This window comes from Thalassophryne amazonica, chromosome 19, assembly GCF_902500255.1.
Source record: "Thalassophryne amazonica chromosome 19, fThaAma1.1, whole genome shotgun sequence".
In the NCBI taxonomy this organism is placed as follows: Eukaryota; Metazoa; Chordata; class Actinopteri; order Batrachoidiformes; family Batrachoididae; genus Thalassophryne; species Thalassophryne amazonica.
In genome coordinates this window covers 43,479,909-43,615,496 of record NC_047121.1, presented here as the reverse complement: position 1 = coordinate 43,615,496, position 135,588 = coordinate 43,479,909, and the positions used below count along the sequence as shown (strand labels likewise).

At 40.9% G+C, this 135,588-nt stretch overlaps 3 protein-coding genes across 4 annotated transcripts; 2 read left to right on the top strand and 1 right to left on the bottom strand.

Moving 5' to 3' along the window:
- The first annotated feature begins 39,180 nt into the window (after window positions 1-39,180).
- On the top strand, window positions 39,181-44,445 carry col10a1a (collagen, type X, alpha 1a). The gene is made up of 3 exons (XM_034159420.1): window positions 39,181-39,338; window positions 39,571-39,715; window positions 41,971-44,445. The coding sequence occupies exons 2-3, from the start codon at window positions 39,586-39,588 to the stop codon at window positions 43,803-43,805; spliced, it is 1,965 nt and encodes a 654-aa protein (XP_034015311.1). The 5' UTR covers window positions 39,181-39,338; window positions 39,571-39,585; the 3' UTR covers window positions 43,806-44,445.
- Window positions 44,446-64,843: 20,398 nt separating this feature from the next.
- Window positions 64,844-67,378, bottom strand: LOC117532282 (myristoylated alanine-rich C-kinase substrate-like). The gene is made up of 2 exons (XM_034195598.1): window positions 67,024-67,378; window positions 64,844-66,120 (listed from the first exon to the last, which is right to left on the bottom strand). The coding sequence occupies exons 1-2, from the start codon at window positions 67,117-67,119 to the stop codon at window positions 65,566-65,568; spliced, it is 651 nt and encodes a 216-aa protein (XP_034051489.1). The 5' UTR covers window positions 67,120-67,378; the 3' UTR covers window positions 64,844-65,565.
- A 9,456-nt stretch (window positions 67,379-76,834) lies between these two features.
- LOC117532059 (tyrosine-protein kinase fyna) lies at window positions 76,835-135,294 on the top strand. Of its 2 annotated transcripts, none has more exons than XM_034195293.1 (12): window positions 76,835-77,013; window positions 112,976-113,231; window positions 120,006-120,102; window positions 122,319-122,417; window positions 122,527-122,630; window positions 124,191-124,340; window positions 124,480-124,644; window positions 125,497-125,676; window positions 126,165-126,241; window positions 130,349-130,502; window positions 131,112-131,243; window positions 133,794-135,294. In XM_034195293.1, exons 2-12 carry the CDS (start codon window positions 112,982-112,984, stop codon window positions 134,000-134,002), a joined length of 1,617 nt encoding a protein of 538 aa, XP_034051184.1. In that variant the 5' UTR covers window positions 76,835-77,013; window positions 112,976-112,981; the 3' UTR covers window positions 134,003-135,294. The 2 variants fall into 2 exon arrangements, with proteins under 2 accessions (XP_034051184.1, XP_034051183.1); XM_034195292.1 differs by having other exon boundaries at window positions 76,836-77,013; window positions 112,972-113,231.
- The last annotated feature ends 294 nt before the right edge of the window (window positions 135,295-135,588 follow it).

Here is a 135,588-nt window from a genome sequence, read left to right as displayed (position 1 = left end):
CACTGGGACCTGCTGGGTGGTTCAGAAATGTGCATCTGTATCAAATTATGAGTGTATTATTTAAAGCTTACAGTCAGTGCACGGTCGGTATGTGCAGGTGCACGTAGCTTGTTGAAATGTAATATTCAAAATCCTGCATTCCACAGCATGACAACAGGCCAAGATTGAGACAGAATGAAGACAAATGGCGCCACCTAAAGGAGGACAGCCTCACTTTGCTTTGTGTAGAATTTGTTGTGATCGGTGTAGTTATCATATTGTTGCACCTGTAGGTTTTTCTCAAATTCGCATTTATGTCCTGTCTAAAAGGCAATTGATAAGAACTTTTTTTTTTTTTTTTTTTTGCACAGCTGTCACTGTTAGCTCATTTGTGTATTTTTTTGCAAATTAACAGTGTGTATGTAGTAGGCTCTTCAGATTTACTTTTAAATGGATGTTTACATATATATTACAAATTCTGTAAATAAAAAGACTCTTTTCTGAGAATGATGGAATGGATTAGCTCTTTGTGAGCCTGTTCTGTTTGTGTATTCTATTTGTTGTAATGATCCTTTTTAAAAAAAAAAAAAAAAAAAAGATTCTTTCTTTCTTTCTTTCTTCTTTTTTCTTTTTCAGTTTTCCCACTTGATCTCATGAACTAAATCCATGTAGGCAGCATGGATCTGTTTTAGGCTGAATATAGGTGTACGGAGTCCACACACATAAAGCTGAATTGAAATTACTCATATTAAAATAAAAAATCTGACCTCTTAATTCCTCAATACACTGATTCATAGAGCAGAAACCCAAAGAAAAAAACATGCCTATCCCTGGCTTTTTTTTTTTCTTTTTTTTTTATGTGGTTGCAGAAAATCTGCCATATCCACCCTGCCAACTATAATTTTAATGATTTTACCATTTAATATTTGGCCACTGTTTACTCACTATTAGCAGCTCTTATCAGTGAAGCATCTTATATATATATATATATATATATATATATATATATATATATATATATATATATATATATATATATATATATATATATATATATATATATATATATATATATATATATATATCAAATGTGTCCATTTAATGTCCTTTGAGGTGCAACTTGGCCATTTAAAGTTAATACTGACTGACTGTGAAAGGCGCCATGCTATGATTGGCTGTGTTTTGGGCCATGCCTGATGACCAGTGACCACAGGGAGGGTCCAGGCTGGCCTTATGTCTGCTCCTTCCCTCAAACTGACATCCTCAGGGAGCACTAATGTTGTTTTGAACATTTTCTGGCTGCTATGCCTTTACAGTTTTTTTTCCATCTTTGATGTTGTCCAATAGCTCTCAGCAACCAAAAGGTAAAAATAAAGAGACACAAACACAAGCACACCTCCTTCTTTCTAAATCTGAACATGTCTGGTACATTTAATGTATCGCCTGCAAAGACACTGATAATATTATAAATAAAGCCAAAAAAGAGCAGCAGCTCTTGTCCGTGTGAATGTCATGCTCATCGGGCAATCTGGAGTGTTATAGCAAGCTGAGTGAGAGAGAGTGAGCAGACTGAGGTGCACTGCAGGGTGCGAGGCCAGATGGAGATTTTACACGTGAAAACGGGGGGGCATTGGAGGCAAAAAAAATCAATGGATGTGAAGGTGAGCATCCAGATGCTTGTGTCACTTTATAAATATCAACTCAGCCACAGACTCAGGGCAAGGAAAGAAAACAAGAACATTTTTCTTCATGTGCTTTTCTAAATTTAAGTAGTGAAAAAGCTGACTGTCTGGATTTCAGGATACAACTGTTTAAATGTCACTGCAGATTTGTCACAGAAAAAAAACAAGGTTTTGTGCACTGATACTACAAGCGTGTCCTCGTGTGTGCTTTCATTTTAGTTAAGACAACATGAAATGTTTGTCTGAAATGTATCAAATGATTTTATTCTCAAATACGTTTAAAGGGGTCATAATATACAAATAGTTTTATACTGCACGAGCGGGTAGCTCAGTAGGATATGTTTTTTGTCTACCAATATGTAGACCTGGGTTCAATTTCCTGTCACGCTACCAGTTTGCGTCCTTGGTCAAGCCACTTACTCTGCATTGTCCAAATCCACTCAGTCCCAAATGGGTGTTGGCCTATTGTTGGAAGTAATCTACTTCAGACTGTTGTCCCATCCAGATGGAATCGTCCGCTTCATGCTGTGGATAAGTACTAATAAAAATAGGCCTCATGACCGATATAGGACTGACTGACGTCTTTGCTCCGAGTCACCATAGCAAATCCAGTATGGACACCCATATTGATTTGGCACAGCGTTTATGAATGCCTTTACTGGTGCAACTCTAAATCTACAGGGAGAATGGTGCACAGGTGCCTGTGAACTGTGGGCATTGTTGCTGGGAAGCTAACCACTTGCACCACTGCACTGCCCTCTGGCAGAACCTATTTTACTCTGCAAAATTTACTGTGCATGATTAACTTCCTAAAAATGCCTTCTTAAGTATCAAAGCCAATATCCAGCATGAAACTAAGAGTACATATATCAAGAAGTTGGCCCTCAGACGAACTGCTAGCTAAGCACCTCATATAGCATGAGAACGAGGAATACTGGCAGAAGAGGAGACAGGTTTGAAGACCAAGCACATCTATGGAATGTACAGTATCACTAGCAGATAGAGGGGGTCGCTGACATCAAGAAATCCTACCAATGGCTAGTAAAGGCTGGACTGAAGGACGGCACAGAGGTTCTGATCATGGCAGCACAAGAACAGGCACTGAGCACCAGATCCAAACAGGCAGGGGTCTACCAAAGCAGACAGATACCACTGAGACAGTTCAACACATAGTGGCAGGTGGCAAGACACAACTTGGGACAGCATATACTAAGAGACACAACCAACTACCCTGGATAGTGTACAAGAACATCTGTGCCAAAAATGGATTATAAGTACCCAAGTCCAAGGGGGGAACACCACCAAACTGAGAAAATAAGAGCTAGAGTGATGTGGGACTTCGAGTTCCAGACAGGTAAACAGGTGCCTGCCAACCAACCAGACAGCGTAGTGGTTGACACAGAGCAGAAAATGGCAGTTGTGGTAAATGTGGCAAAGAAAGCACTACCACGGGCTGAAGGAAGAACTGGAAAAGATGTGGAAGGTTAAGCCCACTGTGGTCCCAGTGGTAATAGGTGCTCTTGGGACTGTAAGCCCCCCAAAGTGGAAGACTGGCTCCAGAAAATTCCAGGTCTCCAAGGTCTCTGTCCAGAAGAGTGCAGTCCTAAGAACAGCTAAGATACTGCGTAAGACTACAAACTCCCACGAAGAGGACCTGAGCTTGAGGGACACATGTGCATGCACACATGCACGCGTGCACACACGCATACCACCACCACCACCACCACCATCCAGGAGAGGGAAAAGAAATGGATTTTTCAAACACATGCTGCATTACGATATGGAGGAAAATTGCAGGGGGGTACCTGACTAAACGCCATTTATAGGGGAAAATTACTACACAATGTGACTTTGTACACCATGCTTCATATTTATGGTCAAAGCCACAAATTACTGTATCATGTCCCTTACGACGTATTTTTCAGTCTGCTGGCGGTTGCAGTGACACAAGGAGAATCTTAATTTGGTAGCAATAATAGTAAGGTAGCACAAAACCTAACTGATTGAACTTTAATTTCCACTTTTCCAAGCAAAAATACATCTATAGATACAGCCGAACAAGCGTGGGAATAAATAGCAAAAAAAAAAAAAAAGGATGATCAAACGTATCTTTATTTAACTCCAAAGGCAACACTCATTTTCATGGATTTCTACCTTGGGCTTTGGCAGAGCGCCACTGGGAAAATGTGCCGCATGTCCCACTGGAGACACAGAGGGTTGAGACGGTGACCACAGACACCCACCCTACCAGCTGCACTGAGGCATGGGTTATATATGTCACATGGTATAAAGAGCCAAACCATGTTAATATGACTGGCCCAGGTCAGTGATCACGACCCCTTTTTATTTTTTTATTGGATATTTTGAGTGAGATATGGTTCTGTTTGTTCACAGCTGGCACTCTGGATAAATACTGCAAATATAAGCTCAACTAAAGCCAATCGCATTATTTCAAATATGAATAAACTCTCACTGCTCCCACCACACCCAGGTTCAGTTACGTGCAGTAACTTCGGCTCTTTCTCTGACCTGAAGTCAACCGTAAATAATATTCTTGTGATAATTAAGTGCCATTAGCTTAATGATGTGTGCTGTGTGAGCCTGATGAGGCTATTTTGGATAAAGTATGAGCGCTTATTTTTGGAATGAAAGTCTTTTTGGCAGCGAATGTGTTTGTACTGCTCTTTTCTAATGAGTTTAACTTTCAGGTGGAGAGCTAAGTAAGTACAAGCTCCAAACCAACCGCTTCAGTTGTCTACCTGCTTTCTGAATCTGGAGCCTTTTGTGTCATTTCTGCACAGTTTAAGTTTCTCGGAGCAAAACCAAACTCCCGGGTTGTCAGCAGCTTGGAGAAAATTGGAAATTGGCCTGAATGGCTCATCCGTTGCTGCACTATTCATCACCCAGTGACACAAAAGGTCTAGTCTTTGAAGTTATTTCACTTTTTGTGATTTATTTTCTTAACTAGTTGTATAGCTGTGATTTTGTTTTCAAATTATCCCAAAATACAAAGCAATTTCCCTTCTCCATTATATCAATGTAAGTATAAAGATCAGATCCTTCTGGGGGGCGCGGCTTGGCGGCTGCTGACCCTGTGTTCATCAGCATGAGAGAGTGAATGAATGTTTTTTTTAATAGTGTTTTAAGTTTTATACAATGTGTGCTGCATTTCTGCACGCGACACACCTGTTGTGGACTTTGCTTTTCACTATGGGCCTTTTGTACACCTACATCGTCCTGCTTTGCCTGGTTACCTGCTGGGCCCCGAGAGCTTGTGCACACGGGTGCATGGAAGTATCACAGGGTACGCCAGCACAAACCATCATATACTCCCGAGAAACTCTGCTGTTCTTTTGTGACAGCGCCAAATGTCGGCGCAGAGACATCTACCTGCCGCAAGACTGCACATCTATTTTAAAGCGAAGAGGAAAAAAGAAAAAGTGGGGCTCACGCGGTGGAATACGAAACAGACTCAGAAGGCGTGGTTGCAGGCACCCACTTCCAGTGATGACGCTATTGAACGTAAGATCACTAAATAATAAATTGGATGAGTTGTCAGCGCTTGTAAGTTATGATCGGGACTTTCAACGGAGTAACCTGATCTGCCTTACGGAGACATGGCTCAACGATCAATGTGCCGTGGATCTACCGGGTTACACAATAATACGCGCGGACCGGGATAGGAAGGGCTCGGGGAAGTCCATTGGTGGCGGCCTCCTCATGTTCGTGGATCAGAGGTGGGCTACACACTTTAAAATACACACGCAAACCAGTACTAGAGACTATGAAATGCTGGTGGTGTCTTTTAGACCGTTTTATTTACCACGGGAGTTTGGACAGCTTACGGTCATGTTGGTGTATGTTCCGGGGCCTAATTATAAAGACGCTGCTGAGCACATCACAGAAACTTACAATTCAATAGTGTCCCGATCGACTGACCAGCCAGTGTTTATCATGGGAGACTTTAACAAGCTGTCTCTGTCATCATACCTCCCGACTCTCAACCAATATATAACATGTCACATGCGTTCTACCAGAACTCTTGATCTGTGCTTCGGCAATATTGAGGATGCATATAATCCGGTATGTTGACCCCCAATTGGCCAATCAGATCATAACGTTATTCACTTATTGCCTAAATACAGGCAATTGTTGAAACATGTTAAGCCTTGTGTGAAAACTATTCAGGTGTGGAACACAGAGAGTGAGGACAGGCTGAAAGACTGTTTCGATACAACAAATTGGGCTGTGTTTTTTGACACAATCACAGATACACATGAGCTCACAGACTGCATCACATCTTATATACAGTTCTGCGAGCAATCTATAATCACTAAGAAAATTGTTTCTACTTTTGCAAACAAGTCATGGGTCACCAAAGAGTTAAAGGTGTGTCTCAATGAAAAACATGCAGCATTTGTAAAGTCTGATAAAGTGGAACTACAAAACAAACAGAGAATTCAGAGCCAAGTTGCAGAAAGCAAAGCTTGATTTCAAAACCAAAGTGGAAAATAGGTTCTGCACAGGAAATCCCCGTCAGGCCTGGAAAGGCCTAAATAAAATGATAGGTCGGTCCAAAAAAGCTCAGATGGGACATTGCACTGTTGAGGACAATCTGTAAATGACCTGAAACAGTTTTATAGTTGCTTCGACTCAGCAGATGCTAAAGACAAAGCTCTTTCGGTCTGTGCAGATGTGCCAAGGGATCGAGTTTTTCAATTATCAGAGGAGCATGTTGGACACTGTCTGTCTCGAATCAAGCCTCACAAGGCACCAGGTCCAAGACCATTTGGGTGGGCGTGTTTTGAAGGTGTGTTCCGCCCAGCTTAGTGGGCCCTTGACAGCTCTGTTCCAATTCTTACTCAATACCCATACTGTTCCAGAATCTTAGAAAAAAATCGATCATTAAGCCATTGCCTAAAAAGCCTGGATCTACAATCTTAAATGACTTTCGTCCCATCGCACTCACCTCAGTGCTCGCAAAATGTATGGAGAGGGTGGTGAGCATCTCATCACAGCTGTAAAGACTCAGCTTGACCCCCTACAATTTGCCTATAGGCCTCTCAGGGGGACAGAGGATGCTACACTGACCCTGATTAACACTGTGGCCAGTCATCTACAACAGAAGGATTCATCTGTGCGGATTTTATTCATTGATTTGACTTCTGCTTTTAATACAATGAAGACTGCTGGGAAAGCTCTCCTCTTTGGGGGTGAATGGAGGATTGATCCACTGGTTGAGAGACTTTTTGATCGATCGACCGCAGAGGGTCCACATGAATGGAGCAGTGTCAAATGAGACTATGATCAGTACAGGTGCACCGCAGGGATGTGTTTTGTCACCTGTGTTGTTTTCTCTGTATATTAATGACTTACAGGTAAAAGACAATAATGTTAAACTTTGTTAAACTATGTTAAATTGCGACGCGCGAAGCCTCCTCTCCTCTTTCCATAACAAAAACTCCTGTAACAGTGGAATGTGCCGTTCATTTCCAAACTGGATGCTGTGTTTTATCCGGGATGTAATCTGACTAGCACAGGAATTGTGAAAAGACGTGGACATCAGCACTTTTTGGCACATTGAGACAGACGTGCGGAGGAATTCCGCGCGTCGCGGCGGTGCCGCATAGCGCAAAGCAATGCCGTGATGAAGCCTCACAGGACATGTTCTGGCATGTCCAGGCACATCCACAATTTCTCGGATAATCACTCGATGGAAAAACCACCAACAGCTGTCTGAACGCCATCTCAAAGCCGTCCTGTGAGACCAAAACGGAGGTGGTTTTGTCTCGTTCCAGTAGCGAATCCATCATGACGCGCGAAGCCTCCGCTCGGCTTTCCATGACAAAATCTCTTGTTAAAAGTGAAATCTGCCGGAAAATGGTTGATGTCCAGCTCTTGTGATAACCAGAGAAATTGCACATGATGGTCACGGATCCATACAGCCATCCGTTTAGAAATGAAATGGCTGCTCAGCCTGTCGATGGCGGCTTCGGAACGCGGCGCACCACCAGTCGTTCTGGGTTGTCCTTAAAGCGACAGTAACACTCCGTAATCTCTTTGAAACCCATAAAATTTTCACCAAAAACCATCTGAATTTCTCGAATGGTGTCCACTTGGATGTCCCTCACAGTTTCTGAAAAAATTTTGATCAAGCAAAGCGGCAATCTCTGAGCCATTCCTAAACAATGAAAAAACGACGAGAGGGGTGGACCACTCCTCACTCAAAGCCTGCTCACAGGCGAATGACGCAACCGACAAGCGTGAAAAAACTCACGCATGCGCACGAAAGTTCAAGCTTGGCTGACGCAATCACACATGATTCAAATCCATATGGTTTTTGAAAAAAATAATAAGGTCGGATACTTTTCTAATAGACCTCGTATATATATATATAAATGCGTATATTAAACCTAAGAAATCACATGTACATAAGTATTCACAGACTTTGCCATGAAGCTCAAAATTGAGCTCAGGTGAATCCTGTTTCCACTGATCATCCTTGAGATGTTTCTACAGCTTAACTGGAGTTTATTCAGATTGGTTGGACATGATTTGGAAAGGCACACACCTGTCTGCATATAAGGTCCCACAGTTGACAGTGCATATCAGAGCACAAACCAAGTATAAAGTCAAAGGAATTGTCTGTAGACCTCCGAGACAGGAGAAAAATCTTTCCTCTTGCCCCAGTGAGTGATCTTGTTATTGAAATCAAAGGTCAAATAGGCATTTGCAGCATTTTCAGGAAAAACTGTCAGTTGGAGCAAACAAAATGAAATAAAATCAAGCAATTTAAGGACATCATCAGCCTCAGTGGTTACTGAGATGTGAATATATGTACTTTTTGTTGTAATTGCCGTTTCAATGGTAATACATTATTTCTGATAAAAATTTGCTCAAGCCCACAGAAAACTTCCAAACAATCTGACTCCAAAGTTAAGGATGTTCATTGAGCAGACACCCCACTGAAACATACATTCAACAAAAATATAAACGCAACACTTTTGGTTTTGCTCCCATTTTGTATGAGATGAACTCAAAGATCTAAAACTTTTTCCACATACACAATATCACCACTTCCCTCAAATACTGTTCACAAACCAGTCTAAATCTGTGATAGTGAGCACTTCTCCTTTGCTGAGATAATCCATCCCACCTCACAGGTGTGCCATATCAAGATGCTGATTAGACACCATGATTAGTGCACAGGTGTGCCTTAGACTGCCCACAATAAAAGGCCACTTTGAAAGGTGCAGTTTTGTTTTATTGGGGGGGGATACCAGTCAGCATCTGGTGTGACCACCATTTGCCTCATGCAGTGCAACACATCTCCTTCGCATAGAGTTGATCAGGTTGTCAATTGTGGCCTGTGGAATGTTGGTCCACTCCTCTTCAATGGCTGTGTGAAGTTGCTGGATATTGGCAGGAACTGGTACACGCTGTCGTATACGCCGGTTCAGAGCATCCCAAACATGCTCAATGGGTGACATGTCCGGTGAGTATGCCGGCCATGCAAGAACTGGGACATTTTCAGCTTCCAAGAATTGTGTACAGATCCTTGCAACATGGGGCCGTGCATTATCCTGCTGCAACATGAGGTGATGTTCTTGGATGTATGGCACAACAATGGGACTCAGGATCTCGTCACGGTATCTCTGTGCATTCAAAATGCCATCAATAAAATGCACCTGTGTTCTTCGTCCATAACAGATGCCTGCCCATACCATAACCCCACCGCCACCATGGGCCACTCGATCCACAACATTGACATCAGAAAACCGCTCACCCACACGATGCCACACACGCTGTCTGCCATCTGCCCTGGACAGTGTGAACCGGGATTCATCCGTGAAGAGAACACCTCTCCAATGTGCCAAACGCCAGCGAATGTGAGCATTTGCCCACTCAAGTCGGTTATGACGACGAACTGGAGTCAGGTCGAGACCCCAATGAGGACGACGAGCATGCAGATGAGCTTCCCTGAGACGGTTTCTGACAGTTTGTGCAGAAATTCTTTGGTTATGCAAACCGATTGTTTCAGCAGCTGTCCGAGTGGCTGGTCTCAGACGATCTTGGAGGTGAACATGCTGGATGTGGAGGTCCTGGGCTGGTGTGGTTACACGTGGTCTGCGGTTGTGAGGCTGGTTGGATGTACTGCCAAATTCTTTGAAACACCTTTGGAGACGGCTTATGGTAGAGAAATGAACATTCAATACACGAGCAACAGCTTTGGTTTACATTCCTGCTGTCAGCATGCCAATTGCACGCTCCCTCAAATCTTGCGACATCTGTGGCATTGTGCTGTGTGATAAAACTGCACCTTTCAGAGTGGCCTTTTATTGTGGGCAGTCTAAGGCACACCTGTGCACTAATCATGGTGTCTAATCAGCATCTTGATATGGCACACCTGTGAGGTGGGATGGATTATCTCAGCAAAAGAGAAGTGCTCACTATCACAGATTTAGACTGGTTTGTGAACAATATTTGAGGGAAATGGTGATATTGTGTATGTGGAAAAAGTTTTAGATCTTTGAGTTCATCTCATACAAAATGGGAGCAAAACCAAAAGTGTTGCGTTTATATTTTTGTTGAGTGTATAAGAACCTACTATAAACTATAATATACTAATATAGGGGAGGTGATGGTCTAGTGGTTAAGGTGTTGGGCTTGAGACCAGAAGATCCTCGGTTCAAATCCCCGCCTGACTGAAAAATCACTAAGGGCCCCTGGGCAAGGTCTTTAATCCCCTATTGCTCCCGGTCTGTAGTGAACGCCTTGTATGGCAGCACCCTGACATCGGGGTGAATGTGAGGCATAATTGTAAAGTGCTTTGAGCATCTGATGCAGATGGAAAAGTGCTATATAAATGCAGTCCATTTACCATTTACCAATTTTGTATGAATCCTTAATTCTTCCTTCAGATGAACCTACCAAGACACTCACTCACTCACTCATCTTCAACTGCTTACTCCAATTAACGGTCGGGGTGGGGGGCTCGAGCCTATCCTAGCAGTCGTAGGGCGTGAGGCAGGATACACCCTGCACAGGATGCCAATCTGTCGCAGGGCCACATATAGACAAACAAACACAATCACACCCATTTACGGACAATTTAAAGTTTCCAATCCACCTAAACCTCTATGTTTTCGGGTGTGGGAGGAAGCCGAAGCACCCAGAGAGAACCCACGGGGAGAACATGCAAACTCCACATAGAAAGGCCACAGGTGGGAATCAATCCCATGACCTTCTTGCTGTGAGACAACAGTGCTGACCACTAATCCACCGTGCTGCCCCCTACCAACACACGAGTTGTGAAATCTCATCTCCAAGCAGGCTTATAATTCAGGCTTCTACATCCAGTAGTCAACATTAAAAGAGGGGTGTTTCATGTGAAGGTGATGAATACCGCCGCAGATGAATGCTTTCATTTTCTGTCCCGCGTGAAACTGACATAATTAAAGCTCTGACGCTCAGAGTGAAGTAGGTTTTGCACTGCCAGATTTCTTTGAGAATCTGACCTCCACGGAATCTGTGAGACTGTGCCTCCTGTAGGGTTTGACATCACTGATTACAGAGCGTGTGTTGCCATAAGGTATTGTTACTGTACCCTGAGAAAGTGGAGAACGTAGTATCACCCATAATTAGATATTTAGCACCAATCCTGGCCATAGATGAACACACCCTTCACCACAATTTACAGGCCAGAGAGGTTAGAATGCCGCGACGCCCCTGATATCAACTGCTGAAGTTTAAAAAAAGTCTCCTAGGTGCTTTCAAGGACTGAACCTGCCGTAAACCTGCACAATGAAGGTCCGTGATGATGGGGAGTGGGGAAGGGGGCATGAAATCCAAGACTACTCTCAACTTTAGATCTGATATTGCTGCAGCAGGATCTGTATTTTAGTGAACTATCATAATGTTATATATAGCAATCAAAGCTCCAATCAGAGCAAATTAGAGGTGTATTGTGTTTGAGCATACAATTACAATTCTATTTCTACCCATTGAGCATCTCGAGAAGCGTCACACAAAGCACGCTGGAAGGCTTTCATTAAGTTGTTCGTGAAGTTAGTGACGGCGAAGTGCAGACGAGTGGAAGGTCAGGCAAACTGAAGCTATAAGGCATCACTGCACTTTGTGGTTTTATGGAAGAACACATACCCATACTTAAGTTTCAAAAAGACAAGCGCATCAGTTTGCATCAAAATAAAATTATTCCACAGAAGCATGCTGTTTGATCAAAATAAGCACATTAAAAGATCATAAATGCTTTCTCCCATTTTTTGCTCACTTTAAAGGACACACCTTCTGTTGGCCAAGCGGTGCGCTGCTGCAACAACAGCAGTGAATCACAGCACTCCTTATGGCACTAAAACCAATGCCACGCTCTGTCAAACACTGTGGTGTGTCATTAACATAGTGCTTAATGAAGCAACAACCACTTTTATATGTGCCATTAAACCATTAATTTTACAAGACATTTAAAAAATAAACCATTATAATGTTTGGATTTCAGGAGAAACTAAATGTTGTCAGTTTACTTAAATGTGGCTGGCGTTCTTGCTTTAAAGATTTTTTATTTATTTATTTATTTTACAGAATTTATACAGGTGATTTCAGAAATCCAGTTTTGCATTTTCAAAATAAATAGAGAAATAAATAGCTTGTTGTCTAATGCATGATTAAAAATTTATTTAAGTTGGAGATTATACAACCAGTTATGAAGCAAGCTGCTCTACAAGGAGATTCTCAGTGTTGATTTGAATGATGTTATTTCTAACATCCAAACCATTTTGACAGAGGAACGAAGGGTCATTTCACTGGAGAAACTCGGAGTCTCTGAATAATTTAAGCTCAGTAGTTCAAGAAAACATCCCAAGATGTAGGTTGGGTGAATTAGTGATTTTAAATTGGCTCCAAGTGTGAGTATGGCCGCTATGATAGCCCCTCCTGAGACCCTTAACTGGAACAAGCTGGCTCAGAAAATGGATGGATGGATTTTCCGGCTGACTCATTCTGCCCTTTTTCTCTCTGTCCGAGGCACGGATAGCGGGACGGCTACTAAAGACAGGGTGCCGGACTGACCGTGAGATGTCAAGTCTGAAGCTGGTGCCATGCACTACAGTCTGCGTTTTGAATGGACATTGTCGCAGGAACAGGCCCACTGACGGCATGAGGAATACTGGAAGATACCTGCCTGTGGCATAACCGCTTACATGGAGTTCTCATCAAATACATACTTTTGTGTTATTATAGCATGTTGGTGTGATTTCCTGTTTTCTGTTTCTTCACCTTTGTAAAGCTTTGTAAAAACCTTGCAACTGTTAGAATGGCCTAAGCAGTGGGTCACCCCTCTGAGTCTGGTCTTCTTGAGTTTTCTTCCTCAGTATCATCAGAGGGAGTTTTTCCTTACCACTGTCGCCTGTGTGCTTGCCCTAGGGCAGTGGTCTCCAAACTATTCCAGAAAGGGCCGAGAGGGTGCGGGTTTTCTTTGCAGCCACTGACTTCAGCAGGTGATTTCACTGATTAACATCCCTTTGAACAGGTGGGATGAGTTCATCAGTGAAATCACCTGAAGTCAGTGGCTGCAAAGAAAACCTGCAACCTCTCAGCCCTTCCTGGAATAGTTTGGAGACCACTGCTCTAGGGGTTGGTAAGGTTAGATCTTACTCGTATGGATGGATGGATGGATTCATGGATGCATGCATGGATGGTGCCATAGAAGGTTGTATCTTGCAAATAGTTTGACCTCAACATTATGATTGTAGAACTTGTGGCTTCTGATATATAACATAAGGCATTCAAAAACACGACCACATGAACAGGTTTTGAAGTCCACCTACAGTCAATCAGGTTATTAATCAGGTGGGTACGTGGGTCTTGAACGTCATGTGATGTGGTTGGCAGTGTGAAAAGGATTTTGAAAAATGCCTTCCAGCCAAAGTCTGGTTGAAATGGCTTGTGTGTAAACTGCACAAACCTTTTGTATCCCCAGGTGATTGCTGACATTTACAGTTTTGTGCTGTATTTCATTGCGGAACATATTCAGCTCATACCAAACCTCTTTTCAGGAGAAGATTGATTTCTACATGCTGCAGCATCTTTAGCACTCTCTGCTGGAGAAACTAGGAAGATTTTTACTTTCCAGTAAAAGCTCATGTCTTCTAATGTCAGGTTTTGGCACATTTCCGACCTTTAATTTGCAGAGGGTGTTTCGCAAGTCACAGAACCTCAGAAAGATAATAGTGGGTAAAAGTATAGCTTACAGTAGCTGCATGCGTGCAGGCACAAAATAGAATTAGCTTAATTTCAATTAAGCAAACTGCTTACCTGTGAGTTATAAATGAGAGCTGCAGACAACACAGAGGCCTGACAGTGTGCACATAAAGTGAAGGTAAGTGAACTTTGAGTGAAGAGCTCAAACAGGAATCTTAATTTAGACCTGTAAGAGAGTTAGAAAGTTAAGTTAAATTAACTTCTTAACATCTGTTATTGGACAAAGCAGACTGCCAGCAGCAAACATGAAGTCCATCAACTTTGAGTGAATACCAAAGAATTCTCTTCTGTCAGTTCTCTCCTGTCTTCATATAAAATATATGATTTAGAATTTCAATGATATGTGTTTTTGCAATGATTCCACGCCTTTAGCTGAGCTGATTTTAAAAGCAGTCGACACGTTGTTCAGCTTTTCCTTTACGCACTGAAATTCTTCCGGATTCTTTGAATCATTTCATGGTATTCTGCACTGTGGAGGGAGAAACCTACTGCATGTATTTTTGACCAAATTTTTACCACAGATAGATATTAGGCCATGGAACACTTACATTTTGGAGGTGATCCAGATTCTAGATCAAGATTTCATTTTACATAGGCTTTGAAGAATTACATAAAAAAGTACTTGGATGGATTCTCACCAAATTTGCCCCACAGACTGATATTAGGGCATGGAAGACTCCATTAAATTTTGGAGGTGATCCGGATCTGGATCCAGATTCTGGATCAAGATTTCACTTTATATAGGCTTTGAAGGATTACGTAAAAAAAAAAAAAACTACTTCACGGATTCTCACCAAATTTGCACCACAGATAGATATTAGGGCATGGAAGACTTCACTGAATTTTGGAGGTGATCTGAATCCGGCGGATGTCAGAAATCTTGGATTACTCTTGTATGGAATGTGCTGCAGGCCTGAAATGCAGGAATGGATGATAATTCCAAATTAAATTAAATCAAAGTTGATTTTTTCTTTTTTGCTTTTTCCATATCTTCCCATTTTTTTTCTAATTTGGGTTGTAGAATGAAATTAAAAAGAACAGCTGGTTATTACAGCTTCTTGGAAAATTGCTGGGCACATTTACTCGAAGTAAATACAACATACAGCATTAATCATACAGGCATACATTAATCAACATACAGGCAAAGCCTGTTTCCATCTCACGGCCACGTTTTGCCAAAAGTTGTGAGACGCAAGAGTTTCCAAACACAGTCTGAGCCCACCTGTTTGCCTGGCACAAGGTGAGCTCCAAGCAGCGAGTACAAATTTATTCAACCACGAGCTTTTTCAACCTGACCAAATGTGACTAGCCCAAGGTAAACAGTGTAGCAGAAAGAGCACAGTTCATGTGCACTTGCATTATTGCTGTAACTCTCGCTTCCTTCACCGCAGGACCTCAGACTTCCACATTTCGAGATTTTGTTTGAAATACAGCACTGCAAATAGCTGACTGGGGGGGGGGAATACCAAACTAGGAACCCATCAAAGTCTCAAATGTTTCACCTTGCACCCTTCAAATTGGACTATTCTAGATGCCTTTCCCTTTTGGGATAGAAAATGGCATTTGCAGGAGCTTCATTATCTTGGGATGAAGAGGAGATAAGTGTGCCTAAATTGAGAGAGTGGCGACATGACGAGTTAAAAAAAAAAAAAAAATCAGTCACGTGACTCATGGTGCCATCTTGGGTTGAAAATTTGCTGTTAAATCTGTCTGCATGGAAATACAGCTATTTTATTTATTTATTCGCTGAAAATGCCGGGTTGTTGTGCATTTGGAGGCACAAATAGACACAACAAGGGCTTCAAGATGTACAGATTCCCTTCAAATCGGAAGAGTAGAAAAATTTGGGAAAATAAAGTCAGCTGTGTGGGATGGAAGCCGACTTTATCATTAAAGTTTTGAGAGGTAAATTTATTGTTCAGTCCCATGTACAGCTAAACATCATCGTATAAACTGGATATTCGCAGTCACCGAACAAGAAAAAAGTCCCAAAGTTTCTTTTTATTGTTTTCCATGTATTAAACACTGTATATAATGTACAACAGATTTTCACTCACATCTGATAAAATGTCCCGTCTGATCGCAACGTATTTCCATTAAACCCCTTGCATGTGGGACCGGAGTCATTTCCGTGATTAAAAGCCCGACTTTTTATTTTTTTCACACCGTGCTCAGACTCTGTGCCGCAGCCTGACATGCACCTGTTAAATCAGACACAGCAAAAGGCTGTGATTTGACACTTTTCTGCTTTCACTGCTTCGTTTGCCATCATATTTTAATAGTTTTTTGCAGGGCACATGCTGATTACATTATGATAATGGATCACATACATTTGGCAGAAAAAAATTTTCAGAGGAAATTTTGACCTGGTCATTAAATGAAGCACACGTCCTGATTCAGGATTCCCCGTAGATGTTCGGCGCCTCCTGACTATAAGTAATCCATTACACACATATCACTCACATCGGATTGCAATGTATTTCCATTAAAAACCCAGAGCAGTCTGAACGTGCAGAGCTACAAATTAAAGGTCAGTGGTGACACTCGCCAATTTAAGTAAAGTGGGACCGGAGTCATTTCTGTGATTAAGAGCCCGACCGTTTCTTTTTTCAAACCGTGTTCAGACAGGGACCTGAAGCCTGATGTGCACCTGTTGAATCAGACAAAAAAGGCTGTGATTTGACACTTTTCTGCTTTCAGTCCTTCGTCTGCCATCGTATTATAATAGTTTTTACAGTGCGCACGCTGATAAATGGATCAGAAAAGTCTGCAACTTTACAGCAAGAAGTCAATAAAAGAGGAAAATATACAGCTTACCTTTGATTTGGAGGTGAAGATTGCAGAAAGAAAAGCTTGCTGGGGGTCAAATTAGTCCAGAATAAAGCATAATCCAGCTATGGAAAATTTTAAAACTGTCACAGTTACAGAGCTGCAGCTGCATAAATCAGGCTTTAAATTAATTAAATAAATCAAATTGTAATTTTTTGTAAATTTGATAGTTTAACTATTTTTATATTTATTTTGATAGTACCTGTACCTGGATATGTTGCTGTATGTGATTAAATGGTTTAAAAAAATGTTGAAAACATTAAACGTTCATTCAGTAGTTCAGCACAGTTGGGCCCAAAAATGTGCCATGTTCTGAGTTGATGCTACTCTTTCTATTAAGGCACTCTAGAGGAGATTATGGAGGCGCTTTGTCGGGAAATGAAGGTCAGAGACCCAAAATAGTCATTGGGCCTCTCCTGCAGAGATCTTCTAGCAAGCTGTCATGGTCATTAAACCTGTACATGCTGCAATTTAGGGAACACATTCTGGGATTTGACATTGTAATTATTATGTTAAGTGAAAAGGAAACTTTTACATGTGAGTCAGCCGGGCTAACAGGTCATGGTCACTCAAAACGGCTCCTGTACGTGGAAATTACAGAACACAATGACTCACGTTCTGCATTTCAGGATGGGACAGTCCCTCACAGTAAAACAAGGTTCACACAATGAATAAAAACTGTTGTTTTATCAAAATAACAAATGCTTTGTTCTGCTTTGGCCATCTGATTTATTTATTATTTGGTCACATAAGCTAGCCATAAGAAATTGAACCGTGCACCTGCATAAACACACATTTTTTTGTACTTTGTATTTTTTTTCTAAAGAATTTGCAAATGAAACCCTTTGTAGTGATTTTTTCCCCCTGCAGATAATGTCACAACAATGACTAGGCAAGGTTATGCTTTTTCTAGGCCAGTGTTTCTCAAACTTTTTCAGACCAAAGATCATTTAGCCAATAAAAAAAATATTGTGGCCCACGTAGCTCCCCAAATACCACTCAGACAGTATATAACTAGTATCACAAAACAGCCCATTCTAATTTTTAGAGTAGATTTACATGTAAGGCCCCGTCCACATAGAGACGGGTTCAGGCATATCTGCAAAACTTTTCTATTGTACTGGCGTTTCATCCACACAGAACCCACATTTTCGGTGTCCGAAAACGCTACTTCTTGAAAACACGTCCCAGGGTGAATAAATCAGTGTTGGCAACTTGGCGACTTTCCAAACCCTCTTGATGACTTATTTTCTCAAAAGCGACTAGCGACAAATCTAGTTACTTTTCCTGGTGTCACTAGAGACTTTTCTGGTGTTTGGCGACTCAGTTCTAGTCTCTGTTCTCACCGAACAGCAGCGAGTCTCCGCACCTCCGTTGCTGCTGCCCGATTGCAAAGCACTGAGCGGAGGGATATTTACAATCCTCCGCGTTCAAACACCCACGTGCAATGCCTCTGCAGCTGTTCTTGCACTGAATGGCAAACCTCACTCGGACTCGCTCAGCCTTTGCCTCGTTGCTGCGCTGTGACTAGTTAGTCTCCAGACTTTGAGGATCCCTGGCCTTGAGAAGTTCTGTTATTTTGAGAAGTGATAGCCAATTTTAATGGCAAAATAAACAAACAAACTAACAATCAAGTTAATTTGTAGTTCAATATTATTAAGATGTTTTTACTCACTTTTTTGCTCTGTCACTTTTTTTTTTTACAAATACATTAACAGGAAAATGAACAGCAAACGAACAAAGGACGAGGCCACAAAGAGATACTAAAAAAATAAATTGTACAATAAAAAAGTAAAGGCATTCTTTAACATTAATTCTCTTCAAAAAAAAATTCCTTATAGAGCGTGGCAGTATTATGACATTTGGGAGAGTCTATAAGCTTAATACTGCTTATATATTATTCAAATTCAGCCAGAAATCAGTGTGAATTCTTTTTCAATACTCTACATTTATGAATATGGAATTTACCAAACAATATTAAAATGTTGACAATGTATTCAATGGTCTCTCCTACAATGTTTTTTTTCCTACAGCATCTGTGATGACTTCATACTATTCAAATACTAAGCAAATGAGATGATGACATCATTTAGTGACTTCTGGCGACTTTTAGGACAGCCAATAGCTACTTTTCTTACTGAGACGTTGCCAACACTGGAATAAATCTGAAAATGCCAGATTTGCATCTTCATGTAGACAAGCAATAGGGAATTTTTCTGAAACGATGATGGCATAGCCCCACATTTCTAAACTCAGCCACTCATAACAAATGACATGTTGTTGCTGTTGTTGTTGTTAATAGTGTAATTGAACATACCTTTTTGTGTCTTGGTGGATACGTATTGGGATTTATTTTCGTCACTAGCAGAGTGCTAGAAGGATAGCTGTGATGAATGGTGATTGAAAATAAAGGGACTGTTGTGACGTGAATAAATAGCTGCAGAAAAGACGTTTGGCTTTTAAAATAAGGTTTTTTTTTCCTTCTTCTTCTTTTTGGTGGTGGGACAAAGTGCCGATGTCCTCTGGCTCAGGCTGAGAAATGCACCCGGTGCAGACAAACACAGAGGGACTTGCTTAAAAACCCAGCATTTAGTCACAAGTAATTTCCACAATAAGGAATTAACACATTTCTAGATGTCATCTTCTAAAACAAGGGCATCTTGTGTGGATAAATTTTCAGCTGTGATGATGAATCTGATTGAAAGGCCAGATTAATAGACTTTATATCACTCAAAAAACTGATTCATTAGATTGGATTTCCATCTAATAAATATTTGTAGTCTCAACTAAATTAAATTAAATTATCTTGCATGCATGTACTTTTTTTGAGTTGGGGCTACATATATTTATTAGATGGAAATCTTGCACACAATTGAATTGAGTCATTTTTTGAGGGTATTTATGCTGTACTGCTTTGTAACATTCTGTCTTCTGCTGCTACATTGATTAGCTCCTTACACTGGTTATGGGCATGCTCCACATCTTCTACTCCATTTTTTATGGAAGTGTTACAGTGTCGCATAGAGGCCTGGCATATGTACTACAACATTTTCTGGCGGTTTGAGCATTTTTTACGGAACACTTTTTGAAAACGACAAAGAAAAAGATTGTATAAGGAAAGTTCCATTTCCATGAGGACAAGGCCTAAGTTCTTTCAACTTCTCCTTTTTTTACATGGGGTCACCACAGCAGTTCCAATACGGATCTGCATGAAGATTTGCCACGAGTTTTACACCAAATACTGATCCTTACACAACTCCACATTACATGGAGAATGGGCAGGGATGGTCTTAGAACCACACACACACACATGCACACACACACACACACACACACACACACACACACACACACACACACACACACACACACACATCACTCGCTATTTCTCTTAAGTTCATGAGAAAGTTTTTCTTTTCATTTCAGATTTGTTTTGTCAGGATGTGATGGTCAGTATGAGGTGGTTACACAGGTTTCATGCTCAACTGGGTTGTTGTTTTTTTATGTTGGGTGCGCCAAAGATACACAAAAGTCAGAAAATACACTGATTTGTATTTCCGTAATCACAAGGACAGCATATAACCCAAAAACACTGGTTTATTTTGACTGAAACCTTCTGTGCATCTCCTCAAATATGAAGGATTTGTTCCTGGAAAAGCCCATAAACAAACACAGCGAAAGCCAGCTACCAACAAACCATATGGAATGAACCTTCAGTTTGTCTGTCCTCGTCGAGTTTTATTCTGGGATGTTGTGTCTGGGGATGAGCAATAAACTGAAAGCATTTTGAAGCAAGCACTTTTCTGTATCATTAAGGTTTTTTTTTAAACTTCACAGTGCAGGATGTTTTCAATTTGTGTATGTTGTTTGATTTGTTATCAGGATTTATCAAAAACTAAAGAATTATACTCCATGGAAATTGATGATTAAAGTTGAGCTCATCTAGAATATAGAAATTTATTGACATTTTGGGACCTCAACGGGAGAAGGGAGCACAACCATTTGTATTTATTTATTCATTTGTTTGTTTTAATGTAGTCAAAGTTGTATAGCCTTATTTTTTTAAGGGAATAAGTCACTCTCACAGTCCATTGTAGTAAGTAAATTAAAAAAAAAAAATGCAAATTTATCAAAAAGAAAAAACTGAGAAATCACATGTATATAAGTATTCACACTGTTTGCCCAATACTTTGTTGATGCGCCTTTGCAGCCTCAAGTCTTCTTAAATATGATGCCACAAGCTTGGCGCACCTATCTTTGGGCAGTTTTGCCCATTCCTCTCACCTCTCAAGCTTCATCAGATTGGATGGGGAGTGTCGGTGCAGAAATGTGTGTCTCCAGAAATGTTCAATCAGACTCAGGTCTGGGCTCTGGCTGGGCCACTCAAGGACATTCACAGAGTTGTCCTGAAGCGACTCCTTTGATATCTTGGCTGTGTGTTTAGGGTCATTGTCCTGCTGAAAGATGAACTGTTGCCCCAGTCTGACGTCAAGAGCGTTTGGAGCAGGGTTTCATCCAGGATGTCTCTGTACATTGCTGTATCCATCTTTCCCTCAATTCTGACTAGTCTCCCAGTTCCTGCTGCTGAAAACATCCCCACAGCATGATGCTGCTACCACCATGCTTCACTGTAGTGATGGTGCCTGGTTTCCTCTAAACATGACGCCTGGCATTAACACCAAAGTGTTCAATTTTTGTTTGATTAGACTAGAGAATTTTGTTTCTCATGGTCTGAGAGTCCTTCAGGTGCCTTTTGGCAAACTCCAGGCGGGCTGCCATGGCCACTCTAACATATAGGCCTAATTGGTGGTTTGCTGCAGAGATGGTTGTGCTTCTAAAGGTTCTCCTTTCTCCACAGAGGAATGCTGGAGCTCTGACAGAGTGACCATCGTGTTCCTGGTCACCTCCCTGACTAAGGCCCTTCTCCCCCGATCGTTCAGTGGGTGGCCAGCTCTAGGAAGAGTTCCTGGTTCCTGGTGAAATCAAACTTCTTCATCTACAGATGATGGAGGCCACTGTGCTCATTGGGATGCTTCTGTACCCTTCCCCAGATTTGTGACAGATTTGTGACCTCTGAGACAATCCTGTCTCAGAGGTCTACAGACAATTCCTTTGACTTCATGCTTGGTTTGTGCTCTGACATGCACTGTCAACTGTAGGACCTTATATGTTGACAGGTGTGTGTCTTTCCAAATCATGTCAAATCAACTGAATTTACCCAAGTGGATTTCAATTAAGCTGTAGAAACATCTCAAGGATAGTAGAGAAGCTTGAATCTTTGACTGGACTGTTTCCACTGATCATCTCAAGGATGATCAGTGGAAACAGGATGCACCTGAGCTCAATGCACTTGAGCTTCATGGCAAAAGCTGTGAATACTTATGTGTGTGTGATTTCTTAATTTTTTTTTTATTTTTAATAAATCTGCAAAAAGCTTTAATAAACAACAACTTTTTTCACCTTGTCATTATGGGGTATTATGTTTTGCATTTTGACGAAAAAAAGAATTTCATCCATTTTGGAATAAGGCTGTAACATAACAAAATGTGAAGAAAGTGAAGTGCTGTGAATACTTCAATGGTTGTGGCCATTTGATTGCTTGAAAATTGCCCCTTCAGGGGTAGAAATTCTAAAATATTTCCAGACAGCGCAAATTTTAATCATAATGGCAATATCACATTGCGATTCCCTTATTTAAATGCATAGGAATAAAATTATAGTGGTTCCAAAGAAAATTCTTATTATGAAATAAATCTTAAAAACGCAGAGGCGAGATACCTTTAATTAACTCATTCAAAATGTATTTATATATTTATTTATTTTGGGAGAGGGAGGGGAAGTGGAATAGGGCAGGTGATCCCTGACCCTGATCGCCAAAGCAATGTGCACACATTCATACCACTTGGTGTGATCAGATGGGAAAACAGATTAGAACCCACATCCAGCATGTCAGGCATGAGAGTCTGCTGGAAAGTGCAGTCCATGTATCATTCACAAGTATATTTAAGATGCCAGCATGAAGCCATGTGGCTTATTAAAATACCTTAGAAACATGAAAAAAATAATGTGAAGATTCATAAAAATTCTTGTCACCTTGTTTCACAGCGTTTTTCCCACACGGCCTCCTTAACCGTGTTACACACATTAACATAAATCTCACCGACTCTCTGCATGCAGAACAGTCTCGCTGCATTTCCTCCCAATATCATCGCCATGACAACAAGATGTCTCACATTCATCTGAACAAGCCTGCTTTTTCTCCCCGTGTGCATGCACTTGCTCTCGCACTGACAACCAAATAAATCATTCATGATATCACACATTTATAAAATGAGCATGAATCTGTGAGAAAATTGTGCTTTTTTAAATTATCTAATATACATTACTACAATTTTTGTAGTTAGCAGAAAATAGATGATGGAATATCCAACCCAGTCTCACGGCATGTCGTGATTCAGCAGCACGAAATATACATTAATCTAATGGTTCGTGATATTGTCACAAAAAAGGCCTCATTTTCGTCACGGTAGCACAAATTCATTCTAATAATTCCGTGATGGTTGCACGAAATTAAAAGTAAAGCGGGGGGGGGGGGGGGGGGGTTGGGTGGTTATGGTTAGGGTTGGGGGAAGGAGCAGGGTTAGGTTATGGTTAAGGTTAGAGTTGGAGGTGGGAGAAGGGTTAGTAATAGTGAGTTAAGAAAAATCCTGTAACAAAAATTTTAATCATTTCATGAGGGGAGCACGAAAAAAAAAGTGAGACTGGGCTGGAATATCACATTTAGGTAATAACCCTGTTGTGTCTGATGATTTGTGGACATTAATGCCAGATTTTACGGTCGCAAATTGAGTTTTATGGATATTTGCGACCGTAATCCAGCATTAATGTCCGCAAATCATCAGACACAAGGGGGTTATTCTAATTCTAATCCAATTCTATCGTTTGCACGGTTTATTTTTCTGTAAGCAACAGCATCTTCATGCCAAACTGTAAATCCTGTGAGCAGACCCACAGAATTCTCCATCTCGTCAACTGCATTGAGTAATTCTGTATCAGAATCTACATCAGTACTTTTGTATGATAGATTAAATTCACCCATTTCGGCATTGTCGTCGCTGCACTAGTTCCTCTTGCTCTCGGCTGACAGCGCCGTTATTGACATCTATGTAGCAACATGGTCAGGGCGCGGAGTAATACATCAAATGTGCAACGGTCAAATATTTTGCCACCATCAACGCAATATTTTATGGTCTGAAATCTCATGCGATTAACCAATCAGATTTGCAGAACAAATGTAATTGGATTAGAATTCGATTTTAAGTCACGTGGATTCTTTTGGGACACACTTAAGGATTGTTGTTTTTGGTTTGTGTCTGTGCTTCAGCCCACACAGCCAACAAAACTCCAAAATAAGTTCAGCATTGTTTAAGCCAGACTGTACATGAAACTCCTGTGACTTCCTGTGGCCGTGTGTCTTTACAAATGCATTTGTGAAATATGTGGACTCTAAGAGTTTAGCTCAAACATTTATTTTGGGACAGACTTGGCTGCGAGCAAGTATAGTTCACAGAAACAGCACTCGTCTTCTCTCTCCGCATGTTGTTATGGAGTAGCGCTAACCATCTCCTCCAGAAAGATACTATGCTAGGTAGCAATGTGTTTTATAAACTTTTTGTCTTGTCACAAAGAATTTGAGGCAGAGAAACTGCGTAGGCAAGTTTTTTCTCCCCCCCGTTCATCTCTACACCAGAGCAGGAGTAAAAGTAAAATGCTGCGTTGCACTTTACTCTGTAACTATTACTAAAGAAATCTTCCATAAAGACTCTTCCCCACCCTGACACATTTTTTGGCGTGTGTTGTCAAAGAGCTGAGGCTGCCTGATACAGACTGCAAAGCCTGAAATTTGATGCCACGGATTAGGCATTATCTTTAAATATAGGACTCCACCACCTACACTTAAGCGCTAAAAAGCCCATTACGGAGGTTTTATTTAACTTTGATATCTTTCAACGATCCCACAATAAGCACATACCTTCATACACATACCTGCCTTCTATTTGCTTTAGTTTTTGTCACTTTGGCAAGATTTGGACCCAGACAAGAGGATCTAAACATGATGTTTTTTCCACATGAGTAATATGTCCTGTTTGCAAAAGTGGGTCAAGGCTGGGGAGCTGTAGCCCCACCGTAGCCCCAAATGAAATCTAATATTTGACATTCAAGCGCCTGGGCTTAGTCTTCCCCCCGGCACAAAGAAGGGCACACCACAACGCAAGTTTTAATGGTCGTTTACAACCAACGTAGTTGTGGTTTTCACAGTCAGAGTTATCCTCATCAGTGTAACTGCACTCATCTGTGTGTTGGTCTCAAACTGAGCCTATCCCAGCAGTCACAGGGCGTTAGGCGGGGTACACCCTGGACAGGACACCAGTCTATCGCATGGACACATACAGACAGAATGGACCATGGGTCATGTACTTCCATTTAATAAGGAATTTCTTTATGAGATCCATCTCAAACGCCAGCTGGAACAGCTGCCCCTTGTCATGGCACGGCACAAACACAATCATCAGTGAGTGATCTTCAAAAGAAGCAAGAAGTGATAATCCAAATCCCAGAGCAGTCATGACAGTTAGAGCATTATGTGGTACTTTGAAAGGAGTTTCTGTGTTGCCCATGTCTCCTTTTCCTGCTGCTGCATGCACATTTTGTGTGAGCTGATTCACTTGTTTGCCAGAAAACCTCTCACTTCTGTGTTCACTCTCTCAATTGCAAATCGCCAGCATTTGGCGCACCTGTGCCTTAAAGTGAAAAACAGTTGGCAGTGTGATTGGTTGATTGTATGTTGTACCCCCAACATGCCCATGATTAATTATGTGACCAAATCCAGCTCTTTTGCACCCTGCACCCTGTACCCTAGTTTGTGTTCAGAATTCATGCCACATAAAATGTCACTGTGGAATTGGACACACCTCAAATCCACCTGTGTCACATGTTACAGACTGTATGCCATAGATCAACAATTAAGAGTTGGGGTGAGGAGGTGATGCTGCCACTGTCTGGCTTCCTCACTGTAGAACCTAAACATACAACAAAGCCAAAGTACTGTGTGTTGTTCTGACTTTTTTGCCTTTGCAATACATTGTGTGCAAACGTGCTGTTTTTGCAGCACCTCATAAAATGTCTGGCTGACTTCTAATGAAATTAGTTTCTAACTGTTGCTCTACTTATTTCCTAAATAAGAAAGCTAAGTCAGTGTTTTCCAGTAATAACTGTGTGGTAAACTAAACTATGGAAACAGAAGCAATCTAATCTCACTGCTGAAATAAAATAGCTCTTGATACGGTCAACTGACGTACATGCAAAGCAGCAACTTCATCTAACAGTCTGGCGATAAGATCAGAAGTACCGGTAGTTCTTGTGGATAAATTTCCAACTTCACTTAAAGAGCTACATTTTAAAGTTCTAAAACTGAACTTTTCATATTAGCTGCATTTTGACTGCATTTGGCCGCAAAGGTGGAGACAGAGATTGGGCTATAGTTGCATGGATCCCTAAAACTAATTTAGAAATGAACAACTCTATAGCATCTCAGGAGCAACTAAAATAGGTATAGGAAGTGAATAAAGAGAGCACAAACACAGGACTATGAGTCCAGACGTCCCTTGTTGACCTGGTTGCCACACTGAGAATACTGTTATTTACTGCAGTCACACTATTAGTTTGATTGTTGCTCAACTAAAATCTGATTTTGTCGTTGATTTTGCTGCCGTGCTTGGAAGTGAGCCTGTTTTACCTCCTGTTTATGATGCAATGTGAAGCCTAGCCACACTATACTCACTACAAGGATAAAAAGTGAAATTATAAGCAATGTTGCTTGCTTTTATAAACATAACAATAACAACTATTTTACATATGTACCACTTTCACATTTACAATTCTGGTGAATACAAGGATTAAAGAGTTAAAATGATCAAATTAACATGTAATCAAAAAAGCATGCAATTAGGAACAGAATTTTTTTGAAAAAAAAAAAAAAAAAAAAATATATATATATATATATATATATATATATATATATATATATACACACACACACAGCCAACAAATCAATAAACTGGTTCGAACCACATCTGCTGTGGCTACCACAAATAAAATGGGGAAGCCAAAAGAAGTTAGTTAAGAGTTGCAATTGAAGAGCAAAGATGGATACACGGAGTTATGGTGCATATAGAAAGCATGTTAAAAAAGTCATGCCAGTCCTATGGACTGAACCAGAATCAGTATGCGGTTACTCCTGATACTTCTTCAAGATGCGACTGAGAAGTTTTGAGTGAAAAAGTAGGGTGTGGTTCTTCATCATTTGTATTCTGAGAACCCAACATTTCTCAACAATATGTGCAGTTTTGACTCACTGGGTGCAATGTTGAGAAATGTTGGTTTCTCAGAATGCAAAAGATGGAGAACCACACCCTACTTCATTTGGGTCACGCTCAAAACGTCTCAAATTCCTCTCGTACCAAGTCCAGATTCAAGACATTGGAAAACATCCAGAATAACATGAAAAAACACAATTACTGTCACACAAAACAATCAATATTATGTTGAGAAACTACCAATGATAGCTAAAGAACACTATCAGTTCCATGATGGAACTGATGCACCTCAGGAAGGAGAAGCAGTAGAAGTAAGACTTATATAGGCCCTGAGGCCACATGGAACCTATCACAAATTCTGTAAGACTATAGTACAGCAGGTAACTGAAATAATATTTCAAATGGCGATACAAATACCCAGTTCAACGCAAATACTCCTCAGCCATCACTACTGAAAAACCACTTAAATTTTCTAAATAGTGGCCATTTCCCAAGATGGCCACCATTCTGATATATAAATGGGATGTTTCAACACAGAATCTTACCACTTTGACCAATTTGGATGATCTTGGTGTCTAAAAGTAGCTTTCTGGTGTTCAACTCTAAACTTTGTGAGGAGCTTCCCCCTATCATTTCTAGCAAAAGATGGTAAAAATTATAGATACACCATGACATACATTATAAAATATTTTATTTGATCGTTATTGATATATACAACTGAAATGTTCAGTTATTTGCACATTTTTGGAGAATGATAGTCAGTCTGCAACAAAATCTCTGAAGCTTTTGTGCAACAATCATTTCCACATAAATACAGCATTATTTAATCAGAGCGCAACACCAGCACATCTGAGACTGACTCTCTGAGTCTGACTCTCTACACCCATACAGATCTTGAAAATAATATGATTATTAAACATCAATGACAAAGTAAAATCTCTTAAATCATTCTAAAGTCAGTTTTAAGCAGAAATGAGTTGATAATCTGTTAATCGCTGCTGATGATGACGCATGCGCAGTGAAGGCAAGGGGACCTATCTGTAGGGGGGACCGTTCAGTCTGCGACACTGGGTCTACATATTAGCGGACCAACTCCTATTTTTTTTATCTTTATTCAAAGTATAAAAATTAAAAGTTAAAAGAAATAGAATGTTTGTGGTCCCTTTCTGGTAAAGTGTTTCATGAAAACAGATATTAAAACCAATCATCAACTCACATCAGAGAGTTGTTGATGATAGTTGAGCATCACGCTGTCATCCATTTGATTACTTTTCTGCCATTCTGGGCATTCAAACTTGTGACCTCCCAGACACAAGCCCTCTTCTCTGAAGCCGTTCTTTAGTTACTTTTACACTTCCGGCTCCATGTTTGTTTTCAAGACCCTGTAATTTCCCCACCAATCACTCAGCCTGGCCCCCATCAAGTCTGCCATTCATAAAGTTTAAAGTAGTTCTTAGTGGTCCGTGGAGTTTATTGAAACATTAAATTTGTATCCCAGCCATGATGGTATATCTTTAGCTGTTTCTTAACTCACGTGCTAGGTCGGGTCCTCTTACATCAACTGCCAATTATGTTCTCCTCTTGGGTGTGGGCTGTGCCTCGGTCAGCATGGAGGAGAAACCAGAAACATCAATTCCTGGCCAGCAGAGTGAACAAAACAGGGAAAATGTAAAAAAAAAAAAAAAAAAAACTCCTTCAAACATTGTTGTTGTTGCAGAGTACAAGCATAAACATCCCCGATACCACAGACCAGCAGTACTTTACTAAACCTACAGGGTGCTGTTAGATACCGTCGAAGGCCCGGAAAAGCAGCCAGACCTCAGAACGCTAACCTAAGTCCTCTGCACAAGGATACAAGGAAGAAAATTTGCTCTGTCACAACTTCCTCTGCCTGTTTTTTTTTTATAATTCTTATCAATTTTTTCCTGATGCATAAATACAGTGCTCTCCAAAAGTATTAGGCCTCTTGGTATTTCACACATTTTAATTTGTTTATGCCATTTCAAATACAAAAAGTAAATCAGGCTTCCCAATATAAAAATTTCTAAAATTATCTTCCTTAAACTCAAAGTGAAAGCAAATCTCTACAACTTCATTCAAATTAATTAAAAATTTAAAAGCCAAGATGATCGGTTGCATAAGTAATAAAACATTTTGGTATAACACCTGTAAATAATAAGTTTTATTGCCAGTATTCTTCAGACAAGTCAGGGGATGGATACATGAACATTTCCAAGTCACTGAATATGTCTTCAACTTTATTTACATCAGTTATGAAGAAATACAAACATTATGGCACTCTATGGTAAATCTGTGTGGAGTAGACAGTTCTCAAAACTGAGCAACTGTGCAAGAAGGAGAAAAGTGAGGAAAGCCACCAAGACACTCAGAAGACGTTATAGGTTTCTGTGGCTGTGATTGGAGAAATTGTGCATAGTGATGATGAAGTGTTTTAGTGGAGGATTTCTTAAAAAGACCTGAAAGTTCAGCTACAATTTGCCAGAAGGTACATCTGAGATGCAAGTCTAGATTTGAAGTTTTGGTGAAAGAAAATCATTTCTCTGCTCCAGCAAGCTCAACGACTTTCCATGCAACAGATTCACCATTAGCCATCTTCAAAATTTTACATTTGACGTCACAATGCGGGACACACACGCGTGGCCACGAGCGCCAAAAGCACGAAGCATAACTAGGGGGATCTGGGGGCGTGTACGGACCCACACAACAGCGGGACTAATGGGTGTCCCACACACACTTGTGTAGGACGTGGGACACAGGGGTAAATCCTGCCGAATGCGGGACGGTTGGCAGCTCTGCAGTAAATCACATTTTAAGCATTCAAAACAGGGCTTCAAACCAGAATTTTGTTGAAACTGTTTATTAATTAATAGTGTCCAATGTAACAATATAGTCATATTAGCTACATGAAAGAGCAAGCAGCAGGCAAATTGGTGACTTGACATTCATTTTCAATCAGAGCGGGTATTTTGTAGCGGCAAGAGAAAACAGTCGCTTTGCCGCCAGCTAGACGGGGCCAAAATGGTCCAAACGTCTATTTCATGCAAAGGCTGAGAGACACGACATGGCAACTGCCAATCCGAGTGAATAGGCAGCGTGACGTCAGCTAGTTGTTCGCTCGAACAAAATAATCCAGGATGGTGGAACACGCTCTGAAACAGCTGTATTTCTGTATGAATACATGTTTCTCATATATTTTAGCAACTTTAGCAAGAAATATACACTTCTAAATCTAAAAATGCTGTTTTTGCAACCAGATAACAACTCTGACGGGATTTACAACACATCTTATGGAGATGTTAACATGCACGCCCCAGGAACACCATGTAGCGAGAAAGCCAACCGCTTGTCCCCGTCATTTGTAGCTAATGTGACCATAGGGTTAGGCTGTGTGGCACAACAATATGTATCTTCTGGATGTTTTAAAAATATTGATTGATATAGGCTATATTTTACTCAGTACGCTATTGCTAATGCTACAGTTAATGAGCTAGCTAGGGCATACCGGGCACACTGTTTATTCTGACAAGTATATATTTTTATGTTAGCCTGCCCATCAAACATGGATGAAGCTGATGTCTAAGACCAACATTTATAAGGTACATAGCACAATATTTACTACCTCTAGATGGAAATAGAGAGACCACAACATATTTTTCATTAATGCCTGAGGCCAAAATATGGTCATCGGGTATAGCAAAAACTTTGTGTCCATCCGTCTGTTTTTGCTCAGCATAACTTCATTCCTATTACTGCCAGGGGCTTCAAATTCACAGGGAACATTCTTGGGTCACCGACCTTTGACAAGTTCAAAGATGGCTAACCTTGACCTATTATAAAGGGTCAAAAGGTCACATTATGTTTACATACTCTTTCATTGATTACATGCTCATACGGCCGAGGGTATTTTAGCATTGCATTCTATTATTTTAATTGTCTTCCACTGTTAAATCTCTGCCTTTCAAGGATGTGAATGAATTCATAGAAAGGCAGGAAGTGAACTGAGCACCAAGTTATTAAGCAGAAAATATTTTAATTTGGAATAAAATCACAACAAAAAAAATGTAAAAAATGACATTATTAACTTGTTACCTATACATATATATATATATATATATATATATATATATGTTTCTAGTGATATATCAGTCATTTCTAGTTTTCTTTTTCCTTCTTTGCACCAGTTCAAAGTGACAAGAAGCTAAAACCATGTGGTTATTTTATGGTGAGGAGCTTTCAACAATATGCTGTCAGCTCCACGTCATCGACTCCAATTTATTTGAAGGCCGTTAACTTAAATCATAATGGTTATTACAATAAAGCCTGGCAACCACATCAAACTGCTGCGGGAGCCAAATGAGCTGAGCAGACAGAACAAACCGCCTCTCTTGCACAGCCTTCGGGCCTGCCGCTGAACACAGAGACACACACTCCTTGAGTGAACGCGGTGGGATGTTTAGAAGATTAAAATAAAATACACTGCGAAGTTATAAACAACATCCAAGTTCCACCATTAATTTAAGTCTCGCTCCTGCCAGTGTGCACTCACTGTCCAAGGCTCAGCGCACGTTTGGCAACTCGCATGCAGATGCAAGTTGTTGTTTTATATGTTTTTTAAATATGTGTAAAGATTAATCATCGTTCTTGTGATTTTGTACTAAAAACAGAAATTCCTTTGGCCTGTTTAAAAGCATAAATGAACTGAAATTATATGAACCTATAAACATATTTAATCCTGTCTCCACCCACTGTAGCTCTGTGATTTCATCTAAATCTGACTAAAGCTGACACGGCTGGCCTCTCTTTGAAGCACAGGCAAAAAGAGATTTTAAAATACAATTTTTTAAATCAACAAAATTGATAACATGATTAGGCAAATAATTCTATCAAATTATACTGCCTGAAACTGTAGCAATGAACATACTGTGTAAGGTATAGGAAACCGGGATGGATGAGAAACGCTTGGCACCAGGGCATGCTCCCAGACTGGACTTGTTTTGACTTGAAATAATATATTGTTTTTAAATCATGATAATTCTTGAGAACCCTAAGACCTTTACTTTTCGAGACAACAAACAATAGAAAGTGTTTTTTACATTACTGTTTTCAAGCTGAGAAAATGTATGCACAGCTTGGAAGCTTTGAATTGTTTAGGCAGTGTCAATATATATATATAGTTATAAAGTTATATAGTTATAAATACAGTGTAGTACCCTGTAATAACGTTTGGTCAGTAAGCAATGTTTTCAAATTGAGCTGAGGTGAAGAAAGGTTTACTGACCTTGACTTTGCAGATGATGCTACGATCTTTGGGAAATCAATGGATACTCTGATTACATAGTGTTTGTATTTGGCATTGTTCTGGAACAAGGCTAAGATCCCGGCTTTTAACAAGTTCTTAGACTTGGCCATCTTAGACTTGTAGAGGTACTCACTTAAAGTCTCGGCAGTGGCATTCATGTCTCTGGGTCCTCTGCCTTTGAGTTCTGGAGATGCCCAGGAAGATCTTATGGAGTCATGGGTTTGGTGGACAGAAGTGTTTGGTGATGATGGTATCTTTCCAGCAGAATGAACTTCCAAGTTTGAAGGGTCCTGGTGCTTTCTGGCTTAGTGGAATGTTGTGAGAATTAGGAGCTAACCAGTAACCTAAGGAGAAGACTGGATGTCTTCACTACTTGGTCCCTTCTTCTCTTGGGTAATACTGGAGTGCCTACTGCTGGAGTGACTTTGTGTCATTATGGGGTATTGTGCGTAGAATTTTTAGGAAAAAAAATGAATTTCCACATTGGAATAATGCTGTAACATAGCAAAAATGTGGAAAAAGTTCATCACAATGACTACTTTCCAGATGCGCTGTATCCTGTCAAGAATCATAATGCCAATTTTGGTGTTTTTGTCAAATTTTGCATGATTTCTCTACTATCTGCCCACTACAAGGTCTATTAAATACACTTGACGGCCATTTTATTAAGTACACCTTGCTAGTACCCAGTTGGGCCCCCTTTTGCCTTCAGAACTGCCTTAATTCTTCTTAGCATAGATTCAATAAGGTAACAGAAATATTCCTCAGAGATGTTGGTCCATATTGACATGATGGCGTCGCACCATCGCCCATTCAACCAGTCCGCTCATTCTACTCTGACCTTTTGACATCAACAAGGCATTTTCGTTCACACAACTGCCACTTACTGGATATCTTCTCTTTTATGGACCATTCTGTGTAAACTCTACAGATGGTTGTGTGTTAAAATCTCAATAGTGCAGATTTCTGAAATACTCCTACTGGCACGCCTTGCCCCAACAACCATGCCATGTTCAAAGTCACTTAAACCCCCTTTCTTCCCCATTCTAATACTCGGTTTGAACTTCAGCAAGCCGTTTCCACAATTAGATGCCTAAATTCATTGAGTTATTGCCATGTGATTGGCTGATTAGCTATCTGTGTTAACAAGCAGTTGAACAGGTGTACCTAATAAAGTGGCGGGTGAGTGTAGGTAAGTCATTCATTACAAAATGATGACTTGAAAACAAAACTGTACACGTGTGTGATTTTGCATGGAAGACCAATCGCGTGGGCTCAAAGTGAAACCTGTGGCTGACTTTACAACACTGGCTTTAATGTTATCCTTCATCTTAACCACATGTTGCACATGTGACATGCACACGAAGTGTGACATTCCGTATCTTCACATGGCTTGGAGCAGAATGTCTACAGCAAACCAATAAGAGTTCCATTCCAGCCATTTTTCAACCATTTGGAAATGAAGATCACAAATTATTTTGTGTTTTATTTGACAGGAACAGTGTGGTTAAACAATGCTTGCCAACCATGATTGAAAGCTGTAAGACGGGGAAGGTAGCACTTTGTATAATTGCAGATAATTTGGTGTAAAGGGTTCAAACAAGCTCCATATTGCAGAATCTTTCATTATAATTCTGGCAAATGACGCCTGTCAAAGTCACGTGCTTGAGAAAGCCTTCTTATACAAACTCAATAAACCTTTGATCCTGCAGCTTGATCACTCCAGAATATGTTGAAAACCAGACAGTAGTATCTATGAGAGCAGAGGAAGAACATGTATCATCGATGTCCCATGTTCAGGAAGATTTGGGAAGGGACATGGAGTACCCTACACATCATTTATGGCTACTTGTGCATTTTGAAAACATGTGATTATTTGGGTGGATGCATTTCCTATGTGGCTGTGCTGAAATTGAGAAATTACAGTCAGAGCATCTCAAAGTTAGAAAGGCAAGGTGGAGGGCAAGGGAGGATAATCCTGGAGGATAGTGCTGATTGAGGGAGTACAGCATCATGACAGAAACAGCTGTAATTGTAGGAAAAGGTTTAAAACCTCTGATGATGTCTGTGAACCGAGTCTAAAAATACCAAGTGACCACAGGGGCATGGCCCCTTCTCAGTTAGCAACAGCATCTCATGCCTTTAATAGGTTCCATACCATAGTAAAACCTGCCATCTGGTGGATACATAACAGAACTGCATCACACACTGCCGAGTGTTCAGAAGCCTGAATGTATTTTCCAGTAGCTCCTTAAATAGTTTTATAGTGTGTTTAAAATGTGAAATACAAACGTATAAACTAATTGTCCAAAAATAAGGACTGAAATCAAAGCATCTCTGCCCTCTATAACAATAGCAAGCAGAACAAATCACATCCAGGAATGAAGAATAGTATAAAAGCTAAATATATGAACTCTTGAAGTGGCCATATTATACACCTTTTCAGCAAGTCAGTGTAGTTGACCGGGTGTGTCAAAAAACAGCCGCAAATACACTGAGGTAAAGTAACCGGAGCATACATCATTTTCAGGTCTCTCAATCTACAGTAGAAAAGAAGCCAGACTTTTGACATGAAGCAGAAAGTTCGACCACATTACACCCATTTTGGCATCCCTTCACTGGCTTCCTGTCCCAGTGAGATCAGATTTTAAGGTTCTGCTACTAGTCTATAAAATTGTTCACAGACTGGCACCTCCCTACCTAACTGACCTAAATAAACCTTACGTACCCACCCGGGCTCTGCACTCTTTCGTATGGCTAGCATTCTTGCATAGTATAGTTCTACACTTTTTACTCTTTTAATTCATTTTATTAGGAAACGGAGCGTGCCGCGGCCTCAACATTACCTAAATTCTGGGTCTTTTAGTGAAGCTTAAGGCTAGTGGCTGGCGATCACATTAGTATTTCCTGTTTTTCTTGTTGTTTAATGCTGACAAATTATACTGTATTTGTTGTTGTTCTGATGCGTGATTTAGTTTTTTTCTCTTTGTTTAAGGTGCAGCTCCATCCAGAGAAGGTTGTGGTATTTGTGCTGGAGACCCTCCTGTCCTGTTCACCGACAGCATTTCCTGTATATTCGTTTTGTGAATTGTTCTGTAATTTATGTCTGTAGCATGGCCCAAGCAGAGGGTCACCCCTTTGAGTCTGGTCTGCTTGAGGTTTCTTCCTCAGAGGGAGTTTTTGCTTACCACTGCTGCTCTGGGGGTTAGTAAGGTTAGACCTTACTTGTGTGAAGTGCCTTGAGGCAACTCTGTTGTGATTTGGCGCTATATAAATGAAAATAAATTGGAAAAATTTAAATTGAAGATAATGCTCACTACAGAACTGTGCAACAACAAATTAGTTTCCCAGTGACACCAAAATGAAATTTAAAAAAAGGTGAAATGTCTACTATTTTGTACAGTTGTACAGTTTGTTCATGGTTAGAAGTCAGAAATAAGTGCTGCTAATGTAGTCAAGCTAATAAATAATATGGCTAATGGCAGCAATTAGTCAGTTCAATGGGTTGCCGCGGTGCCACGTCACTTCCGGCGAAGTGGCCAATCCAAAGGCAAGAATTCGTACTCCGCGACTGGCCGCCCGATGAAAACAAGCTAGGGCTGCATTGATTGTCTACTGAAATCAAGCTGGAATTGTTTTATCTCTAGCTTGCTAGCTGATAGGTCTCACTGCCCAGAACAATGAGATTTATACACCAAGCTGACTTGAAATGAATCATTGTACATTAAATTGACGTTATTGACGAGTCTGACCCCTTTGAAAAGCAACCAAATTACATGTATTTGTACTGAGCTCCGCAATGTTTTCATCGACCAAAAATGGCCACCAGAGGGCGTTCAGTGTAAAGTCCACAGCAACCCCATATATTTACACAGCACCAAATCAAAACGTAAATCACCCCAAGGTGCTTCACAAATTAAAGTCTAACCTTACCAAGCTCCCTGAACAAGCATATGGGTAACAGTGGTAAGGAAACCCCCTCTGCCGTTTTTTGAAGAAGAAACCTCAAGCAGACCAGGTTCACAGGGGTGACACACTGCTTCGGCCAACAAAGAATTCACTAATTAGTCAGTTCAATGGGTTGCCGCGGTGCCACGTCACTTCCAGCGAAGTGGCCAATCCGAAGGCAAGAATTCGTACTCCGCGACTGGCCGCCCGATGAAAACAAGCTAGGGCTGCATTGATTGGCTATTGAAATCAAGCTGGAATTGTTTTATCTCTAGCTTGCTAGCTGATAGCTCTCACTGCCCAGAACAATGAGATTTATACACCAAGCTGACCTGAAATGAATCATTGTACATTAAATTGACGTTATTGACGAGTCTGACCCCTTTGAAAAGCAACCAAATTACATGTATTTGTATTGAGCTCGGCAATGTTTTCATCGGCCAAAAATGGCCACCAGAGGGCATTCAGTGTAAAGTCCGCAGCAACCCATATATTTACACAGCACCAAATCAAGACGTAAATCACCCCAAGGTGCTTCACAAATTAAAGTCTAACCTTACCAAGCCCCCTGAACAAGCATATGGGCAACAGTGGTAAGGAAAACCTCTCTGCCGTTTTTTGAAGAAGAAACCTCAAGCAGACCAGGTTCACAGGGGTGACACACTGCTTCGGCCAACAAAGAATTCACTAGTCAAGAAAAAAAAATTCTTGCATGGACTTTGAGAACTGATTCAGGGTAATTTTGGGGTGCTGAATCTGAATCTGATCTCAGATTTCACGTTTGGTGGTTGTTGTTTTTTTGTTTTGTTTTGTTTTGTTTTTTTTGCAATCTGCCTGTTCTATATTGATGGATTCTGCAAAAGTTGCTCATTCACTCACGAGTGTGACGCCACTATTCATGCACAAAAGCAGCTTCAAAAGCACAGTTTTTAAACCAGGTTTGCAAAATGTGAACAAGAGTTGTACATCGTTTATGGCGCCGAAGAGGTGTGGGAGACTGCAGCTTTTGTTTCAATGCTTGATACAATGCTTGACACCAGATTCGGATTCAGCGCCCCCAAATTACCCAAAATCCATTGGAAAAACTCCATGCAAGAAAAATCGTATTGACCAGTGTTATCAAACATGCAAAGCAAGAATAGAAAAAAAAAGTCTGATTATAGACCTTCAGCGGTTGTCCAAAAATCTTCCCGGATGGTGAAAATCTTTCGTATGCAAGTGTGACGGAGGCCAGCAGGAGTCGCTATGCATATTGTATGTCAATAGCCCTCACTTCCCCAACAGCTAAAGGATTTTCTGGACTCTTAGGCCAGAGCCTGGGTTTTGGCCGACTGGTCAGAACATCCGCCTCCCATGCCAGAGATTATGAGTTTGCAATCTGAGGGTAGCAAGTGGGAGGAGTTAATCACAACACAAAAATAAACAGAAATAACCTGGGCCTTCTGTTCACACTGTGTAGATTTCATTCATATTTGTGTCCGTGATATGAATAATTATAATAGTTGGCTACGGATGAAATGGTTCAATACCACAAGGAATCATGGGGGGCAGTGTCGCCGAAGTTCAACCTTGACATAACTAAAGCACAAATACATCAAGAAGACCATTCATAATGGCAGAATATTTGACAAGAGTTTTATTTATATAATCGTGTCATGAAGTATTTAATGGCCACACAGACCACCACTGTCCTCATCGCCACCTACGCTTTTGTCCCTTTTGCAGTACAACCTTTATAACTTCTTCGACTTCTTCCACCATCACCAGGGATAATGTTGTCAGAAACTCTTAAGATAGTCTGCAGTGCCCTCTAGTGGATATTATTCTGAACATCTGTGCCAACGGATGTATGTGAGCAGCGACAGAATTATGCACATAAATGGAGCATAATTGAGCCTTAATGTGACAACTTATGTCACAGAACTCCAAAGGAGCTGTTTCAAGCTAATGTTTGCTTATTGCAGGGTAGTTTCTACATGTCTTAGAATTTTGGGACTTTGAGGATGTATAATATGAACTCCCTACTATATTTAACTGTGTACTGTAGATAAAAATTACTTTACATCATAGGACCTCTTTAAATTACACCAGAAATAGAGGCGAGTGAAAATAAGGGAGGAGCTGAAGGGTCTTAATTTTAGTTATAAAGTTTCAGTCGACTTTGATGTTTGGTATCTTTAAACTGTAGCACTGTGGATGTGGACAACCTTTGGCCAGCATCCCTGTTGTTTACCTTACAGTGGGCAAAGATGTGCCCAGATTGTCCTGAAAGGTAAAAGTCAAGTCTCCATCAAATGCAAATGCGGAGATGAGTTGACTCCATCCTCAATACCATCTTTGTGAAGCCACACATGTGCCGCCACAAATCCGGTGTTCTTTTTATGGCTCTGCTGCGTCTATTTTCAGATGTTGTCATGTTTATACGAGGTCTCATAATCATTCCTGCATGCAAACTTTGCCTGAGCATAAAAGTGCGAAGGGTGCCGAAAAAGTGCAAATATAAGAGTAGCAAAACTGAAAAGAAGAAGGTGTCATTAGGTTAAATTTATTCCTTCTCCTCCTCAGTGAGCTTTGTCAATGCCTTTGTTTGTTTATTTTTTTGTGCATGACCATGATTATTTTCCAGTTCAGAAGAAACTTGAAATAAGTGATAATCATGTGTCTGGATAGTCAAGACATGGAGGCACCCTGATGTGACATGCCTGCTCTGGGCAGATCTGTCTGCTAATTACAGCCTTGCTCTAAGGAGGGAGGTACTTCCATGGTGGGGGCTTTTTTTTAATGTGCGGGGTAGATATGGTATAAATACCCACATTATTGTACTGGAAGGCGGCATATCTGCAGTTGTGCTCCGACCTTAAGGATTTACAGCAGCGCCAGGGGCTCACTGGTGCTGAAGCGATTGTTTTTTCCCCACCTTTGGTGCCGGTACGTGTTGCTCTCTGTGTCTTAATGTGTGTGTGAGAACAGGCTCGCAGCTGCCAGGATGATGCTGGGATGGTTCTGCAGGATCAGTGGTGCTCTGAGTGAAATCTAACATTTGAGTTTGCAGTGTTTTCTGTAACGTCATGCATTGAGTAGAAAATAAGACAGACAGACAAAGCTTGCTGAATTTTTTGTAACTGTTAACAACTTGTCTTGGTTTTCCCCTCCTCTGCAGGTGTACCCTTGGAACATGGACATACGAGTAACAAGCATCCTCTTGCTCATGGTAACTTTGACAGCAGCCCATGGGGAGAGGTATGTGGTGAAGAAGGTGGTGAAGGCCGCCCCCCAGTACCAGCCCTACTCTGTGAAGAGCCACGGTAAGAAACCGCAGCGTTTGCTCCGACTTTTCTCAGTTTACATCTCATTGGTGGTGTCTGAAATGTCTTCATTTAGCAAAAATTTCACTTACAAAACAACGTTTCGCAAACTTTCAGTTCAGTCGAGTCGCTCAGCCTGTAGCATCATCATCATCATCATCATAGCCAATAGGACAAGCCGGCAGCATGAGGGAGTCAGAACACCCTCAGCTAGCTGCACGTTGTCTTACAAACGAACATGATGTGCAACCATCGTGGGCTCTGATTGGCTACCACTGTGTTATGCATTGTATCCAATCAGATCTTGCATTCAGTGCGTAATTGTAGTGTTTATTTTCTGGGAGCTATAGGCTTTCATAGTTAGTGGAATTTCAATATTTTTTCCAAATATCAATTTATTTTTCATTGATTGCATGGCATTTTGAGTTTATGCGTGTGAAAGCTTTTAAATATATTTCTTTTCTTTCAAACTATCCCACTTTTTCATGTTTTTTCAAAATCTGGTAGATTTTTTATTATGTAATCATCAAATCTAGGAGGTCTCATTTGTTTTTATTGATTTTGTTTGATGTTACTTGTTTATTTGTTGTTTTGTTTTTGCTTTTTGTAGTTATTTGGTCAAACAGAAGAAGTTAATAGTCTTATGCTTTTATACACTGCTATTCAATCCGCTATACAGATTAAATAAATCCTGAAACACTTTTAAAAAATGTTTCTCCTTGTAAAGCAATACAAACATTTTTTCCAGCATAGAATTAACTAGAACTAGTAGTCTGGAACCGGAACCTAGTCTACATTTGTGCATTGTTCATTTAACTGCAGCGACAGCACATGTTCAAAGTAAAATAATGTTAAATCAGCTAAATTGTTGATTAACACTCATCGATTTGAATTAACTCTACGATAGAGTTGATTTTCCACTTTTCTAAATGAGATCATATGCACTCTTTAGTGTTAAACACTGAAACCTTACCGTGTATTAGTCTGATTAAGAAAACTAATTATGATGTAGCCTGAAATGCATTATAAAATATGACATCTTACTTTTGCAACAACATATACTGCTATTTCTAATTGTGAAAGTGGCTTTTAGTGGATTATTTTTACTTTGGGACTGACAATTACAGTGCAGTCACCCAGCAGTGTGGTTTGTTTGGGTGTGCCTGCAGAAGCAGAAACATCTGTTTGGCTTTATCCAAACTAAACTACTCTTATCCAAGCAGTGATCCTTTTATGCTCAAACACGTGTGACCACATTAAGGCGGAATTATTTTTTCCCAAGCTCTTTCTCATTCAAAACAAGTTACAACATTTTTTGGATATGCATTATAATCCATGTAATTTAATGATTTTTAGATATTTAAATATATATTAAATATAACTAAACACTTTTTTGGGGTATGTTAAATGAAGGTTAAATTTCCAAATTTACTGTGAAGAATTTGAAGGAGCAGCGATTTTTTTATAGTCACATCTAACATCTGGGACCAACAACTCCAATTAACAATTAAATATCACAATAAATAGCACAATTCTGTAAATGATTGTGAATTAATGTGTAGTGTAGTCATTTTATCTGAAGCAGTGAATAAAAGAGAAAAAAGATTTTTGCCAGTGTGCCTTTAAAATACTAAAATTAATTACTTAAATAAATAAATAAGCATGTTTCTCTTCATTCATGTTGTTTTTAGAACCTCTCAACATGCAGTGGTTCCCCCTTGAATTGTTATACAATGATTTAGTGATAAAATAGGGCATATATACTTTGCATATATATAGTCCCAACTTTATTAATAAATTTGTCATCCTTATTTCATCTAGATGCAATACAGATAACGGGCTTCATTATAATGTCATAAAATGGTCCAAGCTCAATTTTGAAAGCTTTCAGTAAAATGATGTATTTGATGCAGGAAGGTACAGTTTCCGTGTCCTTCTGATTTTACATCAGGAAGGTGATCAGATGTGAGTTTTGTGTCATATCCATATGCGGACTCATACTGGATGTGCTATAGCGTCACCTAGTGAATGGGAGCAACAAAAAGAACTTTTTAAATAAAATGAAAAAAAATGGATCCAGGATACATTTTTTTAAATTGCAGATTATTTCATTATTTGCTGCATTATACTATTATATAATGTTTACAGCTTTAATCCTATTCAACACAGTTTCTGATTGTTTTCACTTTGTTACTTTGTTTTAAATTTCACTTGTTGAGTTTTTGATGTACTGATGATGATTTCCACTTTTTCAGTGGTGTCAGTGGCAGGTGAACCTGGCCCTCCAGGTGAGCCTGGCCCTGAGGGTCCTGAGGGTCCTCCTGGCCCCCCAGGTGAGAGCGCTGTAGGTCCTCCTGGGCCCCAAGGGCCTCCTGGACCCCCTGGATCTCCCGGACGCTCCATCGCTGGAAAACCTGGAACCCCAGGTGGACCTGGAAAACCTGGAAGCCATGGTGCACCAGGTGAGAAGGGAGAACCTGGATCTTCTGGCCCTCAGGGACCTAGAGGAGCCCCTGGATCCCCTGGAAGCCCTGGCCCAGCTGGCCTCTCTGCTACTGGCAAACCTGGACCATCAGGTCTTCCTGGCGCAATGGGACCTAGAGGAGAGCCTGGTTTGAAGGGACATCCAGGTGTACCTGGAGCGCCAGGTCCTAAGGGTGATAGAGGTGTAGGTGTTCCTGGACCTCAGGGTGAGACAGGGCCGGAAGGAGCTATGGGCCCACCTGGAGCTGATGGCAAGCCAGGTGTTGGACAGCCAGGAAAAACAGGTGCATCTGGTGAGCCAGGAAAGGCAGGTGGCCCAGGTAGGGATGGTGCTCCTGGTCCCATGGGACCACAAGGACCCAAGGGACACACTGGCGCCCCTGGGGTGGGTCTTCCAGGTAAATCAGGTGAGAATGGTGCCCCAGGTCTGCCTGGCCCAGTTGGTCCTAAAGGTCATCAGGGACCTGCTGGAGCCACTGGTGCCCCTGGTGTCCCGGGATATGGCAAACCAGGTGCAAATGGAGAAAAGGGTGAGACGGGAGCCCCAGGTAGTCCAGGTGCCACAGGTGCAAAGGGTGAGCAAGGTCCAACAGGATACACTGGTGCTACTGGTGCAACTGGAGCCACTGGTCCAGCTGGACCTCAGGGTCCAAAAGGTTTCCCAGGTGAACCTGGGGCTGTTGGTCCTAAAGGCGATACAGGTGCAACTGGGCCACAGGGAACTAAAGGAAACAAGGGAGATCAGGGAGCACAGGGTTTCCAAGGAAAGCAGGGTTATCAAGGACCAGCTGGCCCCACTGGACCTAGGGGAGCCACTGGGTCTACAGGTGATAAAGGTGATGGTGGTCCCCCAGGTATCCCAGGTGCCCCAGGTGTTCCTGGCCCCGCAGGACCTAAAGGTCATCCCGGCCGTGCAGGTGAACCAGGTGCTTCTGGTGCTGATGGTGGTCCAGGTCCCAGAGGACCTGCTGGGCCTCAAGGTCCTGCTGGTGCCACTGGCCCAAAAGGTCACCCAGGTCAGCCTGGTGCTCCTGGCCCTGCTGGTTTGGCTGCTAAGGGTGTTCCTGGACCTCAGGGTCCTCCTGGTGTGCCTGGTGAGCCTGGTGATGATGGAGCTGAAGGCCCAGCTGGCCCCCCTGGCCCCCCTGGTCCTCCTGGTGAGGTTGTGTTTGAGAAGGGCATGGGAATGAGTGAGATTATGGTAAAATCTCCCATGTCTGCTTTCACAGCGTCTCTGACCACCCCCTACCCTCCTGCTGGCAGTCCAATTAAGTTTGACCACATAGTGTACAATGCTGAGAATCACTATGACCCTGAGACTGGTCAGTTCACTTGCCAGGTGCCTGGAGTTTACTATTTCTCATACAGTATCCATGTGAATGGAGCTCACGCCCTGGTGGCTCTATACAAGAATGGTCAGCCTGTTATGTTCACTTATGATGAGTACAACAAGGGCTTCCTGGACCAGATGTCAGGTAGCGCTGTCCTCTTGCTTGATGAGCATGATACAGTCTATGTACAGATCCCAGACGATGAGGCCAATGGCGTCTTTGCTGCAGAGAATGTCCACTGCTCTTTCTCTGGTTTCCTCATTGCTTCAACGTGATAGGTTCAACGTTCCCAAAAGCCAGCCAACAAAATTTGCAACTTATTTCTCAAACTAAAGTAAACTCCTTGTTCATTTTTTCCTCACACAAACAGACAGGTAGTTGACTCTCTTTTTGAGGAATAAAGGCATCTCAACTTGAAATAAATGCAAGAAATGGGTGCTTATACGAAGGAAAACTAATTTATGAAAATAGGAGATCAGGGATGGGGAAAGCAATCCACAAAATTGCCAGTGAGCTTTTGCAATGGAGACAGCATGTGAAATCAAGGTGTTATAACTGTGTTGTGTTGTGTCCTGACCTTTTCATTTTCACTCTGTTCCTTTTATACTGACTTCAACTGGTGACTTACTTCTAATGTTGTCTGTTTTTTGTTTATTTTTGTACAACCTTGTTTTTGTGACCAATTATCTTATTAAAAATAGAAAAATACTTTTCTGTGCAACATGTTGTAACTGTTGTCTTTGAATATGACTTGAATCTTGTGAAATAGTAATGGTCAAATTGACCATTATAATGATACAAGTCAACAAAATACTGTCAGACAAAAACTGTTTGCCATCAACATTGTTATAACCCTGAACATGCAATATGCTGTGGAATACATGATGACCAAAATAAAATCTGTTGTAAAAGTGATGTGTCTCAGAGTAACTTTGGAAACACTAAATATAGCTGTGGTCAGAGGTATACATAGATTCATCATGGGCATGAGTGTCATGGTAATTTTGTGCTTTTAATGATGTCCTTGAACATTTTTGAAATGTCTTTTGCCAGGGAGGAATGATTGTACAGCATCTATCGTGAATGACTTTAAAAAATAAGAATTGGGTGCACAAGTCTTCTCTCATCCACAAGGGTCACAATTATACATAGCGTCTCAAATATATACATACATTCACTTAAATATTTTAATAACTGGTGCAGAAAATTCTACAATGTCTTTTAAAGTGATGAGCTCAAGGTGTATTAACTCCTCATTAGTGATCATGATTGGCTACAACTGGTAGTTTCTCTTTGCCCGCATAAAAAGAATGTGTTTGGCACCACTCATTCGATTGACCAGTACAATGGGAAAGTCCAAAGAACTCAGCCTGAGGGAGGGCTCAGAAGGAGAATTATAGATTTAAGTTGGGAAAGTGTCTTGGAGACATTTCAGTTCAAACAACTGTACCTAAGTACAAATTAGATGCACGTGTCACCACGTTGCCAAGGTCTGGAAGAAGACCCAAACTGTCACCCTCAAATGATGGGAAACTGGTTAGGATGTTCAGGAACAGAATGAAATTTGCCGCTGCCCACATGGACAAGCCAAATGCCTTTTGGAGAAGGTTTTACGGTCAGACAAGACAAACACTGAGCTATTTGACCATAATGACAAGAGGTATGTATGTTTGGAGGAGTAAAGGTGAGACTTTTAAACCTAAGAACACTGTATCTGTCAAGCATGGTGGTGGCAGCATCATGGGGTGGTTTTGCTGCCAGTGGTATTGGTGCATTGCACAAAGTGGATGGAATAATGAAGGAGGAGGACTAACTCAAAATTCTTCAACATCACCAAAAAAAAAATCAACAGCTAGACTGTTGAAACTTTGCCACAACTGGGTGTTCCAACAGGACAATGGTCCCACACACACATCAAAACTGGTTCTGGGTTGGATAAAAGAATCTGGAATGGCCTTCCCAAAGCCTCACCCTCAATCCTACTGAAAATTTGTGGGTTACCAATTTCAAGAACCTTAGCATTTCTGCCCAGAAAAGTGGTCAAATATCCAGCCAGAATTACTAGGGGAGCTACGACCATTACCTTTGCACCCCCCCCCCCCCCCAGGATTAAACCAAACCAACTTTTTTAGGTTCCTTGGATGACCCCAAAACACAATCAGGATGTTCCCAAAGATAAAAACTGGCCTCAAGCCAGTTATCCAAGATGGCCACCAAAATAGGGTTGTTCACTAAAACACCTTTAAACAACATATAAACAACTTAAATATCACAGAGATTTAATGAGAAGGGTCTATTGGTGGCCATTTTGGACGCCATTTTGAATCTTAAACCCTTGAATGAATTTAGTTTAGGCACAAATGAGTTTGCTCTGACCTGCAATGGGCTTCCCATTGAATCTCTGTGATATTTAAGTTGTTTATATGTTGTTTAAAGGTGTTTTAGTGAAAAACCCTATTTGGGTGGCCATCTTGGACACCATCTTGGATAACTGGTTTGAGGCCAGTTTTTATTTTTGGGAACATCCTGATTGTGTTTTGGGGTCATCTAAGGAACCTAAAAAAGTTGATCTGGTTTAGTCCTGGGGGGGTGCAAAGGTAGTGGTCATAGCTTCCCTAGTAAACTATGTCAGAAACATCTTGATGAAGTATCTGGTCGAGGTACAGCTTGCGAAGGACATTTAACCAAATACTAGTCGGGGTGTATGTATATATAATTTGACCCTGTGTGGACTAAAGTAGATCCAAAATAAATTCAAACTTGTGCACCCAATTCTTGTTTTTTTAAGTTGTTAATAATGTATACTGTACAATTATTCCACCCTGACAAAAGAACCATTGAAGAACATCATTAAAGGCCCAAAACTGCTATGACATTCATGCCCATGATGACTGTATATGAACGCTTGACCACAGCTGTAATAACATACTGTACTGCGCAAAAATCTTAAGCTTATTGTTTTCCTTCATTTGTGTCTGATTTGTTTTCTCATCAGTAAAGTAAGTCCCTTTGGCTGCTCCCTTGTTTGCATTCGAGGTCGCCACAGTAAATCCGATGTGGATTTGCATGTTGAATTGGCACAAGTCTTACGCTGGATGGTCTTCCTGACACAATTTCACATTACATGGAGAAATGTGGCAGGGGTGGAGGTTGAACCGAGAACTTTCCACACTGAAACCAAGTCCACTAACCACTTGGCTACCATCTCAACTCCATCAGCATATCAGCAAAAGACAAAAATTTTAAATTTCCAAATGTTATTTTAAAAAAATCTGCTATAGATCATTCTGTCTATTAAATCAAAATGAAGAGTGCATTATGAATGAAACTGATATTTTCACTTCATAAAAACTTGATTACGTCATAGGTTTGGAAACCAGCAGTGGTGGGCACAGCTAACCTAAAAGGTATCTTTGATAATCACTAATCCGTTAAGTGAATAGATACTGATGATAATACTAAAGCTAATAAACTGCTAAAACATTGAACTGAAGCTACTACTAACTTCTAATTTTTAGTATATGAAGTTACCAAAACAGAGCTAAACAGCTGAAATTGAAATATGCTGTTCAGCAAAGCGCAAACATGGAGGTGTCCAAACTAAGCATGCCAAAATCAGATTATGACCAATTAATTGAAACAATGAAATTAAACAGGAGTTTTCAGTTATCATACAGTTTATTCACAGTACTGAAATTATTCATTTTAAAAATAAATAAATAAATAAAAATACATCTGGAAAATAGTTTTAATCATTGAATTAATGCATTTACTCTGGGTTGACCTCCTGTTCCTCTCTTTCCTTGAGGTGATACCTGTCTTTGTGCGATGTACATTTTTAAAGATTACAAACATTTTGACCATGAATCCTTACTTTAAAAAAATGTTAATTCAATTGAACAGAATTTCAGTTACCTGAAAAGCTAATCTACTGAAAAAATACCCTTCAAGCCAGTTCCATTGAATACATAATAAAGTAATTGTTGGTTTAATGTTATTGTAAACCAGGGGACAGTATCCCCCCCCCCCGGCACCAAAAACATCCATTTTAAAGGTTAAAAAAAACAAACAAACAAGAAACCCTCTACATTTATGCTTTAATTATCACAAATTACTCAATATTTAGAAGTTTTTCTTTATTTTATAGTACTGTATACATATATGACATAAATGCTGTCATTATTATACATTTATATTTGTTCAACTATTGGCATGGTTCACGGTTCTATTTCATTCATGACACATCATTTCGGATTATTACTTACAGTCTTATCTCATATACTTTGCGTAGTAATTGAAAAAAGAGTTGAACCAACTTAAATGAATTGTTTCAGTTGGTAACATCTAAATGAACTAAGTGGTTTGAGCACAAGTTTGTAAGTTAGAGTTGATCTAACTTAACTTCTCTTAGTGTGTTTTTCCCCCTTTCGTGGTAGACATGCATTGTGCTTTACTTGGACATCTACACTCCAGTGGCTTTATTTCCTGTTCACAGACATCCAGCCTCTTGTACCTCACTGTTGGAATCATCGATGGAGTCTGTCGATAAGTTTTTCATTCTTAACTCGTCGATGTACGTGCACTGTAACTCTGAAATGGCTGATAATTTAAGCGGTGTGATATGAATATATAAAACATACATAAACCCCACAAGCAGTGCTCAATTTGTTTATTGAAAGGTAAGATATATAGCATTCCATTGTTTACTAGCTATTGCTAACTAACAAGACTGTTCTTTGCTATCTTGAATGTTACTTTTTAATAAAGTCATGATTTGTGCATCTTTTCAGATGATTACGGAGCTCTCACAGCCAGGACTTCGGTGTGCTGCTCCTCAGCGGGACACTGTTCTCCCCACCGGACACACCGGTCTCGCCCGTACGATGTAGCTCCAAAGTGATGCCCCTGCATCAACCCCGGGGCTGTCAGAGCTTTCAAGTCCTCCCCAGTGTCTTCCACACAGTAACACTTGACAACCAGAGTAAAAAGTGCACATCACTAGTTTGTGATGTGCAGCAATTCAATCATCTTTGTTTTGGTTAATGTGTGGGAATAGATATCATTACAGCCAAATATGTGCATTTTGGTTTAAGTAATGATAATGTGAGTGGAAGACAGTAAAAGTTAGTGTATAGTTGCATGATGAGTGTTTTGGTTGGCTGAAATCACAAGGATATAAGCATTTGGCAGCACAGTGGCTTAATGGTTAGCACATATGCCTCACAGCAAGAAGGTTGTGGGATCCCTTCCCGCCCTTTCTGTATGGAGTTTGCATGTTCTCCCCGTGTCTGTGTGGGTTTCCTTCCACAATCAAAAACAAGCGTATTTAGTGTCTGCTCTTTTCTCTGCCCCAGACAAAGGCAGCTTGTCTACATCTGGAGTTGGTCCCCGGGCGCTGGACTGTAGCTGCCCACTGCTCCTATAGTGGTTGGATTATGTCTAGCTTCCCAGAATCACAGTGTATGTAAACAATGGCTAGCAAGGACGTGGATGGCGTTGATCCAGCGAGTTTATGGACGATTATGATGACACATTCTCCCAAGTTGAGAGAGTTATCTAGAGGAGGTGTAGCACCTGTGATGAACTCCTGTGCCCCGATGTTGTCTTGTTGTCTATACTTCATGAGGTTTGTTTACATTGTGCCCTGAACTGGAACTCTGCTGAAACTGACCTCTCGTATGAGTCACAGACCGCAAGATGGTGCGAGATTCACAACTGCGAAATAGCAAATTATTTTTATTGAATGAATGAATTTATTCGTCACGCATAGATCCAAAGCAAATCAACAAAACATACAAAGAAAAGCGAAAATAATCCAACAGTGCACCCATGCAGCCAAAAGGGTGCAGACGGAAGCAAGGCTTATAAACGCCTACCCCTTTAACCAACTTTGAAACTTATGACAGACGGATGCTTGACAGAGTACTCGGTCGATCTTACGCGGAAGCTAGACAGGCGAATAGCGAACTTTATAAGAAAACAAGCCTGATGACTCTTCGTCACGGACTAAACAGGCATCTCCAGTTGATCGATGGGATGTCAGTTGGTGCAGTATGACAGGAACAATAGTTGAAATTTGAGATTGATTTTTCAGTTTTAGTATGTTTGACAAACTCTCAGTTTTCTTGTTTACCATATAATAAAGCAGGTATAGACTTTTGATTTCTGTGTACCCATGATTGTGTGGACCTGGTCAGGATGGGGTTCACCAAGGCCTCGGTGAACCCCATCCTGACCAGGTCCGCATAATCACGGGTACACCTCATCAAAAGTCTATAATTGTATATAGTAACACCTTTAACAGAAGCCCAAATGACTTTTTGCAGTAGTTCAAATCTTTGATTTCTGAAATAACAATACTCCTCATAAATTATAACTGGAGTCCCTCATTTCAAACAGGTCCTGGACATGTTGTGGTAGAAGTTTATTTTGTGCTTTAAACATAATTTGTATTATGACATAATCAATCAAATCCCAAAATTTCAAAATATGCAAACGGATGAACAATGGATTTGTTGGCTCACGATATGGTTTCTTACTAATAATTCTTATAGCTTTCTTTTGAAGTAAAAATATAGGATTTGTATTAGTTTTGTAGGTGGTTCCCCAGACTTCAATACAGTAGGTCATATATGGAACAAGCAATGAATGATAGGAGGTCCTGTGCTTTATACAAAATGGCAATGATATTTGATATTATAGATTTAACATAATTTATATGTGTTTTCTAACTTAGATTATCATCGATTTACGAGTTCAATTTCAACATCATGTACTCTTAAACTTCTACATAAGTTCCTGGGCTTATTACCAAATACGATACACTTTGTTTTACCAAAGTGAAGCGACAATTTGTTGGAATCAAACCATTCCTTGAACTTCTGTAGTTCCCTCTCCATCATGTCCAGAACCTGTCCCAAATGATCCCCACTGCAAAACACAGTCACATCATCAGCAAATAAAATACGACACACAAACTTTGAAACCATATGTCATTAATATACAAAAGAAACTGCAAAGGCCCAAGGACTGAGCCCTGGGGAACCCCGCAAGTGCACCTCAAAAAAATTCAGAGTTTGTCCCACCCAAGTCAATGTATTGATATCTATTGTCCAAATAGCTGACTATCCAATCATGTACCACTCCCCTGATGCCGTACCTCCATAACTTATCCAATAATATGGTATGATCAACAGTATCGAATGCATTCTGTAAGTGGAAAAAAACCCCTACAGTGTGTTGTTTGTTTTCGATTGCGTTTGTGATGTGTTCCACAAAATCAACTACTGCTGGTGAGGTAGTACGATTCTTCCTAAAACCATATTGCTGCTCATTTAATATGTGATGTTATTTCACATAACACCCACCATTCTGTCTTTTCCAGGCCAGAGGAAAAGACTGAAGGAGATGAGCATGGTTATGGATGAGATGGAGGCAGCTTGGCCATTTTAAACAGCCTATTTTATTACCACTCTACCCTCACTCCAGTGGCAGATTGTTTTCACTCCTAAGTCTGCTCTCTGTTGTATGGCTGGGGGGGCCTGGCTGCCGGTTTGTTTGCCTTTTGTGTTTCCTCCCAGGTGGCATGCATTTGGGACTGAGTGGCTGTGTTGCTGAGGCTGTTAGGACTTCACCCTGATCACCTGCGACTCGTCAGGACTCACAGCTGAGGTGCATCTGGAGGGATTGGAGTATGTTGGCATTTAAGACTGAAGTGCACAGTGTGCATTTGCCAGAGACTCGACCTTGTGACCAGACGGGTGAGATCGTCGTCTTGGGAGCCATCTCATCAGCAGCGGACGCTGAGAATGTCCAGGTTTGATGCACGGTCTGTGAAAGAGGAGAGGGTGAGGTCTCACGCTCGTCAGCACACTTCCTGAGGTACGTTGGATTTTGTGACTAACAGTTATACAGTCAGTAAATGTGGTGTCCCTCACACCTTATTGTATTGAGCTGTATGTTAGTCATGTATCAGCTTCCACTGCGGTGGTGATTTGTGAACAGGATGTTCCATGCCTGCAGGTTGGAAGCTGATCAGTAATCAAGCCAGGAAGTGTTTGCTGTTTGTACACCTTTAAGTGTTCTGTGTGTAGAGTGTGGACTCACATAATGGTTCCTTCTTTCACAGACTCGGTTGTTGCGGCCACCTGGGGGGTGTCGGCGGGGTCCTTGGGTCCGAAACAGCTTCTGGCTCCGGACCATTAGCGCTGCTGGGAGCGCACCACGCCAGACCGCACCTTTTATTATTATTATGATCACTGTTATGTATTAAATTCAGTTAGCCTTTGTACCGTGCTCTGCTTATTTCATACTGGGTCCTTCAAACGCTGGTCGGTTCTCCGAGCTGCGTCCGACACATAACACTCTCACCTTGTTTCCCTGTGCCTGTTCAGCGTTACCAACCTATGCTGCCATGTTTTCTGGGATTAGCCTGCCATCTTCTAACCTATCCACTTTGTTATGTGTCGGACGCAGCTCGGAGAACCGACCAGCGTTTGAAGGACCCAGTATGAAATAAGCAGAGCACGGTACAAAGGCTAACTGAATTTAATACATAACAGTGATAATAATAAAAAGTGCGGTCTGGCGTGGTGCGCTCCCAGCAGCGCTAATGGTCCGGAGCCAGAAGCTGTTTCGGACCCAAGGACCCCGCCGACACCCCCCAGGTGGCCGCAACAACCGAGTCTGTGAAAGAAGGAACCATTATGTGAGTCCACACTCTACACACAGAACACTTAAAGGTGTACAAACAGCAAACACTTCCTGGCTTGATTACTGATCAGCTTCCAACCTGCAGGCATGGAACATCTCGTTCACAAATCACCACAGCAGTGGAAGCTGATACATGACTAACATACAGCTCAATACAATAAGGTGTGAGGGACACCACATTTACTGACTGTATAACTGTTAGTCACAAAATCCAACGTACCTCAGGAAGTGTGCTGACGAGCGTGAGACCTCACCCTCTCCTCTTTCACAGACCGTGCATCAAACCTGGACATTCTCAGCGTCCGCTGCTGATGAGATGGCTCCCAAGACGACGATCTCACCCGTCTGGTCACAAGGTCGAGTCTCTGGCAAATGCACACTGTGCACTTCAGTCTTAAATGCCAACATACTCCCAATCCCTCCAGATGCACCTCAGCTGTGAGTCCTGACGAGTCGCAGGTGATCAGGGTGAAGTCCTAACAGCCTCAGCAACACAGCCACTCAGTCCCAAATGCATGCCACCTGGGAGGAAACACAAAAGGCAAACAAACCAGCAGCCAGGCCCCCCCAGCCATACAACACACTTGATATGTTTTCTAGCCATTTTTGACCCTCTGCTTATTTGACTCAATAACTCATCTGCTGCTTATTCCACGGACACCTTTGTTGGACGGACTGCATCTCTGTGTAGTAGTTCCTGGCCTGTGTCCTCGACCACTCTGTGTTGCCGCCTAAACCACATTGTTGCCAGTGGTGGGCACAGATAATCAAAAAATTTATTTCAATAACAGATAATCAGATAACTGAAAAGTTATCTTCGATTAAGATAAAACAATAAACCACCCAAAAATGTATTGGACGTTACAGATAACCGATAACAGATAAATTCCAATATTGTCTCTGGTACATTTAAACAAATTTAAGTTTTAATGCCACAATAACTTCTACTATTAAAAGTAACAACAGACCCACACACTGAGACCGCACTTTTGTCTTTGAACATTCTGCCCCTGCTGGAAGCTCTTGTTTACTACAGAGCTCCCAACACAGAGGCACCATGAGAGCAGCCCTAAAGTCAGCTCTCTATCAATTCTGAGGTTTAGTAACAAACACAGACAAATCGCAAAGGATTCTGGGTAAAAGTGCCTCTGCTAAACACTGACTGGTTCTGTCATTCATTATTAAACCAACACGTTAATGTGACGTCTGTCGTGTGTTGGTGTTAATTTTTTTATTTGTAAAAACAGGCATTTTTACGGAGCCCTGGAAGTGTCATCGCAAAATGTTTTGCATGTGGAGAGAATGTGCGCACGTTTTATGATGTTGTAAAATGTGCTTTACACTGTGCGAGCTGATTTTCATGCAGGAATTTTTGGACCGAGTTTCAGGTTAATCACACGTCCTGCATCGTGTAGTCATGGAGTAACAAGCTTTAACATCTCACGACCACCTCCTGATCGCGATTGTATGGTCGAATAAAAATCAAACCTGTTATTCTGGTTAGCTGTCGTGAGGTTATCCTCCTGCTGAAAAGCTACAAGCATCCAACCGCTCGCACTGTGCCTGTGCAAACACTGCAGAGCTGTCTTGTAATGTTTTTTTTTTTTTTTTGCTGTTGTTTTGTTTTTAAACTGCATTTGTAAAAAAAAAAAAAAAAAAAGCCATTTGCAAAGCCAAAAAGTTGATTTGACAATCATCTGATATAACCGGGGTCAAAGCAAATACAACACTGCCATCTACTGGTTCCCAGACGCTTAGTACTTAGGGCGAATACTGCCATGAACACTACTGGCCAGTAGATGGCAGTAGAGGCCTTGAAAACAAAATTCCAGATAATCCCTGTCTGCTACATTTAAAATGCTTGGAATTTAACAAACGCAAATACAATAATGTCTATAAACCCAGAGAATATATTCACAAGAGTTTTAGGCACTAGAGTTTAATGTTGTTGTCCGTGGAGCCTGAACAGAGTGTCTGAAATGCATTTGTCCTGTCGTGAATGTACTGAGATTACATCATCCTACCCATAATGCACTGGGCACAGCATGTGCTCACAAAACCTTAAAAATTAGCACATTACTTTAAAACTAAAAAAATTAAATTGAATTAAATTGGTTATGAACTTATGGTTCAAATTAAAATTTGAACCATAAGTTAAAAATGTATGCCTCTGGATGACTTAGGTGATATTGCCAGCATATTGGTATGGTATTAAAGGGATTTTTTTTTTTTTTTTTTTTTTTTTTTTTTTTTTTTTTTTTTTTTTTTTTTTTTTTTTTTGGCTCTTTCTCCTTTGTCTACAGAGGATAGAGATGCTTTTCATAGAAGCAGCTCTCTTCTGTTAGCAGAGGGTATAACTGTCCATCTGTTCTAAAACTTTTAACAGGTAGGTGCTGAACTTTTTTTTAAATTTAAAAATGCTTATCGCTGTTCAGCTTTGTTTACTTTGTTTATCGTTCTAAAAGTTATCGGACAGAAATTAATCGGAAGATAATTGGTCCAATAATGGTTTTTAAAGTTATCTAAAAAAAAAATCTGATAATGAAAACATTATCTTCGATAATTATCTGTTATCAGATTATTGGAAGTGTGCCCACCACTGATTGTTGCACGGACATCCAGTGAGGCTTGCTGTAGGGGTCATGGTCTCGCCATTAAAACTATATAATGAAAATGATATTACACATGTCAATCCACATTTTGATCAATATCTGTTTTTTTTTTTGTTGTTTTTTTTATTATTTTTATTAAACATTTTTCCTTATTACAAACACACCAATGAAAACAAATAAAACAAAAAACAGAACAGCACAGTACATGTATACAAGCAACTGGCTGGTAGCCAGTAGTCTGAGGATGTTTACAGCAATTACCGCAAAATAAATAAAAATAAGATAAAGTACAAATTTATTGGCAATTTCAAATCACTAATCTTTTGATTTGCAGACAGTCCAAAGAATGCTCCCATTTTTTTAAACAGGTTGGCTTTACCATTAAGACGATATCTTAAACGTTCCAAAGTCACTATCTCAGAAATTAAATTTTTCCACATTTGAATGGAAGGGGCATCACCACTGACCCATTTGGACATTACGGTCTTTCTAGCCAGCATCAGGAGGAATTGTAAGATGTCTTTGTGAGCTTTAAGGCCTACAGGTATCAGTCCCAGAAGACATAGCAGAGGGCTGGGAGACAATTTCTGCCCCACTACAGTGCTAATCTGTTTGCACACCGCCTTCCAGAATGACTGTATTATATTACACTCCCATAAACAATGAAATCTAGTTCCTATAGTCAGTTTACATTTAGGACAATTTGGGGATGTTCCAGGGGTGAACTTGCTGTAGATATAAGGAGAAATATAAACATTATGCAATATATTATATTGCATCTCCTTGTACCGGTTACATACTGATATTTTTGAAGGCAATATTAAAATTTTTTCCCAAGCATCATCCTCAATTGTCGTTTTAAGCACTAAGTTCCATGAGAGGTGTAGATATTTAAGCCGATTCTTTAAACTTTGGAGCTCAGAATAAAATTTTGAGATAAAATGGCTATGTTTTTGACAGTCTAAGATAGTTTGCTCAAGCAAATGAGAGTCTGGTGCGAGCTCCAGAGACTTCCATTTTGATTGAACAAAATGTCTGAGTTGAAGATACTTATAGAAGCCTCGAGAAGGAATACTATATTTGTTTTGCAAGCCCTCACATGATTTAAATTTTCTATTGTCCCATAGATCGTGCATCCTCCTAATGCCAGCTTCGTGCCATGCCTTGAGATTGGGACCATCACCCCCTGCCTTCAGGTCTGGGTTATCCACCAGTGTCATAAAAGTGGATAGTTTCAAATTTTTTCCATACATTTTTTCAAAATGTTCCATGATCTGAGAGCATTGTTAATTAAATAATGATCCCTAATTATGATTGGCAATTCCTTGTTTGGTTTATCTAAAAGATTTATTGGACAAGCAGGTTCACAAAGCGTTTTTTCAATCTCAAGCCATAGCATCCCTAAATCTCCACAGGTCCACATGGATATGACTTGTGCGTGTATAGAGAGTACATAGTTTTCAATGTTTGGTAAGCCCCAGCCCCCTTGTTCTTTTGGGAGTTGTAATACATCAATTTTAATCTTAGGTTTTCTGCCTGTCCAAATAAAATCAGATATTGCCTTATTTATATCACTAATATCTTTTGCGTTTAATAAAACAAAGAGCATTGTGACAGGATACGTTATTTTTGGAAGTATTACCATCTTGACAAGGTTAACCCTACCAAGGAATGAGATAGGAAGCTTTTTCCAGGTGACTAATTTTTCTTTTATGTGAGGAATTAAAGTATTAATATTTTCTGAGTAGATTTGGCTAGGCTTCGATGTAATGCGAATTCCCAGGTATTTAAAACCGGTAGGGGCACAACAAAATGGTTTAATAGAGGTTAGATCAAGCCTGTTGCCATTAACTATAGGCATTATTTCTGATTTCTCAAAGTTAATCTTGTACCCAGAAATCTGTCCGAATTGTTTTACACAGGTAGTAAGGGCTGGAAGAGATTTCTCTGGTTCTGTTAGAGTTAAAAGGACATCATCCGCATATAACAAAATTTTATACTGTCTTGTACCAATAGTTGTTCCGGTTATATTTTGGTCCTGTCTGATGGCTATGGCTAGTGGCTCTATAGCTAAACAAAACAAAAGAGGCGATAAAGGGCTTCCCTGCGCTGTTCCTCTTCCAAGTCTAAATGATGAAGACAGAAGACCATTTGTCAAGACAGAGGCCTTTGGTTCCTTATAAAGTAGTTTTATCCAGTTTAGAAATTTTGCTTGGAATCCAAATTTTTTGAGCACTTCGAACATATACTCCAACTCAATGCAATCGAAGGCTTTTTCAGCATCCATCGAAACAATTGCACCAGGTATTTGACAATGATTAAGATAGTGAATGATATTAATTAGACGTCTTGTATTATTTGATGATAGGCGTTTTTTCATAAAGCCAGTTTGGTCCTTATTTATTATATTTGGAACAGCTTTTTCTAATCTGTCAGCCAGTATCTTTGAAAGGATCTTCATGTCCACCCCAAGCAAACTGATTGGACGGTACGAGGAGCACAGTTCCGGGTCTTTGTCTCTTTTTGGTATAACGGTTATGTTCTCATTGTACATTGTTTGTGGTAATTTATTATTTTCGAAAGATTTATTGAAGACTCTTTGCAATAGTTTAGACAATTTCCCTTTCAGAACTTTAAAGAATTCTGCAGGGTATCCATTGGCTCCAGGACTTTTGGCCGGTTTAAGTGATGCTATTGATCTTTCAATTTCCAATAATGATATGGGATCTTCTAGTGATTTAACTTGTTCTGTTGATAGTTTAGGTATATTCAAATTATCAAAAAATTTACTTTTGTTCAGTTGCTCCAGATCGACCTCTGACCTATATAATTTTTCATAAAATTGTTTAAAACAATCATTGATAGCCTCATTTCCCCTTTGCTTAACGCCATTATCATCACGTATTGCGGTGATAAATACACTACCAGGGGAGCCTCTAGTCAGTCTAGCCAATAATTTATTTGGTTTGTTTCCAAATTCAAAGAATCTTTGTTTTGCATATAGAATGTCTTTTTCTGCCTTCTTTGTAATCATGTCACTAAGCAATGTCCTATATGTCCTAATTTCTACCAATATATCATCCAGTTTAGATACAGAATATTCTTCATCTAGTCTTTTAATTTTATTTTCAAGATCAGTCTGTTCCCTTTTTCATTCCCTCTTTTTATTACTTGAATATGATATTATTATGCCCCGCATATAAGCTTTATAGGCATCCCAGACAATCCTAGGGTCAGCATCAGCGTTATCATTAAAACTTAAATAAGTGTCTGTTTGATCTTCCAGGTGTTTAATAAATGCATCGTCGAGAAGAAGTAAACGGTTCATTCTCCACGATATTATACGTTTGAGGTGCCGGGGTGGTTGCATTTTTATACTGACTGGAGCATGATCAGAGAGTGAGATAATGCCTATATCTGACTCCTCAACCAGATGTGTCAGATGTTTTGATAAAAATATGTAATCTATGCATGACATTGAGGAGTGAGGTAATGAGTGAAATGTAAAGCTTTTAACTGTGGGGTTAAAATGCCTCCAGATGTCAATTAATTCAAGTTCTTCTATAATATTCATTACTGCTCTTGCCTGTTTTGATTGGATGCTACTCGGTGGGCATCTGTCCATTTTTGGACAAATAGGGCAGTTCCAATCTCCTGCTAGTAGCATATTTGGACAATCCATCTCTACAATCCGGTTGAGTGAAGCATAAAAATCCTCATCGTGTACATTAGGACAATAGACATTACCCAATAAAATAGGCTCACCGTATAAGACACCCTTAATTAAAATGATTCTGCCCTCTGTATCTTTAAATGTGTCTGTAAGGTTAAAGGGCAGTTTCTTATGTATTAATATTATTACTCCTCTTTTATTTGTTGAGAAGGACGAAAAATAGATTTGACCTACCCACTCCCTTAAATATTTCCTGTGTTCCTCATCACTTAGGTGGGTCTCCTGCAGTAAGGCTATTTGGATTCTGTCCTATTAAGAATTGCTTTTCTTTTAACCGCATTATTTGACCCTTTAACATTCCAAGTACATATCCTTAAATCCATTTACACCTTGTTTTGTATATATTTGCTGCATTTAGTACAAAATAAGTTTGCCTTAATAATGCTTCCTGTGCTGACAGACTAACAAAGAGATCCAAGCAAAAACAGAACATATAGCTTGGATTTAACCCACTTAGGCTCATGTACAACAGAAACACTGCTGTAGTGTGTAAATACGAAAAACAAATATAAAAATAAAAATGAAATAATCTTGTTATACCCCACTCCTAGGCCAGAGTATAACGGAAGTAACGAAGCTATATATAAAAATAATAGAAACAAAGAAGCATCAACTGCACTGCCCCCTGGGCCATGATATTTAGGGCCTGCCGTAAAAGTACCACAATTATTTATCCAGCAGTTACGTAGAACAACTCTGTAACTGTAAATAACAAGGAAGAACCGATATTTCCCTCTTAACTAGCTATTCGTTTTTATGCTCGTAACCATATGATATCAGCCCGGTTAAGCACACAAGTCCACTTTTACAAAGTCTTGGTTACCTGTAGCATAGTGGTTACGTGTGTATTTGGGAAGCTAAACGTTTCCCCCGGGAAGTGTCTTCATGAAGTTATTGATCTCATCCATATTGGATAAGGCTGTAGTCTTTCCATTCTGATGAAAGATCTTGATCACCGCTGGGTACAGGAACGCGTACCGGATTCCCGCTTCCCGGAGCCGCTGTCGTGCGCCCGCCGACTCCTGCCTCCGTTTAACCACCTCAGCCGAGAAGTCTTGATAAAAGGAGACCTGTCGGTCCTCCACGCTCACTCTCCCCTTCTTCATGGCAGCATAGAGGATCTTGCCTTTGTCAGTCTAGTTATGTAGTCTCACCAAGACTGCTCTCGGACCATCTCTGGCTCATCCAGTCAGGGGTCCCATGCGGTGGGCTCTTTCAATTTTGATCCGCTTTTCTGGCATATCCAATATTTCAGGAATCCACTGCTCAAAAAAAGTCACCGTGTCCCGTCCCTCGAGCCCCTCTCTCAGTCCCATGATTCTCACATTCTGACGGCGGCTTTGATTTTCGTAACTATCAAGGCGCTCCAGAGCTCCTTTCAGAGATTTTTCCACAACATCCAACCTTGGTGATGTAGTCACAGATGCATCCTCCAGATCAGACACACGCTTTTCCACCTCATTCAGCCTTATAGCCACAGCATCAAACTTACAGGAGAGGTCGGTCACTGGCTTGAGTATGGAAGCGAGTTGTTTATTTAGCATTTGCTCAATGTTCTTGGTCACTCGTTCCACTATCACGTCTTCTCTTTGAGGCTCATCATTTACCTCGCTATCAATGATCACCTGGTCTTGGTCGGCCTCCCTGCTATCAGCATGGCCGCTAGTAATCTCTGTTTCGGCGCTGGTCTCCGAACCATCTTGGCTAGCATAAGCATTACCATTAGCCTTGTGACCACTAGCCTTTCCTGCCTTTCGTTTATTTGATGCGGGATTCCCAAAAACTTGTCCAGAGACATGTTTAGACTTTTATCTTCAGTTGTAACAAAGCACACGGCAAAGGTATAGTTTAAAATATCGTTTTACACAAGCCCAAGGAGCAGTCGAAGAAAACACGTCTACCCTACGGCGTGCATGACGTCACCCCCCAATATCTGTTTTTATGTACAGTAGTGTTCAGAATAATATTAGTGCTATGTGACTAAAAAGATTAATCCAGGTTTTGAGTATATTTCTTATTGTTACATGGGAAACAAGGTACCAGTAGATTCAGTAGATTCTCACAAATCCAACAAGACCAAGCATTCATGATATGCACACTCTTAAGGCTATGAAACTGGGCTATTAGTAAAAAAAAAAGTAGAAAAGGGGGTGTTCACAATAATAGTAGTGTGGCATTCAGTCAGTGAGTTCATCAATTTTGTGGAACAAACAGGTGTGAATCAGGAGTCCCCTATTTAGGGATGAAGCCAGCACCTGTTGAACATGCTTTTCTCTTTGAAAGTCTGAGGAAAATGGGACGTTCAAGACATTGTTCAGAAGAACACCATAGTTTGATTAAAAAGTTGATTGGAGAGGGGAAAACTTAGACGCAGGTGCAAAAAATTACAGGCTGTTCATCTACAATGATCTCAATGCTTTAAAATAGACCAAAAAAAAACAGAGACACGTGGAAGAAAACGGAAAACAACCATCAAAATGGATAGAAGAATAACCAGAATAGCAAAGGCTCACCCATTGATCAGCTCCAGGATGATCAAAGACAGTCTGGAGTTACCTGTAAGTGCTGTGACAGTTAGAAGATGCCTGTGTGAAGCTAATTTATTTGCAAGAATCCCCCGCAAAGTCCCTCTGTTAAATAAAAGACATGTGCAGAAGAGGTTACAATTTGCCAAAGAACACATCAACTGGCGTAAAGAGAAATGGAGGAATATTTTGTGGACTGATGAGAGTAAAACTGTTCTTTTTGGGTCCAAGGGCCGCAGACAGTTTGTGAGACGACCCCCAAATTCTGAATTCAAGCCACAGTTCACAGTGAAGACAGTGAAGCATGGTGGTGCAAGCATCATGATATGGGCATGTTTCTCCTGCTATGGTGTAGGGCCTATATATTGCATACCAGGTATCATAGATCAGTTTGGATATGTCAAAATACTTGAAGAGGTCATGTTGCCTTATGCTGAAGAGGACATGCCCTTGAAATGGGTGTTTCAACAAGACAATGATCCCAAGCACACTAGTAAATGAGCAAAATCTTGGTTCCAAACCAACAAAATTGTTGTGAAAGTGTCGTGACACGGACCCACAACAGGGGGCGGTAATGAACGGACAATGGATAAGCCAAAAAGTAGCAATTTAATGTTGTGAATCGCACAACGAAGTACAGACAATAACAATATGGTGGAATGTCAATTATACAGAAGGTGACGTGTGGGCAGGCTCGACGATAGAAGACGTCTGGCGAGAGAAGAGCCGGATCCCACACAGCTTCCACCACCAACGGATCTGAAGAACACCGGCCCCAGGTGGCCACTGTCTTCAGCAGTCAGACCCGGTACTGCTGGCAGAGAACAGAAACAGTATTGATGAGTGCGAGTTCGCACACTCAGTAATCCCACAGTCTGTGTTTAGTTAGGAGGGAGCACCTCCACCTCCAATCACACACTCGTGCAGCTCCTGTTTAACCACTTATCTGGTTTGGGGTGTGAGGTGAAGCCGTCGCAGTCCACACCAAATGCCAATCCCACAGATAAGAACACACCACAGGAAAACGGCTGCAAAGAAGTTCAGATTGTTACTCAATGTAAGTCAACAGAGAAGTTACCTGAATGGTAGTTGATTTCTCTGCGAGGAGGTGGAGTCGCAGTCCGGCCTTTATGGAGATGGTGATGAGTTGACTGAGTGACAGCTGGTGCTGATGAAGAGTGACAGATGTCACTCCCAGTGGCTCCGGCGCCCTCTCGTGCTTGAAGCCCGCACTCCAAGCAGGGCGCCATCTGGTGGTGGTGGGCCAGCAGTACCTCCTCTTCAGCGGCCCACACAACAAAAATGAATGCCTCGCAATGTGAAGAAATCATGAAAAACTGTGGTTATACAACTAAATACTAGTTTAGTGATTCACAGGATTGCTAAAAAAGCAGTTTGAACATAACAGTTTTGAGTTTGTAGCGTCAACAGCAGACGCTACTATTATTGTGAACACCCCCTTTTCTACTTTTTTTTACTAATAGCCCAATTTTATAGCCTTAAGAGTGTGCATATCATGAATGCTTGGTCTTGTTGGATTTGTGAGAATCAACTGAATCTACTGGTACCTTGTTTCCCATGTAACAATAAGAAATATACTCAAAATCTGGATTAATCTTTTTAGTCACATAGCACTACTATTATTCTGAACACTACTGTACCTTTTCCAGTTAAATATCTTTTACCATAGGTGAATCCCCCACTAGTTTGACTATGGGGGTATTCTTCGAGTTCTACCATTTTCATGAGACAACTGTGAGAAAACAATTTTTGTACGTTAACAGGTTTCGTCACTATACTGACTTGTGATTGCCAGTCCATATTAGCAAATTATTAAAATACATATACAAAGTTTTTTTTATTTGTCCGGCGATCACCTTAGTATTTCCTGTTTTTCTTGTTTAATGATATATATATATATATATATATATATATATATATATATATGATCAGTGGAAACAGAAGGCACCTGCTCAGTTTTGAGCTTCATGGCAAATGTGAATGCTTATGTACATGTGATTTCTTAGGAGCTTTTTCATTATTTTTAATAAATTTTTCACATTGTCATTATGGGGTATTGTACAGAGTTTTGAGGGGGAAAAGTGAATTTCATCCATTTTGGAACAAAGTCATAACACAAAAAAATGTGGAAATAGGGATGTGATGTGAATTCTTTCCAGATGCACAGTATTTTTGCATGTCCTAATGTAATGAATCCCCCATGTGATGGTTGCTGGTCACTTGCTTCACTGTGTACTGGTCTCTGAATTTATTTCTGTGCACAGACAACATGCACATCTGTATCCAACTATACAAAAGCAAAGAACCTCCTCCCAAGAATTGCATGAAGGAATATTTTGTGTTGTGAGCACCACAAGGCCCACTGTGGACGGGATGGTCACTACAACAACCTGACCAAGCAGGACATGCAGACCAAGGTGCAGGAATAGAAACATTATGTGTAAAACACACCCTTCTTGTGGTGGTCAAAGCTGCAGTACACAAGGTTAATCTGGTGCAAAGGAAAATTGATGGTTAAAAAGGTTTTTGTGTGGTTGTGGGCAGCTAAAAACACTCTGTAAAACTCCTACAAACTGCTGTTTCAGTGAGGTTTTGGGTTCCCAAGAAAGAGTCCCCAGATGTTGACAGCGAACATACGCGTCAGTCACTCCTGCGACTGAACTTTTGCTGTAAATACTAAAATTCGACACTATAAAAATGTTTGCTCAAAGACTATAATTTATGGCGCAAAACCAGTTGTGTCACGATGGAATCAAAACTCACCCTGAAACTCGTCATAATTGCATTGCAGTGTTTTTCCTCCAAGCAGTTCAGTTATTTCCTAAAAATACAGCAAATTAGTTTGGTTGAGAGAATATAGTGAGATAATCACACACTTGCTAGAATGTGCTGACAGGCGGCTTAAAGGGGAAAATTCATGAGGCAAATTTGATTATTTTAACTATAACTTAGTTTCATGCATTAACTTTTTTTCCGGTGTAAAAGGAGCCAGTCGGTGATGTCTGACTGATCAACTACTTCTCGATTGTACACCTTCTGCTAAAAACCTAAGATGTCTGAAGGACGAGGACCGACTTGCAAATGTTGTATTATATGAAACAACCCAGATCCAGCATTTGCCCTTCTACTCCTTTATCGTATTTTTAATTTTTTTTTTTGGGGGGGGGGGGGGGGGGGTTTTAACCACCCCGCACCCACATCCCTCTCCCCAAAAATCCCATCACAGTAAAGAATACGTTTTGATTTCTATTCATTTATTCACAAGTTTTAAACACCAAATTAACATCCCCAAAATATCAAATTTGTATTAATAATTGACATTTATGAATAAACTGCCTTATGATGTAGCTTTGACAGGAAATAAGTTTATCCCATTTTGTAGGCAATCCTGCATTCCAGATCTGAAACATATATAAACAGCAAAATTAAGTTTAAAAATTGCAATACAAAAGCACCAAGTGCTAAATAAATGTTGTCTTTCAATCATTTTGCAGTCATTACAAATGGACAAGAAATTCATCATCATCCCATTTTTCATCTGCATAATTATGCAATTCAACCATCTTTATCACAATCTGCATTTTGTTATTTGTAAATTTTAGTTCTTTACTGACACTAAAAAAATGGATCTTCTTGATAATAACGCACTCTGATGTACTTCCCATGTTAGATTTAAAGTGGTGTTTTAGTCATCACACCTTGATGCAAGATTTGCTTAAACATCTCCCAATTTTATTCAATCTTACAAATGGTGGAAAGAAAGAAAAAAAAATCATTTACAATGGCTAATCTTTTTTAAAAACTTCAGTCATTTAGGTACATCTCAGTCATAAAACCAGTAATATCAAAGTCTATACAGCGTGCATTACTACAGAGTTTTGAAAGAGTGGAAACTAATGGAAAAGTGATGAGCACCTATTGTTTTTTGACAGATACTATAGCTATGTCATTGGGGAATGGTTGTGTCCACAGGAACGTTGAGCTCGAGTTGTAAACAACTGTGCACTGCAAAGACAACATTTAGGACTCGCCCTTTTAAATAATCACAATGTCAATCTTGCAGACACAGCTTTAGCTGCTACATCCAATTGCCCAGCACCAAATACTTTGATTAAATATTTCAAATTTCAGCAATGTGTCAACACAGTCATGGATTCATGTAGAAAACATTCACACTCTCAGTCACACTTTCACGCTCACCCACGCCACAAATGCAAGCACCACTGAGCAGTGAGGAAGCAGCACGCCCTTCAGCACACCTTCTGTCCATCACTGCCAAGGACGCCGCAGTCATTATGGATGAGATAGTTGCAGAATAGTAAACAAAGAACAACAAAAAAAAGAAAGAAAAATCCCTGGTCTTGGACAAGTCCTCAGATTCCTTCAGACAGGCTCTGTCGTCTCCTTCATTCTGGTATCATGTTCAGCAGGATTACTCGGCGGCGGTGGTGGTGTCTGGGCTGGCTGCAGTTTCTGGCTCGGTAGGTGAAGCGTCACCTGGTTTCTCCTCTCCTGCCATTTCCTCTGCCTTCACTTCCGCTTCAGCATTCGGTTCCTCAGCAGCAGCAGCAGCCTCCTTGGCTCCTTCCTCAGCTGGTTTGGCCTCGCCAGCGGCCGCCGCCTCCTCCTCTGCTGCCTTCTCTCCTTCGGTTGCTGCGGCAGGTCCCTCCTCTGCCGCATCTTCAGACTCCTTCTTGATCTTCTTAAAAGTGAAGCCGCTAAGCTTGAAGGAAGGCTTCTTGAAGGAGAAGCGCTTTTTCTTCTGTTTGCCCTCCTCGCTGGTAGATGGAGCTTCTTCTTCTGGTTTGGCAGAAGCATCCCCGCTTGCGGCGGCCCCCTCACCGTCAGCCCCAGCAGCCTCTACTTTCTCCGCTTCTTCTTTTGGGATCTCCTCGGTAGGAGTGCTTCCATTGGCCTGAACATCCGATTTATTGGCCTCTTCTGCTGCGGGAGAAGCATCACCGTTGCTCTTGGCATGACCATTCTCCTACAATAGACAAAGTGGAATTCTTGAGCACACCAGACACTAGGACATGCAATCCTCTTTGTATAATTAAGAAAAAAACAAAACAAAAAAAAAAACACCCTGACGCAGTCAGAACCAAATCCGACTAGCAGTAACCAATAGGAAAATGGCTCCAAACCGCAGCAACATCTGTTACTAGGAGAATGACGACAGATCAGAGGCCTGCAGCAGTAGGCTAGTCTGTTTAACCTGCAGTACTGCTTGGATCCAGCAGGTGGCGCCATGTATGGGATCGCTGCTACCAACACAGGAATTTGGGAATTCCAGGCGCACCCCCCCCCCCCCCCCCCCATCCCCCAAAAACGAATAAAACAAATCAATCACTTTTGCAATACTAAAATATGTCTGTGCGTATTAAAATGTATTTTTAAAAAGCAGCATGTGCGGGCGGCTTTTTATTATTACCATTATGTGAATCTGGCAACAAAGGCGTGGTGTCTGCTTTAAAAATGGCCACGAACGCAGCGGCTCGGATTTTCAACAAATGGATTAAAAAAAAAAAAAAAAAAAAAAAAAAAGGTGTTCAATTAGCCAAACAAATATTTTTTTTTCTTTTTTTTATCATTCCGAGCTAAATTAAGCAGATACACTTTGCGGGCTTTTTTTTTTTTTTTTTATAAAAGACAGTTTATTATTACAATGAGCAGCCCGTGTGTTACTAAAATTAGGAAATTGTTTCTACAAAATTATAATTCTTTCATGCTAGTTAAAAATAAAAAAAAATCCAGACGTGGCCACTTTCTCTAAACGTGGCCGAGCGCGCGGATGAGCACGGAGCACGCCATTGACGCAAAGTGAGACAAAACATCTGTAGCAAGACGTTAAAGAAAATCACAACAAAAGGGGAGTAATTTGATTATTTACCTGCCCGTTTGTTTTTGCACCAGCAGCCGTGCTTTCCCCCGGCTTCTCCACCGTAGCATCTGCTTTCCCAGCGGCTTTGGAGGTTTGTGCTCCCATGCTTTTGGTCCAACAAAGGAACCCAATCGACCAAAATGAATGAACAAAGACCGCAAAGCTTCCGTCCAAAAATTCCCAAGTCTGAACGCCGACACCTCCTTCTGCAGCCGAGGAATCCGCTCCAAAGGACGCCTGGGAACTCGCGAAACGTGACCAAAAAATATCAAAATGATGCGAGAATTATTATATTTTTTATTATTATTTTTTTTTTCCCCTCGATGAGAGTTTATAAATGAAGAAGAAATCGGGCCCCGCCGCAAATGAGATGCGGAGTACAACGCCCCAGCCCGCAGATGAATGGGCGCTCGCGCTATGACGACACTGCCCGAGCCCGTCTCCGCCAATCACAGAGCCCCAAATCCAAAGAGTGGGGGAGGTGGAGTGGGGGCGCGTGGATCGCCGTGGACACAATGGGAGAAACAACATGGCCAACAACTTGTTTTTACACAGGCTAAATTAACGTGAAGAAGCAGCGAGATGTATTTATTTTAATTTGACGGAGGTTTCAGTCACAGAGCTTTGAAGGCTCGTCTGTGCCTGATTCTTAAGGATGAAGATGTTTCAGAAGCACTCACAGCTTTCTTGAATTTACACCATGTCAATACATTACAATACGGAAGTGAAAAATTATACATAAATAATAATTAAAAACATACAAAAAAAATAGCATAACCGAAGTCCAAGTGTGAACCTGTCAACATCTTAATACTCTTGTAATCAGGGACGCGCAATACTATTTTTAGGCCGTTGCTTTTGATAAGGTACTGTACAAAAACCGCAAATTGGTATTAGTATGGCACCCATTATTTTTTTAAATACTCAGAATCATGCGCAACCCTAACCTTATGTGACTATTCAATATTTTGAAGGCCCATTGGTCCGAAGATCCATCAGGCTGGCTGTAGAGATGGCGTAATGCCCAACCAAGGGGGCCCTGAGGGAGATGCCCAGAGTTTTAGTACTTCCCCACTGCTAGACCAGAAGCCGCTTGAGGATGTGCCACAGAGAAACTTTCAAATTCCATGAAGGATTAGAGAACAGAAAGGTGTCGCTGTATTTTGAACAAAGCTAACTAGCTTCTTTTGGGCCCTTCGGACAAAAGGAACTTCACAATAATGATCCGTCCCCAACCCTACTGTCACGTTAGCTACAAATGATGGTGACAAGCAGTTGGATTTATTGCTTGATGGACGATAATAGGGCATGCATGCTAGCATCTCTGTAGGCTGCCTTGTAAATCACGTCAGAGGTGTTATCTGGTTACAAAAACAGTGTTTTTAAATTTAGAAGTGTTTATTACTCACTTTTGCAGAATATGTGAGAGACATACTACATTTATACAGCAATACAGCTGTTTTGGAGCATATTACGCCACCTTGGATTATTTTGCTCGAGCAAACAACCAGCTGATGTCACAGAGCATATTCACAGTCACTCACTTTGTCGCATCGTTCAGCATTTGCATATAACAAACCTCTAGTCTATTTTGGCCCCGCCTACCTGGCGGCAGAACAACTGTTGTCGCTTACTGCTGAAAAACTACTCTGATTTAAAATGAATGGCAAATCAACACTTTGCCTCTGTTGTATGCTGTTGCTTGTAGCTAATGTGACCATAGGGTAAGTTGAGCTTGAAATTCATCAACTGCCTCCTGTACATCTTAGATGCCATGATGTCCATCATTATCTAATCATGGAGGATTCTAATTGGATGCCACACAAGACGGTACTGTATCAATAGTCACTTCATTTTTGTGTTTTCTTTTTTATAGGGAAAATATTTTGTGCCCTACTATCAAGGCTTCAAACCTGTTCAAGGAACAAAAACCAGGACGAACTGCTTTATCTCTTTTATTACAAACTAAAATGCTTCTAATAACTTGGTGCTGAGTTCATTTCCTGTGTTCCTCTGGACGTCCTGCACGTCTCTCAGTGACAGAGAATTTACAAGCATCAGGCAATTACAGTAGCATGTTGTGTGGTCTCCCTGATCCCAACCAGAGGAGGGTAATGTGCCATGTGCATGATAAATCTTGATCTCAGACATCATCTTCATCAGTGCTTGATGGACAGGCTGACATGAGAAGAGAAATAATGCTGGAAATAGCTCCAGTTATGCTAAACTATACAGAAGAGAAGGTATCTTAATGGGATAAGGAGTGGGGCTAACGATTTGCAGACATGGGTTTGATTCCCGGCCATGCTACCATTTCATTTCACCCAGCTGTAAATGGATACTGGCCTTGCTTGGCTGAGGAAGTAATCTGCGTCAGAATGGTGTCCCATCAGCCCGGTCTCATGTTTAGAATAGAATCTTACCACATGCATGCATCAATACGTCTTTGTTGATCATAACTTTTCAATAAGCAGGCACCAAAACAACATTATGTGGAGCAGCTTTTCTGGTATTACATCACTATGTACCCTCCTGACATTGGCAGCACTCAGAAAACAGACATCCCTGAGCTTAAAAGCCCCCTGTCCATGAATGTCCTCATCCCTCTTCTTGCATAATAACATCTTGCCTGCTTGTTGCAGTTGGAGCATCCCGGTGACCCAGATATAATGAGAGTTTAGAACCTATTGCTGCTGGCAGCCTGCAGCACTGCAAGTCCACCACCAGGCACAAGTCTCTTCTCTCTGCCATCACTGCATGACCCAAATCTCCATGGTTACCACTCCGAAATGGCTCCAAGGAAGAGGCTGCAGACCGACGGCTTTAGTGATCGAGGCTGCAGAGGTGATGCGCAAAGCTCAAAACAGGGAAGCACAGACAACATTTGAGGATTAGGGTGACTTTTTTTTTCACCCACCCTCCCTCCGCCAGGCTAACTAGGCCACCTTCATTGTTATGATATTCTGATTATATTGCAAAGCTATAATTAATGAGCATACTTGAATATGTAAATTGGGTAATGACAACGGCTATATAATGTTGCTGAGTGTTTTCAAAGAGCATAAACAAATATTTCACCTGTCTGTTACGTTATAAAAAATCATTTAAAAAAAACTGCCTTAATAAAGCTTTTTTTTTTAAATGGAACATTAATTTACCACTCACAGCATGAATTTTAATCAAAACATTTTTTGGAAACTCAGGTTAATGAACACTTCTTTCCTAATATGAGTGTTGAACTGTTGTAGTGTGTTTGTCATTCTTCAGTTTGTGGTGTGTAGTGTGGAGAGAATCTTATAATACATAATTAAAATACCTATTCATGAAAAATCCATTTTTAATTTCATATACTTCATATTAGACACTATTTCAGCTGCATGTTTCATATTTTTCCCATTTTGTATTGCAGAATTTTGTGCTATGATATACATTATTATCACATCCCTACTAATGAGCATCTGTCATTCCAAATGTACACTGTCTGAACAAGATTTAAATTTTTACATCCAAGTAGCAGACTTCAATGTTCAGGGTTATCACTCGACAACAACTCTTGGTAAAATTCTATTGTACTTGCACCAAAGGCAAATGTCCACCAGGTGGAGATATTGCTCCATTTCAAGAACCTTGAGACACTAGGATGACCAAACTGTAGCTTATAGTAGTAGAGATGTCAAATAAGACATACTTTCCATTATCATTTGTACCACCATCAACATTATATGATTACAAATCTAAAAATAATGTTTGTTTCTTTTTGTTTTTTAATCATTTTTCAACAGATTTGATTTTGGTAGCCTGGTGAGTAATAGCTCCAAAACACATGATTTAAATGAATTTTGGTCATTGTAATTCACAAATAAAATTTGGTAATAATTATAAAGCAAAAGCAAAAGCTTTTAAATATGATTATATGAAAGAAAACAGTGTGTTCAGCTGTCTTTAGGCTCCTTTCTAATGTGAGTGAAAACATGAATTTGGACATTCTGACACTTCAGCTTGGGTAATATCTAAAACAAGAACCAAGCTATCGCAAAAGGTCATGATGGTTCTTTGAGGCATTAAATCATCTTTGAGGCAGAAACATAAAAAATGGTTTCTTTTATCATTAAACTAAAGGTCTCAAACTGGTAGCCTGAGGGCCAGATATGGTTCATAAGCTGTGTGATTATGGCCCTCAGCTATTATTACAGTGTGCATAATCATTGTTCTTCTGGATTGCACTTCCATCTCAGTAGGTTGAATCAGTTATAACTGCTATAAAAGAATTATACATGTTTGCTAGCAGCCATGTTTTCTCAATCAGAAGCTTGTCTTTGACTTAAGTACTCCATAAGACAGAAGGCAATTTTGACCCAATTGATACAACTTAGGGTGGTTAAACAACACTTACAATCCAGCCTCCATGTATCATGACTTACACAAAATGTATGACAGCCATCCGAGGGTGGTAACTATGGCCTTGTTAGGGGTCAATGAAGGATCACATGGAGTCAAAACATTTAAAAAGTTCCAATCATTTTGAAAAGTATACCACATTATTTGTTTGATCCTAAAGATTCCAAAAGGGTATAGTTTGGACTATCTATGACTGAATGGTATGGAGTTATGGGGTAAAAACAGGAAAATGGTGAAAACTCTTTGTAGAACCCTATCAGCTCAACTAATAATTTGCATAACTTTTTACCAAAATTGGAGCAACTTTAACTTTTGTCCCCATTCAAACTGAAATTGACTTTTGTCACTATTTTTGCTGATTTTGCCCCATAACTCCAAAACATTCAGTCATTGAAAGTCCAAACTATGCCTTTTTGGAATCTTTATGATCAGACAAATAATTTGGTATACATTTCAATATGACTGGAGTATTTTTAAATTTTGACTTTTTGTACTAAAGTGAATGTGTGTTATCTCTCATGAGCTCAACCAATCATGGGTCACAATTTTGGAGCAGATACAGGTGGTGACATTTAACACTGCAAAAAATAAAATGGATTTTTTTTTTTTCAGGAATTCGAAATTTCTTCAGGCAGGTAGATGAGCTAATCAATGAAATCATGTTTATGTGCACAGAGAGGAGCAATACACGGTCAGACTTTTACTCACTGAAACTGAGGTTTTCCATCTCCGCTACATAATAGATTTTTTATTTTCGAGTAATGTCTAATTTTAGGTGGACAGGGAAACAAGCTGTTGAACCTTGGACCTTTCTGTGTCACTGAACCCAGTCAAACCTGTCATACATATGTCATAGAGACACTCGCACACAAACATGATGTCACAAAGCAAGGATACAAAGGAAAAATGTAAAGGAAAACCTCTCTCACAAAAAAAAAAAAAAAAAAAAAAAAAAAAAAAAAAAAAGAAAAATATCAGCAAATGAATAGTCAACTCTTCCTGGACCCAGGATCTCGCCACAAATCCTAATTCATAAACCAATTTGGGATCTTTTGCGAGTAAAGACAAAACAAACAAGGGTGACCACATAATCATCACGTCATTTGTCGAGGAATTATGTGAAATTTAACTCAGGAGTGATATAATTTATGATAATATTGTTACTCCCAGTGGGAAAGGATCGTGTTGGTTGAGGTATGCACTCAGAGTGTAGTTTAATAGCAACAAAAGATCTCAATGGGCACGTTAGCCTAAACATCAGCTGCTGTTGCACACAAACCCCAAAAATCAAGGTTATCTCAAACGGATTGTGCATTTCCTTTGGTTTAAACACACATTTTATTAATCTTGCATAAATGTCTCAGTCCAACTCGTTGGAATGGGCCGGAGTGACTGCAGACAGAGCTCTCATCATGAGAACAGACTATTTTCGACCTGACCATGCCTTGTTTTTCAGTCACTCCAAAAAAGGAGGAGGAGGTAGTCTGCTATACATTATGATCTGTGATTGGTGGAAGCCGGTGCCAATCAAAGCTCTCTGGTCTGTGTGGACCCGCAGCCGGGCACAGCCACCGCTGCGTCAATAACCGGACATAAACCCGAAAGTAAAACTAATCGGAAAGTCAAAATAAAAGCACAAAAATTCTCAAATGGAAAAATTATAATAATAAAAAAAGCTCATACATCACTTTGTTAATAGACACATTCATTGGATTTTGGTCAAATAAAACCTGCATATTATTTCTATTTATTAGGCATATATAATCAGGGTGCATGATAGTGCAGATCTTGCACTAAAATTCAGTATGATCCCAGGTAAGTTCCTTCGGCTGCTCCCTTGTTTGCACTCGGGGTCGCCACAGCAAATCCAAGGTGGATCTGCATGTTGAATTGGCACAGGTTTTATGCCGGATGCCCTTCCTAACGCAACTCCACATTACATGGAGAAATGTGGCAGGGGTGGGATTTGAACCCGGAACTTTCTGAACTGAAACCAAGCGCATTAACCACTTGGTCACCACGTAATTTTTTTAATTAATTGATTTCATTTATTTTGCACCAAATCACAACAAAGCTGCCTCAAGGCGCTTCACACAAGTAAGGTCTAACCTTACCAACCGCTAGAGCAAGCACACAGGCGACAGTGGTAAGGAAAAACTCACTCTGATCATTTTGAGGAAGAAACCTCAAGCAGTCCAGACTCAAGGGGGTGACCCACTGTTTAGGTCACACTAATAAAAAACATTTTTAACAATACAGAGCAACATCTTTTTTGAGATGTATTAAATCAACGCAGACATGCAGGACAACACCAGTTGGTTGTTGGGGGGGGGGGGGGGGGGTGTGGGGGGGGGGGGGATTGGGTCTTCAGATCCAGTCTTCGAGCATAGCCAATCATTTTAATATGTTTCAACACCACACCAGAGAGGCCAAATCAAATGGAAACTTTGGAAACATTAATTTTGAAACCCCTTTTGATATAGTTTGAAATTATTTGAAATGTTTCAAAGCAAAGGTCCGAGTTAGCCATTACTAATTTGTAGCAATGAAAGGTTTTTGGTGCCATACACAGCTACACGTTCTATCCATTTCTTAATTCCGGTGTTATATTCCCATTCTGTTGCATAGTTCATCCCAAATTATGACCGGAGCATAACAATCAGCAAACAATGTGTCTGGTGTTCACCAGTGTTACTGTCAGACAGATTGAATAGTAAACAACAGACCTGCGAGCTTTTCAGTTTGTAGAACTAAGGACTTAGCTTTGTTCTTCCTAATCAATCCAGAGAGTTTGATGTCAAAATCGACCTGTTTAATTTTTTTTCATATGTTAGATGAAGATAATTTGTTACATTTTATTTTAGAGTACAGTGAATAGCCCAAGGCTGCTGGAAATTATTACACAATAAATGTTTTTTTGTTTATATATATATATATACACTCAACAAAAATATAAACGCAACACTTTTGGTTTTGCTCCCATTTTGTATGAGATGAACTCAAAGATCTAAAACTTTTTCCACATACACAATATCACCATTTCCCTCAAATATTGTTCACAAACCAGTCTAAATCTGTGATAGTGAGCACTTCTCCTTTGCTGAGATAATCCATCCCATCTCACAGGTGTGCCATATCAAGATGCTGATTAGACACCATGATTAGTGCACAGGTGTGCCTTAGACTGCCCACAATAAAAGGCCACTCTGAAAGGTGCAGTTTTGTTTTATTGGGGGGGATACCAGTCAGTATCGGGTGTGACCACCATTTGCCTCATGCAGTGCAACACATCTCCTTCGCATAGAGTTGATCAGGTTGTCAATTGTGGCCTGTGGAATGTTGGTCCACTCCTCTTCAATGGCTGTGCGAAGTTGCTGGATATTGGCAGGAACTGGTACACGCTGTCGTATACGCCGGTCCAGAGCATCCCAAACATGCTCAATGGGTGACATGTCCGGTGAGTATGCCGGCCATGCAAGAACTGGGACATTTTCAGCTTCCAAGAATTGTGTCCAGATCCTTGCAACATGGGGCCGTGCATTATCCTGCTGCAACATGAGGTGATGTTCTTGGATGTGGCACAACAATGGGCCTCAGGATCTCGTCACGGTATCTCTGTGCATTCAAAATGCCATCAATAAAATGCACCTGTGTTCTTTGTCCATAACAGACGCCTGCCCATATCATAACCCCACCGCCACCATGGGCCACTCGATCCACAACACTGACATCAGAAAACCACTCACCCACACGACTCCACACGCGCTGTCTGCCATCTGCCCTGGACAGTGTGAACCGGGATTCATCCGTGAAGAGAACACCTCTCCAACGTGCCAAACGCCAGCGAATGTGAGCATTTGACCACTCAAGTTGGTTACGACGACGAACTGGAGTCAGGTCGAGACCCCGATGAGGACGACGAGCATGCAGATGAGCTTCCCTGAGACGGTTTCTGACAGTTTGTGCAGTAATTCTTTGGTTATGCAAACCGATTGTTTCAGCAGCTGTCCGAGTGGCTGGTCTCAGACGATCTTGGAGGTGAACATGCTGGATGTGGAGGTCCTGGGCTGGTGTGGTTACACGTGGTCTGCGGTTGTGAGGCTGGTTGGATGTACTGCCAAATTCTCTGAAACGCCTTTGGAGACGGCTTATGGTAGAGAAATGAACATTCAATACACGAGCAACAGCTTTGGTTTACATTCCTGCTGTCAGCATGCCAATTGCACGCTCCCTCAAATCTTGTGACATCTGTGGCATTGTGCTGTGTGATAAAACTGCACCTTTCAGAGTGGCCTTTTATTGTGGGCAGTCTAAGGCACACCTGTGCACTAATCATGGTGTCTAATCAGCATCTTGATATGGCACACCTGTGAGGTGGGATGGATTATCTCAGCAAAGGAGAAGTGCTCACTATCACAGATTTAGACTGGTTTGTGAACAATATTTGAGGGAAATGGTGATATTGTGTATGTGGAAAAAGTTTTAGATCTTTGAGTTCATCTCATACGAAATGGGAGCAAAACCAAAAGTGTTGCGTTTATATTTTTGTTGAGTGACACCTTTGGCTTTGTTATTAATATTTATTTGTGTAGTCAGCACCCATACTGTTGTGCATTCCTTTTTTATGACAACACAATGAAATGACAAGCTCACTGTCAAACAATAAATTACTGTCAGGAGTAGTGTCTTTATTTATTTTGGTATTTTATCCATCCATTTTCTATACCGCTTACTCCAACTAATTGGTCATGGGGGGAGGGGGGTGCTGGAGCCTATCTCAGCAGTCATGGGCCTGAGGTGTGGTACATCCTGGACAGAACATCCTGTCGCAGGGCTTGGTATTTTTAGATTTAAATATAGCATAATACAGGGCAGCACGGTGGCTTAGTGGTTGGCACTGCTGCCTCACAGCGAGAAGGTCATGGGTTCAATTCCCATCTGTGGCCTTTCTGTGTGGAGTTTGCATGTTCTCCCCGTGTTTGCATGGGTTTCCTCCGGGTGCTCCGGTTTCCTTCCACATCCAAAGACATGCAGGTTAGGTGGATTGGAAACTTTAAATAGTCCATAGTTGTGCGAGTGGGTGTGAATGCATTTGTTTGTCTGTTTGTAGCCCTGTGACAGACTGGCGTCCTGTCCTGGGTGTAACCCGCCTCACGCTCTATGCCTGCTGGGATAGGCTCCAGCCCCCCGCGACCCTTAATTGGACTAAGCGGTTGAAGACGAGTGTGTTTCACATATAAACTTTTATTTTTGGCCCGTGCCACCCCCCACCATAGATTAATTTATGGCTCTTCAAAGGAATTCATGGCCCTTCAGAGATGCCCAAAAAAAATTTAACACATTTGAGTTTCCTCCGCATGCGCGTCTCAATGAAGCACGAGTTTTATTTTGAAAGGGCCGCCGTTAGTCTTCTGTGCTATTGCTGTGAGCTTGACGCTGGTCGCCATCGTCATCATCTGTACGCACGGCCACAGGAGCTTGTGAATACTATTCTCTCAATGCGAAAAAAAAGAAACACTGACAGAGAGTAGAAAAATACCGGCGATTGTTGCTACTAAAACCTGTGTGGAAACTCCGATGGATTAATGTGAATTTCCTGCGGTAAGCACGTTTTTTTTCCTCCCTCCCCCCTGTGTAGACTTTGCTTTTGGTGCAGCCGTGTGTTCCTTCTGCGCCGCCAGATGAATTCATCTCGTGCGATAAATAACACATTGTGGGTCGCCGCATTGGAGCCAGTTTGTCCACGTCTCCCGCTGCTGGAGGTGGATGAGTGTGACAGAAAAGTAGAAGAGGCAGATGGTTGTGTGCGCGCTGCTGGTCGTGGATGTTTTTGCCGTGACTGTGGAGGCTGTTGTGTTGCAGCAGCGGGGATGGATGTGCTGCAGAACACAGCTGACCGCTCAGGCCATGCACACAAACGCCACAATGGCCTGCAGACTGCCTGAAATCACTGCCATATGCTTCAACATTAAAAGCGTTTGCATGCTGTTAAATATTAAGTGGATGCTTTGTGAATCGGGTTGTCAAATGTCTGGAGGTGAAGCCCTTTTTTGTTGTTGGAAAACAATGTAGGCTGGATGAAGCCTCACTTTATGTCTACTTAGACTGTCTGTCTGATTATTTGGATTATAATTCACATCCTTTTTTTTTTAAACTCAATATTCAGCCTTTATGTTCAGTACGCACACAGTTGCCACCTGTGAATTAAAAAATTCAGTTTTCACCAGTTTATTCTTAAATATTGGTCTCTAACTGGCGGCACGGGGGCCGGATACAGCTCATGAAGCAGACAGTGGCGGTTTTTAACTGCGATTAAATCCTGAGATAGCCTTTATGCTGGGTTGTGCTTTATGCTGCATTCAGTTATCTTCAGAATACAGTAAATGAAAGTTGGATTGAAGTCATTTTGACCTTCTTGTTATGTGTCGGACGCAGCTCGGAGAACCGACCAGCGTTTGAAGGACCCAGTATGAAATAAGCAGAGCACGGTACAAAGGCTAACTGAATTTAATACATAACAGTGACCATAATAATAATAAAAAGTGCGGTCTGGCGTGGTGCGCTCCCAGCAGCGCTAATGGTCCGGAGCCAGAAGCTGTTTCGGACCCAAGGACCCCGCCGACACCCCCCAGGTGGCCGCAACAACCGAGTCTGTGAAAGAAGGAACCATTATGTGAGTCCACACTCTACACACAGAACACTTAAAGGTGTACAAACAGCAAACACTTCCTGGCTTGATTACTGATCAGCTTCCAACCTGCAGGCATGGAACATCTCGTTCACAAATCACCACAGCAGTGGAAGCTGATACATGACTAACATACAGCTCAATACAATAAGGTGTGAGGGACACCACATTTACTGACTGTATAACTGTTAGTCACAAAATCCAACGTACCTCAGGAAGTGTGCTGACGAGCGTGAGACCTCACCCTCTCCTCTTTCACAGACCGTGCATCAAACCTGGACATTCTCAGCGTCCGCTGCTGATGAGATGGCTCCCGAGACGACGATCTCACCCGTCTGGTCACAAGGTCGAGTCTCTGGCAAATGCACACTGTGCACTTCAGTCTTAAATGCCAACATACTCCAATCCCTCCAGATGCACCTCAGCTGTGAGTCCTGACGAGTCGCAGGTGATCAGGGTGAAGTCCTAACAGCCTCAGCAACACAGCCACTCAGTCCCAAATGCACGCCACCTGGGAGGAAACCAAATGACAAACCGGCAGCCAGGCCCCCCCAGCCATACAACACTTCTTCTGTACAAGCTAGTCTAGAAAGGCGATGTAGCAAGTAGTTATTTTAAATGTCTTATTTTTGTACCCCCCCCCCCCCTTTTTTTTGCTGTATCTTCTACAGTAAAAAGCATTTGCTGTAGAAGATACACTTAAACTGTTTTCAGAATTAAAGTCTTTCCATTTAAAATGACAGAGAATTTTTTTAATTGTGCAAACCACCACAGTATCTGGGTTATTTGTGGAAACTAATTTTCTAAATATTTTTTAAAAGACATCTTATTAGCTTGCAGAGAGATAAATGATACAAGATAAAGTAGGTTCCTTCGGCTGCTCCCTTGTTTGCACTCGGGGTCACCACAGCAAATCCGAGGTGGATCAGCATGTAGAAATGGCACAAGTTTTACGCTGAATGTGCTTCCTGACACAACTCCACATTACATGGAGAAATGTGGCAGGGGTGGGGTTTGGCACTGAAACCAAGTGCACTAACCACTGAGCCACCACCCCTGGAGAGATGTATGATACAGGATACTCTTCTGAAAATCAGATGCCAGTCATGGTGACTTGCATGGAAGTGCAGTGATAACAACAGTTTTGTGTTTTTCCAAATAATATTAAAGCTGAATTTCTATACTTTAAACAGGGGTTTTCAACATACTTTCAATGATTAAATGTACAGTGGATGACAATATAAAATACAGCTGAATACAAGTTAGGTTTTTCATGTAGATACAATAACAAACAAGCAAAAAATACCTTGTAACTTCTTATGCAGTACTGTGAAGGCTCAAATGACCAAATGTATTTCAAAGAGGAAATTCTGGGCCCTATCTTGATGAGCTATAGGGTGCAGTCTAAAATGCACAGCGGAATGAAATTTAAGCATTCAGTTCACTTTGCCATTTACACATCACATAACTTATCCACATAATGACGTGCATAATGCAAATTCAGTCTCTTAATTTAATCGTGGGTGTGTTTTGGGCAAAACATGAATTAAACCAACTAGACTGTTGTCTGTAATTCCCTACAAGAATTGCTTATTCCTCAACCTGGTGCATTGGTGTTTAGATGGTGGACTCAGTAGGTGACAGAAGTGAGAGGGTTTCTGTTGAGGAAACTGATTTTTTTTTATTTTTCTGTTAAGTCTTACTTTTGTTTTTCATTTTTGTTTTCATTTCAGTTTTATGTCAGTCTAGGGTTTTGGTGGTCTATGGCACAGTCACTTTCTGCTGCCTGACAACAAGCAGTAAACTTTGATGGCCTCAGATGAAGCCCACCTGGAAGAAGAAATAGTTGCAGGTTCTTGACTGGCCATTTGAAATTGGCTCCAAAAGTGACCAAGTTCATATTAAAGTCAATGTTAAAATGTCCACCTTCAGAGCAGAATTAAAATGTGTTTACAACCTAGCATGGTTTTGGTCTCTATAGATGGTTTCCTCCTTCATGACAACTGTACGGTGGGCAGAGAGTGAGTGATTTTATTTTAGACTTCTTAGTTTAAGATGTTTTCAGCAATAAATTTCTGTAAAATTAGGGGTGTGGTCATTTTGAGTGACAGCTGCTGAGCCGATCCCAGCTCTCATGCATAGAGTGCACTATTGGGACATCTGCAGAGTCTGAAAGCAGCGGCTGTGAGCTGTTACGGAGGTCTGTCTGTGGTTTTAAGCATTTTATGACAAACACCTGGAATAATATGGCTGGTTATGTGGTGAGACATTCTAATAGAGCAGAAAACGGCCCTGCTGCAGTGTTCACACTCAGTGAAATTCTTTTCTTATTTAATGTTGCATATAAACGGCATTAGCATTTTTAGCAGCTATTGGTAGTGTGAGCCGTTAAGTCCCATTAATGCAGGATTATTGAGAAAATAAGCAGCTCAGCTATGAGCACCATCCCACAGTTCTCAAAATATGATTTAATAAAAAGCCGAGTCGAAATTAGCCAGTTTGCTTAGCTTTTTCAGACTCACTAAAGTCTGAGTCTTTTAGTGTGTGGTGTGTTTTTCTGCAAGCCTCTCGTCCTGTGCACTGGCATGGATGCCAAAAATTTCCTGTACATTTGTTTTTGTCAATTGTGTTGGTAGCATGGCCCAAGCAGAGGGTCACCCCTCTGAGTCTGGTCTGCTTGAGGTTTCTTCCTCAAATCACCAGAGGGAGATTTTTCCTTGCCACTGTCACCTGTGTGCTTGCTCTAGGGGTTGGCAAGGTTAGACCTTACTTGTGTGAAGTGCCGTGAGGCAACGTTGTTGTGATTTGGCGCTGTATAAATGAAAATAATTTTAAAAAATTGAAAAATGAAAAAACATAGGGCGTGTTCAGGCTTCTTTCGTCACACATGCACTCCACGTCTTTATCCATGGGTTCTTCGTGTAAATGCCTAAAGGTACCCTGACACTTGCATGACTTTGATGCATGCACTTTGTCATATAGGAGAGTAAACTTGTCTTTACGGGGTGTAGACTGAATGTGACAGGGATGCTGGCTCATGCAACTCCGCAAAGAGAATTTTGAAATGTTCAAAAAATCTTTCACGCATAAATGTCGTGCAACGTGGCGCGATCTGCTCGCCAACACTACGTGCAACTCGTCGAGTAAAGAAGTGAACAGAGCGAGCGGTTGCGCAGCTCATCTGAACGATTATAACAAGATGTTAAATCTATCATAAACATACTTTTACAGCTGCACAAAATAAGGAAAGAACATGCAACTGTTTTACCAAGCCATGACAATGTAAACATGACAAATAATTACCTTTTTAGACAGCTCTGAAGGCTTTCTCCAGCTCATTCAGGGCGTTTGCGCAAACAGCTCCAGCTGGAGTGGTCCTCTGTGATTCAGGAAGCGATTAGAGCCATTTTCAGCAGCCAACTTGCAGAGAAAAAGATTAATCTGCTACGAAATATTTATTTTATATATGCAGCATCCAGCACAGAGCACGTGGCAGATGGTGGAACAAAGCATTGCGTCGAGGTGGGAACACAGTGCGTGGGACTGTCACGACAATGTGCATGCAAGTGTGCGGATCAAAGCCGTGCAAGTGTCAAGGCACCTTGACACTGCCAACATGGCGACACACATATACAGGATACATATCAGCTCTTCCGGGTCTCTGTAGAACACCTATGGGTGACAGCACACAGGCTTTGTCCGGTGTATATATACAGTCGACGACAGCAGTCCTCCAGCACTGTGCCTGGCCACACCTCATTTAAAGACCAATACACCAATGGCTGAACAGATGAGGTTTAAACAAGGTGAGCACTGTTTGACTGGAAACTAGCAAGGCAGTGTGTCTTGTGTAAGGTTTGGCCCTTAAAATGTAAGTGGACAGACTGTAAGCATGGAAATAAAAAATAAATCACATTTTGGTCATAAATCACATTTAAAGCAACAATGTGTAGGATTAAGGACCATTTATTAGCAGAAATGGAATACAGGGTCACAGCATATGAACTCAACCCAAGTCCAGAAATCATCCATTGTCACCAACGCAGATTTGGCTTTTAAAAATTGTGTTGGTGCCTCTACATGCATAATGAATACATGCAAAATGTTAAGTGGCAAATCTTGAGGGTGTCTGGAAAAAAAAGGGTTGTTGCACCTATTTTGACACACACGAATTGTATATGTTCCAGAGTAGCCACATTTGGATGCCAATATCTGTGAAATAAGCAAGGATATCTGGCTGAAATTTGCTTTCCTGGGTAACTTGGGCCCAGGCTTTCAGATTCTGAAATACCTCGACATTTGAAAAAAGTATTTAAATATAAAGGAGATGAGAAAATGACTTGATTTTTTTTTGTGCAAAATGACTGTAAGATATATTCAATTATATAGAAAAAAGTTTCATGAGCATGGGTAGTTGCCCACATGGTGAATTTGTCAGTCAAATATTGGTCAAAAAGTGTCTTTTTTCCAGCCAGAACCATTTTTAGAGTCCCCTAACTCAGTGATTCTCAACCGGGGTGCCGTGATCGATCGTCAGGGGTGCCGTGGGTATTTTTCATATTCGCGATTATTTTTCATATTCGCGATTACCGTGAATTACTTATTTTATCCACAAAGCATAAAACGACTCAGAATCTGACGTCATTGTGCTGCAGCCTCGCTTTCGTCTTAAGAATTCTTGAAAGGGTAGTTGTAAAACAGCTAACTGATCATCTGCAGAGGAATGGTCTATTTGAAGAGTTTCAGTCAGGTTTTAGAATTCATCATAGTACAGAAACAGCATTAGTGAAGGTTACAAATGATCTTCTTATGGCCTCGGACAGTGGACTCATCTCTGTGCTTGTTCTGTTAGACCTCAGTGCTGCTTTTGATACTGTTGACCATAAAATTTTATTACAGAGATTAGAGCATGCCATAGGTATTAAAGGCACTGCGCTGCGATGGTTTGAATCATATTTGTCTAATAGATTACAATTTGTTCATGTACATGGGGAATCTTCTTCACAGACTAGGGTTAATTATGGAGTTCCACAAGGTTCTGTGCTAGGACCAATTTTATTCACTTTATACATGCTTCCCTTAGGTAGTATTATTAGACAGCATTGCTTAAATTTTCATTGTTACGCAGATGATACCCAGCTTTATCTATCCATGAAGCCAGAGGACACACACCAATTAGCTAAACTGCAGGATTGTCTTACAGACATAAAGACATGGATGACCTCTAATTTCCTGCTTTTAAACTCAGATAAAACTGAAGTTATTGTACTTGGCCCCACAAATCTTAGAAACATGGTGTCTAACCAGATCCTTACTCTGGATGGCATTGCCCTGGCCTCTAGTAATACTGTGAGAAATCTTGGAGTCATTTTTGATCAGGATATGTCATTCAAAGCGCATATTAAACAAATATGTAGGACTGCTTTTTTGCATTTACGCAATATCTCTAAAATCAGAAAGGTCTTGTCTCAGAGTGATGCTGAAAAACTAATTCATGCATTTATTTCCTCTAGGCTGGACTATTGTAATTCATTATTATCAGGTTGTCCTAAAAGTTCCCTAAAAAGCCTTCAGTTAATTCAAAATGCTGCAGCTAGAGTACTGACGGGGACTAGAAGGAGAGAGCATATCTCACCCATATTGGCCTCTCTTCATTGGCTTCCTGTTAATTCTAGAATAGAATTTAAAATTCTTCTTCTTACTTATAAGGTTTTGAATAATCAGGTCCCATCTTATCTTGGGGACCTCGTAGTACCATATTACCCCATTAGAGCGCTTCGCTCTCAGACTGCAGGCTTACTTGTAGTTCCTAGGGTTTGTAAGAGTAGAATGGGAGGCAGAGCCTTCAGCTTTCAGGCTCCTCTCCTCTGGAACCAGCTCCCAATTCAGATCAGGGAGACAGACACCCTCTCTACTTTTAAGATTAGGCTTAAAACTTTCCTTTTTGCTAAAGCTTATAGTTAGGGCTGGATCAGGTGACCCTGAACCATCCCTTAGTTATGCTGCTATAGACGTAGACTGCTGGGGGGTTCCCATGATGCACTGTTTCTTTCTCTTTTTGCTCTGTATGCACCACTCTGCATTTAATCATTAGTGATCGATCTCTGCTCCCCTCCACAGCATGTCTTTTTCCTGATTCTCTCCCTCAGCCCCAACCAGTCCCAGCAGAAGACTGCCCCTCCCTGAGCCTGGTTCTGCTGGAGGTTTCTTCCTGTTAAAAGGGAGTTTTTCCTTCCCACTGTAGCCAAGTGCTTGCTCACAGGGGGTTGTTTTGACCGTTGGGGTTTTACATAATTATTGTATGGCTTTGCCTTACAATATAAAGCGCCTTGGGGCAACTGTTTGTTGTGATTTGGCGCTATATAAAAAAAATTGATTGATTGATTGATTGGTTGATTAAGGCGGGACAATAACAAGGAGGCTGACGGCCGATTAAAACAGTGCCGTCTTCTTCAAAAGCCGTCTAAAATGCGGAGCTGTTGGTGTGTGTGTCTGTGCCTGTGTGTGCACGCGGGCGGAGTTAACAGGCTGCAGACTGCGAGGGAGGGGGTGGGGTGGGTCAGGGAGGGGAGGGGGTGGGTCAGGGAGATTCCTGAATGCAGGCGCGACTCGTTCAGTGCGCAGCGAGCGCGGAGCAGAGAGAGGATTTTAAATGGAGTGAACGTTAACAAAACGAAAACGTGAAGCTTTTACTTCTCTCTGAACTTTCTCTAAAGGTGTGACTCTGCCGTTACCGTGCTGTTCACACCATGTGCGCGTCGTATGCTGAATTTATGAGATCATGAGATCAAATAAACGGTCAAATATATTTAAAAACATATTTAAAAAATGAGAATATATGAATGAACTGAGATACACACACACAAAAAAAAATGTTCAGACGCACAAATCACAAAAAGCAGGTGAGAACGCTGAACTTTAACAGCTGTTATTTTCCAAAGGTATTTATTTGTTCAGTCTTGAGCTTAATGTAGTGTTTAAGCACAAAACGTGACTGATGAGGAGAAACAATTTCAGAAATGCAACAGAAACAACCACAAATCAGAAACAGTTGGGACTGTATGTAAAATGAAGATAAAAATAAAAATGTTGCACCATTCCCAGTTTCTCCACTCACAGAAGCCAAACGTTCTTCCAGAGTTGTGTAATTATACTACAATAGTAGAATATAAAGAAGGGGAAAAAAAAAAAATAGACAATATATTCGTCAATCGCAATTATTTGTCTGACAATTAATCGTCTCCAGAAATTTCTAATCGTGACAGCCCTACTCGAGATCAGAGCGTAAAATGCTTGAGGATTTTCGAAATGCGATGTTTTCTGTATTGATTTTCTATTGCGATAATTGGGTTTTGCGCAAAACCAGAGGTAACAGCATTATAATATTATTTTAGTTGGTGGTGTGCCACAGGATTTTGTAAATATAAAAAGGGTACCGCGGCTCAAAAAAGGTTGAAAAACACTGCTCTAACTTATAAATGAAGACTTTTGCAGAGTCAGGTTCCCTACTGCAGATGGTCCTGTACACAGACTGAAGGGGTCCACCATGAATAGCCTGTTGTAAATTATTGTAGGCTGACAATGGCCCCCTGAAAACTGATTTTTCCATTTTCACACATGAAATATTCACTACTTTGGAGACCAATAACTCAGAAACTAGAAGAGATAGGCCTTTCCTGATGACGGAATCTGAAAACCTGGGCCCAAATTACCAATGAAAGCAAATTTCAGAGACACGTTTGCTTGTTTCAGAGATACTGGTATCCAGAATTGGCTACACAGGAATGCATGAACTACACGAGTGTCAAAAACAGTCACCATGGGACCTCTGGCTGAGTTCATATGGAATGGCCCCTACAGCATTCCTGTTCTTAAAGCCCCGTTTACACATAGACAGTTTTGTCCGCGGGTAGTACGTAGACCGAAGTTCGCGGTAGTTCGGGCTGTTTTTGTGGTGGAAAGGGGCGGAGCATTTCGCCGACGTTTTGACCGCCGTACTAGCCGCAAATACGCGGATAAAACGCCGGCCGCCAATTATGGCGGTGTAAACTGCGGCACTACAGGAAGGGGCAAGATGAAACAGCGATTAAAAAGTATCAAACGCTGTTGTTCGGGTTGTCTCCGTCGTCATGCGAATTCTCCGGGAGCGCTCCCGGAATTATTCGACATGTTGAATAATTTTTTTGACGATTCCCGGTAAAGCCGGAACTAAGCCACGCCCCCTAGTGCCGGTGTAAACAACGGCGTTTGATCCTTAAGACGGCCAAAAACTCTTCCGGGACGCTTCCGGGAGCGCTTACCCTCTATGTGTAAACGGGGCTTTAGTGTCTAATTACCTGCAAGAATGAATTAGCATTTTCATGAGTTTAGAATGAGTCCTTCATATCTAATTTCTGTGTAATGGAGGATCTATACTATAATGATCAAATCAGTGTATCTGTTCTACGTTAGTTAATCAGATCCTTATTTTATCAGTTATTCTGTCTTGCGAAAACTGAAAAACACATACAGGTGAACCCCGTTAACTTGCATATGCGTAACTTGCGTTTCGGCTTTACTCATGGTCGATTTGTGAACCCCGAAAGTTTAGACAACTGTATAAAGACCACTGTATGTTTTTGGTCAACCTCATTAACTCATGGTTTCAGATAACACGCGGTTCAATTTTGTGGATCCCAACTTGCGCAAGTTAACAAGGTTCACCTGTGAAATTAGACCATAGTCATTTTTTCAGGCAACGTGAAATTAGCTGAAGTTGTGCAGTATAAATCCCATTGCTCAGAATGGAGGCACTCATTCAGCACATGCTAACATTAGCCTATTATACCAGCATGTTTTCACGCTAACATTAGCTCGTTAGCTTTGTGTTAGCATGTATGTATTTATATAACCATGAATGTATGTAAAGTATGCATTTTTTTTCACTTACATTAAAAATCTCTTTGCTAACAATGGTGGTACTGAGTTCATGCTAATGTTAACCAGTTAGTGATGGTGACACTAGCCTGCTAGCATATTGCTTATTACAAGCAGAGGCCAGGGAGAATGAACCCCCATTGCCAAAGAAGCAAAAATGTAACAGAATATTAAAATATGACTGATGACAGCATTATGCAATCTGTAACCTCACCACCTGATGACACTAAATCCTACACACTATAGCTTTAAGAAAAACTACTTCAAACTTCTCTTTTTGTTTCTGTAGTCCATAATGTTGGTAAAAGTTGATAAATATGAGACTGATCTTGTGGCAAAGGTTTTTTGTTTTTCCTGTAGTTAGCTTTTAAGTGGGAAGACAGAACCTGGCTATTGGCTGAGTAGAGATTGAGACCACTTGTCTCAGTTGTCATGAAAGCACGGTACGTTAATTTACAAGACACACAATAGCTATTTTCCTGCCACGGATTGTCCCGCATACATCCACAGAGCCACCTCGTAGCCTTTGCCTCACTTTACATTTTCCATCAGTTATTTAGCTCTGACAGAAACCTTCCAACCTCCAGTGCCGTCGGCTCACTGCATCATTATTTCCAGTGGGCTCTCACACTGACCGTTGCCCTCCACTGGCAGCAGATTTGGAAAACAAAAAATTTAAACCTCCCTTGTACAGACGGACACACAGGAGCAATGAGGACATACTCCACTCAGTGGAGTTAGGAGTTCCTGTTCACAGTATAGACACAAAATCTCATGAATGGATTTACTGGTTTCCAAAGGGTTTAGTGATTGAACAACATGACTCAACAACAGTCAGGCTTAAACCCACACATACACGTATGAAGCTCAGCTGTGGGTTTCATAACGAGCTCTTTTCATTCACTGCATGAAGAACGCTTTCAAACCCAAACACTGAGTTTCATTGTTCACATAATCTTGTAGCGGTGTAAAATGTGGCCATTGTCTTGTTGTTGATACACTGAATGAACTCGGTTGTCCAAGACAAGCAAATATTGTAACTATTCAGAGAATGGCAACCGTAATGATGAGGCTGTCAGTGCTGTGGTAAATCCAGCCCTACATACACCCTAAAGGGGTTCCATGTATGCAAACAGTTTGTGACTCAAAACGGACGTTGCGTGGTCGTGTCTAAGGTGACTGTACGGCAGGTTGCAGTGCAGAGTTAAATAACGTCATTAGAAGCTGAACTATGGTAAGAAGGAGGTGGTAGGATTGACCTTGTTTTGTGCCACATCAGCAAGTCCACACTTTAAACAGAACTGTGCCCTTGAAAGCTGTGTCAGATTGCCAAAAGATTGTTGAAAATTTTTGGCTTAAGTGGTGAAGTGGGTTTTTAAAAATCTGACTCACAGGTGCAAATGGCACTTCCAGAAATTATGGAGGGTCTCTTATGAGGGAATCGGTCATTACATTTACAAATTGAGGTACTATTAGCACAGAAATTGTAGAAAAATGTTTGTGTCAGTGTTAACTTGCTATACTCTCATTTGAAATACGAGGGGCGCTGCAGTATGTCACTTATGTGCATGTACCACCAACATAGCAACAGCCTGGCCGAGACAACAAGCTGCGACACCATTTTGAATCTATGTTTAGGTAGTCCATGTAATGCTATGGCCGAGAAACGGCCGCTTTAAAGCATCAGAGAGTAATTAAAAGATAGAAATGTTTTGACGACGGGTTACAGGAAGCAGGAGCTGTTAGATTTGGCGGAGAGAGTGGACGAGATTGGCCTGCCGGTGAGAGAAGTCAATATTCAGGAATAGGAATACCAGTGACATAGAACTGTTGTCCACAATGGTGAGCCGTTAGTACTACCTGCATCATTGGCTATTCCAGGTATGTCTACAATCTATTTATTTCAAAAGATTGATCAAATTTAAGTGTAATCTATAATTTATGCAGCAGAAATGTCCCATAGCAATGACCCGGACTTCTGAGCTCTGGATAGCCAAAAACTGCCCGGGTCTCACTTTTACAAAAGACTGTGCATGCGCACAAGCGACCTACCGCAACGCCCCTAGTATCTTTGAATGAGAGTATTGGATTGGTAAGGTTAGACCCTACTCAAATGAAGCACTTTGAGGCAACATTGTTGTGATTTGGCACTATATAAATAAAAATAAGTTGAAATTGTAAACAAATTGAATTGTAGAAGGATGAAGAGCCTAAAATGACCAGCATGCATTGCACCCATTGACATTCAAGGTCATGCCGAGGTCAACCACAACAATAGCATTGGTGGTGATGGCTGAATGTCAGTGTACACTGTAAGCCCTAATTGGAGATGTAATTGGAGAACCAGTTCCAAATTTTTCGGATTTGAAACGTCTGAGGCATCTCAATTGCTCTTATCAATGTTGGCATGTTTTTCTGGCAGTTCTGTGTTGCAAAAGTGCATGCGTCCTGACGACGGGTATGATGTCAAACTGTGCATCCGGCAACAAGGCAAACAGTTGTGTAGAAACTGACAACCTGTCTAGGCCTCCATTTTCCCCCCACACAGAAAACTGATCAGGTGTTGCTAAGGGAATCTATACAGAATCAGCCCAATAAGTAGATTCTATAATGGCGTTGACACTGAAAAATCTGATCAGTTCACATTCCGAGCCCAAAGGTTGACACAATTTACAAAACAATGTACAAAACAATTTACAAAACGAATATACAGGAAGTTCTGCCGGTGCACAGGACGGGAGGGTTGCAGAAGAAGTAGACACCACTCCTATCTCTGGATGGAGCCACATCTCAAACAGAAAGAAAAAAACAAAACAATGAGGCATCAGAAAGACACCAAAAACAGTATAATTTGTCAGCATTAAGCAACAAGAAAAACAGAAGAAATAATAAGGTGATCGCCGGCCACTAGCCCTAAGCTTCACTAAAAGACCCAGACCGCTCCGTTTCCTAATATAATGAATTTAAAAGGGTAAAAAGCATAGTAACATACTATGCCAGTATGCTAGCTATATGAAAGGGAAAATAAGTGCGTCTTAAGTCTGTACTTGAAAGTCACTATAGAATCTGACTGTTTTATTGGTGCAGGGAGATCATTCCACAGAACAGGGGCACGATAAGAGAAAGCTCTGTGACCCGCAGTCTTTTTATTCACCTTGTGGACACAAAGTAGTCCTGCACCCTGAGAATGCAGAGCCCAAGCTGGTACGTAGGGTTTAATTAGGTCAGCTAAGTAGGGAGGTGCTAGTCCGTGAACAATTTTATAGGTTAGTAGCAGAACCTTAAAATCTGATCCCACAGGGATAGGAAGCCAGCGAAGAGATGCCAAAATGGGTGTAATGTGGTCAAACTTTCTGCTTCGTGACAAAAGTGTGGCGGCAGCATTTTGAACCAATTGGAGACCCCTAATGCTGGACTGCGGTAAACCAGAAAATAGAACATTGCAGTAGTCCAATCTAGAAGAGACAAATGCATGAATCAGGGTCTCAGCATCAGCCATAGACAGGATGGGACGACTCTTTACTATATTCCACAGGTGGAAGAAAGCAGTCCTCATAATATCTCTAATGTGTAAGTCAAAGGACAACGTGGGATCAAAATCACCCCAAGGTTCCTCACTTTGTCAGTATGATGTATGGCACACAAGCCTTGGCTAAGCATTAGCTGGTCAAATTGATGCTGATGTCTCACTGGACCAAGAACCATAATTTCAGTCTTATCAGAGTTTAAATGTAGGAAATTGCTAGACATCCAGCTTTTCACTGATGCAAAGCAATCTTCTAAGGATTTTATGTGGATGAGATTACCAGCAGTTATCGGCATATATAACTGAGTATCATCAGCATAGCAATGAAATGTAATCCGCAATATGTGCCCAAGGGGTGTTAAATAAAGGGAGAAAAGCAGAGGGCCTAAGATGGACCCCTGTGGAACCTCAAATTTTATTTCTTCCGGCAGATTTCACTTTTAACAAGAGATTTTGTCATGGAAAGCCACGCGGAGGCTTTGCGCGTCACGACCGATTCGCTGATGAAGCGAGACAAAGGAACACTTCCGTTTCGGAGTGTTAGAGGACAAGTTGGGACATGTCCAGCTCTCCACAAGTTCTTTTATACTCACTCGACTGGTAAGCACTGAAACTCGAGATAGACATGTCCCAACTTGTTCTCTAACACTCCGAAACGGAGGTGTTCCTTTGTCTCGCTTCATCAGCGAATCAGTCGTGACGCGCGAAGCCTCCGCGCGGCTTTCCATGACAAAATCTCTTGTTAAAAGTGAAATCTGCCGGAAAATGGCTGATGTCCAGGTCTTGTGATAACCAGAGAAAGAGCACACGACGGTCTCGTATCCACAGAGCCATCAGCTTAGAAATGATCCAGTGGTTTGTGCCGCATCGTCGCAGCTCGCATCGTCGCAGCTCGCATCGCGGCGCACCGACAGTCCTTAAAGCTGTAGTTAAAGTCCTTATTCTCCGTGAAGCCCGTAAAATTTTCACTGAAAGCCAGATAAATTTTTTGAATGGTTTCTAGGTGCCAGTCTCTAACAGCTTCTTAAAAAATTCTGATGGAAAAAAAAGTCCTTTTCATTCCGCCATTTCCAGACAATGAAAATCCGACGAGGGGGCGGGACCACTCCTTCCACAAGGCATGCTCACAGGCGAATGACGTCACCGACAGGCGTGGAAAAACTCACGCATGCGCACGAGGGTTCAAGCATGTCTGACGTAAAAACATATGAATGAAATCCATATAGTTTTTGAAAAAAATAAAAAGGTACAATACTTTATGGACAGACCTCGTATGTTATGTTTTGGAGCATTACTACGACCATCTGAACAGACAGTTGCATTACATCCCAGGTTTGGAAACCTACCACATAAAACAACCTTTTTCAGTAAAATTTAAAAGGCTCAAAGGTATTGTTTTACCAACACTGCTCATTTTTAGCCCAACATCCTCTCACAGCTCTATGCTGCTGTTGTCTGTTGTGGCATTATTACAGCATTTGTAGTGTAACTACATAAATACATGTTCTGTTTCTTTTTCACATTACTGGCTTTTTTACATGTCTGTCCCACTCTGTAACCCTGGCATGTCTGTCCTTTTTATTCCTATTATTATTGTTATATTGATCTGATTGCTTTCCTGTAATGGCCATGGATCTCACCGTGGCTTCAGCATTATGTGCTGGTACAACTGATTAACACACGCGCCCAAGAACCAAAACAGAGGCACTCATTTTACCCTGCATTTGTGACTGTTGTCCAGGCACTAACCCTCTCCCGTTGATTTAGCTCATATCTTCTTCTTCTTCGTCTTTCCGCTGTTCCCGTTAGGGGTCGCCACAGCAGATCAATCCTTTTCATCTCACCCTGTCCTCTGTATCTTCCTCTGTCACACCAACCACCTGCATGTCCTCTCTCAGCACATCTATGAACCTCCTCTTTGGTCTCCCTCTTCTCCTCCTGCCTGGTGGCTCCATCCTCAGCATCCTTCTCCCTATATACCCTCGGTCCCTCCTCTGCACATGTCCAAACCATCTCAATCTCGCCTCTCTGACTTTGTCTCCAAACCGTCCCACCTGAGCTGTCCCTCTGATATGTTCATTCCTAATCTTCTCCATTCTTGTCACTCCCAAAGAGAATCTCAACATCTTCAGCTCTGCCACCTCCAGCTCTGCCTCCTGTCTTTTTGTTAGTGCCACTGTCTCTAAACCATACAACATAGCTGGTCTCACTACTGTTTTGTAAACTTTCCCCTTCACTCTTGCTGATATTCTTTGGTCACAAATCACTCCTGCCACCTTTCTCCACCCACTCCACCCTGCCTGCACTTTCTTCTTCACCTCTCTACCACACTCTCCATTACTTTGAACAGTTGACCCCAAATATTTAAACTCATCTACTTTCACCACTTCTACTCCTTGTAACTGCACTATTCCACTGGGCTCCCTCTCGTTCACACACATGTACTCAGTCTTGCTTCTACTGACTTTCATTCCCCTTCTCTCCAAAGCATATCTCCACTTCTCCAGACTAGACTCAACTTGCTCTCTACTCTCACTACAGATCACAATGTCATCTGCAAACATCATAGTCCATGGGGACTCCTGTCTGATCTCATCTGTCAACCTGTCCATCACCACTGCAAACAAGAAAGGACTCAGAGCTGATCCTTGGTGTAATCCCACCTCCACCTTGAATGAGTCTGTCATTCCGACTGCGCATCTCACCGCTGTCACACTATTCTTGTACATGTCCTGCACTACCCTAACATACTTCTCTGCCACTCCAGACTTCCTCATACAATGCCACAACTCTTCTCTTGGCACCCTATCATAAGCTTTTTCTAAGTCCACAAATACACAATGTAACTCTTTCTGTCCTTCTCTGTACTTTTCCAACAGTATTCTCAGAGCAAACATTGCATCTGTAGTGCTCTTTCTCGGCATGAAACCATATTGCTGCTCACAGATCTTCACCTGTTTTCTAAGCCTAGCTTCTACTACTCTTTCCCATAACTTCATGCTGTGGCTGATCAGCTTTATGCCTCTGTAGTTACTGCAGCTCTGCACATCACCCTTGTTCTTGAAAATAGGAACCAGCACACTTCGTCTCCACTCCTCAGGCATCCTCTCACTTTCCAAGATTTTATTAAACAATCTGGTTAGAAACTCTACTGCCATCTCTCCTAGACATTTCCATGCCTCCACTGGAATGTCATCTGGACCAACTGCCTTTCCACTCTTCATCCTCTTCATAGCAGCCCTCACTTCTTCCTTGCTAATCTCTTTTACTTCCTGATTTACTCTCACTACATCATCCAGCCTTTTCTCTCGCTCATTTTCTTTATTCATCAACTCTTCAAAATATTCCCTCCACCTTCTCAGCACACACTCCTCACTTGTCAGCACATTACCATGTGAATCTTTTACCACCCTAACCTGCTGCACATCCTTTCCAGCTCTGTCCCTTTGTCTGGCCAATCAGTACAAGTCCTTTTCTCCTTCCTTGCTATTCAACTTCTTGTACAGCTCGCAATATGCCTTTTCCTTTGCTTTTGCCACTTCTCTTCTCGCCTTACGCCGCATCTCCTTGTACTCCTGTCTACTTTCTTCATCTCTCCGACTATCCCAAAACTTTTTCGCCAACCTCTTTCTCCTTATGCTTTCCTGGACCTCTTCATTCCACCACCAAGTCTCCTTGTCTTCCTTCCACTGTCCAGATGTCATACCCAGTACTGCCCTAGCTGTCTCCCTCACCACATCTGCAGTACTTTTCCAGTTGTCCAAAATTGCTTCCCCTCCAACTAGTGCTTCTCTCACCTGCTCGCTAAATTTCACACAACAGTCTTCCTCCTTCAGCTTCCACCATCTGATCCTTTGTTGAGCTCTCACTCTCTTCTTCTTCTTTACCTCTAAAGTCATCCTACAAACAACCATCCTATGCTGTCTAGTGACACTCTCTCCTGCTACCACCTTACAGTCTGTGATTTCTTTTAGCTTGCATCTCCTATAAAGAATGTAGTCCACCTGTGTGCACCTTCCTCCACTCTTATATGTTACCCTGTGCTCCTCCCTTTTCTTAAAGTAGATGTTCACCACAGACATTTCCATCCTTTTTGCAAAATCAACTACCATCTGTCCTTCCCCATTCCTATCCTTGATACCATATCTACCCATTACTTCCTCATCACCTCTGTTCCCTTCACCAACATGCCCTATCTGCTCCTATCACCACTCTTTCATGTTTGGGCACACTCTCCACCACCTCATCTAACACACTCCAGAAATCTTCTTTCTCCTTCATCTCACAACCTACCTGTGGGGCATATGCACTGATGATATTCATCATCACCCCTTCAATTTCCAACTTCACACTCATCACCCTGTCAGACACTCGCTTAACCTCCAACACACTTTTAACATACTCTTCCTTTAAAATGACCCCAACACCATTTCTCTTCCTGTCCTCACCATGGTACAACAACTTGTACCCACCGCCAATGCTCCTGCTCTTACTTCCCTTCCACTTGGTCTCTTGCACACACAATATGTCTACCTTTCTCCTCTCCATCATATCAGCCAGCTCTCTCCCTTTACCAGTCATACTACCAACATTCAAAGTCCCCACTCTCATTTCCACCCTTCTAGTTTTCTTCTTCTCCCGCTGTTCATGGCAACGTTTTCCTCCTCTTCTTCGTCATCTTCACCCAGCAGTAGCCCAATTTCCACCGGCACCCTGTTGGGCAATAGCACCGGTGGCGGACGTTGTTAACCCGGGCCGCGACCGATCCGGTATGGGAATTTGATTCTGAGTCTGCATAGTTGGGTTGGCTTGTTGATTTAGCTCAGATAATTTCATCTATTTGTTCACTTCCTGATGTGAAGGACTCTGGCAGCAGCTTTGACAAATGCAGTTCAACAGCTTTGGCCAGACATCACAGTTAGTTTCAGACGGCACAGATGATAAGAACTTTTAAAGTGATTGTTCTCTTTTGGTAATGAAGCCATCTGCCTGTGTGTGTGTGTTTAAAAGTGAAGTCCTCCCACTGTTTTTCTCCCTCGCTCTGCGTTATTAAGCATGACAGCACATTATGTATCTGTGATCGAGTCCTCACTGGACCTGTGATTTGGTGGGACAATACAATCATACAATATAAAAAAATGAGACAACTGATTGTGCTCCTCAATGATTATTTTTTTTCTTATTAGCGTGACTGTTTAATAAACATCACAGAAAAAGAGACGATTAAGGCCCATTTGCACATTCACTGATATGTATCCTGGAACACCTTGTAATGATCATGGTTGCCCATGAATGCGATGGTTTGATGACATAACACTAATTATGCAGAAATGTAATAATCTGTGAATGTCTAATGGTGCATTCACACTCTGATGATTAGCGCAGTGTTTGCCGACAGAGTGAAAAGTTGATTTACCTCGGCTGGCGCCAGCGTCTGCCAGCCAAACAGGAGTTGTGCTCCCGGAAAAATTTTCCACATGCATAAAATCTTCAACAATCATGCTAAAACGCCGGCAAGAGGTGAGCACCACCACCCCTACATCACCTCTGCTAGTGCGCTGTTCCAATGCGGGAGGCTTGAGCGGACACACGATCTCCTCTGAATCCCTTGGGCATGAAGAAATATGAAGGAATATGTAGAACCTGTCTCCACTACCAGCCTAGTCTCACTTTTGTTTTCTTTTTTCTGTTTGTCCTCCCGTCACAAAATGATTCAAATATTAGTGATGGGTTTTTTTAAACTCATTATTACTAACCCTACTCCTACCCCCAACCCTAACCTTAACCCCCCCCCCCCCCCCATCCGCTGCACTTTTAATTACGTGCACCCGTCACAGAATGAATTAGAATAAATTTGTGCTCCCATTACGAAAATTTTGCACTTTTCATGACAATATGACAAACCAATAGATTAATGTATATTTCGTGCTGCTGAATCACAACATGCCGTGAGACTGGGTTGCCACTAAGCACCACTAGCAAAAGATGCAATTGCAGAGTAACGTCAAATTTATATACGAGGGCTGTCAATAAAGTAACGGTCCTTTTTATTTTTTTCAAAAACTATATGGATTTCATTCATATGTTTTTACGTCAGACATGCTTGAACCCTCGTGCGCATGCGTGAGTTTTTCCACGCCTGTCGGTGACGTCATTCGCCTGTGAGCACTCCTTGTGGGAGGAGTCGTCCAGCCCCTCGTCGGAATTCCTTTGTCTGAGAAGTTGCTGAGAGACTGGCGCGTTGTTTGATCAAAATTTTTTCTAAACCTGTGAGACACATCGAAGTGGACATGGTTCGAAAAATTAAGCTGGTTTTCAGTGAAAATTTTAACGGCTGATGAGAGATTTTGAGGTGATACTGTCGCTTTAAGGACTTTTCACGGTGCGAGACGTCGCGCAGCGCTCTCAGGCGGCGTCATCAGCCTGTTCAAGCTGAAAACCTCCACATTTCAGGCTCTATTGATCCAGGACGTCGTGAGAGAACAGAGAAGTTTCAGAAGAAGTCGGTTTCAGCATTTTATCCGGATATTCCACTGTTAAAGGAGATTTTTTTTAATGAAAGACGTGCGGACGGGTCCGCGCGTCGGGACGCAGCCGCCGTGACGCTCCGCCACAGGAAAAACACCTCTGTTGAAAGCCTTAAGGACAAGTTGGAACATGTCCTGCCTGTTAAACAATTTCTCATATACTCACTCCACTGAAAGCCATCAAAAGCCGCCTGGATTTTACAAATGGTTATCAACACGGAGGTGTTTTTCCTGTGCCGCCGCACCGCGCCGGCTGCGTCCCAACGCGCAGATCCGTCCGCACGTCTTTCATTAAAAAAAATCTCCTTTAACAGTGGAATATCTGGATAAAATGCTGAAACCGACTTCTTCTGAAACTTCTCTGTTCTCTCACGACGTCCTGGATCAATAGAGCCTGAAATGTGGAGGTTTTCAGCTTGAACAGGCTGATGACGCCGCCTGAGAGCGCTGCGCGACGTCTCGCACCGTGAAAAGTCCTTAAAGCGACAGAATCACCTCAAAATCTCTCATCAGCCGTTAAAATTTTCACTGAAAACCAGCTTAATTTTTCGAACCGTGTCCACTTCGATGTGTCTCACAGGTTTAGAAAAAATTTTGATCAAACAACGCGCCAGTCTCTCAGCAACTTCTCAGACAAAGGAATTCCGACGAGGGGCTGGATGACTCCTCCCACAAGGAGTGCTCACAGGCGAATGACGTCACCGACAGGCGTGGAAAAACTCACGCATGCGCACGAGGGTTCAAGCATGTCTGACGTAAAAACATATGAATGAAATCCATATAGTTTTTGAAAAAAATAAAAAGGACCGTTACTTTATTGACAGCCCTCGTACGTTGTGTCATATGACGCCTCATATGTTGAGTTGGCGATCAGCTCTGCGAAGCTATGCTACCGCACCAGAGTACACTACCAAAGCAGCCGCCTTCCAGTGGCAAAAGTTGAATTACCTCCATTAGTAAGACAGCGGACTGTTGCCAATTCTTGACTTCCACCAGTACAACATCACTCTCTGCTAAGCTACGACGACCTCCATTAAAGAGAGGAAATTTGGGCTCCTGGAGCGAGCCTTCTCCAGCGTTTTACAGAGATTTTTGAGAGTCCGCTACGTCGGCCGCTTTGCGTCATAAAGTGAATGAGCCCTATCATTAAAGAAACAAATAATGCTGACCAATAAAATGTTATCTGATTCCTATTTCCATACTGGATAAACCGCTTATGCTTCTTAAAGAAGACATTATTACTTCCATAGAATATGCAATGTATCATTCCGCCCTTAATTCATATGCACATATAGGCCTCCTATTACATCATCGCCAACAATAAACAGCACCACAAAGGGGCAAACAGTCCCAGATGTCCCACATTTTGCACAGCAGACATGTTAAAGTTTTGGCAGATCCTGACCTTTTTTCTTAGAGAGCAGGACGATTTTCATAATCCCCACAGGCAACGTCTCATTCTGATCCCTCTAGAAATGGATTCAGTGTCCTTTCAGTCAGTACTTTAGTCAGTGTTTTCAAATGTTCTCTGCCACAGACGTCAATATATAACACAGTCCATTTACTATTTATGTGACTAAAACCCGAATTCATCCTCAGGCTGCACGTTACAGGCAGCCAGGGTTTAATTTAGAATTAAGACCTCAAAATTTTAAATGAGCTTTGTCCTGTTAATAGTCTTTTTAAAGATCTAAGAGTTTAGGGTGTGGGATTTCCAAAAAGACTTTGTGTATTTCACCCTAAAATGGAAATCAAAAGCAAAGTAGTTTTTAATCTGCTTTTCACTCTGATGCAATTTCAGCTTCCATGAATCTCAGAATATGACATGTACATACATCAGGGTGGATTATTTGATGTTTTACAGATTAGCAGAGAAGAAGCGGTCCTTACGGTGTGTTTCTGGCTGGACGTATAGCGTAATGCTTCTGGGCTTTTTCTTCTTCAGCGTATTTTATGGTTCTATTTCAGCAGTAATGAATCAAAGTGATCTCCCTCTGCAGTGGCTTTCTCTTTTTACTTCAGATCCAAAAAAGCAAACAAGGAACCGGAAACCCTGAAATGACTTTAAGTATATAGCTGAATTCCGCACTTTATGCGAGTGTATATTATGCTATGGATTTCCAAAAATATGTAAAAGAGCGTACAGATCAAATAAGGCCAAGTAGGAAACTCAGATCTATATTTACATTTAGAATACCTTGTCTGTGTGTCACTAACAATGAAGAGATTTGAGCTCTTTTATCAATTAATCAAAAATGTTTTGAGCTTTTACAAACTAAGAATAATAAGGCTTAAACCGCTCTGTCATTGTAGAAATAATTTACACTTGATTTAAGCCAAACAAAAAAGCAATGTTGTTACTCGAGGCCATAAAATATGCCCATCGGGTATTACAAAGACTTTTCATCCGTCTGTCTGTCTGTCTATCTGTGCTCAGCTTAAGTCCAGTCCTGTTACTGCCAGACTCTTGAAATTCACAGGAAAAATTCTTGGGACACAGACCCAGTTCAAAGATGGCTAAACTTTATGTATTTTAACATGTTAAAAAGTCATATTCTGCTTTAATCTGATGAGTTTTGTGTTTGAGTGACACAAATGACAGCCAAATACAGTGGAGCGACACTGTGATGTCAATCATTGGTCTCTTCAAAACTGCTTCGTTTTGTGTGTTTATATACCTGTTTCTCATATATTATGTAAAAGCTAGCAAGAACGAAACACTTCTAAAACTGAAAATGCTGTATTTGTAACCTAATAACACCTCTGGGAGGATTACATGTTTAGCCGCATGTTCTCCTTGAATTGCTGGCTGTCTGAGTGGTGTCCAAAAAATGAGGTGGGCTTCATTGATAATTGGCAAAGCTTCTGGGGAAAACCTGGTCTTGTTAGGAGAGACGGCATCCATCCCACTTTGGATGGAGCAGCTCTCATTTCTAGAAATCTGGCCAATTTTCTTAAATCCTCCAAACCGTGACTATCCAGGGTTGGGACCAGGAAGCAGAGTTGTAGTCTTACACACCTCTCTGCAGCTTCTCTCCCCCTGCCATCCCCTCATTACCCCATCCCCGTAGAGACGGTGCCTGCTCCCAGACTACCAATAACCAGCAAAAATCTATTTAAGCATAAAAATTCAAAAAGAAAAAATAATATAGCACCTTCAACTGCACCACAGACTAAAACAGTTAAATGTGGTCTATTAAACATTAGGTCTCTCTCTTCTAAGTCCCTGTTGGTAAATGATATAATAATTGATCAACATATTGATTTATTCTGCCTTACAGAAACCTGGTTACAGCAGGATGAATATATTAGTTTAAATGACTCAACACCCCCGAGTCACACTAACTGTCAGAATGCTCGTAGCACGGGCCGAGGCGGAGGATTAGCAGCAATCTTCCATTCCAGTTTATTAATTAATCAAAAACCCAGACAGAGCTTTAATTCATTTGAAAACTTGACTCTTAGTCTTGTCCATCCAAATTGGAAGTCCCAAAAAACAGTTTTATTTGTTATTATCTATCGTCCACCTGGTCGTTACTGTGAGTTTCTCTGTGAATTTTCAGACCTTTTGTCTGACTTAGTGCTTAGCTCAGATAAGATAATTATAGTGGGCGATTTTAACATCCACACAGATGCTGAGAATGACAGCCTCAACACTGCATTTAATCTATTATTAGACTCTATTGGCTTTGCTCAAAAAGTAAATGAGTCCACCCACCACTTTAATCATATCTTAGATCTTGTTCTGACTTATGGTATGGAAATAGAAGACTTAACAGTATTCCCTGAAAACTCCCTTCTGTCTGATCATTTCGTAATAACATTTACATTTACTCTGATGGACTACCCAGCAGTGGGGAATAAGTTTCATTACACTAGAAGTCTTTCAGAAAGCGCTGTAACTAGGTTTAAGGATATGATTCCTTCTTTATGTTTTCTAATGCCATATACCAACACAGTGCAGAGTAGCTACCTAAACTCTGTAAGTGAGATAGAGTATCTCGTCAATAGTTTTACATCCTCATTGAAGACAACTTTGGATGCTGTAGCTCCTCTAAAAAAGAGAGCTTTAAATCAGAAGTGCCTGACTCCGTGGTATAACTCACAAACTCTTAAAGCTTAAAGCAGATAACCCGTAAGTTGGAGAGGAAATGGCGTCTCACTAATTTAGAAGATCTTCACTTAGCCTGGAAAAAGAGTCTGTTGCTCTATAAAAAAGCCCTCCGTAAAGCTAGGACATCTTTTTACTCATCACTAATTGAAGAAAATAAGAACAACCCCAGGTTTCTTTTCAGCACTGTAGCCAGGCTGACAAAGAGTCAGAGCTCTATTGAGCTGAGTATTCCATTAACTTTAACTAGTAATGACTTCATGACTTTCTTTGCTAACAAAATTTTAACTATTAGAGAAAAAATTACTCATAACCATCCCAAAGACGTATCGTTATCTTTGGCTGCTTTCAGTGATGCTGGTATTTGGTTAGACTCTTTCTCTCCGATTGTTCTGTCTGAGTTATTTTCATTAGTTACTTCATCCAAACCATCAACATGTTTATTAGACCCCATTCCTACCAGGCTGCTCAAGGAAGCCCTACCATTATTTAATGCTTCGATCTTGAATATGATCAGTCTATCTTTGTTAGTTGGCTATGTACCACAGGCTTTTAAGGTGGCAGTAATTAAACCATTACTTAAAAAGCCATCACTTGACCCAGCTATCTTAGCTAATTATAGGCCAATCTCCAACCTTCCTTTTCTCTCAAAAATTCTTGAGAGGGTAGTTGTAAAACAGCTAACTGATCATCTGCAGAGGAATGGTCTATTTGAAGAGTTTCAGTCAGGTTTTAGAATTCATCATAGTACAGAAACAGCATTAGTGAAGGTTACAAATGATCTTCTTATGGCCTCGGACAGTGGACTCATCTCTGTGCTTGTTCTGTTAGACCTCAGTGCTGCTTTTGATACTGTTGACCATAAAATTTTATTACAGAGATTAGAGTATGCCATAGGTATTAAAGGCACTGTGCTGCGGTGGTTTGAATCATATTTGTCTAATAAATTACAATTTGTTCATGTAAATGGGGAATCTTCTTCACAGACTAAAGTTAATTATGGCGTTCCACAAGGTTCTGTGCTAGGACCAATTTTATTCACTTGATACATGCTTCCCTTAGGCAGTATTATTAGACGGTATTGCTTAAATTTTCATTGTTACGCAGATGATACCCAGCTTTATCTATCCATGAAGCCAGAGGACACACACCAATTAGCTAAACTGCAGGATTGTCTTACAGACATAAAGACATGGATGACCTCTAATTTCCTGCTTTTAAACTCAGATAAAACTGAAGTTATTGTACTTGGCCCCACAAATCTTAGAAACATGGTGTCTAACCAGATCCTTACTCTGGATGGCATTACCCTGACCTCTAGTAATACTGTGAGAAATCTTGGAGTCATTTTTGATCAGGATATGTCATTCAAAGCGCATATTAAACAAATATGTAGGACTGCTTTTTTGCATTTACGCAATATCTCTAAAATCAGAAAGGTCTTGTCTCAGAGTGATGCTGAAAAACTAATTCATGCATTTATTTCCTCTAGGCTGGACTATTGTAATTCATTATTATCAGGTTGTCCTAAAAGTTCCCTAAAAAGCCTTCAGTTAATTCAAAATGCTGCAGCTAGAGTACTGACGGGGACTAGAAGGAGAGAGCATATCTCACCCATATTGGCCTCTCTTCATTGGCTTCCTGTTAATTCTAGAATAGAATTTAAAATTCTTCTTCTTACTTATAAGGTTTTGAATAATCAGGTCCCATCTTATCTTAGGGACCTCGTAGTACCATATCACCCCAATAGAGCGCTTCGCTCTCAGACTGCAGGCTTACTTGTAGTTCCTAGGGTTTGTAAGAGTAGAATGGGAGGCAGAGCCTTCAGCTTTCAGGCTCCTCTCCTGTGGAACCAGCTCCCAATTCAGATTAGGGAGACAGACACCCTCTCTACTTTTAAGATTAGGCTTAAAACTTTCCTTTTTGCTAAAGCTTATAGTTAGGGCTGGATCAGGTGACCCTGAACCATCCCTTAGTTATGCTGCTATAGACGTAGACTGCTGGGGGGTTCCCGTGATGCACTGTTTCTTTCTCTTTTTGCTCTGTATGCACCACTCTGCATTTAATCATTAGTGATCGATCTCTGCTCCCCTCCACAGCATGTCTTTTTCCTGGTTCTCTCCCTCAGCCCCAACCAGTCCCAGCAGAAGACTGCCCCTCCCTGAGCCTGGTTCTGCTGGAGGTTTCTTCCTGTTAAAAGGGAGTTTTTCCTTCCCACTGTAGCCAAGTGCTTGCTCACAGGGGGTCGTTTTGACCGTTGGGGTTTTACATAATTATTGTATGGCCTTGCCTTACAATATAAAGCGCCTTGGGGCAACTGTTTGTTGTGATTTGGCGCTATATAAAAAAATTGATTGATTGATTGATTGATTGATTACAAACTGTTTAGAGGACGTTAGTGTGGTGAGGTCAACGGCTGCTAGCTAGGTGGAAATCCATCTTCTTTCTCATATGGGTGATTCTTAGACTACAGGCACTTATTATGTCCTTTGATCATATTGTATGAAAAACAAAATTTCACACTTTTATAGTTATCTTTACAATGAAAGTGTTTTAAGAAATTTGTTCTAGTAGTCCGATGACTTTTTCACCTTTTTTCAGCATCATTATATGCAAATATTGCCATTTTGTGCTTGTCCCACACCCAGACTTTTGATCTTCAATGATAAAAATGAATGGTAAAAAAACGTTTTTTCTAATGTTTTAAAATATCTCTGAATAAAATATCAGTAAAATAATCAAAACATAATTGGGGTATTCAATGTCATACAACTGTTGTGATTTTTTTTAAACAAAATGTAGTTGTCCCACACTATTGCCGTAATTTCCACCACAACACTGTAATGTCCCTTTAAACAGTTTGTATGAAAGATTGTTTGGGTAGTTTCTATGGAGATAAACAGTGACATCAGAGCACATGTACGAGGTCTATTAGAAAAGTATCCGACCTTATTATTTTTTTCAAAAACCATATGGATTTGAATCACGTGTGATTACATCAGACATGCTTGAACCCTCGTGGGCATGCGAGAGTCTTTTCACGCCTGTCGGTTACGTCATTCGCCTGTGGGCAGTCTTTGAGTGAGGAGTGGCCCACCCTCTCGTCGATTTTTTCATTGTTTAGGAATGGCTCAGAGACTGCTGCTTTGTTTGATCAACATTTTTTTCAAAACTGTAAGGCACAACTGAGTGGACACAATTCGATAAATTCAGCTGGTTTTCGGTAAAAATTTTAACGGCTGATGAGAGATTTTGGTCCGGTAGTGTCGCTTTAAGGACGGCCCACGGCGCCTGACGGCGATCTGCGCTTCGAGACGGCAGCGTCTCGCCATTTCAAGTTGAAAACTTCCACTTTTCAGGCTCTGTTGACCCAGTAAGTCGTCAGAGAACTTTCAGAAGAAGTCGGCATGAGGAGTTTATTCGGACATTCCATTGTTAACGGACATTTTGTAATGAAAGAACTTGTGGACAGAGTCGCATGTCGGGCCGGACCCGACCGCGGGGGATCGCGACAGGAAAAACACCTCCGTTGGAAACCTTAACGGGCAAGTTGGAACATGCCCAAGCTGTTAAACACAGTTACTCACTTGTTGAAAGCCATCAAAAGCCGCCTGAATTTTACAAATGGTTTTCAACACGGAGGTGTTTTTCCTGTCGTGGCGCACACAGATTCGCCGAGTCATCACGGAAACGACTCAGCGAATTTGCGCGCACGTCCTTCATTAAAAAATGTCCTTAAACAGTGGAATGTCCGCATAAAGTCCTCATGCCGGCCTCTTCTGAATCTTCTCTGTTCTCTCACGACGTCCTGGGTGAATTAAGCCTTAAATTAGGATGTTTTCAGGTCGAAACAGGCCGACGACGGCGCCTGGAAGCGCTGCGCGACGTCCCGCTCCGTGGGAAGTCCTTACAGCAACAGAAACACCCCATAATCTCTCATCAGCCGTTAAACTTTTCACCGAAAACCAGCTAAATTTCTCGAATAGTGTCCACTCGGATATTCCTCACAGGTCCAGAAAACATTTTGATAAAGCAACGCGCGCCGTCTCGAGCAGCGTGTGAAACAAAGGAATTCAGCCGAGAGGGCTGGACCACATCTCACTCAAGGCCTGCCCACAGGGAAATGACGTCACCGACACGCGTGAAAAAACTCACGCATGCGCACGAGGGTTCAAGTATGACTGGTGTAATCGCACGTCATTCAAATCCATATAGTTAAAAAAAATAAAAGTGTCGGTTTCTTATCTAATAGACCTCGTATATAGCGCCAAATCACAACAAACAGTTGCCCCAAGGCGCTTTATATTGTAAGGCAATGGTGTGGTGGAAATTACATTTACAAGGCCAATAGTGCCCGTAGTTAAAGAATCACCCATATATTATGTAAAAGCTAGCGGGAAATCAACACTTCTAAAACTGAAAATGCTGCTTTTGGAACCTAATAACACCTCTGAAGTAATTTATAAAACATCTAGCGGGTGTTAGCATGTGCGCTAATGGCCGCTAACGCTATCGTCCATTAACTCAAAGCTAACTTACTTAAATTTGTCTTATTAAGACCTGAAATGCACAGAGGGTGATGTACACATATTCTTTGATTTGCACAACTTTTGCTTTTGTCAAAAGCTCATATAAACACACATGCAGAGCCTCCTGTAGATGCCATTAAATGGACTGCATTTATATAGCGCTTGTCCATCTGTATCAGACGCTCAAAGCACTTCACAAATAATGCCTCACATTCACCTCGATGTGAGGGTGCTGCCTTACAAGGTGCTCACTACACACCGGGAACAATAGGGGATTAAAGACCTTGCCCAAGGGCCCTTGGTGATTTTCCAGTCAGGCTGGAATTTAAACCAAGGATCTTCTGGTCTCAAGCCCAATGCCTTAACCGCTAGATCATCACCTCCCCTCCATTAAAATGTAAATATTGTTTATGATTGATTGATAGAGGGGCTTTATTGAGCATGTACAAATTGTACGTAAGACAATAGGATCTTGATAATTAATTAAACAACTGCAAATTGTAAAGAACATAATGCTCATATGGCCGAGGGTATTGTAGCATTGAATCATTTTTAACTGTTTTAAATGGCTGTAAAACTAGGATAGACGGGTTTTAAAGTGGTTTTTGAAACAATTCAAACCAGATAGTAACTATACTCAACAAAAATATAAACGCAACACTTTTGGTTTTGCTCCCATTTTGTATGAGATGAACTCAAAGATCTAAAACTTTTTCCACATACACAATATCACCATGTCTCTCAAATATTGTTCACAAACCAGTCTAAATCTGTGATAGTGAGCACTTCTCCTTTGCTGAGATAATCCATCCCACCTCACAGGTGTGCCATATCAAGATGCTGATTAGACACCATGATTAGTGCACAGGTGTGCCTTAGACTGCCCACAATAAAAGGCCACTCTGAAAGGTGCAGTTTTATCACACAGCACAATGCCACAGATGTCGCAAGATTTGAGGGAGCGTGCAATTGGCATGCTGACAGCAGGAATGTCAACCAGAGCTGTTGCTCGTGTATTGAATGTTCATTTCTCTACCATAAGCCGTCTCCAAAGGCGTTTCAGAGAATTTGGCAGTACATCCAACCAGCCTCACAACCGCAGACCACGTGTAACCACACCAGCCCAGGACCTCCACATCCAGCATGTTCACCTCCAAGATCGTCTGAGACCAGCCACTCGGACAGCTGCTGAAACAATCGGTTTGCATAACCAAAGAATTTCTGCACAAACTGTCAGAAACCGTCTCAGGGAAGCTCATCTGCATGCTCGTCGTCCTCATCGGGGTCTCGACCTGACTCCAGTTCGTCGTCGTAACCGACTTGAGTGGGCAAATACTCACATTCGCTGGCGTTTGGCACGTTGGAGAGGTGTTCTCTTCACGGATGATGCGAAGGAGATGTGTTGCACTGCATGAGGCAAATGGTGGTCACACCAGATACTGATTGGTATCCCCCCCAATAAAACAAAACTGCACCTTTCAGAGTGGCCTTTTATTGTGGGCAGTCTAAGGCACACCTGTGCACTAATCATTGTGTCTAAACAGCATCTTGATATGGCACACCTGTGAGGTGGGATGGATTATCTCAGCAAAGGAGAAGTGCTCACTATCACAGATTTTGACTGGTTTGTGAACAATATTTGAGGGAAATGGTGATATTGTGTATGTGGAAAAAGTTTTAGATCTTTGAGTTCATCTCATACAAAATGGGAGCAAAACCACAAGTGTTGCGTTTATATTTTTGTTGAGTATACTTTAAACAACTGTAAACAAATGAATGCAAGTGTTTTTGTTTGTTTATGGTACAAAAATGTGAAATTTAGATTTTCTGTAGACTGTAAAATGTAGTTTTTGTACTACTATGCATATGTTGCTTGCATGCTGTGCAACATGTGACACATCTGTTTGCACTTTTATTTAACAGAAACATCTAAGCTTCTCACTGGTAAACCCAAAACAGGCCTGAAGCTATTTTGTCACGTGCAGGTAACGGTTAAGTTTTAGTAACCTTCAGGACACACACGTGTTTCACACTCTAGCGAGAGCAACAGGCGTTGGCATGCTTGCAACACCAACAAATGATCTATATGCAGTTGTGCATATAGAGGTTAGTTTTTGAGTTCTTTCACTTTTACAGAAAGCAATGATGAACTCTAAATCCAAACCAGATTCTGGATTGTCACCATTGATGGTTTCTTGTCTTTTTTGTGCATTCATATCTATTGTCATTTTTAACCACTTTTTAGTAGTTTTCTGTAGTTTAGTTTTAATTATGTCTTGATTATTTTTTTATTATGTTGCCAGAGGACCGTATAAGTATTTCATGCTGCCTATTGTACATATGTCAAAGTTCATTCAATTCAGTAATTTCCTGGTTTCTTTATTTATAACATTGAACATTCCTGTTAAATTTAAAAGTGTACTGCTATTGAGTTTTTTAAGATTTAAGGCCTAAGTAGAATTTTCTTTGGCACCATTATAATTTTGTTTGTTAGTTTTTAAATAGGGGATTCATAATGTGGCATTACCAATTATGATCAAAATTTGTGTTGTCTGGAAAAATTAATAAATAGCTCCCCTGAAGAGAAAATTTTCCAAAAGACAGCCTGGAACTACGTTTGGTAGCAACCCATATACAGTGTATAAAAGCGACCACAGCGACATCATAGATCATGTGGGAGCTCACTCGAACGAAATAATCCAACATGGTGGAAAACACTCTAAAACACCTTATTTCTGTACAAATCTAACATGTTTCTCATATATTTTGTAAAAGTGAGAAATAAACATTTCCGAATCTCAAAACCTCGTTTCTGAACCCAGATAACACTTCTAAAGTGATTTACAAGACATCTTATGGATATTAGCGTGCGTGTACATGTCTCATGCGAGGTCAGAGATAACTTCCGGTAATTTCAAAATCTCATGTACATGCACACGTGCTTCCTCCTGAAGACAGTGTTAAAAGGAAAATAAAATATTGGTTATGGAATTCCCCCAGGTTAATATGTTATCTTCATTAAAATGAGCTGTAATTTTGCAACATGTACACCAACTACAAATACACCAACATTATAATGCCTGGATTTCAGTGGAGGTTTTGTCAATTTTGTGAAGTTTGTAAGGCCGTACAGCTATAATTAAAAATCAGTAGTTGAATCGCTAGACAAATGTCTGACTGTAAGAGAGGGCACTTGGAGAGCGCACACGTCCGTCAGGGCCCAGCTTTCCTCTGTTTACACTGCAAAAAAATAAATAGATAAAGGAGACGTACTTGGACATGCGTTTTGAAACAATGTCCTAATATTTAGAGGTGCACCGATCAGGATTTTTTAGGCCAGTCACCGATCACTGAAATTTTGATCTGCCGATACCGCTCAAGGCCGATACTGATCAAGTACATATTTGGATCATGCTCAAAATAAGAATATAGGTCCAATGTATAGGACTATTTTTGCATTAAAACTTAATGATGAAAACAAAAAACATGCATTCAAATAAAGACACTAGAATAAACTGCCAACTTTTGTTTTATTACACTGACTTTGTTCTACCAGCAAGTTTTTTTTTTTCCATGTTTCATGTTGCTCAGGTTACAGTCTACAGAGAATACGTTGAGAATGTAAAATACAGCCCTCATTCTATGGGGTTAAAATTGTCTCATTAATATTTGTAAATGCATACAGGGTGATCTACAAATAATCAATGATTTGCAAATGTGTTCAGATATCCACAAATGCAAATTTCATATTTGTAACTTGTAAATTGGTCTTTGCAAATAATGTTGTATTTGCAAATATAAAACTTAATTTGTAAAAAAAAAAAATTACATTTGTAAAACTGGAAATTGTATTTGTGAATTGAGTTTCAGCATTTGTGGATCACCAATTACATGCATTCATCGCTTTCCTCTGTGACATAATTTTGAGACATTCTTTTCGCCAAATCCACAAACAAATGCCTACTGATTCACAAATACACACTCACGCACACTGGATATCCACTAGATGGCAGTGTGGTTCCATTCATTACACAGCAGTCTATTTAGATCTCTGAGCCATTTGACTCATTTTGACTTCTGATATGAGCTGGACGGACATGGACTACATTAGATGATGGCGACTGCTCTCCTTGTCCGTCCAGCTCATATCAGAAGTCAAAATGACTGCACTGTTGTGATCGGTCCTTTTGATCGGCGCATTTTGCCAATCACCGATCAAGGCGTGATCGGCCAATAATGATCAGTGCACCTCTACTAATATTGAATTCCTCACAGCGGAGTCTCACGTACTCATGAACATTCATTGATGAATGAGTGTCATCTGTGGTGACGCCTATGTGGATGTCGATACCAGGAGGTGAACAAGGAGTGTGGAGTACAAAAACCAGCCACAATGAGTCTGCATAGCCAGGCCCGTAGGGGGCGCTCCGTAATAGCCATAGATGCACATCATCAACTGCGGGAGTGATATAATGCTCACAGAACACGGTCAACAAAAAACCAACAAACTTGAAGCAGGTCACCCTGGAAAAGATGCAATTCTTCAACATAACACTTGTATACACACACTAGGGCTGCCACAAATGATTATTTAGAAAATCAACTAGTCACAGATTATTTTTGCAATTAGTCTACTTATCAGATCATGTGTAAATTGTGGCTTAATACACCAGCTCTTTCTCATATAAAAAGTGCAAAATGTTCATAACGGGAGCACAAATTTATTCTAATACATTCCATGATGGCTGCACGAAATTAAAAGTGATTCGGGAGGGGGTCTGGGGGGAGCTGTGGTTAGGGTTAGGGGAAGGAGTAGGGTTAAGTTATGGTTGGGGTAGGGTAAGTAATAGTGAGTTAAAAAAAAAACCTGTCACGAAAATTTGAATCATTTCGTGGCGGGAGCACAAAAAAAAAAACATGAGACTGATCTGAGTTGACAGACACAAGATGCACTGCAGCGGTCACATCTCGCCAAACCCACTGTACAGTCCGGGTCTCGCACCCTCCACTTTTTTTCTGTTTTTCCAAGCTGAAAGAGCACCTGAAGGAACATGTTACGCTAATGATGCAGCTGGGCGTCGCTGGTGCAGAATGTAGGCACTCGATTTCATCATCAACAGGACGCAAAAACATGCCCAGCGTTGGCGTAAGTGTGAAAAAGAGAGGTGACCACGTGGAAAATTAATTACACTTTCTGATGTAGAACATTACAAGCTTCATATAGATAAGTGATTCATGTGAGTGTCCTGCTTATTATTGAAATAATCGCACAGGAGGTGGACCTTTTCAGCCAACGCTCAGATTCAATGTTTGCTATGCTGTTATGGTTTTTCAGAGCTGAATTCATTTTGACATTTTGGGTATCAAGAGGATCAGATATGAGTCACTGTTTGCTCCTACACCATCTTTAACTTGAGGATTTATATGGGCGATGTTCCCAACGTGACCTTTTGTTTGTTTCACTGAATCACATTCTTTATCAAATAATTATCCCTAGCTTACACCTAAATCACACAGACATAGAAATGCTCGTGAGGCAGCCGATGATATTCGTACTTTGGATTGAGTCTTTATCCCGGGTTAATAGAGCTGCAGTGTTTTTCCTCTGCCTGTCTGCTGCAGTACTGCCATTTGTCCGGAGCCACCCTCTATCCATCCACAGCGCCTGTAAATAAATCTGTTTGCAATTAGCGTCTCCGAAGTCAGTGGGCCGGTGATGCTGGTGGGAGACAACAGTGCTGTCAGCACCATAGTCCTGGTGGTGTTGGATCAGCACCGTGAGCTTTCAGGGCTTTGTGGGGCACAGGGAGCCGGAGTGTGATTTACTTTAACTGGGTCTTTAAAGATGGTAAGACTCTTTTAATTGGCAAAGCATATTGCCTCAGTCATTACAGAAAGTAGTTTAGCTTTACTTGAGAGAGGCCAAATGCTCCATCAGTCCCCCTCATGAGAGCTGGTTTGAAGCCAGGGAGCGGCTCCTTGTTCATTTAACTCTTAGCTGTTCATCTACAGATGGAGATGTGTGGCTCCTTAGAAAGCAAAGAGAAGTGACGTACGTACCACCTTGTAAATGCTTCGGTTTGGTGTAAATTTTCAAAAGCAACGTGATGAAAGTGGACTACGATAAGTACTGGTGCAAAATAAATTTAGAACTGTCATCTAACTGGTGGCCCAGAAAAGACCACAAGGTAGTGGATTACAGCCCACAGCATGCCTTGTTGTTTGTAGTTAAATGCAGCAAGTATGATGATTTTCATTCTGCACATAAGGGTATAAAATGTGGCCACATGTACTGTATTTTCTGGGCTGTGTGTAACACCGGAGTGTTAGTTGTGTCTGTCCAAAAATGTGTCATGAAGAGGAAAAAACATATAAGTTGCATCAATCTATAAGTCACGTTTATTTTTGAAACATTCTCTTACCGCATAATGCAACAAGAAGCAAAATGAATGTAATTGGAACATTATTTATAATGCACACATTGCTTTAGCAAGCAGAAGGTAATGGGTTAACCGGGAACCTTCTCCACTGAAACCAACCACACTAACCACTTGGCTACCACCCCTGCCCACCTCAATAAATGTAAATAACCTTTTTAAAATTCTTATACATTTTTAAAACATAATAGTTAGCCTTACAATAGCCTAGCCACCCTTCCCATTGTGGTTACAGAGGTCTAATAAAATGCAAACAATTGAGTGTTGAGCAGTCTGACGGTTATTCCCTCTTTTATTCAAGAGTGGTCATGAGAGTGGACATGATTCCATTGCTTGCCTTTACTTGTCAGTTGTAAATTTGTGAAGGTGATAGAACACCACATTGCCATCACTAAAGGTCCTTAATTTTTTTCTGGTATAGGTATAGAGTTGAGGAGGTAGTATGACAAGCAATACCATAACATCAGTGTGAATGGGTGAATGTGAGCCATCATAAAGCATCATATACAGTCCCCTTACCTCACTGGAAGCAGGACAACCTGATCAATGTCATCTCACATTAATATCAATCTGAACACTATGTAAATGGCTCAGATTAGCTGCTGTTGTATTCCTCTCTATAATTAGGGCTGGATCTTAACATGTCATGCTAATTTCAACCTAATTAAAAGATTTTTCAGGAGACCTGCTCTAACTCTCAGAGGAAGCTTTGAAATAATGGAATTAAAGTCTCCCCACTAGAGACGGCTTTTAAGATATTATTTTACCTTTTATGCTTACTCCATTTCTCTCTCCTTCTTTTTGTGTCTCTCACTCTGTTCTCAGACAGTAGAGAATGGGCTGTGTCCAATGTAAGGATAAGGAAACAGCAAAGCTCACTGATGACCGGGAGACCAGCCTGTCACACAGCTCGGGGTACCGCTATGGGTCCGACCCCACACCGCAGCACTACCCCAGCTTCGGAGTCCCTACCATCCCAAACTACAACAACTTCCACACCACCGCCCCCACACAAGGGGTGACCGTCTTCGGGGGAGTCCACACGTCCTCGCAGTCTGGGACGCTTCGGTCTCGAGGAGGAACAGGTGAGGTTTTTGAACCCAGTCAGTTGTTCTCACACTCCCTATCCCATTGTGTTTCATTGACTGTGCAATAGTTCTTTTTAGCATGCAATTTTGGTGCTATATGAAATGTGCTATTGCATGTCCCGACCAGTGTGCACGCTCACACTAGAGGGGGCAGCTTTTAGTTAAACATGTCGGAGTTTGTTTTGATGGCGGACGACGATTTGAAGGAGCTAGTTGACGCTGCTAATTCTTCTAACACAAAACTAATCCACCATGCCATAAACCATCTGGAGGCATGAAGAGCTGTTAGGATGAAAAGGATGAAGTTAGGATGAAAAGCTGGACAAATGTTTCATGCGGTTTTTCGCTGGAGTCAGGAAAACAGAGGGCAGTCTGTACACGAAGTCAGTGCACGGCATCGTGGACTACTGAGGACCATTTTGGACTCCTATTTAAAGTTCACATTGGACTGTTAAGCACCAGTGATGAATGCCAAAATGTAAGTCCCTTTTCTGTTGTTTATAAATTAATAAAATATCAAATGACAAGGATCCATTTTTGCTGTTCTATAAAAGCAAAGAATGAATGGTTTTCCATTCTTCGCCTCATTGAATGGAACATTCCATCTTTCATCTCATGAAATATTTGTACCATTGAATTCATAAACATTCATTATTTGTATACTATTTAACTTATTTAATATAGTTAAATGAATTATTATTATTATTATCTTTTGCTTAACTAAAAAGGTGCCATGAATGCTTATATTTTATTAATACTCTGCTCAGTTATTACCCAGAGGACAAAATTTCCATTATCCGAGATGGAAAAATAAACTGTGCCTTTCAGTTGGAATCCTATGTTGAGAGGTCAGGCATATTCTGTCAGGTCTGAATAAATTATACAACGCCACAGTCAACATGTTGGCACACACAGTGAGCGATAAGAACTCTTACACTTTCATTTTTCAAACCTGTTGAGTATCTTCGGCATGAAATAATTTGATTAAAATGAACATAAGTGGTTTTAATGACTAACAGCTACAATGCTGTTATTAGCTTAGTTACTTAGCTATCTTAAAAACTGGCTTGGTGTATCTGTAGCTTGGAGGTGATGGCCTAGTGGTTAAGCATTGGGCTTCAGACCAGAGGATCCTCTGTTTAAAACCCAGTCTGACCGAAAAAAAGGTCCCTTGAGCAAGGTCCTTCATCCCCTAGTTGTTCCCGGGTTGTCGTGAGCGCCTTGCATTGCAGCACCTTGACATCGGTGTATGAGTGTGTCTGTGTGAATAGATGAATGTGAGGCATAATTGTAAAGCGCTTTGAGCTTCTGATGCAGATGGAAAAGAGCTATATACGAGGTCTGTTATAAAAGTATCCAACCTTTTTTATTTTTTCAAAAACCTGATGGATTTGAATCACGTGTGCTTGCATGAGCCAGCCTTGAACCTTCGTGCGCATGCGTGAATTTTTTCACGCCTGTCGATTGTGTCATTTCCTTGTAAGCAGCCTTTGTTTGAGGATGGGTGGAGTCTCTCATCGTTTATTCTTTGCAAGGAAATGGCGGAACGACTGGAGCAGCGCGGCTGCATCAAATTTTGCCAGAAACTGGGCGACAGCCAGGTGGAAACCATTTGGATTATTCAGACTGCTTTCGGTGACGATCCTATGGGCATCACACAGATTAAGGAGCGGTACAACCGGTTTAAAGACGGCTGCACAACGGTGGAGAGTGCGCCGCGCTCCAGTTGGCCATCAACACGCTGAAATGACCGGATCATTCCAAAGTGAACTCTGTGGTGATGTGGGACTGTCGAGTTTCCGAGAAATTGTGGAAGAGGTGGACATCAGCACTTTTTCGGCACATTCCACTGTGACAGAAGATTTTGCCATGAAAAGAGTTGCAGCGAAATTCATCGGCACGAAGCTGATGGACGGAACAAAAGCGCCTCCGTGTTGAAGCCTCACAGGACATGCTGTAACATGCCCAGCTCTTCCACCATTCGGAAGATTCAGACGGCTTTCGGTGGCTTTTCAGTCGTGTGACTATCCGAGAAATTGTGGAAGAGGTGGGCATGTCACAATATGTCCTGTGAGGCTTCAACACGGTGGCGCTTTTGCTGCGCCATCAGCTTCGTGCCCAAGCCATCGGCATGAATTTCACTGCAACTCTTTTCATGGCAAAATCTTCTGTCACAGTGGAATGTGCCGAAAAAGTGCTGATGTCCACCTCTTCCGCAATTTCTCAGATAGTCACACGATGGTCCCACATCACCACAGCGTTCACTTTGGAAATTATCTGGTCATTTCAGCGTGTTGATGGCCGACCAGAGCGTGGCTCGCTCTCCACCGCTGTGCGGCCGTCTTTAAACCGGTTGCACCGCTCCTTAATCTGTGTGATGCCCAGAGGATCGTCACCGAAAGCCGTCTGAATAATCCAAATGGTTTCCACCTGGCTGTCGCCCAGTTTCTGGCAAAATTTGATGCAGTCGCGCTGCTCCATTCATTCCGCCATTTCCTTGCAAAGAAAAAATGACGAGAGACTCCACCCATCCTCACACAAAGGCTGCTTACAAACAAATGACGCAACCGACAGGCGTGAAAAAAATCACGCATGCGCACGAAGGTTCAAGGTTGGCTCATGCAAGCACATGTGATTCAAATCCATCAGGTTTTTGAAAAAAATAAAAAGGTCAGATACTTCTCTAACAGACCTTGTAAACGCAGTCCACTTACCCTCTGTATTTTCCAACTTTGTTAGCTTGAACAGGTGGAGGACGCAAGTGCGTGTGTGTGTGGTTGATGTGTAAACGATATCTTGACAAAAACTTTGTGTGTCAAGGTGAAACTTGGTGCACAGGGTTACCTTATTAACACATCGGACGAGCTACAGTTGGGTGCATTTTGATTCCAATTGTGGCTAACAGGGGACCAAGTTACTGAAGCCTAGTGCACGCATCAATGTCACAAGGGCTTCATAGATCGTGAAGAAACTACTAATACAATAACATGCTTTTGTAGGGCGGTATGCATTTTCAGAGGCCCGACATTCATGCCCGTCGCCCAAAATGACAGATATTCGCCCTCGTCTATCTTGGCATGGACGGAGGGACTCAGAAAATGCACACCACATGACAACAGCATGTTATTTGCATTATTATCACTTACTGAGATACACAACACATAACGCATACATAAAAAGTTGGGTCACTTTAACTTTTGTTTTTTTGGTTAAATTGCAACTGTTTAAATTTAATGAAATTCTTCCAGTAGCTTGTTGAGGAAGGCTGATACTGCAGGATGCACCAAACTGTTTCTGTCTTCAAATGAGAGTCAACTTAGAAGAAAAGTAATTAAATAAATAAAATGCCTGTCAAACTTTTATAGACTGTTAACATAAGACCACTTCCACTGGCTCATGATCACTCAATATTATTATTCTTTAAACATTCATTAAAAGGCTGATGCTGGCATGAACATTTTGTGAATAGCTTATTTTCACTAGTAAAAAGATAGTGAACTCAGGATTGTCATTGTGACCTTCTCTAAATGCTGGGCTGATCCTGTTTGCGTGGATATTGTGGCACTGTGATCAATTCAACTTGCAGAAAACGATTGCCTACTGGCTGCAAGTTAATGGAAAACAGAGTGACCTAAATTGTTGCTTTTACTCTGTGAAGCACATCTGATGACCAGATGGACCAGATATTGTGCTGAATGGAGCAAGGGCATTCCGGGATGGAGGTTCTACCTTTATCCTCTCTAACTTAAAGACAGAAATGATGCCCATACTCACAGGGACATTGGGCCTCATGTATCAACGTTGCGTACGGCGATATTTGAGCGTATATGGGGTGTACGCCAAAACGGCTGCGCTACTTGGCATTTATCAATGTGGTCGTTGGCGTACGCTGCGCTGAAAATATACACCAGGTCGAGAGGTGGCGTAAATTATACACCAAAATGAACCAGCGCTGGAATCCACCTAAAAATGAAGATGATCAACATGATAAACAGTGCCATTATACAAATCAATGCATATGTTACATAAATAACACTTTCCTGATTATACTACATAATAATCAATACAAATCCCGCTTTTGCGGGATTGTTATGGAGCACGATCCGTGGCTACAGCGCTGACTGCAAAGAAAGCGCTGCTCGCCCTTTTCTCCAGACTTCGAGCCTGGAGCCAGAGCAGCGCTGAGCTTAACTTCATGTGGTGTGATCGTTTTAGACAATGAAATTGATAATAACAACTGTAGTTTCGTCATTCCCTTAATTCGCCCGTGCTGCAACCAGGTTTTGTCGTCTCCATTTGGTTGTCACAATAAAATAAATACAGAAATACATTTAAAAAATAAAGAAATCTGGCAGATTAGGCGTGTCTTATTAATTGAGCGAGCAAATATCCACATGTCAAGAATTATTGACATGTGAAAAGAGAATACAGTGGTCCCTCACTATAACGCCGTTCATCTGTCATGGCCTCGGAGTCTTGCGGAGTATTTAGTCCAATTTTGCATGCCTTTTTTTTTTTACAGTGTTCTGTGTATCTGTTTATAAGAATCTTGTCGCCCAGAAGAAAAAAAGAGCGCAAACAACTACTCATAACTGTGTTTGTTACTCGGAAACAAACACCTGCAGCCAGGTGTGAGTGGAAAAAGGCACGGCGTCAGGACGAAGAGGAGCGATCTGTGACATACTGGTCAGTCACTATTAATAATTTCTTATGTGTCCGACCTCGTTCGTTGATCGTTAAAATTAATTCGTTAGTTCTAAATGCCATCATAATTATTTATAGGAAAATGTTCTATTTTTATTTCTCAAACAAATGTTTGGGCCTGAAACAGTTTGGTATTATTTTCCTACTAAGGTTTGAACTTTGAGAGTGTTTACACATGAGAGAAAAGTGAGAAAATGTTCATGCCTGATTGAGAAAGTGTATAAACTGTGTAGTGAGGGGTTTTACAGCTTTGAAACATCTATAATAATTGTAAAAAATAACGCTGCCTAACGTCACGGTTTCGCGTGTTTCGGGCTGTTTTTTAGAACGTAACTCCAGCGATTAATGAGGGACCACTGTAACACTTTATTGATTATATACTACAAAACAATTGATACAACGGCTGCTTTTGACGCTCTATTGGCACGCGTCGTGATTGGTGGAGTTCTTTTTCATTGCCGTCTTCCTGGCTTCCATGTTGTAAAATGAGGGTGTGTCTGAAGCGGAGTCTGAATATTTATGGGCGTGTTTATTATAATTACGGTCGTTTCCACCCGCCGCATTTATCAAGATCACGTCAGGCGTACGCCGGAAATGGGCAGGTGCGCACTGCTTGATACATGTCACGGCGACTTTGGTGTATTTCAAGTTTACGCCGTAAATTTACGCCACAAGTGCGCAACATTGATACATGAGGCCCATTGCCATCAATTTATGCTTGGAGGACAGGGGAATGTGGCCATCAGATGTTGACAGAGTCCTCCTTCCATCATTTTCTGAAGTAGCTGTTTTATTGAGGGCACTTCACAACGTTTATTTTAAATTTTAGTATATTTTATTGTTGTACTGTAATTTATGCTTTTAAGTGTTTTGGGTTGTGCCTAATTTCTATTGTAGGTTTGGCATTTATAAATTTAAGCTGTACAACACTTATAATATATATATTTTTTATGTGGCCTTCAAATAAATTTGACCTGACTTGAATTGTCTTGAAATGTTGGGAAGTTTTCTAATGAAGTGCTTCGTTTCATGTTTTGTTTCAAAACTGTTCATTTTCTGAAGTAAGTAAACAAGCATTTCAAGCTTTTTTAAATATTCTGAAGTATAATGTTCTGAGTGGTTTGGATCAGTGAATCATTTTGAAGAAATGCACTTTGAGTGTTTCAAAACAGTGAATTGTTTCCTGAAGTAATTGTGTCATCTACTGTTTCAAGAATGTTTTATATTCTGAAGCATTTAGTATTTCATTTAGTGTTTTGAGGGGTTTGAATCAGTGACTCATTCACAAGAAAGCTTATTTAGTGTTAGTTGTTTCAAAACAATGAATCATTATCTGAAGTAATTTTTCTTGTGTCTCGAACATTTTTAAGCATTCTTGAAACATTTGCTTAATTTGATGTTTCGAGTGGTTTGAATCAGTAAGTTATTTTGAATGAATTGTTTGTGTGTGTTTTAAGTGTTTCAAAACAGTGAATCATTTTCTGAAACAAATGGTTTCTTTGCTTCAAAGTTTAAAATGCTGACATCACTATGTGTTGCATGTTTTAGGGGGAGTTTGAGCCTGGAATACACCTTTGCACACAAATGAACAGAGTTTCTGCCTTTGACGTTCACTACTTTGGGCATTTTCTGAAGGAGATTCCAGAACAGACAAACAGGGCATGTCTGGAGTCGGAATCAGCAGATTGTGTATGAATAAGAAATAACTCCAGGAGGGCGTTGCTGAGAAACATTCAGTGAAATGGCTTTGGTTAAAAACATTTTCTGCAGCTCAAACTTATCTGACTCATTCAGATCAAATTGGAAAATGAAACACTGAATTGTTTCCGCACTCATTAGTAATCCTGTGAGGTTATGTAGATTGTTTTACTTAATCTAAGATTTAGCAGGATTAACTCTCATTTAGAGAATGCTCTGCCTGGTCGACTCAGACATAATTTTTTTTCTCTATAAAACATCTCGCCTTCCATGGATAAACCTGGTACATTATTTGGGGAACACAACTGCATAATTCACTGCTAACATTTATCTGCCATTGCTGAGGATGTGTAACTTTTGTCCCTGCAGGGGTGACTCTGTTTGTGGCTCTTTATGACTACGAGGCCAGGACAGAGGATGACCTCAGCTTCAGAAAGGGGGAGAGGTTCCAGATCCTCAACAGCACGTAAGGACGAAAACATCTGCATGACAACATTCAGGGTGGTGGTCCTGTTTTCCCCGCTGTTTTTCCTTTCCCACCAGTGTCTAAGTTTTGCTTTTTGGAATGAAATCATGCACATGCAGAGGGAATGTGTCAGACGTTTGTAGGCCGACCTGCCGAACACATGCATTATTTCTCAGCTTGTATGCAGAAATTGTGACACGATGCCTCTGTGTCTTTCACAGTGAGAAAACACAGAATTTTGTATGTGATTTGTCTCACTTAATTCTCATTGAATCAGGGGCTCTCACATCAGTAAACAGGAAGGAATCAGTCACATATTTATATTATGAAGTGACTTTCCGAGACTAATTTATCATTAAAATACTTACACTTGTTTTCTCAGTTATCGTCTAAGGCCCTGTGCTTTGTTATATATTTCATGTCATTTTATGTTATGTGTAGGTCATAAACAACACTGAAAAAGTTAATTGTTTGATGGACATAGTATTTGCTCTGTTCTTTAAAAATGACACACAGCAGCTTTAATCCTGTGAGGCAGAGAGAGTCATCTTCACAGTCCCCCCCCCCCCCCCCATTTCTGAGTGGGATTGCATTACTTTTTTAAAACCAATATAACCCTTATAATAATCTTATTTGAACAAGAGCTGAACCTGGACTGAGTTTTACACACTTTCCTTTTTCACTGAAGCTGTGTAGTGAAGATGACCATTTTAAGTCGCTCCACTGTTTTTATAGCGCAAAAGTCTGCTGTGTACAAAGGATCATGTGATCATCTGTAAACACTTCCAGTGAAAAACATTAATATCTCTCTCTCTCTCTCTCTCTGCTGTTTTCTTCTTGGAGGAAACTTAGGGCTTTTTGGAAACACGAAACCTTTAAACTGTGAAATAACCATTCATTTCAGAAGGAGCTCTGGAATATATAATGAAGGATTTCAATGGCGATTTTTTTTTTTTTTTCCAGTCAAACAGAGACTCTGTTTTCATCTGTGCTCTGCTGCATTCCGAGCTGCCGTTACACACTGCTGTAGCGTCACAGAACGGTAAAGTTGCTGACTGGCGATCTCTTTTTAAATAATGTAGGTGTAAAGGTGGAACATTGAGACCAGTGAGTCGCTACACACAGCGCTGCAAAAATAAACTATCATATTGGCGTCAGCCGGTATAAATGGCCTATACCGATATCCACAAAAATACTGAATATCTGTGCCGATCATTGGTCGACCCCTATTAGCGTCTGTCCAATGTAATATCACAGATGAGTTTTGTTTTAGTTTTTTTTGTGTGTGTGTGTCTATTGTGATACATGTTGTGTGACAAATCAACTGACTGGAAGCTGAAGCGGAGATGTTTAGGTCTGTCTGATTGGTTGCACGAAAAGGCACTACAGTGATGTAATCACAGTGCTTTTCTGAAAAGTTCAGGGATTTTCACCTTAAAGTGCTCAGAGCGGTGGCAAAAAGCGCCGCACCCAGTGTGCTTTTTTTCTTTTCCCCTATAAGTGGCTGCATGTGTCCACACGTGCTCCGTTCTCATTTAGTGCAAATGGATAAAAAGACACTGCTGATCTGAAAAAACCACCATATGGAAATGACTCTCATTCATGCATCCAGTGAATTATTCTGTAAGCATGTTTGTGTTATTTTTAAAATCCGACCTGCTTCTCTGTTTGCCCTGATTATATTTATTACCTTTGATGCACAGGAGGGTGTCACCCTCAGTTAACATTATCGTACATACAGTATTAAAGAAAACTGTTTATTGTGGCTTGCATTAGTGTATAAGGGTCACAGTAACACTTACTGTTAACGCCCATTGGTGTGACCACATATGCTAACTAGTAACATGTGATACCATATGCTTACCGCCATTAGCATTTTCTTAAATGTGGCCTGTCAGTAGTCAAATGCTCCATCCTAACTATGTATGGTAAAAATAGTGGAGTCAGATTGTCTGGGTTTGTGATTGTACATTTTTTTTTCCATCAACCATTGAGGAAGATTTTCATAATTTTAACATCTATCTCTAGCAAATCATTTCTTTCTGAAATGATGAGTAAATGTGCATAAAATAGCCCACAGCTCAAATGATCCATCTGTACCTGTTGTCTACAAATGCTTGTGGTGTCATACTAATCAACCTGGAACTGATCGGCGGAGTGTCTGCAATCACTGACTTATGTTATTTCAGTCTGCTTTCTCTCTCTGTCTTTCTCAGTGAGGGAGACTGGTGGGAGGCTCGCTCTCTCACTACAGGTGGAACTGGTTACATTCCCAGCAATTATGTTGCTCCAGTGGACTCGATCCAAGCTGAAGAGTGAGTACAGTGTCATCCAAAATAATCAAAGTCCCACTCACTGCAGCAAAGTCAGTGTGTTTATTTAAAAGTAAAAAAATAACTTATTTCTTCCTCTCTTTCTCTGTAGCTGGTATTTTGGTAAATTAGGCCGAAAGGATGCAGAGAGACAACTTCTGTCCAGCGGCAGCACCAGAGGCACTTTCCTCATTCGTGAGAGTGAGACAACCAAAGGTACTTTGACTGAGCATCACCCAGCATTCCCACACTCAGAGTTTCAGATAGGGAATACTGACGAATAGCACACAGTAAAGCTTCTACTTTAATGTCCATTATCTCGGGACATCCCAATGTGATTGAATCCAGTCAAAATCGGCTCAATCAAGGAATTTTATTGATTGATTGTACTGGATAACCTCCGCTAACACTTATTTAAAATTTGAATCTGCTGTTTGGGATGTTAGAGGATGGACAGACTGATGAATTTTGTCAGGTCTGCAGCAACCTCAGAAGCTTTTATTTTGAAATACAGGTTCTTATTGTGGAAGTGCATATTGGTCTGATCACCTTGCTGTTTTCACGGCATAAATCCTCATGAAAAAATGCATAAGTATTCCAAAAGACGAAAGTCCGCTCTTTCTAGATTTGAATTGATGCTCCGGATACACCAACACACAGAGGTCATTTCCCTTTTATTATATGGATGTATACTAAATGGAACTGAATTGGAAAAATGAAAAAACAAACCAAACAAACAAAAAAAGCAAAAAACAAACTGGACGCTACACCATCGTCTCCCGCAGACGGACGGATGCCAGGAGGAATACGAAATGGGCTTTTCAATATTAACTCAAATGTTCACAAAATCCACAATCCGGATCAAACTATGTCAGGTGATAGTGAGTGCCAGTCTGTACCTCACTTTCAAATAGGAGAGTGATAGGGGCATGTTTGATTAAGATATACTGTAAAATATACATTAAATGGGGTTTTCAATGTTAAATTTAAATGGCCACAAAATCTGTAATCTGGATCAGATCCAGATCAGTCTTTGTCAGTTGATAAAGTATATCATCCTACATAAGGCTCTCAAATATGAAAGGGTTTTTTTTTTTGACAGTTATGAATTTGTGAAAAAAAAAAAAAATTTCTTTAATGCATGGCAGAGCTGTTAAAGTGACAAGCATATACAATGGATTGCTTTTAAATTACTTGCATTCTGCTCTGTGTAAATGCAGTATCTAGGAAAATACAAACAGATCAGGACTCTGTATTGGCAGATAACATTAAATAACTCGAATCGAGGCAAAAAAAATCCAAAACAAATCACCTCTGAGCAGATTTTCGGTAACATAGACTTGATTCTGGTTGAGGCGATGTGCACAACTAAAGCAAATGACACAGCATCCTTCAACAGTAATTTGTACTTTGCTTAATGTTGGCGGGATGACTTTGGTAGCTAAATTAGGAGATACTTACTGAAACATGTCCTTTGTGTTCTCAAACTGTATTTTGGAGGGTGGGTGAACAGTTGTGTTGCTGACCAACCCTGCATACAAAAAAAGGTTCCAAGTAATATTCCCACCAAGTTTGAAGTAAATTTGTCCAGCCGTTTTGGATTTATTTTGTCCACAGACAAACAGAAACACAGACACCAGTGAGAACAGGTCGCTGCCTCGCCGACGCGAACGGTGAAAAACTACAGCTCCATGCAATAAATTTTGTATTTTCAAACCATTGTCAAGTTCTTGCACAGATATTTATCTCTTTGCAATCATTTCGTTTGTGTGTCAGGGGCCTACTCCCTCTCCATCCAGGACTGGGACGACATCAAGGGAGACCACGTCAAGCACTACAAGATTCGCAAGCTGGACAGCGGAGGCTATTACATCACCACCAGGGCCCAGTTTGAGACTCTGCAGCAGCTCGTACAGCACTACTCCGGTGAGTATCGATCCGTTTACAGTAACAGTTTAATGTGGCACATCTGTGTTTGTTTCATTGTCTTAAAAATCGTAGCCAAATTAAAGTTGTAAATTGTCACACTGCTTCACTATACTTTAAAACATCTGGTCCATTCCAGCCAGGGCTGCAGGACTGTGCTGCCGCCTGGTCGTGCCGTGCCACAAAGGCATGCCTCGTCTGGCTGACCTGTCCGTCAAAACCAAAGATGTGTGGGAGATCCCGCGGGAGTCGCTGCAACTCATCAAACGTCTTGGCAACGGCCAGTTTGGAGAGGTCTGGATGGGTGTGTATCTTCTCGCTGTTGTGTTTGGGCTTTAACCAAAAAATATTCAGCTGAAAACAGTGTTGCAGTACATCCAGTGAGTTCCAGCATTCAGATGTATGAATATTAACCTCCCACCCTTTGAGATGGTAAAGATACCTGTCAGACCAGGTGCCACATTTCTCAGATGGAAATATTTGTACCACCTACAAACAAAAGATTTTTTTAGTCTGACCTCTTCAAGGGCGGATACATAATTGGACTTTTGTTGTTGTTTATTTTCATACATCATATTTGTCTCTTTGGAGGATCTTTGGGTACCACTGGAATGACTTGGTGTCAAATGAACAGTTACTTGAGACTCAGATGAGGGGCTTCATTTGCGTTATGAGAGAACGTCACCTGCGACATTTTGGCCATGTGGCATATTTCTGGGCGTGATCTAGCATGCAGGTGACTCAATGCTGAAGATCTCAATGGCCGGAGAAGGTCAAGGGGGGGGCACTGACGTTTTACCTATCTGCATCAGATAGATAGCTACTTTCAAGAGGTGGGGATGGGCCGGTTATCTGCCTGGGTGATTGCCTTTCCCAAGATCCAACTCGGTTCCATAGTTGCAGTGACATGCGGCACCAGTGCATGTTCGCAGACCTGATGTCACATGTATAACCTGCCCTGGTGGGCACATTGGCATGAGGTTGTCCCATTTGTTAACTCAGGTATTTCTTCACAGAAGATTTACGAGCACCGTTTCATAATGAAACAAGCAGCTAGTATTGTTTTGTAAGCTTTCTCACAGATCTCTACTTCTCTCTGAAGATTTCTGGAACTGTCAAACCATTTTTTTTTTTTTTTTTTTTTTGGTCTCCTAAGGAACGTGGAACGGCACCACCAAGGTGGCAGTGAAGACTTTGAAGCCTGGCACCATGTCGCCAGAGTCCTTCCTGGAGGAGGCTCAGATCATGAAGAAGCTGCGACATGACAAGCTGGTGCAGCTGTATGCTGTCGTATCCGAAGAGCCCATCTATATCGTCACAGAGTACATGAGCAAAGGTATATTGCATTTGTAAAGCTGCACTGAGCGACAAACGGTGACACTGCATGCTTGTTTTGTTGTTGTTGTCGTCCATTATTTGTGTTTCTCACCTTGCCTTTTTTGCCTTGCCTTGGATTCTGCATCTGTAACACTAAATACAGTTTATTTCAGTAACTGCCACCTGGGCAGATTTGCGACAAACATAAATCGAGAGTGACGTCAAAGTCGCGTGAATTCCAGTATGTCTATTCAGACTGAGGTTTGCATTGCAAAAAAATCAGATCCCTGTCCAATTCAGGTCCCAATAGCATTAAAAAAAAAAAAAAATAGATCTGTGTCACATATGAGCACAAAAATCTGATTTGGGCCACATTTGATCTGCAAACACTGCCTCAGTTCTCATCCAAATTTGAACCTAATGTCTGGCACCCTGAAGACAATTTGAAACAGATTGCATGTCTCTCTCTCTCTCTCTCTCTCTCTCTCTCCCTCTCTCATTTTTTAGGGAGTTTGCTCGACTTCCTGAAGGACGGAGAAGGACGAGGCCTCAAACTGCCAAATCTGGTGGATATGGCAGCTCAGGTACAGTGTTGCAAACCGATTTAAGATGCTAGCTTCAATCACTTCACATTTACGTTTATATGCCAACTAAACTACTCAGATACTACTCAGATTTCAACGCAGTAGAGATTGGTCTTAAATTATTTCTGCATCCTTAAGTTAATATTTATTCCAGTCGGTTAGTGTTAATATTGTCAGACAAGATTAAATGTCTTTTAAATTTTTTTTTTTTTTTCTCATGACAACATGAGGTAATGACAATACAACCCCTGGCAAAAATTATGGAATCACCGGCCTCGGAGGATGTTCATTCAGTTGTTTAATTTTGTAGAAAAAAAGCAGATCACAGACATGACACAAAACTAAAGTCATTTCAAATGGCAACTTTCTGGCTTTAAGAAACACTATAAGAAATCAGGAAAAAAAATTGTGGCAGTCAGTAACGGTTACTTTTTTAGACCAAGCAGAGGGAAAAAAATATGGACTCACTCAATTCTGAGGAAAAAATTATGGAATCATGAAAAACAAAAGAACGCTCCAACATATCACTAGTACTTTGTTGCACCACCTCTGGCTTTTATAACAGCTTGCAGTCTCTGAGGCATGGACTTAATGAGTGACAAACAGTACTCTTCATCAATCTGGCTCCAACTTTCTCTGAATGCTGTTGCCAGATCAGCTTTGCAGGTTGGAGCCTTGTCATGGACCATTTTCTTCAACTTCCACCAAAGATTTTCAATTGGATTAAGATCCGGACTATTTGCAGGCCATGACATTGACCCTATGTGTCTTTTTGCAAGGAATGTTTTCACAGTTTTTGCTCTATGGCAAGATGCATTATCATCTTGAAAAATGATTTCATCATCCCCAAACATCCTTTCAGTTGATGGGATAAGAAAAGTGTCCAAACTATCAACGTAAACTTGTGCATTTATTGATGATGTAATGACAGCCATCTCCCCAGTGCCTTTACCTGACATGCAGCCCCATATCATCAATGACTGTGGAAATTTACATGTTCTCTTCAGGCAGTCATCGTTATAAATCTCATTGGAACGGCACCAAACAAAAGTTCCAGCATCATCACCTTGCCCAGTGCAGATTCGAGATTCATCACTGAATATGACTTTCATCCAGCCATCCACAGTCCATGATTGCTTTTCCTTAGCCCATTGTAACCTTGTTTTTTTCTGTTTAGGTGTTAATGATGGCTTTCGTTTAGCTTTTCTGTATGTAAATCCCATTTCCTTTAGGCGGTTTCTTACAGTTCGGTCACAGACATTGACTCCAGTTTCCTCCCATTCGTTCCTCATTTGTTTTGTTGTGCATTTCGATTTTTGAGACATATTGCTTTAAGTTTTCTGTCTTGACACTTTGATGTCTTCCTTGGTCTACCAGTATGTTTGCCTTTAACAACCTTCCCATGTTGTTTGTATTTGGTCCAGAGTTTAGACACAGCTGACTGTGAACCACCAACATCTTTTGCAACATTGCGTGATGATTTACCCTCTTTTAAGAGTTTGATAATCCTCTCCTTTATTTCAATTGACATCTCTCGTGTTGGAGCCATGATTCATGTCAGTCCACTTGGTGCAACAGCTCTCCAAGGTGTGATCAATCCTTTTTAGATGCAGACTAACGAGAAGATCTGATTTGATGCAGGTGTTAGGTTTGGGGATGAAAATTTACAGGGTGATTCCATAATTTATTCCTCAGAATTGAGTGAGTCCATATTTTTTTCCCTCTGCTTGGTCTAAAAAAGTAACCGTTAATGACTGCCACAATTTTTTTTCCTGATTTCTTATAGTGTTTCTTAAAGCCAGAAAGTTGCCATTTGAAATGACTTTAGTTTTGTGTCATGTCTGTGATCTGCTTTTTTTCTACAAAATTAAACAACTGAATGAACATCCTCCGAGGCCGGTGATTCCATAATTGCCAGGGGTTGTACTACATCAGTGTTCTAAAACGCTGATTAAGACAAAATTAACATGCGTTATTGTTGATGACAAAAGACGAGACTGAAATGTATTGCATGAAATAAAATCTCTCTCAGTTCTAGTCAAGCGCTTACGCTTTGAAAATGTTTCCAAAATGTGTCACATTCCAACCCAATCTCACAACGCTGTCCTGACACAAACTCAGCAAGGTTGGATGCAACATATAAAATGTACCGCGGGCACATCTGAGAATGTGCGGGACATAGTTGCTGTATTATCTGGAATATAAGTATAGTTTATATATATGGTTGGTTGCCCATTCGGCTGCTCCCGTTTTGTGTTCAGGGTCGCCACAGCGGATACAACCAGATCCACATTGATATATGGCACAGGTTTTACGTCGGATGCCCTTCCTGACGCAACTCCAATGTTACCTGGAGAAACACACACAGCCGCTGGTGTTCCAAAGAGGTCTCCCATCCAAGTACTAACCAGGTCCCACACTGCTTAGCTTCTGAGATCTGACGGGATCAGGCTTACACAGAGCAGATCGGCTGCATAGTTTGGGAGGCCCTGCGACTTATGTTCTCGGAAAAAAAAAATCACAAATTTGTTATTAATAACAGCTATAATGACTATTTATATAGGACTTTCCAGGAATCAAAGCGCTGAACAGAATGGAAAAAAAAAGAATAAATGGCAATAATAAAAGGTACACTTCAATAATGCACCAAAATCCCAAATTAAAGCGCTGAGTGAGACTTTTACTGCAGAACATATACTGCAAGCTTGGCGATTCATTATTCTAAATTAACTACATGTATAATTTCTCTTAAATATCACCCATGAAATTGCAAGACACATACAATTTGCAAATATTAGAAATGCAAAAACAAACAAAAAAAAAACAAAACAAAAAAAATCACTCTTATTAAAAACAATTCCAGAAATATTTCAGTGTATAAAAGTAAACTGTGCAATCTATGAAATTTGGAGGCTTTTAATAATTTGAAGTCAAATTACAGCATCTGGAGAGCAAGTTATTTCTGTTACATATGTCACAGAGGTGTTAAACAAGATAAATTCTGCTTAAATCAGGAGAATATCTGTGAACATAGAATAGTGGGACGTCGGAGATGTTGATCATTAAATGTCAAGCACATGAAAATGTAAGAGATGGATAAAAAGTGATTCGGCACATTATGACACCTTTAATAATTATCTTTTTGGGTCCAAGATCATTTCCTTGTTAAATCTGCCCATTGAACAATAAAATCTAGATGAAAAACATCATGAATGAAACATTTTAAACTGCTTTAAACCTTTAAGAGCTCCAAGTGGCTATTAATTAACGATGGTTGAAGCCAGTGTTTCACTGCAAAAACATCACTTTTGCGATATAACAGTGACAGTTATTAAAGCAGTTTACTTTGGTATGAATATTATTCAACAGGTATTTCTCTACGTGTGTTGCTTAGCAGCAGGTAACATTAGCAAGGCTCTTTTATTGGCCACGTTGGAGAACAACATAAAGATAATCCGTGCACAACAAATGTACCTGTACTTATAGTTATTTTAGATTTTTAAAAATTTGAGGCATTATAGCTACTGTAATTATTTCATCTGAATTATTTTATTAATTATCTAATTATTTTGACAGACACACCAGTATTTGAAACCAAAATGAAAACCTTGTAGCCTTCCAAAAATCTGAGTGGGCGCAACTTGCAGTGTAGAGGTTTGTGCGCTGTAGGAAAAATGTGCTGAGTTTCATTAGATGACTCACTTCCGCAGATCTAAAACATTAAATCATTGTGAGCTTTGAAAACTTACAGCTGTAGTAATAAGGGAAATAACGTATACCACTGAAGTCTGTGTAGAACAGTTTTGTTTATGAAACTGCCTCATCTTTGATCACTTTATAGAAAACAAAAAACAAATAGAATCAAAATGATTAAAGTTGATGAGTTCAGTGTTGATTTTCATACAAAAAAAAAAAAGAGTTCATTTGTCCAAATATAACAAATCTTTGAGGTTTATTGGTGAATATAACTCTGATCTACACACCTGTTTTGCTTTTAATGTAGCTGTAAATGTGAAATTATCACTTAGAACAGCTTGACTGTCAAAGAATCTTCAGCGATGCAATATGTGCTGCTGAAATAATAATAAAAAAAAATCCATTTCCCAGGTGGCAGCAGGCATGGCGTACATTGAAAGGATGAACTACATCCACAGAGACTTGCGTTCTGCCAACATCTTGGTCGGAGACAGTCTGGTGTGTAAGATCGCCGACTTTGGCCTGGCCAGGCTCATCGAGGACAACGAATACACAGCGAGACAAGGTGCCGCCCTAAATGACAAATCATTCCCATTCATTGGCTCATTTTGTGTTGTATTATTCTGTCACCCTCCAACAACGCCATTTTCTAAATATGCAGCAGTCAGAGGAAAAATGTGACTCATCGGCACATGCACAACTTTTTCAGACTAACGACAGCAAGCAAGCAGAGAAATGTCTCTGCGACACCAGTGGAAAACAGAACCACATGGTCAGAAACGTGGCAGTGGATCATGCATGTGCACGGCTTGAGCTGAGGAATTAGGATAGCGTGATTTAATGCTGTGTCTCGTCTTGGAACAGATGCTTACGGCGAAACACTTAAGATCTTGTGTTTGTGTTGGCAATAAGGTCTTCCTTAGTCACACAGTCAACATGTTCATTAGTTAGCCCGAATTAAATGTTTACTAAGTTGTCCTGTACAACTGCCAGACTGAGTGGTTTCTTTTTTCCAGCAGGATCTTATCATGTCCTCATGTCTCTGCGGCAAATCAAAACACACCAAGGAGTCTGACCTACTTTCTCCTTAGGTTTTGGTAGAAGGCAGGAGGAAAGCGTCTTCTCAGTGTATGTTGAGAGCTAAACACAAAATTGAGATTTCTCTCGTTTGCAGGTGCAAAGTTCCCAATAAAGTGGACCGCTCCCGAGGCTGCACTCTACGGCAAATTCACCATCAAGTCAGATGTGTGGTCGTTCGGCATCCTGCTGACAGAGCTGGTGACCAAGGGCAGAGTGCCCTACCCAGGTCAGACAGAGTTCCGCTGCTCTTTAATTGCTTTTATCTGGTTGATTAGTTTTGTTTTTTTTATACAGTAGTGTTCAGAATAATAGTAGTGCTATGTGACTAAAAAGATTAATCCAGGTTTTGAGTATGTTTCTTATTGTTACATGGGAAACAAGGTAACAGTAGATTCAGTAGATTCTCACAAATCCAACAAGACCAAGCATTCATGATATGCACACTCTTAAGGCTATGAAATTGGCCTATTAGTAAAAAAAAAGTAGAAAAGGGTGTGTTCACAATAATAGTAGCATCTGCTGTTGATGCTACAAACTCAAAACTATTATGTTCAAACTGCTTTTGTAGCAATCCTGTGAATCACTAAACTAGTATTTAGTTGTATAACCACAGTTTTTCATGATTTCTTCACATCTGCGAGGCATTCATTTTGTTGGTTTGGAACCAAGATTTTGCTCATTTACTAGTGTGCTTGGGATCATTGTCTTGTTGAAACACCCATTTCAAGGGCATGTCCTCTTCAGCATAAGGCAACATGACCTCTTCAAGTATTCTGACATATCCAAACTGATCCATGATACCTGGTATGTGATATATAGGCCCAACACCATAGTAGGAGAAACATGCCCATATCATGATGCTTGCACCGCCAAGCTTCACTGTCTTCACTGTGAACTGTGGCTTGAATTCAGAGTTTGGGGGTCGTCTCACAAACTGTCTGCGGCCCTTGGACCCAAAAAGAACAAATTTACTCTCATCAGTCCACAAAATATTCCTCCATTTCTCTTAGGCCAGTTGATGTGTTCTTTGGCAAATTGTAACCTCTTCTGCACATGTCTTTTATTTAACAGAGGGACTTTGCGGGGGATTCTTGCAAATAAATTAGCTTCACACAGGCGTCTTCTAACTGTCACACCACTTACAGGTAACTCCAGACTGTCTTTGATCATCCTGGAGCTGATCAATGGGTGAGCCTTTGCCATTCTGGTTGTTTTCCGTTTTCTTCCATGCGTCTGTTTTTTTTTTTTTTTTTTGTCCATTTTAAAGCATTGGAGATCATTGTAGATGAACAGCCTATAATTTTTTGCACCTGCGTATAAGTTTCCCCTCTCCAATCAACTTTTTAATCAAACTACGCTGTTCTTCTTGAACGTCCCATTTTCCTCAGGCTTTCAAAGAGAAAAGCATGTTCAACAGGTGCTGGCTTCATCCTTGAATAGGGGACACCTGATTCACACCTGTTTGTTCCACAAAATTGACAAACTCACTGACTGAATGCCACACTACTATTATTGTGAACACCCCCTTTTCTACTTTTTTTTTTTACTAATATCACAATTTCATAGCCTTAAGAGTGTGCATATCATGAATGCTTGGTCTTGTTGGATTTGTGAGAATCTACTGAATCTACTGGTACCTTGTTTCCCATGTAACAATAGGAAATATACTCAAAACCTGGATTAATCGTTTTAGTCACGTAGTACTACTACTGACAAGGTTAGAAAATAAATCCCTTCACTTCAAAACACAAAATACAGTTTTTAATTACAGTTAACAAGATAAGCCTTTTACATTCACAATCAAATGTCATTACAGCAATTGTAATCTTTATAAACATGGCACACTGCAGTGTAATATATCATCCATTCCATGTTTGGAGACATGTCAAGGACAGCAGACAAAAATCAGTCATTTGGCCATAGACTGGTGATCTATAAGGATTATTCTTCATTAATCAATTCAATTTATTTATATAGTGCCAAATTACAAGTAACTCACCCAAAGGCACTTTACTAGGGTAAGGTCAAACATTATGGCACACTGACACACTGGCACATGATCACTGGATTTTACAAGTACCTGCGAATTTTTTTTATTACCACTGTTACCCATGTGATTGATCAGGGAATTGGGTAATGTTCGACCTTACCCTAGTAAAGTGCCTTTGGGTAAGAGATGTTGTAATTTAAATAAATAAATTGAACTGACTGATGAAAAATAATCCTTATAGATCACCAGTCTATGGCCAAATGACTGATTTTTGTCTGCTGTCCTTGACATGTCTCCAGACATGAAATGGATGATATATTATGCCGGAGTGTGCCATGTTTATAAAGATTACAATTGCTATAATGCCAGCATTTCATTTATTTGTAGATGGTGTTACATACTTGAAGACCGTATGTCTTCAGTAACTTCCTGCACAAGTTACCACTATGGTCTGTAGAAGCTGTAGCTGTAGAAGAATAAAAGGATTCTCACAATTCACCCTGCTGTAGCAGATAGATGGTTACTTGTAAATGCTACAGATGGACCGGTTGTCAAACTGGGTTGTTGCCATCCGGACTGCAGTTTGGTGGATTCAGTGATTCACAGCACCAGCACATGTTCCCAGACCCGCCCTGACCTGGAGTATAAAATGTGGGGCCTGGTTCGACTCTTGGCCTTCGTCATCGTCCTTAATGAGCATGTATGGCAGAAAACCCCTTCTGTAGTTTACTTATTATAATTCACAGTTGTATGTAATTTGAGTGTTGTCCCTCCATATCTCTCCAGGTATGAACAACCGGGAGGTTTTGGAGCAGGTGGAGCGTGGCTACCGGATGCCGTGCCCTCAGGACTGCCCCACGTCCCTGCACGAGCTGATGGTGCAGTGCTGGAAGAAAGACCCGGAGGAGAGGCCCACCTTCGAGTATCTGCAGGCCTTTTTGGAGGACTACTTCACTGCCACTGAGCCACAGTATCAGCCGGGAGATAACCTCTGAGCGCTTGCTGCCCTCGCCGCCCATCACATCACCGGCTGTCCACCAGAGGGAGCCAGACACCACCAGTCCTTATTCCCTGACATCTGGCTTTGAGCTCCTCCAAAGGCGAGCCAAGGCTACGCCCGCAAACTGACTATCAAATCAAACGATGTTTTGGTGAATGACTGCCATGGGGATGAAAGAAGAGTTGTGAAAGTTGTATGTAGTGTAAATATAAATTGCTTGTTTACTTATCTTTTTTGTTTGTTTGCTTTTGTTTATTTGTTTCATTTGATATTACTTTTGATATTTGGGAAATGTGTAGATTTTTTTTTTAAAGATCATAGTCAAAGGTATGGCTTGTAGAAACATGTCAGACTCACAGTTGGTAACAAATCGTGACATAATAATTGTAAGAACTAGTGTTACTTAGACATCATGGGCTAAAATATCTCAGATATGTTTCTGGGAGTCCACGCAACCTTTTTTGTTTTGTTTTTTTGTTTTGTTTTTTAATCCAGGTTAACTATACTGCTATCCTCTTCTCAAGGAACTTAGATGTGCTATAACACATGTTCTTGCCTTTTCATGGTTAGTAATATTCTTAAAATTAAGGGAATGCCTTCATGCTTTCTACACTAACTAAATGCCTATTGCAACATGGACACTTCCACCCAACCTGTATCGTCTGCACTGGTATTAAGTGCATCCATCGCATTTATTCCTTACCGAATCTTCTCCAACAGCAATGTTCAACTAGTTGCTTATTATCCTGACACTATTTTAAAACGTAACTTACATCATTGTATGGCAGTGCACAGTGTAAGAATTCTGCTTTGAACCTTCAGATTGTTAACCAAACTGCCGTTTACGCGACAGACACGAAGGATGTGTACGTGTGTGTGTGTGTGTGTGTGTGTGTGTGTTCATCCCTCCATAATGTGTCTCTGGAAATAACACGGCCTAGGAGACCAAGCAATTTTTTGTTAAATTTCATTGGTTTTTTTTGTTTTTTTTTTGGGCCAGTCTTGTATGTCATCATAGTTATGTTTGCCTTCGACTCTGGAAAACATTTTATCACAGTGTCAAGCTTGAGCTTCTCTCTCTAGATGACGAGTTTCATTCCAGGACAACACATCATGTCTGTTTTTGTGTTGCTTTTCAGGGGAAGAAAAAGTGAACAAAACCTGAGATTTTGTATCACTTTGTCATTTCAGTAGATAGTATAACGAAGGAATGTTTTTGGTCTGCATTATTTATTGTCTGTTACTTGTACACAGTTGGTTTTGAAATAAACAACTTTACCATCCTTATTTTGTGAATCTACCATTTCTGAACAATTCAGAATAAATATTTTTAACACTTAATCTTCATATATTATACATGAATGCTGTACTTAAGGTTGAAAATGCATGTCACTGCAGTCCCCCTCCTCCAAACACCATAAAATATTGATTAATAACTGAATGAATGATTGTGGTGGCCGTGAGAGGGTGAATGTCATACTGCTTTGTATGAATGAAGGTGCCCAATTGCAGAGTGCACTGCATGCTAAAATTGATGTAGTCTGAACTTGTAGGCAGTAGGCAGCTTCTAATGGCAGTAGC

Excerpts from the sequence above, each read along its gene's own strand:
- col10a1a (XM_034159420.1), top strand. The coding sequence starts at position 39,586 with ATGGACATACGAGTAACAAGCATCCTCTTGCTCATGGTAACTTTGACA. Across the intron at positions 39,716-41,970 it reads CTACTCTGTGAAGAGCCACG|TGGTGTCAGTGGCAGGTGAA; the intron begins GTAAGAAACCGC and ends CCACTTTTTCAG.
- LOC117532282 (XM_034195598.1), bottom strand. The coding sequence starts at position 67,119 with ATGGGAGCACAAACCTCCAAAGCCGCTGGGAAAGCAGATGCTACGGTG. Across the intron at positions 66,121-67,023 it reads GTGCAAAAACAAACGGGCAG|GAGAATGGTCATGCCAAGAG; the intron begins GTAAATAATCAA and ends TGTCTATTGTAG.
- LOC117532059 (XM_034195293.1), top strand. The coding sequence starts at position 112,982 with ATGGGCTGTGTCCAATGTAAGGATAAGGAAACAGCAAAGCTCACTGAT. Across the intron at positions 122,631-124,190 it reads TGAGAGTGAGACAACCAAAG|GGGCCTACTCCCTCTCCATC; the intron begins GTACTTTGACTG and ends TTTGTGTGTCAG. Across the intron at positions 130,503-131,111 it reads CGAATACACAGCGAGACAAG|GTGCAAAGTTCCCAATAAAG; the intron begins GTGCCGCCCTAA and ends TCTCGTTTGCAG.